Below are 121,551 nucleotides of genomic sequence, written 5' to 3'. Positions count from 1 at the left end.
TATTTCCAGAGATGTGCTTCAAATCGTCTGCCTCCTTGGTTCTGTTGGTGTGTATGAGTTCTGTTCTCTCATTCATACCCATCCAATCAAATCAAACACAAAATAACTTGAGACACATTGTTCAATGTTTGCCTATAAATACCAGCCGCTGTCTAGGCATGTAAATTAGCTGTTTGCGACTTTTTAAGACTTCAACTCACCTCATTTCTTGCCAATATACAATGAGGGGTATTAACTGTACATCATGTGGAGAGTACTATGCGGAATACTGCCTCATATTTTCAAGGAATAAAAATGCTGTGAAATAATGCGTGAAAGGGGAACGCCACTCAATAATTCCTTTGTTCTGTGTGAGATCAATATTTGTGAGCATGAAGTCTCCCAAAGCTGGATGTTGGAGTAATCACAACAAACACAAAAAGTACTTTGACTACACAACAGGGGGTAATGAAAATATCTCAGCCTAGTGAGTAAGAATATCTGATTCATCCGTATGTTTGATATAAATAAACCCCACACATTTTGAATCATCTGCCCTTAAGCAAGTGTGGAATCTTTTCCAAGAGACATCGAGAGTACAATTCCCTTAACCGCTGACTTATTTTCACTCGATTAATATTTTGCCATGAAAGTGCAATCATCCGTTTAGCCTCTGACGAGCACTGCTCTGAGAAAACAGAACTTGAGCACTTGAATTAATTGTATTTATAAAATCCTTTTCATCTCGAGTCTCACCTCTTCCTAAAACTCATTGCTCTGCAGATTGAACACAATGTTCACTTTACAAATTTGAGTCCTTTTTCCTTGGCTTTTTCCTAGACGTGTCAACCAATGAGTGTTCTAGAGTCTTTTTTGGTCCATAGTTTCCCATCGTCTCCTCAAATGAGTTGAAATACAATGAGCATGTTCCAAACATGTTCTTATGAATGGATTATAAACTGGATGCTGTTGGACACGATACAAGTGTGTATTGTTATATTTGTTCATGCAATTGTTTGCCAATGTTTACAGTTAATTCTTTACGTTCAGCTAACTATTTCATCTATTTATCGTTTACTTAGTTAACTACTTCAGCTATTTACCCATTATTTTAAGTTAACTATTGAAACTACTTATCCATTACTTTTGGTTCATTATTTCAACTATCAATCCTTTACTTTTAGTTGATTATGTTAACCGAAAAAGTCAAAGTATAGTATGTCGTAAAAAGTTATAGTATAGTATGTCGAAAAAAGTCATAGTATAGTATGTCGAAAAAAGTCATAGTATAGTATGTCGGAAAAAGTTATAGTATAGTATGTCGAAAAAATACAAAAGTCATAGTATAGTATGTCGGAAAAAGTTATAGTATAGTATGTCGAAAAAATACAAAAGTCATAGTATAGCATGTTGAAAAAAGTCATAGTATAGTATGTCGGAAAAAGTTATAGTATAGTATGTTGAAAAAAGTCATAGTATAGCATGTCGATAAAAAGTTATAGTATAGTATGTTGAAAAAAGTCATAGTATAGTATGTCGATAAAAAGTCATAGTATAGTATGTCGAAAAAAGTCATAGTATAGCATGTTGAAAAAAGTCATAGTATAGTATGTCGGAAAAAGTTATAGTATAGCATGTTGAAAAAAGTCAAAGTATAGTATGTCGGAAAAAGTTATAGTATAGTATGTTGAAAAAAGTCATAGTATAGCATGTCGATAAAAAGTTATAGTATAGTATGTTGAAAAAAGTCATAGTATAGTATGTCGATAAAAAGTCATAGTATAGTATGTCGAAAAAAGTCATAGTATAGCATGTTGAAAAAAGTCATAGTATAGTATGTCGAAAAAAGTTATAGTATAGTATGTTGAAAAAAGTCATAGTATAGTATGTCGAAAAAAGTTATAGTATAGTATGTTGAAAAAAGTCATAGTATAGTATGTCGATAAAAAGTTATAGTATAGTATGTTGAAAAAAGTCATAGTATAGTATGTCGATAAAAAGTCATAGTATAGTATGTCGAAAAAAGTCATAGTATAGCATGTTGAAAAAAGTCATAGTATAGTATGTCGATAAAAAGTCATAGTATAGCATGTTGAAAAAAGTCAAAGTATAGTATGTCGAAAAAATACAAAAGTCATAGTATAGCATGTTGAAAAAAGTCATAGTATAGTATGTCGATAAAAAGTCATAGTATAGCATGTTGAAAAAAGTCATAGTATAGTATGTCGAAAAAATACAAAAGTCATAGTATAGCATGTTGAAAAAAGTCATAGTATAGCATGTTGAAAAAAGTCAAAGTATAGTATGTCGGAAAAAGTTATAGTATAGTATGTTGAAAAAAGTCATAGTATAGTATGTCGAAAAAAGTCATAGTATAGTATGTTGAAAAAATACAAAATTCATAGAATAGCATGTTGAAAAAAGTCATAGTATAGTATGTCGAAAAAATACAAAAGTCAAAGTATAGCATGTTGAAAAAAGTCATAGTATAGCATGTTGAAAAAAGACACAGTATAGTATGTCGAAAAAATACAAAAGTCAAAGTATAGCATGTTGAAAAAAGTCATAGTATAGCATGTTGAAAAAAGTTATAGTATAGTATGTCGGAAAAAGTTATAGTATAGTATGTTGAAAAAAGTCATAGTATAGTATGTCGAAAAAAGTCATAGTATAGTATGTTGAAAAAATACAAAATTCATAGAATAGCATGTTGAAAAAAGTCATAGTATAGTATGTCGAAAAAATACAAAATTCATAGAATAGCATGTTGAAAAAAGTCATAGTATAGCATGTTGAAAAAAGACACAGTATAGTATGTCGAAAAAATACAAAAGTCAAAGTATAGCATGTTGAAAAAAGTCATAGTATAGCATGTTGAAAAAAGTTATAGTATAGTATGTCGAAAAAAGTCATAGTATAGTATGTCGAAAAAATACAAAATTCATAGTATAGCATGTTGAAAAAATTCGTAGTATAGCGTGTCGAAAACAATCACAGTATAGTACGTCGAAAATAATTAAAAAAGTCATAGTATAGTATGTCGAAAAAATTCATAGTATAGCGTGTCGAAAAAAGTGATAATATAGTATGTCGGAAAAATACAAAAGTCATAGTATAGTATGTCGAAAAAGTGATAGTATAGTATGTCGAAAAAAGTACAAAAGTCATAGTATAGTATGTCTTAGTCGAAAAAAGTCATAGTAGTATGTCGAAAAAATACAAAAGTAATACTATAGTATGTTAAAAAAAGTACAAAAATCATAGTATAATATGTTGAAAAGAATTAAAAAAGTCATAGTATAGTATGTCTTCGTCGAAAAAAGGTCATAGCTTAGTATGTCGAAAAAATTCATAGTATAGCATGTTGAAAAAAGTGAAAACAGTCCTTTTGGAAAACCTCATATTATACTGCAGCAGACTCCGGCAGTCTGCCCGTGCAGTCATGATTCCAGTATGTCTCCTGTGTCCACCTACTAAATTATGCTGTTATTGCCAGTATCCCAAGTAGGGAATCTCTGTTACAGACCATTCGGAATATCATTACCTATTTAAGCAAAAGTCCAAACTATAGATTATGTGCTACTACCAGGCAGTGAGGGCATGTGTGGTACATCATGTGTCTTATTTGACAGCACTGTGGAAACATACAGTACATTATGGATTAAACTATCGTTTTAAAGTGAACACACCCTGATTCAGATCAGGACAAATCTCTCCCAGATCTTTGAAAGAGGAGCAAACTGTCTGCTGAGTGCTGTGCATCTGCATATTATTACAACAACTCCAGATTCTTAGACATTTTCATTCCCATTGCAATTTAAAATCGCACCCACAGCTGTCTCTGTCTCTCTCGCTCTCTCTCTCTCATTTCCATAGCAGCTACAGTGTCTCAGCCTGCTAAGGTTACGGCTGTCACTTTTTGCAAACATTTGCAGAACACAGCTGTGTGACATTGTGGATCTGGCAGATGACACATTCAGTAGAAGGTTGGCTCTTCGAGAGTACACATAATTACATGGGTGAATCGTGGAGTTTCATAAGCCCTTTCGAGCCCTGCTGCAGTAACATGGCAGATTTACTCTGATAGTGTTTGTGGAAGATCATTAGTCACTCAGTTATTACTGAACCATTACTGACAGCCAATCTGTTTTAAGAGGATCATGAATTAGCTCACTGGTCTGATGATGAGATTCTTGGAAACCACTCAATCATCTGATGTAACCTGATGCAACACCATAGATGGGAGAAGTGTCATAACGTCAGCAAAGTAATCCATTTGCTCCCAGTTCAGCATTTGACTTCAGCCATTTGGCATTGCACTTGCACAAGGTTGGGAGAGCGATTTTTAAAAAGAATGGTAACAATTGATGCATCAGAGGCAGAGATGTCCTGACTTTCATTCCCTAGTATGGGTCAAGTTAGAAAAACGTGTCTCGTAATGCAACTCAAAAGCATCTTTTGTTAGATTCTGGTAAAAGTCTGCATCTTTTAAACTAAATGTCCCAGTTTGTGTTACAGGATTTCTGTTATTCATTTGGAATCACTAAATCTAAGCCGAGATAACCCTGCTGACATCATCCCGGTTTCTCAGGCTTTAGAAAGCTCCTTCAGCGGGATGACGTCTAGAGGTCGAGCTCCTCTATGTAGACTGGGTCCTGGCGGCGGCTCTGGTTCGATTCCGAAACTCTGCTCTTTGCTGCATGATATCCCCCCTCAAAACCTCCTTCTTCATGTCATCCTCCAGCTGGACTAATAAAGGCCTAAATAGAAGCCCTAACAATATCATACAACTGTAGTCACTGGCTTAGTACTCCGGATAAAGCCTAAACTGAACTTAATGGGTAAATGACCTGGTGTTCCCCTTTCATCAGGGTTTTAAACTCAAAGAACACAGTTTCATGCAGCCAACAGTGATTGCAGGTGGAAACAAGTGCGTATACTTTGTTGTTCCTCTTTATCCCCAATGGAACATGAGGGTGCACTGAGGTTTATACAAACAAGTGAGTGCTGGCAGAATTATGCATGAGAACATGTGTTATTCTGGGAAAAGTTACATGAATATGATAACCCACACTGGCATGAATATTGTACACTGAAGGAAGCTTTTTATTAAGCCAGTGGGATCAAGTGATATTAAAGGACAAGTGTGTCGATATTCTATATTTTTCTTTTTGTCAACAAATGAAGACCAAACCAACAATGAATTGAAGCTGATTTAGCTTATTTTTCCGGACTATAGAGCTATAGCGACTATAGAGGTATTTATTAAACATTTCTGTGCCACACTGTTGCAATGGGTGACATTTTGCTTCATTACCAAGAGCATTGTGTTTTGTTTCATATTAATTACTTGCACATCATCCTCACTACTCACTAGCATGAATCCACAGGTGAAGATAGTCCCCAACAAGTATCCAGCAGTTTTCTCAGCCTTGTTAAACATGAAAGTGTATATTTATGAGTTGCAATAGTGGGTTTTGGTCTTTTCATGAGAAAAATATAAAAAAAAAATCTTAAATGTAGCTGGGAGCAAATGATTGTCCTCTAAAACATCTGGTACCATCACGGAGCATCATCGGTTCAATGTGTAGACCAGTTAAGGTGCTCTGTAAGCAGCAGTCCTCTTCATGGTTTTCTTCAGAGGTTGTTGTAGGATGAAATGTACTCGTTGGGGGTATTTCCAATATGTGTGACTGACAAGCAAGGTGCAGTAATCTAAGACAACTCTACCCAAAGAAACATTCAAAACTAAATAAAATAGAATAAACTCAAATAAGTAATATTTAAATTCAGCAGAATGCCCCCCCCCCCCCCCCCCCCCCCACAAAAAGCCGCATCTATGTCCATTCTCAGCAATGAGGATTTCAAAATGTTGTTGCCACAAAGAACATTTATGAAATATCTATACGAACGCTCCCAAACAAAACAAATGTGTAAAGCGCATCCCCGTGAGACAGCGAGTGAGCTCTTCACACAAAAGCGATTCTGTTGAACTCTCAAGCAGAACTCAGACACTGTGGGCGGAACAAATCAATCGAGTGGACCGAGAGATGGAAGCAATGAGAACCGCGAGAGCCTTTGATTATTGTAAGACTTAAGTCAGCTCTGCGAAAGCCGCTTCATACGTCTCCGCTGTTTACCAAATCCAAAATGCATTTGCATCACATTCTCCTGCACTTGTAGCTGACAATTTAGTAGAGGCACCGGTTCCACAGATTTTTCAAGAAATTTGACATTTTGATAAATGGATGCATTTTCAGAAAGCCACAATGCAATCTGAGCAACACATCATTCATTGAATTGCAGATGTCAAGAGCTTCAGTGAGTCAACAAAGCTGTCTGGGACCGATAAGCCTTCGTCCACTTCTTTTTCCGCAGCTGAGGAACAACTCATCAGCAGCAGCGGCTGATAATACAGGCTTTAGACAGCGCCCTGTGTTTCCGCCCAAACACCAGCCACCGTCCACAGCAACCTGCCTGTGTGAGCGCAGTAGCTTGCACCAGCCTGTACTATTCAGCGTGGAGTTGCAAAAGTATCAGTTGTGTTGAAAAATAAACACATGCGTCTGCTGCAACAGGGGAAAGGCTTACGATTACACACACTGCAGATGATGATGGCTCATGTTTTGCAACGGTGGAGCCATGTGTGTCAGGTGTGTGTGTGTGTACATAGAGTCAATGTTTGGGAGCCTGACCAGAAATAAAGACATCAGGTCCAGTGGGGGAAGAAGCCTAGAACTACCGTAACATGATTTACAAGTACACCCATGAGCTCAGTAGATGGTGCTGCTCATCTCTGGAGAAGCCCCCCCCCCCCCTCAAATATAAAATGTCCAGTTCATCCATCATCTTTAACTGATTTTTGCCTAGAAGTGAGACAAGTCCACAGGTTGTCTTTTGAAGAGTCTTTTATTCAATAGATGGAATCTTTACAGCATCCTACTCACACACATAACTAAGTCACCCTGATGATATGCACGTGAAAAGCTGTGTTGGATCTGAAGCAGACAGAAACGCAGTCGGCAATGAACCAGTATTCATATAAAGCAGAGCATCAACAGCGTTAGCACTGCTTTGCACATAATGCCGCCACGTTACATAACAAGCAGGCAATCGAGTTGCAGAGGTCTCTTCTACGGGATTGGCACTCTGGAGGCTTAATGACTGAGGGTCTCCAAATCACTCATCATACACTGGAGACATCTTATGTTAAACAGGGACTTCAGATAAAAAATAAAATAAAACACCCAGCATTCACTCGGCTCTAGATAAACAGTTTTCATTTGGTGGTAAAACATAAAGAATACAATTATATTCATTGCAGTGAACATCAAAAGGAAGGCTTTTAAGCTTTGTTGCCATCTTGTTAATCTTTTTCAGAATAGCAGACATAAAACCAACGTGGGAAGTGAGATTCTTTTATTATTATTATTTATTTTACAGACTGAACAGCTACAATTCAGATACAAAAATGTGGAGATGTGTACTTTGTTAAGCAACACTTGAAGGATGTCATCGAGCACAAAAGAGAGAGAAAGGCAACATTTGTGACTCATTTAGTAGTTTGTGAATGCAACATATATGTATGCGTGTTGAGCTTTTTGGGGAATGTGTATATCTGCATCTGTGTCTCAGCAAAGCTTCTGTGATGGTAGAGTGTGCAGGGCTGGCATGTGACTCGTATCGCAGTGAAAGGTGGAGGAGGTCAGTGGATTTGGCCGGACTGTGGCTCAACACTGGACTCTGCAGTGGCTTCAGCCTCACGGTACATTTTGCTGAGCTGCTTGACGAGGCTCTCCAGTTGAGGGTTTCCCCCAAACTCCCGGATGAGGCGGTAGACCTCTGCCTCCAGGTGCCGCAGAGTCTGACGGGTGTAGGCAAACGAGCCCACCTTCTCCAGGTAGTCCACGCAGTATCGCTTGATGTCCATGTTCTCCGTGCGCTGCCTCAGGATGTTCTGGACCTGGGTGCTCTCCGGATGCGACGTTATGGCATGAATGGTGGGGAAAGAGAACTTGCCCTCGGTCAGGTCCTCACAGAAGCTCTTGTTCTCGCTGTATTCGAGGGAGCTCAGGTTGGCGTAGTCGTCGCGGATCTGGAAGAACAGGCCTAGTGCATCCAGGAGCGGTTTAAGTTCCTGTTTCCAATCCGAGAAGAGCTGCATCAAGCCCACGGCCAGGCCAAACAGCCCGCCGGTTTTCTGCAGCACCATGTTGCGGTACTCCTGCTCGGTGGGACAGGTGTAGGTGTCCCTCCAGTGGATGTCCAGGCCCTGACCACGGTGCAGCTCCAGCAGCTGCCGGGTAAACATTCCGACGGCCTCGGGGTGCTCCAGGGTCAGCACCTTCTCCAACCCCAAGAAGTAGACGTAGTTGGCGGAGTTGATGACGGTGGGGATGCCGTAGATGCTGTGGGCCACGGGGAAGCCCCGCCGCAGCTTGGAGCTGTCCTCGATGTCGTCTATGAGCAAGCTGGCGTTGTGCAGCATTTCAGTCACCTGGATGATCACCTGAAAAACAAATGTGATCGTTACACGAGAAATTAACAATGTGTATTTTGAGAATTATTGTGCAGTCGCGTCCGCTTTTCCATTTCACAGTAAGTCATGCCTTCACGTTGTGCTGTGCAAACTTCTAGGAACTGTAACAACGATGCTTATGCTGATAAAAACTTCCTTCTCCTACTCCCGACTCGTAAGACAGACAGTAACAGGTTCTCTGGGAGCTCTGAGTAAATTATGCATTACAACTGGTATACAGCAGAGGGTGCCATGTGAACACTCCTGTCAGCAGAAAAAGAAATTGTTGTCGCTGAAACAAAGCAGGCAGTCAATCGGAGAGAATGAAGAGTTCAGCAAAGACAAACTCTGGACTGGAGCCCTTTCACATTCACAGATAGACAGGACCGCCGATTCTATCTGGTTTGCTCTGAGAACTCGGATGTCGTGCCCAAGACAGAGCAACACTTTTCACTATTCACATAGAAATTACAGGTGACAATACAGTGACAATACTAAGCTTAGCGCTTGTTCACCTCCTCCAAAGAGAGACTGATGTGGCCTGTGTACTTTTCCGTAGCCATATATGACGGGTGTATTGACAAGCTCCAAAAGCTTTACTACAGTATGACCATCAAAGACAATGAACAGATTGGTGAACAGCCATGGTTAGTGTCCTCCGTCCACCAGCAGGAAGCCATTTTCAACATCCAAAAATGGCTTCGCTTCAGGCCTACGTCTGACACTAAACAGCCAGGGTCTGCTGTCTTGAGCTGGCCGTGCAGCCTGCTGTAGTGCTCTGCTGATTTAAAAGACAAGTGGTGTGGCCTGGTAATGAAAGCTGTTTGTATGGGGCCGGGGAGCACAAAGAGAGACTCAGTGGGTCCGGCAGATGGCCAAGGCCGGGCCAGTTGAGCAGTTTATCCGCCAAACGCAACCTTTTCTTCGGCAGGGTCCCGACACTTGCTCACCCTGCAACCTCAGTGAGCCACTTACAAGAGGGGGGGTTGCGGGTAAAGCTACAATGAATGCACACATGAAGGGGAAAATGGAATATTGCCAAAAACTTACTCAAGGATTCACCGGCTCATTGCAAAAAGTGGTCTCTATGAATTAAAACTCCCTGCCAGGAAAAAAAGGATGAAGGGCACAATCATCAGATAAATACAGCAGTTATCAAACCTAAAGACAAGCAGCAGCATTTCTTTAAGTTCTGCACTTTGAGTGTCTCCAAGTAAAGAAATTAGTCAGACTGTCGCTGTATAATGCCGCCATTTAAGTGCAGAGTGCCTTCACAGCTCCGCAAGACCTCATTGATTATCACCAGCGGTAACTGATGCAGAAACTCACTTTGTTTGCTGAAGCTACAATCAGTGATCCATTAGGAAAGCTTCACAACAAACAAGTGCACCGAGTCCAATATATTGAGGGGGAACAACTCTGAAACAGACAAGTCAGTAATGAGCATGAACCTGTCTCTCACACATACACTGACAGTGGTTAGCGCCGACAGCCGTCCCTCTTAGTCAGGCTGCGGGGCTGTTGATGATGTCTGGCCAAGGTTTTGACATGGCCATCCCACACGATACACCACGTCTACTGGGTTGTCTCTTTCTAAAAACTGCAGGAGGACGAGGACTCCCCTGATTCTGAGATATTACTAAAGGCCAGCGCAGAGTAGACACAAGCTCTGACAGCACGGATCTGTGAACCGACAGATACACGATGGCTTAACGTTGACATAAAGCCAATGACAGCAACCTCTAGCTTCCCGCTCAAGACGGTCCTCTTGACAATACAGGACGGCATTTGCTCAAAAACAGAAATGTACCGGTTATCCTAGTATTGACACATTTAACTCCAGGTTTATTCCTCAGTCTTTAAAATGATGCAGGGTTCATGATGAAGTATCTCAGCTCCATTACAGGTGGAGTCTACACCTATCACTGCTGACGGTACAATAACGTCACCTGGTCTCTTCTTGTTGGACATCATTAGCACTGCTATGTTTCTTTAACTCACAGACCCTCTACAAACAAACTCCTTGCTCGTTACAATGCTCACTAAAAACACTGGCTTTACGCCAGGTCTCTTATATGAATATGCTCTACCTCTGGAACAATTTCAAAATAATAAACTAAACTAAACCAGAAAAAAGTTTCCTCCGACAATCAAAGGTTCAACTGGAAACTTCACATCCTCCCAACCAGAGACGCCATAAGATTAAAGAGATGGTCCGAATATGAACTCAATTATCTTCACCTATTGTGCGATTGGAATAATTGAAAGCCATTTGAAATCTAAAATAATTTACCAAAAACTAAAAGTATTTACAATTGAGATATTTTTAACAAAACACAAAAGACATATTCACTGCAGATCTTAATAACTACAGCAATGACTGTGAGCAACTATTCTGTCGATTGGTGAAATCGTGTGAGCCACGCGCACACAATGTGTGGACCCCAAAATGGAGATAACTTACTCTCTAAGGCAGGGGTGCCCACACTTTTTCGGCTTGCGAGCTACTTTTAAAATGTCAAAATGATCTACCTACATTAAAATGCTGAATATATATTTATATATATATATATATATATATATATATATATATATATATATATATATATATACTGAGTATACTTTATATTTACAATATATGTTGCCGTACCTTGCATAACTACATGAACCCTTATGGCACAATACAATTCTGTACATTTTTGGTCATTACCTTACTCTGATGACTTGCACTGAATGGGATTGGCCAGAGTTGCACAGTCCGGACAGTAGTTGCTGGTGTCCGCCTCAAGCAGACTTCAAATGATCATCAGTCATGGCGGAACGGTGTATGGACTTAATGTTCTTCATGTGGGAAAAGGCTGACTCACATAAATGAGTAGAGCCGAATAATGCAGTCAAAAAGGTATCACATGTCCTCATGTTTGGGTACTTTTCCTCTGTGAGGAAACTGTCCATGAGCCCTGGACTTCAGCTGAATGTCAGCTTGCAGTGTCAGAATCTCATCCTCCACTCCAGACGAGTTCAGGTGAAACAGCGTTGCAATTTTTGATGCGAGTGAATCAACCTCAATATATTCCCGAAATGTGCAGGACATAAGTGTAGCAACTGGCTCGAGTAAAGCAAAGTCTGGAAAGCGTTTGTCAAACTCTGACAGACACTTGTCAATCTGCTCTGTCACGTTACGCACGCGCCTTCCGCTGAGTCTCCAGTTCTGACGCGAGGTTTTGGAAGTTTCCCAAATCATGGCGCTGCAGCTTCAGCTTCTTTAGTAGAAATAAATTGGAAGGCTAACTAATTATCTCTCTGGAGTTTTGCAGTAGCTCGCGTGGTTGACCGTGCATACGTGGTGACCCGTGTGTTAGAAAATCAAGTGGCAAATGCCATGCGGACATCTAATTTATTTTGAATGGCATGCGATCTACCCGCACTACCTCCACGATCGACGTATTGGGCACCCCTGGTCTAAGGTAACAAAAGAATAAATGTGTTAAGAGATGGAGTCCTCGTATGAGCCTACCTCATGGCCTGACCGAAGCATTTATAACTACTATACTCTACTATCCAGACGGGCTCGTTCATGTAGTGATAACACCAACTTACCCATCCCATCTATTGTTATTTGGTATGAATCCAATTGGTAAGTATTTCTGTTTCTTTTAGGTCACTTTTATTGTCATTTATTAGAAATGTTCTAACACCTTATTTTTCTATTTCATTGACTGTCTATTTATGTTTCACTTATTCGTATGTTATGCATTCATGCAAACTGTAATGAAAAATGTGATTTATGTGAGAATAAAAACAAACTGAGGCAGCAGATGCTGTTACGAGTGACTCGTGTTTTCACGGTAAAAGACAGAGGACATAATATAAACTATATCAAAGCTAAGCTTTCCACATCGTCACAGAGAACAGAAGGACGCCAGTCCGCTGAAGGTCGCAACGCCGCTGAATTCCCCAAACCTCCACCAACAGTTCTGTAATGAAGCACGTATGTGGGGTTTGATTTAAAAGAATAATAATAATTCTCAACTGAATGAGACAGCGTGGCACTGCTACTGCCTCCATCTATCTGAAGGCACGGTTGTTTCCATGGCGGAGACTTCTTGGCAGCAGTGCGCTAATGATGACGACAAGAAGAGTGCTCTGAGTCTGAGAGGGGTTCAGTGGGAGTTTACAGAGCTGCTACATGGAGGGAGACAGAGGGGGAGACAGAGGGGGAGAAAACTCTTTGATATGCCAAACAAGGACATTCTGTCTGAAGATGTAATTTGTTTTTTGGGGGATTTGGTTACAATCTGCATATTAATGTCGGCCATACGAACTGCCAACTTAGCAGAAACTGATCAGTCAAACCCAAAACTCTCAGGAGTCTTCCCTAGCCCCGAGGAGCACATGTACTCCTGAAACGATAATGTCAGCACTTCACAGGCAAGAAACATAGCAAAAATAATCAAAAATGAATGCCGAGTCGCTCCTTTTATTCCTTTCGCAAATTGAATGAATTAATTTGAAGACGCGCAGCTCACTGTATTGGTAGCAGAGTGAAGGCTGTGATTAAATATGTGACATGACAGAATCGATTATTAATATTAAATCATTCGTCAGACGAGACTATAGTCTGTTTTTTTACTGAGGACTGACACCAGTCATCTCAGAGGGGGGGGAGCTGTTATTGTGCACTGGGAGGTGAATCGACCACAGGAGACCGAGTATGACCTCTGAGCTCTGCTGCAGGACTATGAATCCTCTGCTCGGGGAGGGTTTATAAAACATTCAGGACAAAGGGAAACCTGTTGAACAGCAAACCTAATGAGACCTGACAGGCTCAGCACTTAGCATTCTGCACTGCGAAAGGCATGTAGATTCAGAAAATACAGTCTCCATCCTATCATTACTGGACAAGTATTCAGCCACTGCAACTGTAATGCTATCAGTATAATAAGGGCAATGGCCTGATCGCCCTCGGGTGACAGTGGCAAGGGTCCTGCTCAATAAAACCAAAAAATCCTAAATGGCTCATTTGAAATGAATCTGACTGAGGAAACGCAGTAATGCCAATCAGTCCGCTATCTGTACATGCACGTCACTGTGTCTGTTGGAATCTGATCAGGCAGCATCCAAGAATGTGTAACAACAACAACCCTGTAATGGATGGATGAGAGGAGGCGTACGTCTGTTAATCCTTTGCTCACAGAGGTGATCAGGAACACATAAAGTCTCCGTGGCTACGGTGGATTATGTTTTAACATACACAAACAAACAATCCCTAAATGCTGCTGAATATTCCCCTCTCACTACCATTCAGCCCACCATCTGGAATACACTGTACAGTAAAAGATGTGCTACCATGACCGACACGTTCTCATTCAACAAGCTAAAACCGAATACTGATTTTAAGGCTTTCTTCAAAGCTACACCGGTCATCATACTCACTGTAGCAGCAGCATCACACTTCCCAAACAGTGTTGAATGCATTTTATATCGTGTAATAATATAAGAACACAATGAACAAAATCTCCTGGTAACTAGCCCCATTATACTCACTGGATTAGAAACAACAGCGAATGCAAACGATGTCATTTTGTATGCAGTGATTAGCATCATGTTGGTGTTTTCCTTTTTCGATCAAACTTAAAAGTGCAAACCTAATGGGATTCTGGGACACTGAACGTGAGCACTCAGTCAGCAAAACAAGTCATTATTTTAGTTATGGACACTATAATCTGTCAAAACATATCAATATTATAAACACTAAACAAAACAAACCACAGTTGAGGCATAATCCATCATGACTAGAAGCAATCTGCAACTCTTTAAAAGCAGAAGTGGGAGAGGATGGAAAACCTATAATCTGGCAAATATTCTGTCTCCCATCTTCTTGGGTTCATGAAAACTTATTTTGAAAACCGTGATACATGTATTATGTTTCCCTTAAAGCACTTAATTGTGTTTGTATCGTAACAATGACATTGTTGGCTAGCATTATTTTACTTTCCTTTTGTTTTTTATTTATTTTAAACAGTTTTGTAGAGATGCACCGATATCCCGCCGTTACAGACTCAAAGGTATTTGTGACAACAAGGACAATATAGTCACTTCAATTCTGTTTATATACAAATATACTGATTTGGGCAAACTACAAGGTGTAACTTTTTTAGATTTGAGCAAAAAAGACCAAAAAACAAAAGTCGATCGATCTCGTCTATGAGCTGAAGAAACAACGTTGGTCGAAAAAAACAACGTCAGAAAAACGTCCCTCAACTAAATGTCTTAACAACCTCCTAAACAAACGTCTGATAGACGTCAAACGGTTTGATGCGTATAAGCGGCTATATCCCCCCTAAAGTTTGGACCAATTAAAAAGGTTTACACTGTCTGCACCATTATATTTTTAAGATTTACCAAGTTTGCTGGTGTACGATTTATTACTTTGATAATAAAGATCCATACAGCAGCTGTGTACCCATGTATACAGTATATTTGTAGAATTTTGAGTTACACAGTTAGGAAAGCGATGTCTAAGTCAAGCCTGATGTTGCCTTACACATAAAAGAATGAACAGTGACTTGCATAAAGTGAGGTATACAGCTGATTAATTAAACACTGGTATGAGATCGGTACTCGGTATCGGCCAATACCCAAACCACGTATCGCTATGAGGACTGAAATGCTGAAGAAGGCAACATCAGATGCCCTGATCTCACACAGCTTAGTATTGTTACTCGCATCAACTTTAGTCCAAACATGCAAAGCCTGTGAAGGACTTGGTTGTTCCTCCAGATGGCTAAAAAGCCAGAGCAACACCAGACCTTTCTGATTGCTACGCTTTACAAAATAAGTGATGTGGGCCGCTATTCAGAGGTCTGGAACGAGCCAATGGGCCGTGCCTTTAAGCAGTCAAACCTCAGATTCATCTTTTAAAAACAGTTAATCGATTGACTACATGTAATGATAATGGGGTCACTAGTGCTGTAGTAACCTCCTGGAATAAATCATGGATGCTCTAAGCTCTACATCCAGGCTTTACATTCACATTCAGTTAGAAACAACTCATCTGACACAAACTCTGGTTGCATGACAAAATAAATTGCCTGTGCAGAATGAGCACAGCATGGTTTCACGTTTCTGGACCCGTCCACAACAACAAACATCAGACAACGCTGAATGTTAAGAGGCTTGAAGTGACCGATTCCTCACCTGCAGTTTGTCGTCTGGAACATTCAACCAGTGGTTAAATGCTTGCGATAGTTTCGTCCTCACCTGCTTTCCTGAGAAGAGCGCGGAAAAACAAAAGTGTACGTTTTAACAGTCAAAGACATGTGCATGAGTATGCAAAGGAAAAAGTAAGTGCATCCTTCACAATGATTATTGTTGCTTTTGTCACTGATATGTTAAAATGCACACTTTGGTGAAGTCTATATTAACACAGCTGGTGGGTGGTACCTAATTCCAAGAGAAGCCGAACAAAATTAACCAAAAAGAAAACTACGTTGTTTTAGAACCGGTGTTTTATTGTCATAATTTCTGCCGCTATAACTACAGATAATGATCTGACTATAAGTACAGGTGTGTATTCCGTTAAGTGAGCGTTGCTTGGATGTATTCTTATGGCGTGGATGACAATATTTTAGCTTTATTCTTTTGGTTGTAACCCCGTCGGTGTGAAACGGACTAAAAAAGAAATATAAAAACATAATTTTTAATCAAAGCGGTAAGAAGGTATCTTCCTCTAAGCAACACTTTCATTTAATAGATTACACACATGTAATTAAATCCAATTTATCATTCTCTAGATGGGCAGTGATAGTTTAAATCTTCTGATTTACACAATCATAGTCTGCCATTTATAAACATGCGTTAGTTGAAACTGTGTCTTTTAGTCTAAATAATACCATAAACTTCTTTGTCCTATAGATACGTTTGCCAAAACTGTAACAAAAACACAAAAGGTTTAAAACACTGGAATTTCCTTAAATAATCTTATGAGCCTGAATGGCACAGTGACACTGAAAAAGAGGAAACATCCCAACTTACAGAGACCCTAAGGACTCTCATGTTAGGTCAGTCACTTCTCCAATGACAAAAAGTGACCAATCAAAGCTGAAGAACCAAATAAAGAAGTCTCCTAAACAGCAGCGAGTGTGCACTCGGGAGACATTACACACAAAAAGGGATTTTAAACAATGATTCACAGCATGCGGATTTCTGGGTGTTAAAATTCTATACCGCCTCATATATAGGAACACTAGATTACCAATATGACAAATCGATTACTAATATGCCGAATCTTTAAAAACATTGCCTACCAAATCTGCAATAAAATGGAAACCATATTATTTAGGCATGAACCACGTAGCCTAACATCTTTTAAAATTCTGTAGCTGCAAACAACTAGTTTCTATGTAAAGATATAGTGGAGTAATGTCTACCTGAGCAGAGAATAAAGTTGCTCTTCCTCTTTGTGTGTTATAGTTCGAGCTTCTCTGTGCTTTGTTTACATAGAAGGACCGGCCGCGCATGCCTTTTAGTGCATGTTAGTGCATGCGAGCGTGCCCCACTAGCTGCAGCTTTGCACTGAGCTCAAACAGTGGTTGCAGCCGATAACGTCGTCCCGACCGACACACTCGGTTCCCCCTCAGGTGAACACCGTTAGGTCCGTCAGCACTGTTAGCTCAGAGCTGCCGGCTCAGCCATCGCCATGTTGAAGCCGTGGGAGGCAATCCATCAGCTCTGAATATCAAATTTTGCACCTTTAACAGTGAGAACATATGTTGCTCCCAAATTAGAAATTTGTAATATAAGTATTACATTGCTCAGTTGTCGTGATCGTGTTCAAAATGCACCATGTAAAACATAAAGTAGTTTGGTTAAAAACTGAACTGAATACATCAAAATGGATGAATTTAATACCACAGAAGTAAATAACACCAGGTCTTAGACTGGATCAACACAATGAAAAACTTTCATCTTGCATGCACTGCATGTCTGCTGTGTGTACACTGAAGCCTTTCACCATACTCATCATTTTAGGCATGTTGCTGATGCTATGTGACTAACTGTAATTGAGCAGGTCAGGGCTCAGTGTAGCTCTAGGACTCATCACCAGTATATTGCTTTCAATGACCTTTTAGCTGCATGTCTGCATGCCTCCACACACGTCTTGTCCACCTCTCTGCAGTCACTGACATGGAGGAAGACTCACCTGGTAGTTGCAACAAGTACTTGTATGGTTCCAGCAGAATTCGCTCAGAAGCAGCTTCCGAGTTGCAATCCATTTCCTCTGGTTTACACAAATCTGTATTGGAGGAAAAACAACATTAAAAAGTTGACATCGCCTCAACTGACAATATTGCAGAAAGGGGAGTGTTGACATGATGGGAACAATGACAGACTTGAAGGGTATCTTAGTGTAAATGACATCAGAGCCATAACTGCAAAATGCTGCTACACACTTAGCAGCTTAATACACATGAACTGTTTGGGTATTCATTCGTGCATTCGTAGTTTTACCCCTTTGTTAGACTTTTCCTTTAAATAAGCACGTAATTGAGACACAGGAAATGCAAAGAAAAATGCAAAAGGAATGCTAACTCATAAACAAAACCAGGAAATAAAAGGTTTTGACAAATCTAAAATAAATTGATTCATGATGTAATGCAATGTGTCAGATGCATGTGCTGAGCCACAAAATCCCCTTATGCATCGTGACACGCTGATCACATGATTGGATAAGTTAAAACAATCACATTCCTGGTGAATCAGAAACTTGTGATGTAGCAATAAAAATAGAAAGGTTGGGTTGTCTGTGACAGCTAGTGATCATCATAAGAAATATCCCTCACAATCACTCAAATAAAAATCACTTATTCATTGCATAAGACAGCAGTTGAGGTTTCATTTCATAAAAAGGCCCAGAGTAGATCATTTAGATTTTGTCACATCAGAGACATCTATCAAAAAAAGTGTAAAACCTCTACTGTGAGAAAATTATATGCATAAAAAATTACCATTCACTGTAGCTCTGCTTGTGAACAAATGCTGATGTGAAGCCTCACATTATAATCAAATTATCAGACTGTAAAGATAGCTTCCATCATATAACAGAATGCTGCAATCTATTTCAACCAAGAGACGGTACAATGGTATATGAGGAAGACCGTCACATATTATGAACTGAGTCATCATGGCTTATAAACAGCTAACACCATAGTATGTGGATAGTTACGAGTTTAATGGCACTGTACCATCTGACACAGCCCTGCAACTGGTAATTGTGTGCAGTATAATTACACCTTTTACATTATTTAATATAACAGATATATCAGATAAACACTTATTGTCATATTGTCTGCAACAAGTGCCGAACTAGAATTATCACAACCTAAGTTCTTTCCAATTTTAAATGTCAATTTCACTTTTAAATAGAACCATTACTACGTTTAATTATATGTATATTTCATACTTGCAATTCGAAATGTTGTAATATTGAAATTCAGCCAAAAAGGTAATGTAGAGTTAAAAGCTACATTTAAAGGAGGGACAAGTTCTCCCATCATGTTAACAATGTACATACTTTTAATTCTGAATTTGAACGGCAAAATTAAATAATTTAGATTTACAGTGACCCAGATTACACATACACAGCGGAGTTTGAAAACTAAAATGCTGCTGTAACATTTAACACAACAAACCCTCCAGAGCTCTTAACTCCACCCACCTGGCCGCTGTCAGTCTGCTGATGCCGGTCCTGTTTTCCCGTTAGCCAGGCTGCTAGTTAGCTAGCATTAGCAGGCTAACATAAAGGCGACAATAAACCACAGTTGAGCATTTCTTTCTTTCTTTTTCAAAATAAAAAACTTCCACTTCAACGTTGGACGTCTAAGGCACACGATATGACTGTCAAATCCACACTTTTACATTATTGTTAGGTCCGCGTGTTACTGACCAATTCACCGGATGCTATGCTAAGCTAACGCCGCTATTATTACGCACTATACAGACACTTTTCAACACGAGCTAGTTGTAATGAGCTACCTATATATGCTTCGGTGTCGGAACAGAGCACGCGCAGAGTAGGTGGGGTGCCTCGCGCATTGTGTGTTGCAGCTGCATTTTTACATTGCCCGGTAAAAGCTTCCGGCCTGTGATGAAATTGGAGAAACACACATACGTCCTACCGGGACGGCCTGTAATACATATCGAACACAGACGTGTTATAAAGCTGGGGGTTGTAGTTTTTATCTCTGTATTGTGAGACCAAACTAGTAGGACGAATTCGTACATCTTACCGTGGATAGTTTCTCCTCGATCAGCCAATCATAAACTTCTAAGGTAATTCCCCCTCGCTGAGCAATCCAATGGGCGAGTGTAGTTTGAGGAGAGGCGGGATTATACGACTGTCAATCATTCTCAGGAGGCGGGGCATCACAGAAAGAGCTCGAGGAGCTACTCAACAACAGCAGCGCTCTGCGAAACCACTTTTACCATCAACATCCACCTACAGACGACGTTAAAACCTGTCAGATGTCTCTCATAAATGTTCATATGGATTACTAATACACCTTCGTCGAAAAACAGAGGTGCTTCTCAATTTGACAGCATAGGTAAGCCTGCTTTTGTTCGGCAAAGCCATCGCTATTTTGAACATTTTCTTTACTAGCTTGCGTCTCTGCTGCCATCGAGCCAACCTTGACGTTAGCTAACTTGTTAACTAATGCTGTGATGTGTTTAGGGTTTTTTATGAAATGAATGAATTAGGAGACTCGACAGCACAAAACTGACGGCCGAGATTACTAAATAAACTTAATCAGATGCATAATAAAGTTATCGTCAGCCACATTAATCCGATGCACACGATGAAAGGCTGTGCTGCTCCGGGGCTGAATAGTTTCTCCGGAGTGTTGTGTTGTTGAGCGGAGGAATCCTCGACGAGCCTGTCATGGTGTTTCTTTATAGCCGTATGAAGTGAGATTACACGAAACCATCAGAGACCTGTATATACGATCGACATCGCTGCAGGATGTGATGAGTCGATCAGCGACCATACGGCGTAGTTTAACAGGTAAATTGCATCGTCAGGCTTTTCTTTTGTGCCACCAGTACCATTAGCGCCTCACTAAATACTCGTCCAGTGTAGGTTGGACCAGACGGGCTATATTGTATCTTGTACGGAGGAATTCACGCGTTTATCTGACTAGATGCGATGTGGACAAGTTCCCCCCTGCTGGATAGGACGTTATTCTCAGTGTGTGTGTGTGTGTGCGTGACCAGTATTTTGCACGTTTCCGTAACTGGCAACCCCATCGCTGACAAACTGTCTGGGCAGGACTCCGTACTGAAGAGGGTTGAAATGGACTCGATGCTGTAGTTAACTACGGTACCAGGGTTGAAGAACAGCGGGGAAAGACGACCGAGGCTCAGGCGGTGTATGTGCATTTTTATTTATTTTGTGGTGGTTAGTCATTCAGTTGCAGCGGCTGGTCTAGCAGCTCGTCTGGGCGGATGCCATTATATCCTCCGCGATCATTCAGCCACAAACGAGGGCTTGCGACCTTCTGTTTTAACGATGAAACCTACTCGGCGTTAACGCGATGTCGCTGCGTTACGAGTCCTCCTCGAGCCTTGACCTTGTTGCGAACCGTTTTTCATCGACTTGTTTCTTTGTCAGAAGCGACCTCACTCCTCGTCACTCAGTGAGCAGTCAGCGAAACGAGACCAGCGGATGAGGAGAACATTGTGTGAGGATAGAAAGTGAGTTTTAGCCGCACGGCCCGATACTCACTTTGTTCAACTTGACGCTGTTATTAGCACCGTATGACATGTCTATAACGGTGTGGTTTAGCGGCTAAAAGCGTAATGTTATTATCGCCCTCTCCTCGCTGTCGAGTGCGTGCTGCTCTCCGCAGAGAGAGCGAGACAAGGGGAGAGAAGCGAAAACGAAAATGAACGGTCTCGAGGGGCATTTTTTCTGTAAAAACAAGAGACTCGTCTCCGAAAGAGAGACGAGTCTCTCACGGGTTGCAGGTGAATGGCGACCACCGTTCTCGCAATTTCCACTGTTTGTTCGCTGAAGTGCTCTCTTGGTTTCTTTTTTTTTGCCGACTTGTCCGCTACAGAAATGGCGTCATCCTCTGCTGTGGTGTTGGGTTAGTCAGTGCAGCGCAGACAGACAGCGAGCACCACGCTGCCGTGCTCCAAAGAACCGAGGACATCGCTGTATATCTATCACTTTATCCTAAACCACTCGGTCATCCGTGCATTGGAGGGACTGGTAACTAGTTACTTCAGCGTTTGCTCGCCCTGCGATGCCACAAGCAAACTGTGGCTGCTGACTACAGAGGCGTTACATAAACGGCTCTGCGAATGAGAGTGATCAGCAGCCTGCCACGGTTTACTTTGCAACACAGATATCTTTTTTTTGGGGTCTGAAAGCTCGAGCACATACACCATCAACACAATGCATTAGCCAGGATTATTTAAGGAAATTATCTTTCAACTTTTCTTGAATCTATTTTACAACCTAAATGAAGCCCATGCTCCCTAAAAGGAGATCTAATGTGTGGAGACGATGTTAAAGTGTGAGGGTCTGCCGCCCAGATTATTATTTTATTTTCATGCCATCCAGCAGTGAAGCAGAAGAAGTGATGTCATCATAACATAACCGTGCCTTGTTGTGGCAGACTGAAGTTAGCACCCTCTGTAATGTCTCAACAGCTTCTTCCACCTCTTGTTTCAGCCTCCGCTTCGTTCCACGGGTCATCTAGAGGACTCATCGAGAGATGAAGGTATGTTCTTTACCTTTTCTTGCATGTGTTTAACGCCACTGGAGCAATACCCCTTCTGCATTCTTAGCCCAATTACATTTAACTCCTGCATAAGCACGCTTTAACCAGGCACATCAAACATAAAATGACAAATGTATTATCGTTATTCATCCTTTTGTTGTCACGAATACGGCTGGTGTGAACTTCTACTAAATGTCAATGTTGGTCTTGTTCAAACACAGCGAGGCAAGTGTTTTGGACACCGGCCAAAGTAAAACGTTTATTTCATAAGCATGACATTGAGGGTCTCTAGCTGTATTTGCAAACGCATATTTGGATATTTAATGTTGATGTTGTGCTTTGTTATGCAATGTTATTGAATTACATGCTGAGATAGGGACTGGGCATGTAGTGGCATATGTGATATTTATAAACTACGTTCATAGAGAGCTATATGTGTGGTGCAATGATATACGAATGACTGATGATATATGAAAAGCTGTGAAATTTACAAATCATCAAAAGCTCTGGTAGTGTTTTCTTCGGCCCTACTCAATTTAAAGAAGTCCCGGCTCTGTTTGTTTGGTAAATGTTCTACGGTGCAAACGTAGAGTCATAACACGCATGTGTGTGTCACTTTTTGATTCAATTTATGACCTACAAAAAGTTTGACAAGAGTCTGTATGCAGTGTAACCGGATGATGGGGAAAGAATATATCAAATACAAGATGAGAGACACTTTGTGATGGGAGAGTTGGTGGTGGACGAATTAAAAGCTGGTCTAGTAATGGTTTGTAGTCACTTTGGCCCTAATGATGCTGTGCTTATTGTGGTTAATCACTGTACTAGCAGTCGAACAAATCAGCCAATTAAAATGCAACCAAGAGCATCATTGGATGTAAATAAAATAGTTGCATGCTCTTTTTTTTTTCATTATTCCTTCAATTTATTAAAAAAAAGAGAGGGGAGGAAATCATTTTCGATGTGGTGCGAGGCTTTGTCTTTGCTTCTGAATCATCTCTGCTGCCTGCATTCCTGCTTGTCCGACAAGGACCGCTGACTTGAACTGCATGATGATTCGTGGTTATGTAATAAATAGTTTGTGCCACAGGAAGACAATGGAGTTCTGATTGTCATGCCGAGAAATGCATTCCAGTGCACAGAGAGCATCCAGTCACTGATTAAATAGAAACCAATTCACACTGTAGGCTAGCTTTGCTGCTTAATTTGATACTGTCTACTTTAAATAAGCGAAATATGTGAAAGTTCATTAAACTGTTGCCGTTAGGGCCCGTGACCATTCTGCAGTTATTATTCTCACCAGCTGGATAGCAGTAGCCTGTTATTAGATGATGCTTGTGTTTACACTTGCTTATTTTCATCATTCTGGTTTACTGTTGTAGCGTTTGTTGTTTTCACAGTGCTCAGATTCATTGTGATCTATCGGTGCTTGAGGACTGCATATTTGTTTTACTGCTCTGTATATCAGGAGCATCTGCTCACACACACACACACACACACTGCTTTAACACTGTGTGCTGGATAAGACACTTCGATAAACATCCTAAGAGTCGACTAATGTGTTGGACAATTGTTTGAAATCATAATTATCATCTCGTTATTACCTTAAGATAATTGTTTGAATTCTTGATAAACTTAATATTTAAATATTTGAATACCTTTGCTTGAAAGTGAACGAAGAAAGTCCTCGCTCGAGCAAAACAATCTGTTAGATGCACCCAGCTAATGCACGTTGTCCATGACCTCGGTAACCTGGACACGATTTAATAAATAAACTAAATATTTTACATCGTCAGATTTAAGCATAACAGTGTAGTCGACGTGCCTTTGACTTCTAAAACTTAACCGTGATAATAAAAGCGGTGACCTAACGTATGTATTAGGGCTAGGCGGTATACCGGTTTCAATTTCCCGTACGACATGAATTTTTCATATACCGGTAATAAATGTAGGATTCAGCCTTTCTAGGATTACATGTCATGATTTATCTGCGCATGCTGCTTCAGTTTTGACCATTTTGTTTGAAATTTTATGGAAGTCGGTGACTAAATTGCTGTGGTGCTCTTTTAACTGTAATTGTCAGTCCAAAGTTGCTCTAATGTGTCAAACTGTTCAGACAGTTTTTCCTGAAAATTGCTGCGCTGCGGGAGTGAAATGTGTTTAGTTAAGTTAATCCTGCATTTAGATGAGTTGACAGCATGTGGTGATACGGTACTGTGTGCACTTAAGCATTTGGGAAGAGACCCGTTGCAGGTCCGGTGCAGTCAGCTGCTGTAGATGGAGACCCAGTACTTTGTTAAGGGAGCTGTATTTAACATTATAAACATTAACATAGCAGCAAACAACTATCTGCTATGTGAAGATATAGTGCAGTGATGTCTACCTGAGTGGAGGATGACGTTGCTCTTCTTCTGTGTGTGTTGTCAGAGCTTCTCCTTGTTGTGTTGACATAGCGCTTGCTTTTAGTGCACGTGAGCGTGTCCCACTGATTAGCTCACGGCTGCTCTGCACTGCTCTCGTACGGAGTCCTGACTGATGAGCATGAGATGGGTAACGCGTAGTGTGTAAGCGTGACCATTTGTAGAGCCGTAAACATCTTTGTTGGGGAAGGAGGGCTTTGAATTGAATGTATGTGTCTCACATCAGCGTTATATTCTACTAAAACCCCCACAGAGGCCATATTGAAAAGCTTAAGAGACGGCTACAAATCATTCAGCAGGCATATGCAAACATTGGGAATTTGCACTTTGTAGCTGTCCGTGCTTTGAAGTCCTGGTGTTTGGTAAGTGGTCAGGGCATTCGCTTCTGTGAAAATGTAAAATCTGAAGAGTGGTGTACTTGGTTTGAATTGTTTGTGATACTCGGGGAGTGAATTTGCTGGACAGGCCTGCGTTTTGGGGAACAAGTGGGTAAACAAAAAGTATAAAGATCTTTTTTTTTAGCTTAGTTTAGACACAGAGGGTCTCCGAAATAGGGGCCCCTAGACACTATTTAAAGCTGCCATGGCATTGCCAAGGCAACTCGTGCCGAAGCACCAGTCACTGGTACTGTGGTGACTTTGGTTTGGACAAAGAGGTGATTCACAGCAGGATTATTGTACGTGTGAGCTCGGCCGGGAGGGAGCTTAATTATTTCCTGCGTGCCTCTTGCATGTTCCTTTGTTCGGCCTACAGGCCTGTTCATTATAGCACAATAAAATGGGTCAGAAACTATCGTCATGATATTACAGTCATGCGGATTAGTGCCTGAATTGTATTTTCTTAAAGGTGCGGTTTTGTATCTCTTGCATTGTAATTCCTAGACTGAAGATCATTGATTTGGTACACTTGATTTCATTCAGACATTTAACTGTTACGTCACCCTGTGTTTACACCACCCTCACCTGGTACAGCTGAATATTAAACCAGTTTATGTTCACAGCATCATTTTTCACTGTTGTGCAACTTGAAACATACAACAGTGACACGTCCATTCTAACAACAGCACGTGTCATTGTAGCACAACATCAGAGGGCACAACATCTGGATGAAATCCTGGACAATGGCAACAGTGGTGACCTCAGATTTCCTTTGAAAATTGTTAATACAGCGAGAGTGAGATAAATCATTGGTGTGAAAATACGACGCAAAGTGAAACTCTGCTCTGAAGTGGAAGTCACACATGGTAATGTAGGTGGATCTCTGGTGCCAGAACAGGAAATTCCCAAGAAACAATAAGACGATGCACACATACACACACGATGGGAAATAGTCAGAAAATGTCCACAGTAAGTTGTTGATCGTAGGTTGGCCTTTTATTTAAACAGTAAGTAAGTAAACACTGAGTAAAAAGCTGAATAACATGGAAACACTTCAGTAAATTGAACTGAAGTGTGGCGCTTGAGTAAATGTAGTTTGTTACATCGCTACCGACAAATAACTCGCTGGTGGAATGTGAGTGGAGTAGTTGGCATCACTTCAACATTTCCAAAATGCTTGTATCACAAAGATGGGTGGGCCAGACTTGGATTGGGTCCAGTATAAAGTCCTGCACTTCACACCAGAATGGGATGATTTAACAGGTCGGATGGAGATTTTCTGGAAGTAATGATCATCTGAGCAATCATTGGTTGTCTACCGCAGTCTATTACGGTGGACTACGCGGAGCTAGAATAGATGACTGCTCCACTAATACACTCTCCGAGCCATAAGACTCATTACAACACATTGGCTGACTGTGCAGATTCTGTAGGTAACAGTTCAGCAAACGTGACGCTTTGACTGATGAATGTGCAGCATATCTGAATCTGAAACACATATACGTAGACGTGACCATCACTTTGGCTTTAGTTGTAGCTAATCAGGGAAAGGGGGGGGGGGGCTATTTGCAAAGACTGGTGCAAGTGTGTCTCAATAGATTACCGGTAGTAATGGGTTTCTTCATGCTCCCAAGGGACCGTGGTCTGTTGAGAGAATGACCAGGATCCCTTGAGCCCCTCCCTGATGACTGATACGAACACCATAGCAAATTATCTATCACCCCACAAATGTGCTGTCGGTATTCTTCTTCTTTTTTTTTTCCTACTGAGAGTGTCTTTTTTACTAAGTTGTAGAATACAATTGCTATAGTCCCTCAAGCTGTCCAAGAAATGCACTATAAGCAGCAGCAGCAGCTTATTTTCAGCTGGCGCTCGGCGGAGCTGGCTGTTAAATTTTTCATGACCTGAGAGTCTTTTATTGAGCCGAAACTGATCTCATTGTGCTGTTGACAGTGTCACCGCGGTATATGTAGTTTTGAATGATTTCAGAGCTGTGGCTTGATGGAGCAGCGTTATATGTTGCATTCCCCGACTAGAAAGATGTAAATACGGAGCAGGCGTCTCTAGTGATCAGTGAGCGTTCAACAGCCAGGACGGACAACAGCACCGGTTAACCGTCACTCCTGGGATTTACTTTAGGTCGTTCCTTTGTGGATGGGGGCGGGGCTTTTAAAGCATGAACACATGAAAGTTGTTCTCTAATGTGGTATCTGTACGCGTCTGACTGATATCCAAGTCGATAATCCTTCAGTGGAGCTGCACTTCTGTGAACACTTTAGGTTTGTGTCTTTCCGTGCCAGCCGCAGTTGCGTTTTGTCGCCTCGTGCCAACTCCCATTTGTGTGTGTTTAATGAAGTACATGTGCCGGGAGAGAGCTTTCCGTATCAGTGGCACGAGGTGAATGGCCAGAGGGCTGGTGTTGATCGTACCCCTGTTATTACCATTATGGTGACTTTTGCATGCAGCAGCTGAAGCAGCGCTTGTGATGAATTCTGCTCTGCTCTTCATGTGACAGCATCTTGGATGAGAGCCGCTCCTGTGAGGTGTGTGTGTGTGGCGTTTTTTTTTTTAGCTTATTTTTAGTCGGTGAAAGGATGTTACACCTCACAAAGGCACAGGAATTCCGCCTCCCTGAGCTTAGTCATCTTGATTGGTTGTTCTTCTGAGCGTGTCTGTCGATCAGTGCCTGCAGGAGTGATGGGGAGTGATGTGTTTTTCTCCAGATAGTTGTAGTGTGATCTAATCCATGGCTAGATTTAGGAGGCGGGGCATTATCAGTGGACACGACAAACTGCTCTCTGTTTGTGTAGGCATGTGAGCATGACGAATGTAGATCTGGCCTCAGCAGTGTGTTATCACCCCTGTCGTGTTAAACTGGGGTGGTTTGGCAGCCGCAGCTGTCAAGATAACCCAAGCTGCCCCTCCATGAGTCGGTAGCATGACTCTTCCTCCAAGAAGAGGAGAAAGGAACAGGCTTAGAGCAGGGAGAAGCTAGAAGGAGACGTACTAGATGTATAGGAGAAGTATCGGTGTGAAGGAGGAGAGAAAGAAGTGGTGTACAGAGTAGCAGTTCAGCTTCGATGAGAGAGTTGGTTCGCTGGTGGGAATGTAAACCTGGCGTTGGCTGGGGCAGCTGGTGCTGAGGCCAGACCGCACTAGAGACTAATGAGGTGTTTATCTGAGAGTTGGGGAGGCTGAGATGCTCTGGACTCTGCCCCTGAATCCCATCCGTCACAATCCATGAGAGAGAAGAGGCGCCGTGTCCTGGTTTAGCCGAGCCACGGCCTCCCTAACACGGAAGACGCAATTTGTCCATCCGTTAAAAAGCTTGTTTCTTGTGTCATTATGTATTTGCAGTCAGTTTGAGTTGAGTTTTCAAAAAAAAAAAATTCTGGGTGTTTGATTTGTTAAACATTTTACATCTCAAAATCATCTGTTTTTTTATTGTACTTTTATATCATAGATAATAAACACATTCACTATTTTGAAACACTACTTTTAAGTCAACAGAGGATCCTTACCAGTTCCTCACAAAGCTGGACCGGGTTGTTCCACTTGTTAAACCACCGTGCCTATCTGTAGTAACAGTACACTGCACTTCTTCTTTCATATCAAGCATCCTATTTGCACAACAGCCAAACTCTGGTTATTCTGCATGAATACTTGTCTTGGGTTTCATTTAAATCCGGTTGGATTTCATTTATTTAAAGTGGGTCACGCTGAGGCGAGTCCCATAGTGACGAACCTCACTCTGTTATCAAAGAACCAGGGATTCAGAACCCAAAGTTTTCTAGTTTGCCGATCCAGATAATCTTTCCTTTAATGTCTCCTAAATACGATTATTGTTTTGGTCTTGTGGTTTGTGGCCCAAAATCATTACACGTTTCCGGTGTCTGTCGGATAAGATAATGTAGGATTTAGCCTCCGGTAACAAATAAATTGAAGAGGGACATGGAACCCTTTTTGTTCTTTGGATAATTGGACAGTGGGTATTTTTAATCTTATTTCTGTTTCACCTGTTACTCTTCTATCAGCGGGTCAACATGATGCTCATGCATATGCAGTGAATTTCACCGAGCATCATTAGCAGTTGAGGGACGACACAGATTCCAGATCATGTTTATGTGACCCTGATACTGATCTGAGACATTCAACATTGAATACCTGCCAGGTTCAAAATCCTAATTTAATATTGATATTGTTCTACATAAAACAGCTGTACGGCTACTTCTAATGTAGACGTACATCAATACATCCAATACACTTGTGTCCTTAATGTTACAGTATGTATAGTATTGTCCCTGCAGAGGGGAGTGTAGGTGTGAGATGGTTGTAGGACTGAGGTATGAGCAGTGTTTAGAGTACACAAATACACAAGTTCAAACGCAGTATTCAATCAGTTCTAGCATTTAGGAGTCAAATCAGCTGTTTTTCTCTGTTAACCGGAACTCCCCTTTTGAAACTGTTGGCTACTGTGTTGGCTACCGTGCCATTCAAGGGTTCGTTCACATGCCACACGTTAGGAACATGCTTCAGCGTTCACACAAAGGCAGCACTGTAAGTCATCTCTGTGTACACAGAGTCTAACCGGTTACAATAGACAAAGGAGCAGGATTGATGAAGATGATAAAACCAAAATCAGCGTTAACTTTACATCGCTGGTGTAGTTTGTAGTTGGAATGGCAACAATGAACAGCTGTTGTGTGCTTAGAAATAAAGTCTTACAAGTAATTAACTTGTAGTATGAATTTGAATATGCATGAAGTGTTTGGAGAAATTTGTGCTCAATGAACAGAGGGATTTTTGTAGCTAGTTTAATGTTAAGTTGTTGGGGAGCTTGTTCAATCCACTGGGCATTAGTACATTTTATTTATCCATTCAGAAAATAAGATGTGTTTTCCTATTTAGTGCTGCTAAAAGAAGTCAGGGATGCACCGTAACCGCTATTAGGCCGACAATGACTCAATAGCTGGATGGGATATCTGTGACAATAGGGCCGATCTATTCAGTACAGTTCGATGTGTATATGCCATATACATGAAAAAGGTTTACACTTTAATTGCAATTTGTGTAATTCCTTTGTTGCTGGTGTACATTTATATCCATGGATTGATGTTTCAATTTGTTTTACAAAGTTGGTAAAGCAATTTAAGTCAAATCTGATGTCGCTCACTTCTACACAGTGAGGCAGACCGCTTATTAATCAAACCCCGGTATCACACCGGTACTCGGTATCAGCTCACACCCAAAGCCCAGGTGTCCGGACTGAAAAAGTCGGCTCGTTGCATCCTCCCAATTAAAAGGTACATTTGCAGTTTTGCTTATAGAAGAGGAGCTGATGTTTTCCTCAAGTCACACACAAAAGTATCGGCCAAGTGAAGTGCAATGTTGCATTTGGTCTTGATGTGTCCTGTCAACAGGAAGCGTGCCCACACATTGGGTCTTGTTTGAGAAAGATGTCTAAATATACCTCCGCTAGATTAGTGGAGCCTTAGAGAAACACCCTCAGTAAATCCATCTCCACACGACATGAACTACAAACATCTTCTGAAAGTCTGTCTTTCTCTGTGTACACAACCCTCTGAAAATCTGTTCTTGAGGGGGGTGGGAAAAAAAGAAAAAGGTTTGATAAACATCCAATGATGACACAGGATGGTGCTATTTGTTTCGAATAGCTTCTTCTCTGTAGTCATCAAAGCAGTAGTGACGTGGCCTTTTTGTCTGCTCCCTTAGAGGCTTGTTTTCCAATACCCAGAGCAGATGGTGTGTGTTTTCCGTGGATGAATCACTGAGGCGGGTGGGTTTTTGCATAGCTGGCCTACACTATGTGAAGCTTTAATGTGTGTCCTCCCGCCTTAGCTGTGAGAATACACCTGTGTCGGTAAAAAAAAAAAAAAGGCTTTGAACTCACTGGTTTTTTATTTATTTTTTTCTCAGACTCTGGAGGAGCCCCCCTACTTGACAGTAGGGACGGATGTTAGTGCCAAGTACCGAGGGGCTTTCTGTGAGGCCAAGATCAAGATGGCCAAGAGGCTAGTCAAGGCCAAGGTAAGTCACATTTCAAAGTGCTTATGATCCACAATTAAAAATGCATAATGTGACTGTGTTGTGTGAAGTGGATCGCAGCAGGGCGACAGGGCTCTTGTCTTTGTGCGAAAGGTGCAACGATGAAGATCACGCAGCTCAGCTTTAATGTACAATCAGAGTGGATTGGAGATGGTCACATTTAAAAGATGTTCTTGTCTGTGATGTTGCACAAAATCCAGCTGTGTTGCTTACATGCTCGAGCTCTACCACCTGCTTTAGGTTGTTAGTACTACTCAAGTAGCAGAAACACTGTGATCGGGGGCCCCAGATGTGACAGATGCAGAGTCTGGCCTGGCTCACCAGGTACCAGTCACATCCTCAGGCCCCCCGCCCACTGCTTTCTCGTTTTGTCGCGGGGACGGCGTGATTGCCGTTTCCCCGATGGTTTGATGCCTTGCCGATGAAGGCATTGCGTGATGCACGTAGTACAGTGTCTCGTTTCCCAGTGGGGCTGAAGCATCTGGATGATACAATAGAGACGGATCGCTCGTCGCTCGTTCTGCTGGAGTGTGTGGGAGGAGCAAAGATTAGATACTGGTTGTTTCTCACTGTGTCAATGCACCGTAGTTCCCCCTGTAGAGACAAAAGAGCAGCGATGTGCTGCCATCCTGGCGCTCCAGCTGAAACCATCAGAGGACTTTTTGTCTAACGGACGGAGACAAAACAACATGCCATGTTAGACCATGTGATTTTCTTCGTTTAGATATTGTGGACTAAAATGAAGCTAATAGGGTCGTCTCATCTCATCTCATAAATTATTTACCATGCTAATTGGCCCGAGTGTGGGTTTGATTTGGGTGGCTGTAATATGAATGTGAGGCTCTGTTACACAAACGGAGAACATGGCAATTATTCAGCGGTTGTTGTGAATCTGAATATCCCCCTGTAATGGATTCCTCTTTAGCTCTTTGGTTCATTAATCCCGGTCTGCTTGTTTAACAGAGTCGACAGTGGCAGCATATGGCGCTGGTGTGTTTTCAGTGATTTTTAAAGCCCAGTAAAAGATCCGTATGGCATTCTTATTTATGACGACAATCCGTACTAGCATTAGCACTATGTCGGGGTCACTCAGTGGGACATGTTTAATCAGTCATGACTGTGGTACAGTAACAAGTACTGTGTCGGAAACAGTGCGATGCATGATATATTCAATGTTCACAGTACATGTTTAGCAGTTTTTATTCTAGATTACACTGCAGAATGTAAATAAAGGAATCGCTTGAATGAAAACATCGCATCCATTTCAATCAAGTTTCAGAGTACTGTTTGTTGTTCACCACCCGACCACTTAAAAAAAAAAAGAAGTGATATCCACACTCTGTTTTCTTGAAAGTAAATGAGGGGATTAATTCCCTTCAGTTGCATTGTACATTGTGGCACAACACCCTAACTGGAGGCAGTATTAATGCAAACAAAGTCAGAGGAAATACATGTGCAGAGGTGAGGGGATGCACAAAGTGAAGGCAAATACACTAAAGTTAGAAATGTTTTCAACTGGTGTCCCTCGGCCAAATGATTATTGAGGTGTGTTGTTAGCTGGAGATCATGTCCTTTCAGCGTTCATTTTCAAATTTTGGAGAATTTTCGCTTCCCCCTTTTGAATTCAGTGCTTACAAACTGCCTGCAGCCCAGTAACATTTTACTGGAAGAAAGGCTCTTTTAACGTTATGGACTGTGAGCTCCTGACAAACCTTTTCACATCACATCATACATTTGCTCGAGGCTCTATTTTACCCGAAATATGGCTTCATATCTTATTCCAATATTTGATGTTGAGGCTAAGTGGCTGCACACTTTGTGTGTGCGGTTCCAGACTTTCTGTTGAACCGTGCAGCAACCAGGCTCACAGTTAGGAGGTTGTCAGGGCGGCTCGTCTCGGGGAAGAAAAGGGAGTCCTTTATTCACATGGGCGGGATTGTTATCATCTCCAGAACTGGTGAAATTCAGCCTCAGGAAGCGTTTTATTCCGTTCTCTGCCATCTAATTTTATGAGATGACAATTTAACAGCATCTTACCATGTAGTTCTTTCATTCATTGTCTTGATGCCGCCTTCATAGCGAGACTTTGATTGCTCGTCTCTGCTGTTGTTCTGTTTGAAAACCGACTGAATTTGTCACCGGCAGGCTTGTTTTTTCTGAGATGGGGTGCTTAACATCTCTCTCTGCCCTCCATATGGCGGCTGATTCTAAACTAAATCAGACGATAAAAGCGAAGCCAGTTTTCCATTAAAATGATGTCACTATTTTACTCGCACATGCTCTCGAAAATGACTGAAATTTCCCTCAGGAAACCGAGAAGGAAGCACACGAGCCTGTTGATATATCAAGCGCACACGCTCACCGGAAAATATGTGATGATTAAAAAGTGTGCGTGCGTCTGCCTGCCTCGTGCTCTTTTCTGTCACTCAGCGTTGCCAGGTAGCCATGCAGATGCAAGATTACCACAGCATCATCAGATTATGATCTACTGTGGCTCACTTAGGGGAGGCTGCAGAGGGGGAGGGGGGGGTAGTGTCGGTTAGTGTTGCCCTAACTATCGCAACAGGAATCCACTGCAGTTGGCTCCAACAGATGCGGCGCAGCTGCCAGTTTGAGGGGAGGGGAGGGGAGGGGGTCAGTCACTCACTCAGCGATGCCAGAAATGAGCCCTTGCATTAAATATTCACACACTGCTGCTTGCCTAATGACACCAGGACGTCTTTACTAGCATGTTATCTGAAATCACACCGATGTAAAGCAGCACACCTGCGTGAAAGAGTCCATCATTGTAATCAGTGCTGCCTCTGTGCACCGGAGGATGGTGGTGGGGGCCCGGTCAGGCCCTTGAGGAATTGTTTGTTTATCCTCGTTACTGATCTCCCCCCCCCCCCCCTCTCCTCTGCAGGTGACCTTTAAACCAGATCTGACCACAGCTGAGGTTCATGATGAAAACATCAAAGGACCTCTAAAGGTAAGGCAGGAGAGATGGAGGAGCTGGAGCGTTGTCATCACACACATGTCCTTAATTACCATTGATTCCTGTAGTTTAGCTCAGACTATGAGACCATAATGAGTGTAGAAAGGCATTGCTTTGCACATTCATTTCAGTCAATCGTGATTCTCGTGTCAGCGATGTTCTTGTCTCATTACTTAAAAAGCCATTCCGTTCATCATTAGCAGCACATTAGGATGCCACATAACAGCGGTGTGTCCGTCCCACAGGTGGGTGCTGTTGTAGAGGTGAAGAATCAGGATGGAGTTTACCAGGAGGCCACGATCAATAAGCTGACCGATGCTAGTATATATACTGTTGGTAAGTCAGGAGCAAACGGCGTCGCTCCCCCTTTGTACTCTCCCTGCAGCTATCTTACAAAACATGCTTGTGTAAGAGGAACTCCAAAAGGTTTTCAGGTTTTCTTATTATACTGAACTCAGTAGAAAGAACCATCTTCAATCAATTCCTAACAAATTAGTGTCTCACAGTACAGCAGAGATACTGGAAAGTTGTGTGTGTGTGTGTATGTGTATATATATATATATACATATACATACACATATATATATATATATATATATATATAACAAGTAAGCAGGGCTGGTAAATGCTGCATGTAGGAATGTAACACAAGATAACTGTTATGATTGATAAATTTTTCTTTCAAATAATTGATTGAGTGTTGACTCCATAATGTGTGAAAAATAAAAAGGTAATTGCTATCTTCCAAAGTCCAAGTTGACTTCCTTAAATTGCTTGTTTTGTCCAACCAACAGTCCAAACGTAATGTATTTACAAATACATAAAACATGTGAAAGCAGCATATTTGTCATATTTTAGAAGCTGGACTTTTTTAAAATTATTCTTCCAAATCATCCACAGTACACAGAGGCACAGACTCAGTTTTCCCCGTCTCCAAACACTCAGCGTGCCACATTTTCATTCATCAACAAAAACATGAGTCACTGTCGAAGTTACCTCAAGTGTTCTTCTTTCATTGTTATATTTGAGTATATTTGAGCGAGCAGTGCCTGATGGGATTTCCTGATTTAAACATGTGGGTGCTCTTTGGGAGCATTGTGACTTCTGCTTGATTGAGTTCTTTAATATGATATGCATTATGTCTCGGGGGATTTGATATCAGTTAAGATATAAATAAATGAAATCCGTAACTGCTCAGACACTTCCCTTACGTCTCTTTTATTCTACCATGTGTACGCTGTGTGTGTGACAGAGAGTCCTTGAAGCTGTAATAAAGCAGTGAGCTGCCTGCTGGAGGATCTATCTAAGCCTTAAAAAACACAAGCATAATTTCACACATATCATAAATCGAGCAGACATTTTGTAAACGAGTTTATTTGTGCGTGTTTTTTGTGGACTTCCGTCCCACCTACAGCAGCCTAACAGTCTCTCATCTCTGCAGTGTTTGACGACGGCGACGAGAAGACCCTGAGGCGTTCCTCTCTCTGCCTGAAAGGAGCGCGTCACTTTGCAGAGAGCGAGGCGAGTATTGTGCAGTTTCATACCGCCCTCAGTCTCTCAGCTTTCTCGAGAAGCAACACTTATTTTACCTTTCATTTCATTTTGTCACCAAACATCTCACATCTTTACTCATGGTGCTCAAATTAAAACGCCGCTTACAAACGGTCCCACGTCGGCATTCAGAGTTTTAGTTGTGATACATTTCCAGGCACATCAAAAATATAAAGCGCTGGGTAAATCCCTTCGTTTGGACAATACATATTTTTGTCTTACAATTTAGTGTCTGACAAAGCAGCGCTGAGACTCTCTGCTGTTGTCTGTCTCCCCTGCAGACACTCGACAGACTCCCTCTCACCAACCCTGAGCACTTCGGCACGCCTGTCATCGGCAAGAAGGGCAACCGCGGCAGACGATCGAACCCAATGTGAGTATCGCCCTCCGTCTCTGCACATCCCGCAGGGCTCACATCAAACTTAATATATTAATATATATATGGTGCTGGAGGCGAGGGATTTCCTGTACCGATCCACAGTCGTCTGTAACGGGCTCCCCCATTCTAAGTATGCTGACAGCAGTTGAAATGAATCTCCATCCCTTCATAGACGGAGCCCCCAGCCTCCAGCTCCTTTATCACACCGGGATGCAGAGGCAGCGTTAGCGCGCGACGGTCCTGCTGAATATTATCTTCTTTTTCTTTGACTCAAATGTTCCAGTGGATGTTTTGTGCTCTGATGTTTCTGCTCCTGGGAGAGCGCAGGGTTCTCATCAGGAAATAGGAACTGCTGAGGGCTTTTTTTTTTTGGGCGCTGGATATAATTGTGGCTCCTCTCTGTTATAAAGCGGACACTCTGCTACGCAATCTCATTCTCTGACACCCCTTTGCTCATGGCACTCGGGGAAAAGTCTATATTTCTCTAAACATTGATGTAATATTGTCCCAGCTGCACTTTGACGCCATGGACCTGTTATCTTCCTGCGCGCTAACATTTCTTGTTGTACGAGATCATTTCTTCTTCTGTAAATGAGATGGTTCAACATTTTTGGAACATAGCGGCTATTTGCGTTCTTGCTCGGGGTTAGATGAGATGATTGAAACCTCTCTCTTCCCCGTATGCTAAATATGAAGCTACAGCCAGCAGCTGATCAGCTTAGTTTAGCTTAAAAACTGGAAACAGGAAAAGAAAAGCTAGCCTGGCTTTGTTCAGAGGTAGAATAATCAACGTACCTCTAAATCTCACAATTAAGTTTGTTTCCAGGGAAGCAGCGAGAAGTTACTGCTGTCAGAACCACAAAGCACTGTTTTTACACTTTATGCTCTTTGTGGCATTAAGCACATGCCTTTTAACGTGTATATATTGAGCTTTAGAGGTGCCGGAAGGAAGTTACCATTTGACGTAGCTTGGCTAGCTGTCTCTGTGCTGTGCTGTGCTAAGCTGTTGGCCCTATCTCCATATTCAGCGTACAGACGTGAGAGGGGTGTCGATCTTCTCGTCGAACATCCAGAAAGAAAAGTAATTTTAAAGGAATAGTTTTGACATTTTGGGAAATGCGCTTATTCACCGTCTTAAAAGTAAGGTTAACTGTCAAACAACCCCGCCTACAATATATGTGAGGCAAACTTTATCCTACATGATTGAGTGGCGAAAGTGCTTTGTTTGTGACTTAGATTCACAGCTTAGTTGTTGTTGTAGTAGTAGTAGCAGTAGTAACAGACCGGCTGATTTACTGCTCTTGAATGGTGCCAAACTCTGTGCGTGCACAGAGGATCCGTTCGCCTGCTGCTGCTTTGCACGTTCACTCGGAGGCACGGCCGTCTGTCTGCTGTCCGCGGTCAGAATGAGCCGCCTCGTCAATACACTGATCCTAATGAGGGAGCTCGTCAGTAAAGCTGGCTTTATGTTTTTGCTCCGCTGCATAACGGCACGACTAGAAAGGCTTTGTTGTGCTGCGGATTGTTAGTTGGAGGCTTTTTGATGTTAAATGGAAAGATGATTGGTCAGCAGGAATCCTCTGCCTGTATCGAGAGAGACCAGCGCGCACAATGTTGTTTTCCAAACCTCATTAAATATGAAATGCCAGCATCTTTCTGGCTCTATCAGCAACCAGAACCTGTTGCTATTTTTTTAAACAGCAGTGCGACAACTTGAGAGCACAACATGTTCTCAATCAAATGTCAACCAGACGCGATGAATGTTTTTAAATGAACAGCCACGTGCTCACCGTGCCTTCCTTAAATTGCCTTGTCTGTTGTGTAAACTGCCCTTATTGTCTCCCACAGCCAAGAAGAAGAATTGTCTTCATCCTCCAGCGAGGAAGAGGAGAGCAACCAGCGGCAGAATGAGGATCTGTTCGGCAAAGTGGTCTGTGTGGAGGGGGTCGCCACCGGGGACAAAAAGAAGACCACGTGGTATCCTGCTTTGGTGAGCTCATAGTCTGCCTTCATTCACTGCTCTCTGCTCCATCGCAGGAACCACTGCTGCTGGTCTCCCAGTACACTCGCAGCATTGTGCCATTTCATCTGAACACCTGCTTATGTAACCTCAACGGGATTATGTTATTGCGGAACACCAATCGTCAAATATTGGAAATATGCACGATGCTGTGGTTAAAGAGCTGATTCCTTTAAATGAGATGTTTTGTAGTAGCTGCCCGCCTTCTGTAGTTTAAAGGATTTCAGAAAAGAAAACAGTGCAGCTCCTATTTCGGAGGAAAGAATGTTATGGCTGATGTGTGCAACAATGCAGCACAAAACACTCGTTTGATGTTTTTCAGTCCTTTCCGATCCATTTGTTTCCGCCCACCCTTAGCTCTCAGGCAGCGTTAGCGCACAGTGAAATGGTGACAGGCCTTGTTTGTTTTTGTAAGTGTTGCAAGTGGAACTAGGAGAATGGGAGAGGGTGGGGAAATCTGTCCCTTTAACTGTGTAGTCAGCGGGGCCCCGCCTCCAGGGTTTGTTGTTCTTGGCTTGCCGTCGACTGAGCTCAATGCTGCCTCCCTGTGACGGCCAGGAGAAGTGCATGACACGGTCGCATATCACTGTTTACACCGGCAGCGTATGGCAGAGGGGGGTGGAGCAGTACGCTGCTGGATGTTTCATGCAACAGATGACGCACAGCTGTAACAACCGACGTGAGAGGCACGGTAAAATGAAAGTCAAAAGAATCACGCGTTTTCATTTGCACGTCTGCAGTGCAGCACATGTGTCGCAGAGAGAAATGACACAGCAAACGGCACAGTGTTGAAGTAAAAAGCCTCCACCCTGCAGGCCTGTCTGTGTGTGCTGTACATGCAGAGAGAGCAGGAGCGAGCAGGCAGAGTCCTGATGGAAATCAAATCTCCATATCGGCAGTGCTGCCTCCTGTGGGTTAGACCCCGGCACTGGAACAACTCCCACTATTGTGCTCCTCCACTCCAGTAAACAAGCAGCAGCGCAACGCGTACACATCGCTGCTCATCCCACGCGCTTGTTTGTCTTCGTTTCGTAGACAGCATTTTCTGTCATCCATCAGCGTGGCCTTTTCCTGAAATCATTAACTCAAACTCTGACACCCCCCCTCCCCCCTCCCTTCCTCCGCTTTACTGTCTCACACACACACACACACACATAATACCACCTCCTCTGACCTCTTGACCGTCTCTTGTTTCTGTGCAACAAGGTCATCTCCCCGGACTGCCACGATGACGTGACTGTGAAGAAGGACAACATCTTCGTCCGCTCTTTCAAGGATGGGAAATTGTGAGTCACACCTCGTGTTAATGAGACCTGCAGCAATGATTATCAGTCTTCAGACATTCTCACTGTCATTTCATACATCAATTATGTTGAGAAGTAATTATTATGTCATTGGCATTGCACGGCGTTTCTTAAGGGCCTTAGCATTGCTTACTGATTAAGGACGTTAAACCAAGTATTCATTGGGGAAGTAAACAAGTAAGTGATTGGCATTTTCACTTGATAAATGATCTAAGTCGCTCTTGATTTATCAGTTAATCAACTAATGATCTAGTACCACTGTAAGACATCCTCATCAGGAGAAGAAAGTGTTTTAATTGGATATATGTGCAGTGAACCTTTGAAAAAAAACGAGCACTATATTGCAAGATGTGGCTGCACAATATAATCATAATATTTGCAAATATTTCCGTTACTTTTGTCACTGCTTTTTTTTCTTTTTCATGCCTGGTTGTTTATTTATTGCAATGTCCCTATCACATTATTTGAGGGAGCTGTGCCAGATGCCATTTCTTCCTCTCGACCAGTTAATTGTGCACGTTTTTAAATGACCCATTTATTGTGTGGCCCAACAAGAGTTGAGATGCCGTGGGCCTTCCCTGGCTTTGTTATTTCATTTGTCCTACGGCTGTAAGTTACCGGTCAGCTGAGGTAGAGTAGCTTCCCTGCAGCCTTCCCCTCGGCGCGGAACCTCACAGCACAGATTGTTTTGTCTGCGGCAATGAGAGGAAGAAGTCCTGTCAGGAGTTGGCACTCTGCTGGTGGTTTGAAAACGGCAGCTTCTCTGTGTGTGTGTGTGTGGGTAGAAACACAGCCCACACTCGACATGAATTAATCCGGTCTTTGCTCGCCGTTCCAAAGTCTGTCTGAGTTCCATTGATGAAGGAGCAGCCTTGAGTCTGCGTTCCTTAATGGATTCCCTGCGTAACTCAACAGCACAAACCTTAATCTGCAGCTGAAGACACATTTGCAGCAGACGCGGTGTGAAGAGTCCCTCTTATGGTTTATATTTTTGGCTAATAGTCAGGTGGTGCTGATGAGAGCGATAAGATAAGAGACGATAAATCAGAGGAGACCTGGAAGTCATATACTCGTGAAGTATTTCCTCCCTGAACGCGGCTCCCTGTGATGGCTTTTTGTTGCAAATTACATCGAATACTGAATCGGCACAGTGCGTCCACGGGTACTCGCAACAAATAGTAATGTAAGAAGTCGGAAAATCGATATCATCCGTAATGAGTTTTTCAGGTTTGTTTCCCTCCAATCCTTTCTGCTTTTTCAGTAACGCTGCGGCTGTTTCACTGCTGCACCGTTTCCTTTTCCACTGCTGCACCGTTTCCTTTTCCACTCGTCGTTGTTTGTCTTTGTACATTTCATCATTCATGGCAGCCTCTTTTCATCTGTTATTATAGCGAGTTTATTCTAACTTGCTGCTCCCTGTGTGATGTGTGAGTTGTGTTTTGTGAGGAGGGGTCACATCCATAAGCCATGTGACCTTTTGCCGGCGTGTTCACACCCATCACAGGCGTGGGTGTTGTTGGTTGTGATGACCATTCAACATGCCTTTCTAAAACAATGGCTCTCCAAAACATTTTTTGTGAAAGCAAGGTCACTTCCAAAAGGGGGGGGTTTGCCAAAACTAGTGTGTATACTTTAAAATAAGCTATATTCTAAAGTATATAACTCTTCTTTGATATGGCGTAGTATTTTTTTAAATGATCTGAATGGCTGATTTGACAAATGTCCTACAAATATTTTAAGAAGAAACTGAGCTCTAGGTGTAAATTGTAAATATTGTATTCTGTAACACGTGTGGAACCTAAAATTCATTCAGTCATTTGCTTGCTTCACATCAGCCAGTAAGCAGTGATGTGGAGCAGTTTCAGATTGTATATATCAATATATCTTCATTTATAATTACGTCATCTAAATTTATAATAACACGCATGCACACAAATGCTATACTAAGGTGGCGAACGTGGTAAACCTGCTAAACATCAGCGTGTTAGTGTTGCCGTAGTGTGCTGATGTTAGCATTTAGCTTAAAGCACCGCTGTGTTTAAGTACAGCCTCACAGAGCTGCTAGAATGGCCGCAGACGTACGTGGGTGAACTAATGCTAGTGACATACCCAATACATTTTTTTTAAACAAAAGATAAAGGAAATATCATTAAACCAATGTGTCTGTTTCTTATGAGCTCTTTTAGCTGCAGTATACTTGCTTTTTTCTTCTTCTTTTTTTATTCCCTCCATGACAAATCTAGTCATTGGATCAGCTGCCTACAGATACCACAGCAAAGCGTCTCTCTGGCACACTCGCCAAGCCGCTGACTGCTTTCAGCTTACAAGCTCCACTGAGCCATACATCTGCCAAATCACCAGCACTTTGCCCAGCTGCTGCAGGGACGTTGTAAGGAAGTAGGCTGTGAATGCAGTCACGTCTGCTCAGATCCCCAGACATTTGTTGTTGCTGTGAGATGAAATTCTCCCCCTGCCAGTGGTTTAGTTAACAAGACCTTAGGGTTGTGTTTTTTTTTTTTTTATCGTCCTAAATTGGTCTCGGCGGAAAACAAACATTTGCTTCGATTTTATTTGGCTTACAACTTACTTGATTGGCTTAACTTAGAGTCACACCGTGCAGCTGAACCTTGATGTTGTCACACACATTAATCCGATTTTTCCGTGTTTTGCAGTAACACGGTGCTGCGGAAGGACGTCCGCGAGATGAACGGTGACTGTCCTCCGAAGGCCGACGCAGGGCTCAAACCAGGTGAGTTGAAAGTAAAGCTTTTGAGAGGTGACTCTCAAGGAACTGGTGCACAGCACGTAACCAGACCTCGACATCTGTGGGCTGGCCTGGATGTCGACACATTTGGCAGAAAGCGCTCGTAGAGTGAGTTGCAGCGAGACACACTGAGGCGAGAGAGGTTTTGTTTTTTTGTTCTGGGGAATGCGGCGGCTGAGAGCTCCTGTCACTGTCGAGTGTATTTTCATTTGAAGTCCTCACCAGGCTTTTTATAAAGTGCCCCCGATTTTCTGCTGCAGAGCTCTCACTCTTTCATAATTACAGTTAGGAAACAGCTTCGTATGATACCAGTCTTAGTATTCACAGGTGGTTGACTCACAACTATCTTTTCTGCATTACAAACGCGTGAAACAAGCATCTGCCGAGGTGGTTAGATGCTACTTATAGCCACCTGTGACATTGTGGCTGGATGCCTCTGCTGCTCTGCGTCGCTGTCAATGCGCCTGACAGATCCTCATTCTGCTTTTTTTCCATGGCTGCTTTTCGTCATGTTGATGTCAAATTCTATTTTTATTCTGTCCTGTTTTTGTATTCGGGTCTATTGTTTTAAGGTGGTAAAAACATTTTTTTTAGCAAAGTAGTTTTTGAAAACCAAAACTCTATTGTCAGTTAGTGTTTTGTCTGAAGATGCTCTGGTTTCATGCTGTATAACACTGTTTGATTGGCTCAGTACCAGGGCTGAACCCAATATTAGCTTCATTCATAGCGTTGACATTCAGATTCAAAATCAACATTTGAATGCTGTGCAGCTTCTTTTTGCACGTCTATTCATTCTGTTCAAATGCGGTGTTTCTGCACAGTTGCAGATAAAGATCAGGCTGACCCTAACCCGAACATTTCCAATAACCCCAAAAAGTTAGATGTAATCATATCGAAAATTCACGACATATTTGTATCTATATCTGCATTTGTAAAAAATCTCACCATTTGCCGTTCACTAAGGGAGTCACGCACCGAGAAGTTATATTCATTAAAGAAAGGTGATTTAATAAAGAGCAACTCATTTAGTCCGATGAATCACTTTATTCAAACGCAGGATGCATGTATGTATGCAGACACACGCACACATGCACACCAGCATCCTCAAACACCAAGTGACAGATGTTATGAGGTTAAAGAAGGATACGTTTGAATTTTGATTATTTACCTTGTTTCTATTGACTCCTGATATTCTTAACAGTTTAAGAATCACGTTTTTATTCAATCTACAAGATTTAAAGAGCAATCTGATTGAAACATTTGTTCATTTAGCAGGACCTGATACAACACGAGGCAGCGCTCGTTGGATGTGGTTATAATTGTGTAAATCGTGTTAATGTGATGTCACTTTGTGTGTTTGACAGCACTGGATGCAGCCTTGGAGTTCCTGCAGCAGTTTGTCGTGCCGAGCACCTGGAAGACGGAGGTGAAAGAAGAAAGTTCAAGCAGCGAGGAGGAGGAAGAGGAAGGGCAGGAAGAAGGTGCCAGTGGCGGAGACGAGGAGGTAAAGGGGGAACCCTGCACATTCTCTTATCCTCACAACCTCCCAAGTAAAAGAAAACAACAACCCTCAAACTGTCTCGTTTCCTGTCTGCAGGAGGAAGTGGAGCCGTTCCCAGAGGAGCGGGAGAACTTTCTGCAGCAGCTCTACAAGTTCATGGAAGACAGAGGTGAAGATACAATCAATGTTTTCAGGGTTTCCTCAAAACAAACATTTGTTTTTAAGGTTCAAGGTGCAGCTTTAGACTCAAGTACCGGTTGTGACAAAGTCTCCCCACTTTAAGGTCGAGGGAGAACTCAAATTTAGCTGGACAAAATAATAAGAAACACAATTTCAGTCATTTATACTTTTTATTTGATCTCCCTCTTACAATCCCAAACCTAGATTCATCTCTCTCTCTCTCTCTCTCTCTCTCTCTCTCTCTCTCTCTCTCTCTCTCTCTCTCTGCCCCCGTACCTTTATCATATTAGCTCTACAGCCTTTAAGGCTGCCCCCCCCCCCCCCTGAACATTTCATTTTCTAGTTTCCAGTATAATATTGCTCATGTGTAGTTTCTTAACTTTAATTATCTTTTTACAACAACAGATATCTCTTTCAAGATTCAAGTCCTTTGTTATCATATCTCTGTAGGCGCCCTTCAACAATGCTCATTAAATATGTACATAGAAAAAGAAAATCATGCAAATGAGAATCTAAGAGGAGCTCGAGACACGGCAGCCGTCATCAGCGCCACCTTGAGTCAAGATCTCTACATGTGTGGCTGCTTTTTAACCTACTTTGATCCTTGAAATGTTCTGAAAACCAGTGAGGGGATGTTTCTAAGTACAAGTACTGTACTTGGGTACAAATGTACTTGGTACTACTTTTCGTTTTCAGTAAAGGATCTAAACACTGCTGAAAACCAATTACAGGTAGCTTTATAAATGTATTGTGATGCAGACTGAGGTTAACCAGCCGTTTTCAGGAGATCTTTTACTTAAACTGTATCTTCCCGTCTACCATCTCAACCGTGACGTGTTCCTCCTCCTCAGGAACTCCCATCAACAAACGGCCTGTTTTGGGCTACAGGAACCTGAACCTGTTCAAGCTCTACAGGCTGGTGCACAAGCTGGGAGGCTTTGAGAAGGTGAGCGCCACCGCCACAGCCCGCAATGTAGCGTGACTTCGGTCACGCTTGCATTGACATTGACTGACTCTGGAATCTGTCTTCCCTTGTTGTCCGTGTTTGAGCAGATTGAGAGCGGCTCCGTTTGGAAGCAAGTCTATCAGAACCTGGGAATCCCTGTGCTCAACTCAGCCGCTGGCTACAATGTCAAGTGTGCTTACCGCAAGTACGTACAGCCACTGCCTCCTCAGCTGCTCGGAGCTTTTACTGCTGTTGGGCAGATGCAGCTTTTGTTTCTTTAGTCGTTGTTTTTTCACAAGACTGACAACAGTTTGTAGTCTGTTCTACTCTTTTAATGTTCATCTGGATCTCTTTTGTCCTACTTTCACAGCCTGCATTTTATTTTCCCCCAAGAGTAATACAAATCTCTGAGAGGAGCAGAGAAATAAGACTTTTCAGGATGTGTTGACGAGTAATGTTTTATCACCCAGGTACCTCAATGGATTTGAGGAATACTGCACCTCCACCGCCATCACCTTCAGGATGGACCTCCCTTTGAAGCAGGCTCCCAAGGGGGAGGTGAAGTCTGAGGAGGAGGCAGGAGGAGCACCTGTCGCCTCCTCCAGCTCGGAGGAGCAGAAAGCCCATGTGGATGGAGACCCTTGTGGCACACAGTCTATAGTCTGCAAGGTGCATTCTCCTAAATATCTCTTTGTCCGCTGTTTGATATTTATCCAAACTGCACGTTCGATGAATTACCTCCAGGCCTCCCTTGTTGATTATAATAATTATAATGAACTTGTCCCTCTCTCGAAGGACGAGAAGCCTGACTTGGCAAGAAGCAAAACGGAGCCTGAACCATCACAGACGGAGGGAAATGACAGCGGGAAGGACAACGATGAGGAGGACGGCCCCCTCAATGGGGACGCAGACGAGGGCTCGTCGACGTCTCGCCTCGGAGCCGAGAGCATGAAGGAGGAGCGCGACGAGGAGCAGGAGAGCAAAGACAACTCTGGGTAGGTGGTCTGAAAGGATGGTCCCTCCACCAGGGTGGTAAAAATATCCTCATGGCACCAAACACAAGCTCCGTGCAGGGCCCCTGCATGGTGGAACTGTGTTAATATTCAATCGGACCTTAAACACCTAAAAGTTTCACCAGACTAAAGGACCTGAGGCATTCACTTTCCTTGGTGGCAGTAGAAATCTAAAAGACCATTAGCAGATGAGGAGCAGCGACCTTTCTGACCTTAACGACACTAATACCCAGTATACCCACAATCCACCTCTACCTGCTAACCAGAGAGAGGAAATCTCTCTCTCTCTCTCCTCTCTCTCCTCTCTTTTCTCTCCTCCCTCTCTCTCTCTCTCTCTCTCTCTCTCTCTCTCTCTCCTCTCTTTTCTCTCTCCTCTCTCTCTCTCGCCTCTCTCTCCTCTCTCTCTCTCTCTCTCTCTCTCTCTCTCTCTCTCTCTCTCTCTTTTCTCTCCTCTCTCTCTCTCTCTCTCAGAGCCCTTACCCACTGCCCTCTGTGCTATTATTATTTCTCGTGGCTTAGTCGGCATCAGCTGGCAGAGACATCTTAGAGCACCAAAGCCGGACTGCTACGTTTCACCTGGCATGTCATGCTGTGCTCTCTCTCTCTCTCTCTCTCTCTCTCTCTCTCTCACTTTCTCTATCTCTCACTCTCTCTCTCTCTGGGATTGTTTGACAGCAGCCAGCCTCTCAGTGCACACAACATGGCTGCGCTCTTCTCGATTTCTACCCTTTCCTGATCTCTTTCTCTCTCTCTGTCTTTTCTCTCATACTTTTTTGGCTTTTCGATGTTCAGCTTTATTAAATGTTCCATGTGTGTGAGTGTTGTCACTGATGCATTAGCACACTTGACGCAATAGAGTGCTTTCAGAGGCAGTAACCTTTTGAGGGGAAAACGTGACTTCAGCGTTGAAAAATGACAAATAGTTCTGGGAAGTTGTACGGTTTGGTCTCAGTTGGCTATTGTTTGCTGTCCAGAGCATTCGAGATCACACTCTCCTGTTTTGGTCACCTTCCACCACCCACCCTTGACTCGTGTGTTCGGGTTGTTTGAGCTACAGGCTTTTTGTGTGTCTGGTTCGAAGGGATTGCACAACTTCTTATCCCCCTCTCTGTAGTTCTAATCAGCCGTGGGCTCGCGACAGTGCGATCGTGCTGATTGCCATCACATGTGGATTTTCTGACGATTGGAGATGTTCCCCGATCCTTTAGCTCTGTCCGGATCAGTGGTCCTTGCAGATTACGTGGCAGCGTGAGGGTTTACAGATTCACACAGCAGACAACCTGCAGGCTGATCTCATCTTTCCTGATGATATCAGACCTGTTCACTGTTTACAGCCTGTAATCTGGACCTGCTGTGTGCGTGCGTGCGTGCGAGCGAGTGTGAGTGAGTGAGTGTGTGGGGGGGAACACATTTTCATTCCAGCAGCACCGACCATGTGTAGTAGTAGTGTGGCTGGTTTACAATGAGCCTAAATGGGACATTTTGGGGGGATAAAAGCAAGTGATTAAACAGAAGGAAACCCAACAGTGATTGTTAAGTAACTGCCTAAGTGCTATTTACCTTTTCTTCCCCTTGATGAAGCCTAATCAACTGCTCTATTGAAACGTGTGCTCCAGGCTTTCTTTGCTGATGTTAGAGTGCATCATATCTACCGGTAATATCATTGACTGAAGTTGAACTCTGCAGGTTTGAGGAACTTGCAAGTCCTGAAGCAAAGGGATGCTTTTGGATAATATAATTTGTTTCGGGCTGCAACTAATGATTATTTTGATTTATTATTTTGCTGGCAGTTTTTTGATTCATCGTTTGGTCTATAAAATATCATAAACAGTGACAAATGCCCAGCACAAGCTCCTGGAGTCCTATGTGACGTCACAACATTTTTTTCAACCAAAGGTTTTGTTCAACCAACAGCGCAAACCCCCAAAATATTCAATTAACTATCATTTAAGACCAAGAAAAAAACATCAAATTTTCACATTTGAGGACCTGGAACCAACAAATGTTTGGCATTTTTCTTAAAAAATCACATGAACGATAAATCAATTTTCAAAATACTTGCTAATTATTTTTCTTTGGCTCGACTAACTGACTATTTGACCAATTGTTGCAGCTCTTAATGTGATGTATCTCAGTGTTTGACACCGTACCTGTGCTTGTTTTATTTTTTCCGTGACCATATTTATCACTGAGGAGGTGGAAAGGGTCTGTGGAATTGATTAATGTGCGGCGTGGGTTTTTTTTCAAATCATTTGGCATTTTGAAGTCTAAGCGTGTCCCCCAGTCGGCGGCGGCGTCGTCTTCGGCTGTCACACTTGGACTGCTGCACAAAGAAGTGCATCTCTCTTCATTGTGGTGTGTTTGTGTAAATTAGCTGCCAGCAGAAGGCACATTGCTCCGAGCTGTTCGGTATGAGAGGGATTGTGTGGAGTACTGTGTCGTCGCCGTTGTTTTGTGGCGGCAGACCAAATTGGATCTGGTAGCCGTGCTTCCTCTCAGGGCTGTGGTCTTGCTTTAAGTTGCTGCGCTGCCTGCCAAGTTGTGCTTTGCTGTGCTAACCTGCCCCCTGTGGCCCCTGCGCCCTAAACCACTTACTGGCATTCCTGCACCACCTGTATACCCTCCAGCTTCGACATCTCCTGACTGTCTCCCACTAGCTCCTCCTTGTGGCTGCTTTGTTTCTTACTTTGTGTGAGTGTGAGTGAGAATCCCAAGTATGTTGCTGTGTGTGGACATAGGGTTAGATAGCCTTACAGTCGTGTTATTTCCCATGCAAGATGATTTGATTTTAGCCATGAAAGAATGATGTTTTATTCACTGTACACTCCCATGTACTGTTCTTTGACTGGCATACTGTAAATGAACAGTTGTTTATACTGCAGTTTGCTGTAGGTTACACTGGACTAGAGTTAAGGAAGGACAGAAATGGGAAGTTTATGTTTCTGTATAGGAGAGTTCCTAGTGTTGTAACGGGACAGGGAAGGCGAGGGTGGAGCAAATAGATTAGAACACAGGCTTCCTAGCAGCAGGTAGCAGAGTTTGGGCGGGCGGCTGTGGGCGGGGTTCTGTGGTGCTCATTGGGGCAGCCTAGGGCCAGGAAGTGCTGAACTGTTTTTCTTGCAGGGATGACAGCAGTCAGGAGGGGGAGGAAGGGGAGGAGTTTGAGTGTTACCCCCCGGGGATGAAGGTGCAGGTGAGGTATGGGCGAGCCCGCAATCTGAAGACGTACGAGGCCACTGTGAAAGAGGCAGACGTGGAGGGGGGAGAGGTGCTCTACCTGGTGCACTACTGTGGCTGGAACGTCAGGTAAGACAGGACCTGGGGAGAAATCACCTAACGTCTATATTCACCCTAAAAAAAAGAAAAGCAAAAAAAAAAAAATACATCTTTTAACTTTCAATTCAGCGCAAAGGGATCACCGCTACATGGGTATCCCCTCAGTAATAACAGATACATCCCTTCCGCACAATTCTGCTTCACTTGATCCAGTCCCATGGTCAGTACTCTGATCATGGAGAACACTGGGCCCTCTAGTGGCAGAAACAGAATTGCGTGTCGGGTCGATGTGGATCACTCCTCAGCTTCCCTCACTCAGTTTAGACTGAATCCCCTGTCTGTCTGTCCCCCGGCTGTCTGTCTCTCCACTAAATCCACAGACAGGCTGAATTTGAACCAATTGGACTCTGGGCATAGCCAACACTTATTATTTTTTTTAGATCCTACAAGATGATATGATTTTTAATGTGAGCTCCCCTTTGGATCTCTGAAAGGCCAACCAAAGTGCTGCTACACTCACCTCTACCTCTCAACCCTCTCCCCCCCCTCCCCAGCGGGTCAGGGTTAATGCAGTGTTAAGTAGAGTGTTAGGGTACCATGACACAGAGGTTAACTAGTGCAACTAGCATTTCATTGTCTCAATGTTGTTGTGTGGTCCTCTAGCACTCTATAAAAGACAGTGGGATGTTCTCTGCATTGTGTCTGTTGTGTGCGATGTCGTGAAACTTTTCATTTTCCTCATACAACCCAAGTAGCAACCTTGGTACTGTTGGAACTTTGTTGAATATGATTTGTGTGGTGGTCGGTGTTAATATTGTTTCTTTCTTCATCGTAAAGGTTTCGAGGCTTATTGTGTCACAGCAACATGTTTGGGGTCAGACAGTAGAGGCGTCTGTGTGGTGGGTGGTGTGAGAGGAGGATTCTTTCGGCTCCTCTCAAAGATCTGAATGATGAAATTGTCCCTTTTGTCTTTGCACTCGATTTTAGATATGATGAATGGATCAAAGCAGACAAGATTGTGCGCCCGGCCAATAAGAATGTACCAAAAATAAAGCACCGCAAAAAGATAAAGGTACGAGACTGGAGAGCGATCACTTTTCAACCTGAGGCCCGGTTTGATGTCATGAGCAGAATCACTGACTGTGTTAAATCCTGACAGAACAAAGCCGAGAGGGAGCGGGACCGGTTGGAGAGGCTCAATGAGAGAGACGTCCTCGGCCCTTCGCCCCACGCTCACCGCCTCCCGCGCTCCAAATGTGGCCTGAGTCAGGATGTCTTTTCCAAGATGGACGAGGGTGAGGACAAAGGGACTCAGCAGTCTCCAGTCAAGTCTATAGAAATTACTTCTATCCTCAATGGCCTGCAAGGTAGCAACACTCATTAGCCTGTAGTCCTCATGCACACTTACAGCAGCTTAGGACTGTGTTACTCTGAAGTGGTTTTAATTATGCTGTTGATATCCTGCTGAAACTAACGGAAGTTCTTTCTCGTTTATCGTCAGCCTCGGAGATGTCCACGGACGAGAGCGAGCACGACGATGAGGAGGGAGAGCGTAACGAGGAGGATCGTCCCGGTTGCAGAGGCAGCCCCAGAAAGGCCCCACCGGAGACCCCGCAAACATCAGAGTGTTTGGAGAGCGGGACCCCTCCTGAAGCATCCAAACCTCCTCCGGTCTCGGGAAAGAACCAGGAAGCGGTCGGTTCAGAGAGCGCAGATGTCGGGAAGCGCCGAAGCCAGCCGGAGTTGGAGGGAGAGCAGAGCAACAGGAAGAGAAAATCTGAAGGTGCAGCAGAGAGGACCCCGAAGGGCCAATCTAAAGCTAAGACCCGGAGCACCAGGAGTGCTGACTGGTTGCCTGGAGCCTCTCCCAGGAAACTGGAGGAGAGAGCTGCTGGTCCCGGGGAGGAGAGGGGGGCCTCGTCCAGCAGCAGCTCAGACGATGAGGGCGCAGCGCTGGCCGACTCCCAAGCTGAGGAAAGTGAGCGAAGCCGGCCAAAACCCAAATGTTCGCCTTCCAAGAAGTACAACGGGATGAAGGAGAAGACCAAAGGTGGCAGACAAGCTGGGTTCTGGGAGATCCCTGAAAAGAGGGCCAAAATGTCCGGGAGCGCAGAGGAAAGGCCAGCTGTCCGCTCTAAAGGCCAAAAGGATGTGTGGTCCAGCATCCAGGCCCAGTGGCCGAAGCAGACTCTCAAAGAACTGTTCTCCGACTCGGACACAGAGGCCGCCAATTCTCCCCCTCCACCTGTGCCCCCGTGTCCGGAGGAGCCGAGCGGCGAACAGGATGCTGGACCCGAGGACGAAGCCTCGGAGGAGCAGATGGAGAACGACAAGCTGCAGGAGTTTCCGAGCAGCGGCAGTAACTCTGTACTCAACACGCCGCCGACAACGCCCGAGTCGCCCTCAGGGGGGGGCAGTGTCACGGAGGACTCCGGCCCGGCGCGGCCTTCCTCCCCGCCACCGTCCGTAGCGCCCGCCTTGCCTTCAGAGCCGGTTCCTGACGCTCTTCTCCCGGGACCCACGCAGGAGGAAGTGGCAGGTGGGCGCAGTGAGACGGACAGCAGCACAGTGGAGGTGGAGAGTCTGGGCGGGGAGCTGCAGGACCTCCCTCAGGATGAGGGGGCGGGTTCCCCCTCGAAGGTGTTTGACGTCAGCCTCTCCTGCAGCAGCAGCTGCAGTCTAGAGCTGAGCAGCAGCAGCCAACAGGAGAGCGAGCTCAAGTCCAAAGGTACAAGTAATAGCCAATTTACTCCGCTCTTTATTTTTCTTTATGATTGAATACTAAATAAATGCACGCTGACAACTCATTTCACAGTCCGCCTGCATCCTCACCGTCTTCTTGCATTTTCCTTGTAGCCTCTGTGAGTCAGAAGCGGCAGAAGGAACCACAGCCAGCTGGACCCTCAAAGAAACACAAGCCAAACCGCAAGAGCCTAGGTGTGCCTCCCAAAAAGAATAGGAAAACAGGTAAGACATTGTTGTCGCCCTGCTAGCCTTCTTATTTCAAAAGCCAGCAGCACTTTTATCAGCCGTGGGATTTTCTCTTTCATATTTGCTCATTTCCTGACATTAAATGGTTTCAGGTGGGAAAGGGAGTGAGATTTTTGCCTGATCATTTTCCTTCTCTTCTTTCTTCACCTCAGCGGTCTTCTCTCCTCCAGCCAACAGCAGTGACAGCGAGGACCAGTCTGTTGTTGAGGGCACTGCCAAATCAACCGCCTCGAAGAACAACGCACCAGACGTGAAGGCCGCCACTTCGCCCAAGTGTCACGTACGATCTCCCCCTTCGAGCCACAAGTACCACAAGCAGAGTGACGCCGACCACACCCAGCACCGAGACCACCATGGAAGATCGTCACGCGTGTACAAGTGGAGCTTCCAGATGTGTAAGTGTCGCACAATTGAGCTTGTTTTTGTATGGTAATTTGTTATGTCTGAGGCTATTTAGTTGTTAACATCAACCTGTTTAAAAAGTATATTTTTGGGGGGATTTGGATGAACTTATTCTTCAATTTAGCAACTATTTTTCATCCTATTCATTAAAGCTGAGATTTGTAAGCGTTTATGTCTCTGCTATATTAATCCTGTAATCCTAAAATGCATTGTTTTCACTCCACTTAGCCGACCTGGAAAAGATGAGCAGTCTGGAGAGAATTTCGTTTCTTCAGGAGAAGCTGCAGGACATCAGGAACCACTACCTCTCCCTCAAGTCTGAGGTGGCCTCCATCGACAGGCGGCGAAAACGCATGAAGAAGAAGGAACGGGAAAGTGAGTCAACTCTTTGTGACCTCAACATCGCTGATTACCAGGCTTGTGTTGCCCCCAGCTGTTTTTAAATTCTTAAGTCTGTATGTAAAGATGTGGTTACACCATTAAAACCATACGTGTCTCTAAGCTGACGATGACCACGTCCTCTTTCCGTTTGTTCTGAAGGCACGGTGGCTGCTTCCTCTTCATCCTCCTCGTCCTCGTCCCCGTCCTCCAGCTCACTGACTGCGGCAGTCATGCTGACCCTGGCTGACCCGCCGGTGTCATCTTCATCCTCCTCTTCTCAGAACTCTGGGGTATCCGTGGAGTGCAGGTGACAGGACGAGCCAGCGAAAAGCCACCGCACTAAGCACTTAACCAGCACCCCGGGGTCACTGCCCCCATTCCCATCCACCAGGACGGACAAGTCAACCTACATACTGTAACTACTGGGGCCCAAGAACCAGACCAGAGACAAACAAACAAACAAAAACAAGAAACAAGCACTATTTTCTATTGACAATTGTTTCCTTGGCAAGCTAATGGCACTGAAGTGCACTTTTATGAAGATTGTGTAGGGGGGAAACATTTGTCCAAACAAAAAATACTAAATTGTCTTTTACGGTCTGCTTAATTGAACATTTATAAGAATAGTTTTTTTGCAAGCAATAATTGTTTCCATTTGATAAAGTTGTTATTGGTAAGGGACGATTTCCAGTGAAGACCCCTGTGTGCTCGTAGCTCATCGAGGTACAGCCTGTGCTTGCCATGTCGAATCCAGAGGAGCACTGCCACATTGGCATTAAGAGCGTACGAAATGTAACTTTGCCGCGTTTTCTCTGTCCACCCTCGTTAAAAAAAAGGCCTTCGTGTGGTTAAACCTCAAGTGGTTGACGATGCTCTTCTCGCGTACAGGCATGTGGTGCTGCACGTGTTTGCATTGAGTCATGTAGGTGTTGGCGGATTGGGTTTCAGACCATCATAGGTCCACTGACGGCCTCAGTGGATGAATATGGAATGATACTGTAGTGCCTTTTTGTTCCTTCTCCATGGGGCACTTTGAGAAAGGGACGCACTTTCTTTTCCCCCTGATCCTCTTCTCAAATCAGGAGGGTCAGCCCGGAATATCGTGTCCCTTTACAAAAGACTGAAGAATGCCCTGTGAGTGAGCGGGCAGTTAAGGGCTGCGTCTGACGGATGGTTTTAATCAGCGTACGGTGATATTTAAAAAGTATAACTATGAAAGCAGAACTCGTATACTGGATCACCTGTAATCTACTACTGAATTCTCATCCAGGTTGGGTGCAACTGTTAAAGTTTGGCAGTGTGAAATGTGCAATGATGGAGGTGGTGAATCCAATGGTCATATTACTCCAGTTCTTCAGCCTTTTTAGAAACCCATCTGCTTTATTTGATAATGTTTCCATCAGCCATTTAATCCCCTCTGTCCCGCTGTCTTCACTCTCTGGATCAAGTTAACGTGAAGGCTGCGCAACACACGAATGACGCTGAAACCCACATTTTGCAGTGTTTTAAAGAAACATGAAGGTGTTGAATCAAGTGTATTTTTGCTTCGTTAAATAAAGCAACGCATTCTCTTTTGGCATCTTTCTAGTGATCAAAAAACATTTCTCTCTCACTCATCCCTACCAAAAAGGTTTGGTTCTGTTTCCTGTACTATGACAAGATTAAAGTTAAAGATATTGTAAATGTACATTTATATCATAAAGTGACGTATGTGTATACATTTCTGAAGACATCTCCAGTGTTTCCTTTGTATAGACCCCCCTACTGTACGATAACCTGAAGTTACATTTTGTTTGGCACCTGTATGTAATTGTATGCTTTTCTTATACATTTGTATATTGAGAAGTGTTTTGAGTCAAGCTATTTAATATCTTGCACTGTTAATAACATGTACCTTTCTGTACAGACAGTTTTACGGTTTTAACTGCAGCTTAAGTGTAAATACTGAGGGTTACAGCATGTTTCTTCTTCCCTTTGTCCTCATTGTTCTCTTCTAGGACAGATTTATTTGAGTTCATTTATGTCGTTTTGTTCTGCCTCTTTTCATAAGTTTGAATACTTTTTTTTTTTTTCTTCCCTTTTTTTTAACGTCATGTTTTGCTTTAGTTTGTATTGTTTTATTTTTCTATAGCTTGTGCTTGTAAGAGAAGAATGGTGGTTTTGGACGCGCCTGAACTATTTTCCGACCTGTACATGGCCTGTATGAACCTGTATATGGAAAATAGTCTGGATCATAGATTAAGAGAAAGTAATGGAGCTTGTTGAAAAATGCGCAATAGTATTTATCAGGCTCATCTGAAGATGATCATTGTGTAATTTATTGTAAAAATGTAAGCTAAGCAGAAGCCTCAGTTTGAAATAAATGCCATAGTTTGTGAAGTATTCAGTGTGTCTCTGGGCTTCAGTGGTGGAAAGTACCTTATTTGTGGAGTACAACTTTGAGGTAGTGCTACTTTACTTGATAATTTCTAGTTTATTTTACTTTTACTCAATTTCTGAGGGACAATTGTAATTTTAGCCCCATTTAATCCAGGTTGCTTTAAACCTTTTACCTGACTACATGCATTTAACTAATATACTGTAAGTAGTTATTTTGCTATTGTTACTACATTTAAAACACATGACAAGCTTACAAAATATGATGCATCGAAGATTACCTACCCAACAGCATACAAAGTGAACTTTATATTAAAAAGTGGTGAAAATGAACATTAAAATGCTGCTTGCACATGAAAGCTTTCTGCATTGTGACACATTTTGCTTGTGCTACTTAAAGTGCATTACGGTAGTTATGTTTTACTTGTAACACAGCATTTTACACTTTGGTATTTACATCATGTTTTTCTGAAAGAATAAGTTATTTATGGGCCTTATAGCTAAAACTGAACTGCGAAACGTCATTTATGCGTCACGATCTACGTACTTCCGGTCCGCACTTCCTTAGCATCGTGCTAGCTGCTAACCAGTTAGTCTGCCGCGTGCCTCGCTCATGAGTAGCTTCAGATATGATGAGCGGACAGACGAGTGCGGTAGTTATCGGGGCATGTGGGGCCCTTTTCCTCGCATACTGTATTTATTTTGACAGAAAGCGACGGAGCGACCCTCGCTTCAAGGAAAAGCTACGTGAACGTAAGTATTTGAGCTGGAGGGAGCAGACGAAGTTAGCGTTAGCTTAATGGGCTACTTAGCACTTTGGCTCCCATGCGGCAAAAAAACCACATAAGTATTGATAGAGATAGCGTTGTTGTTTTTTCGGAATCACTTGCAGTGTAGAAAGAGTTAACACGTGCTGTGATTTAATTGTACTCTGCTGCGTCGCAGGATAGATAACTGATGCAAGAAACACGCGGTGGCTAACAGTGTAACTTGAGACCACGTGCTTCTCGACTTGTAACGTTACCGCAGCAAACCAAACGTACCAGCACAGTCTAAAGCCGCTTTTGTTTCGCAGGTAGAAGAAAGCAAAACGTTTCTAGTGAAAGTTCTGGAGTGGCAAGGGTAGGACAAAATCTATTTCAGATGTTTGCGGCTCACTGGGGCCTAAATGTGCATTTCTGACACTTTTTGTTTGTTTGACTTTGAAGCTACCTGACATGAAGGACGCGGAAGCTGTTCAGAAATTCTTTTTGGAGGAAATCCAGCTGGGAGAGGAGCTCCTGGCAACAGGTTAGTCACGTGTCTGCTCACAGGTCACTCGTGCATAAAATATGTTCGCTTATGCACTCTTGATCTTTCACTCAAATACATACTCATACAAAGTTTTAAACACTATCTATAACTAACCCGCACCTCCTTTTTTATAGTTTCATGACCCACTTCTCATTCCTTGATTGTTTTCTAAATTCCAGGTGACTTTGAGAAAGGTGTGGACCACCTGACCAACGCCATTGCGGTCTGCGGTCAACCTCAGCAGCTGCTTCAGGTGCTCCAGCAGACGCTGCCACCTCCAGTCTTCCAAATGCTGCTCACCAAACTGCCCACCATCAGCCATGTGAGTTTTTCATACATCCCCCATTCAAATCTAAGTGCATGTCTGTTGTTTTTTTATTTTGCACAGCATCCTTAATAAACCCCCCGGTTGCATTTTGTGGCCTCTGGGACAAGAAAGGGTGCAAGATCAACCTTAGAATTATCCAAAGCTGAGAGCCATGTGTCAGTAGCTCTTGGCTATTTCACCTCTAAGACAGAAATACTATTGTTAAAAACAGCTGGTTGTTAATTTCCTGTGTTTTAAGAAAGATCAAGTTTAACTGCTCTATAATGTGCCTCCGTGCACTTTTTAACGCATAATGGTTTCTCTTTTTCAGCGAATTGTCGGCTCTCAGCCATTAACAGAAGATGACGTTGAATGAGTGTGTGTGAGGTGGAACTCTGAACGGTGAGGATTTCCTGCATCCCCCATTTAAATTTCTGTGTGAGCATCCTTAATAAACCCCCCGGTTGCATTTTGTGGCCTCTGGGACAAGAAAGGGTGCAAGATCAACCTTAGAATTATCCAAAGCTGAGAGCCATGTGTCAGTAGCTCTTGGCTATTTCACCTCTAAGACAGAAATACTAACGTTCTCCTCAAGTTAAGCTGTTCTATAATTTGTGCTTCAATACACATTTGGCATAACCTCTGAAATATATTGTTTTCTGTATTTCAGAGAATCGTCAGCTGTCTTTAACAGAAGATGACGTGGAATGAATTTGTGCAATCGCGAGTAAGATGGAAAACTGCTACTCAGATCGTCTTGATTATTTCGGACACTGATATTTTTTGCACTGTCTGGTTGTGACTGCAGTCGCTGTCTGCATGAGGACATGACAGAGCTCAACCTTTTGGACATTAGGGGACTGATTCCCTCTATCATCGCATTCCACGGTTAAATAAACGTTTGTGGGAGATGTTAAACATTCCATCTTTCTGATCATATTCCCATCTGTTTATTCTATTGTTCTCAAATGGAATTGTGTGCTTTATTTGTGGGGGTTGTTGCTGATATGTATTTAATTTTAAATAAACGGTATGTAATTGATTTGTTACATATTGCTGCACAGTTTAAACATGAAGTGTCTAAGAGTGCCTACACTAAGCAACACATTTGTTTGTGGACTATTGTCACGTTTTCAAAATTGTTTCTCCAATGTGAGTAAAATATTATTTTTATATTCGTCTATCATATCTGGAAATATTTGTATGTGTAAAATCCTTCAATAAAACATGAACACGCTTTTAGTGTCTGGGTTTTCACTCACCGGTAGATGGCAGTAGCAATGCACAGGAACATGTAAAGCATTTACCGTTTGGAAGTGTGGTGTAGGGGCAGTCATTATGTGTCCGGAAAGCTGGAGATTAATTTTGATGAATAGAAATTATGTGCAGAAGCGGAGGACACATATTCCTCAATATTCAATAAAAATAACAATAATAAATAAGGAAGGTAATGCAATGCATTCTCATGGGACTAGGTACGTTAAATATAAGTATTCATGAACCCTTGACCGTAAATAATCAGACGCTGCAGGAACACTTGCCTTGCCATTTTGGGAGTACAGTATTTGTGTTCAACACATGAGCCGCAGTGTCTTTATTGTGAATGTCTTCATTGTGCGTGCAGGGGAGCGGAAGTGGAGCAGGTCGTTGGGGAAGGGAGTGGGTCTGGTTTGAAGTGTCTCCTGGAAGACTAATAGAGCCGTAATTATTTCTATCCCTGTCTGCTGCTGTTTTTCTAAAGGCTCTGGCCTGAGAGCAGTGCGGGCCTGGAGGTTGCCAGGAAACAAGAGCAGGGTGAAAATGGTTTCTCCACATCAGAAATGAAAATTGAACGGCGGCCCAGAAATGTCGAGTTAAGACTAAATAGACTGTGTTCCATTTTCCATGAACTCATGCGCTCACTCTGCAGCCTTTCCTTCAGCACTCGTGCTTATTTTTTTGCCACTTTGGTGGAAAAGGAGAAGCCTGTCGAGAGGCCTGTAGAGTCGTCTGGCACCGAGTGCGTGTGCAGAAGAAGTGACTCGTTGTTCATCTGTCCTTTGGGGAGGCGGAGGAGAAAAATAACAGACTGTGTTGGAGGTCAAGCCGGAGCTGTGGTCTGCTGCTGGGGGGGTAGGAACAGCTTCGGACCACCCCCCTTATGCACCACTGGCCTGCTTCTACTGCACACAAACACTCTGTTCCCTGCAGACTGAACCCAGCTGAGGGGTCGATGAAGGATACCAGACCAGTATACTGTCTGCCGTGGAAGCATGCCATCATAAAATAAACCAAACGAAACCGGTCTCGACATGAAGCCATGACGTGTTTTCAGTTCAGGATGACACAGCAAATCTTTAGTTGTTGTTTTTTTCAATATAAAACAAAGTCTGCCTTAATCCTGAGTAGACCTGTTATGTAATCAACGAGGTGTTCTCTAAATTTGACGTCATTATTTTATTACACCCGTGCTCTTATTTGAGTCTGCATGAATGGAGTATGAGTCAGCTCTTCATATCTGATGAAGCCGACAGGGGAATAAAAAATAGTTTTTTAAATAAATAAAGTCCCTCTTGTTGTGCAGTAGGGGGAACTGTTGCTCCAGGCTGTGTGTGTGTGTGTGTGTGTGTGTGTGTGTGCAGACGGCCGTGCTTTTCCACTGAAGGACAACTGAGTGGAGAGAGCTGAGAGCAAAACTGTTCCAGTTGACAGCAATAACAATGGCGGTGCCTGCAGCACAGAGACCATGTGCTCGGGAGGGGTGATTCTTCCTCTCTTTTTTTTAACAGTTTGTAATCCTTTTTCCGAATGTGCTCACGATGACAGATGCGGCCTGTTCCTTCATTACAGGCGCAGGAAATAACCTGTTATTGACGGCAACATTCAAATCCCAGGACATGGCGTAGGGGAGCAAACCAAAGAGGCCCGACTGCCATTGTAATCTGTTTGCACCGATTCCGATCGTATGTCAAACGTTGTATTGGGAATTTTATTGTCGCTTGAGCTCCACAACTCATTACTGGAAATCCTGTCAACAAAAGTGATCCACAGCAGTAATTACCCTTTTGCTGTGTTATTCCAGTTTGCAAAGCTTGAATGTCAAAAGCTCGATTACTTCGCTCTGAATACCGCGAGCCACACCGTACACAGATCTGGTATCTGGGCCGTGTGGAGATGTCTGGTTATGTAGGAGCAGCTGTGTTTGGGAGTTTTAAAGGCGGACAGAAATAACTCCGTTGTATGCGGTTGCTATGGCATCTTCACGTAGCTCTGCGAACCGGCACGCTGTGCTGCACCAGCTCCGAGCTGTATCACCTCCCGGGGAGGTGTTTGCCATCCGTAGCCTGCTGATCAGTGGCTGCTAAGGTGGAGGCGTCCACAGAGGCCTGCATGTGTTTTGGAACATGTTCTCCAGCCCACACGATGCTCATGAGTCTGGGCCTGATGTCATGGCTGCGGTGTGAGAGTCTGCAGCCTACTACTTACTGTACGTTGTCGTGGAAGGAGAGGGCAGACTGGTGAGCAATATGAGACGCGTCTATAATAAAGACTGCTGCTCTCTTCCGCACTGCCACTTGTGTGCACGGCAGCAACACGGCGTATTAATTACCCAGCACCTTCTCTGTCATTCACCAGCGGAGGGGAGGGGGGAGGTGATGGGGGGAAGAAACATTTCCAAGGCACGTCCTTAAAATAAAGCAGCACTGTACGTGCTCAGTGTATTAACTTCCACACAAATGACCCATTTTTCCATCTCAAAGGACCGGTGGAAAAAAAAGGGAAGGGGTGGGATGGGGGATGGGGGGGGGGGGGCAACAGTGGAGCCAATCACGTGAATCTAAAGCAGGCTACAAATCCTGGCGGATTTCTCTCCCTCTGTGGGGCAATGTCTTACTGTCAACTGTTTTTTTAGTTTTCCATTTCTCAGCTGCTTTCCCCGCAATAACTCTGCTGCCCTTCCTCCATGCAGGTTTCTTCCCTCCTCCGTGTGTAAAAGCCAGCCTGTCTATTCAGCTCTGTTGTTTACATTCCCAGTGAGTGTGAGCTGCAGGGTGTGGACAGACGACACCCCCCCAACCACCACCACCACCAACACCCTCTAATGTCAACCCCACCCAGCCTCCACCTATCTCCTCATCACGAGATTCCCGATAAGGCGGAAATTCAATAGCACTACTCTGCCCGAGAACAGTGAGTGTGTCACGTGACCTGTGTGGATTCCTGTTTACGTTGTGTGCTTTTCATATTTTTTTTCTCCCCCCGTCTGGTAACAAGCCTCTCTCTTGGAGCTGGATTTGTCATGAAGGGAAACAAAGAGGATAAGCGGGAGAAGAAGGAGAAGAAGAAGAAGAAGAAGAAGGAGAAGAAGAAGAAGAAGAAGAAAAACAACGTATCTCGCTCAGCTTCGGTTCTCATCCTGTCATCTCTCATCAGCGTTATCGCTGCAATCTAGGCTAGAAGTGAAACTAGAAGAGGGAAGTGACACGTACACTGAGCAGGAGGGTGAAGAAAGGGTTAACGAAGCAGACTGTGTGCACAGTTATTTCTCCCCCCACCCTTCTCTGTCTGATCTGCCTTCCTGTCTCACAGCCAGTGCAGAGGCTTTGAAAATCATGAGAGAGTCAGACAGGCTTGTTTTGCATACTGTAGGTCTCCTGCATTGACTTGTAGCAAATCCCTGCCCTCGGGAGGCATGTCAGAGGGGACTAAAGGGGGGGCTGGGGCCCTCACACAGTTTCCCATTGTCGCAGCCCAGTCCTGCACTGTATTCTCATCCCGCAGAGTGAGAAAAGAGCGAGCAGGTGGGGTGGTGGAGGGGAGGGAGGGGAGGGTTGAGCAGCAGTGTTATTTCCCTCTGCCCTGATTCCTTTGAGCTGAGCTGAAGGGAGGGGAGTGTAAATAATGTGTTTGGAGCTGCGGGGTACAGGGAGCTGGAGCTAGACCGAGCTCGGCGCAGGGAAAGGGAACGGTTGAGCGGCCATGCTGCTGCACAGGAAGCTGGATGCTGGGGGAGGTGGGGGAGGGGAGCAGAGGAAGAACTGTACGAGCTACAACAACCCTGTGGTGCTCTGGGGAATGTGGGGGCCCTCCGCAAGAATGTAGCAATCCTCTACTTCCGCTTAGTGCGCTCAGTGTTACCAAGACAAGTAGTTTGCTGCAGCAGACTTCCATTAAGAAGGCAACGTTAGTAAATGTGGGTAATGTGAAATGTGATTTCACAACAGGCCCGGGGGCTGGGTGGGAGTCAAATGGAGCAAAGCGTGCGTCCTCCAGTTTGCAGGACAAGACAATAGTCAGATTCATCTCGGAGTTAGTTTCCACATAGTGATCTAGACTGAAATGGTCTTCCTCAGTCAGTTAGCTTAGCTTAGCATAAAGATTGGAAACAGGAAAAAAGAAAACGCTGGCCCGGCTCTGTTTTGAAGGTAGCAAAATCCACCATCATACAGAAAGCGAAGCGAGTTTTCCCCTTGCATCCTTTTGTGCAGATTTTACTGCATTTGTGTCTGTTCGGCCCAAAAAGCAAATCTACAACTGAAAAGACGCTCGATCGCAACCTCCGACTGCACCGACACTGCATTGGTGTCTCTGTTTATTACGCAGATTCCTGAACATGCCCATTTTTTCACTCAAGTTAAAACATTTGCATCTTGACTGTATGCATTCATATCCGCCTCTAGAATTTGCTTTGTGTTCCGTATGAACACACACTTAAGCTCACAAATTAACAAGGTAAACAAAGTGTTAAAATGCCAATTCTTTTATGGGAGTTGTGTGCGTGTGTGTTTGCTGTTCCCAAATCTTGAGCGCCTGGTGCTGGTAGGCCAACTTTACTATACCTTTGGGAAGAGCCTGGCTAGCTGTTTCTAGTCTTTATGCTAAGCTATGCTAACCGCGGCGGGCCGTAGCTTCATATTTGGCGTACAGACATATCGTCTGGTAATAGCTCTTCTCATCTAACTCTCATTAAGAATGCGATAATTGTATTTTCCAAAAAGTCGTTCATTTCCTTTATGGCTCCGCTGCCTCAGCGTGCCTCGATTTTGAGTGTGATGAAACCGTTCACTTGCACTATTATACCATCAGCCCTTGATTTCCCTCCTTATCTCCCCGTGTCGTTCTCTTCTCTCTCTCTCTCTCTCTCTCTCTCTCTCTCTCTCTCTCTCTCTCTCTCTCTCTCTCTCTCGCTCTCTCTCCCCTTGCGCTCCTTTGCCTTTTTTCTTTCTCCCACACCTGCTGGGTTTTATGGCAACGATAAAGGGGAGCTTAACCTTCAAGCATGATAGAGCAACCCCAACTCCCACAACTGCAATCTACTAAAAGAAAAACAAGAAAAACAAAAGGTGGCTTCTGCTCTCCTTTTCACGCGATGTAACCTTGCTGTAACTTTTGCATTTTATCATCTTTTCTTGGGCTCGCAGAACTCTGTTGCCTATCACCCAGCGCGGCTCGGCAGCTACAACCCACTCGTTCACCCGAGAACTACAAAGTGTGCGCTTGACGCCTTGCATCTTGTGTAACCACGGCCTTTGAAGACTTTGGCTTTGAGCTCTGTGTCTCATCAATTCCCTACGCAAAGCTAAATTTGAATCTGAGGCGAGCACATAAGGAGGTAGCTTATCTGCCCCACTCGTTTAATGTTATTCATTCATGCACACTATTTTTATGACAGCCTATGCATGCAGAACAATTTTGCATTTGCCGTTGTTTATGTAACCACTTTCAGTTTGCATACGGATGTGTGTACGTGCACGCTTAACTTCTGAACTTGAGGGACAGCAAGCACTGGTTGCTTTTGTAGGATGTGTGTAAAGTGACGGGGCCTCTGCCTACGTTAAAGGCATAGTTTGGAATGTTCTGCGATCGGTCTGATGAGTCGGGCCAGTCGTTGGTCTTTCTGGGTCATGCTTTGATGTGAATTCACGTCTCAACACGAGAAGAGAGCAGAATGCAGAAAATAGGGCGAAGCCGATATCCCCACATTTCCCGTCTATAAGCGAGGCGCACCAAGAAGTGAGTGGTACTTATCACAGCAAAGTCCTGACTTATTTGTCATCTGGGGCTCTGGATTTGTCACATCAAATCTGCTTTTCTCAATGAACTGGGGAGGGAGATTACAGGCTCACAGTCAGCGAGATAATAACGACGAGTCTGGCTTTTGACTCTCAAACCAAAGTCCTCAAGAGGGTGACGCGGAGAATTGAGCCACGCCGTAGTAGCCTGCGCCACATCTGATTCTCACGCCAGCTTTTTTTTGTGTCCTTCTGGAAATATGATTCCCCTCTGCCCCCAATCCATTCGAAAAACCGGTCGGCCTTGCAATTGTTCGGTGATCCTAAGCTTCCCAGCCGCGGCGCTCTTTCCCATCCTTCAGCTTTTCACTCACCGCCAAATCCTCTTCAAGGCTGAGATGATCCGCCATGCAGCTGAACTCGCTATCAATATAAGACGAGTGCATGCAGCTGAAGAAAGCAGTCGTTATTCTATTCTCTCCGTCTGATCACCTCGCATGGCGTCCATTGGACTGATCTCACAATTTTCTCCTCCAACACTTCACCTCTTTTATGTCAGTCCTCTGCACACACTGTTGATTTATGTCAGCAGTGAGCTCACAGTAACGTATCCCCGGTTTGCTTTGAGATTCAGCCGAGCTACATCAACATCCCCCATCTGACCTACCGGTATTTTACACGAAAGCCTTGATCTCCCTCCATGTTTGTTTGGTTAGTCTATTTGCAGCTACTGTGATGATTTGATATTATTGCCTAAAACATGAGCGATTTACGTTTGTTTTCAAACCACGGTACTACTTTCAGTAGCATATAAAAGGCTTCTTTTTTCTTCTTTTTTAATGGGCTTGTAGATGATTAATGAATCAATTATTGGATACAGCATCTGATCTCTGGGCGGCTGCAGTGGCGACCACTGACAGCTTTTCAAATTAAAAGAAGCACAATCGTTGCGGAGACTCGCACGCTGCCAACTCAATGTGCTCCTGTAATTATACATGCATGAAATAATTAACAAATGGCTCCGCCGCGAGGTTCGCTACATGTCGGGTCATGCGGGGTCAGCGGCAAAGGGATGGCGGTGGGCGGAGCTCGCGGACCGTTTCGCTTAGTCTGATAAGGACACGGATTGAGTTAATCTTGTGGCGAGAAATGCACCGTTGGCTTTTAGCGCAGATGATGCTGAGTGTGAGGCTCCGCTCTCATGTAGCTCAGTGAAAGCGCCCCTCCCCACCACCACTACCGCCATCTGCACCCTATCCACCCCCCTTGCTCCATTCTTCCAGAGGGACAGCTTGTTGACATCCATTAGGAGGTTTCCCAGCATTGAGCCAGGCCAGGAAAGAGGGCTAATGATGTAATTCCCTCAGAGATGACATTAAAATGTCAAAGTGCCGCAGCTGACATCATCCATTTAGCACACATTTTCCAATAATGTACATTTGCCTTCCCTTCTGTTTTTTCTCCCCCCCCTTCCGTCAGCTTCCCTTCCTAGAAACTGGAGCTCCCAACCCATCCTAGTGCCTCCAGGCTGTACTTAGGTGTGCAGCCACACGACACGATGAAGGACAGACTGCAATGAGAGGGGGTATCATCAAAGCGTGCCTTCCCCCCACCGATATAAATGCCTCGCAAAGCGGTGTTTTGAACAGGCAATGTGTGTCGCGTTACATTTATCTCCCCCTACCTTTACGCTGCAGCTGATGCTAATTCATCTTGTCTGTACAACAAAGACCACTCACGCCCTCATTCCTCCACCTCCCTCACAATCCTTCCCTACCACATGTGGGAAATGGATGATTTTTACGTGAGCCATCTGCATTCGCCCCGTGATCCAATTAGATTTTGATCGAGAACATCTTGTACAAAGTGCATTTGCTACCCGCCTCACGCCGCGGCCCCGTGCCTTTCAACGCCGGTCAACAAGCACACTGTTTTTCAGATTCGTTGGAGATTCTGAATTATATTTCTACGAGGGAGACTTGACAGCCCTCTATTCCTCAGCCCAGAGAGTGGGCAATAACGGATGCTTGAAGGCAGAGAAAGGAGACGTGAACTGGAAGCAGAGAAGGAGGGCTGCGCCTCACTTAATAATGAATCAATTGACCCCCCCCCCCCCCACCCCCTGCAGATGATGGATCAGGTTGCCATGACGACAGATGCAGTGGTACCCGGAGCGTGGAGGGGAGGTTTGTTTCCCAGATCCATACGCTGAAGGCTGTGAGGGGATCTTGGCTGTAACTATGGTGACGCAAGACCAGACTAATAAAGGATATAAAGAAACATTAAGAGGGAGATCGATGCAGCCAGATGGCGGAACCACAGTGCAGAATCAGCAATCCACCACTTCATGTGATACCAACACCAAATCTATTTCTCTCCTTTTATTTTTTACCCTGAACGCAGGTGCAGAGATGCTGCAGCTGCATGAGATCATATTGGCAATCATTCCCACGTAGATTAATCAGGGCGTCGCTTCTTCGGTGGATGTTACAGCACAGAGTGAGAGCTGAATACACATGTGGCTTTTGTAGTGCGTGGAGCGCCGGCTCCCGAAAAACAATATGTTTACCGTGTCTGCGTGTGTGTGTGCCGTTCCGTTGCCGCGGCAACGCGGCTGATGCTGGGTCCAGCTGGGACCACGTTGCCAAGTAACAGCTGAGTTATGAGAGTGGAGGACAGGAGCGTGGGCGTGGGGAGGGGGAGTGGGCGGAGGGAGCGTCGAGGATACGAGGACTTCTACAAAGACAGAGAGTAAAAAAGACTGGAAGCATGAGGGGGAGAAAGAAAAGAGAAAAAACCTGTTTTATTTAGGTTAGGGTTCCGGATTGAAAATATGTTTTTCATCTCACTCTGCGCCTTCCTGCCAGATAATATTAATACTTGGGCGCATAACAAAGCAGCTCTACTCTCTGGAAAAGACACAAACAAAAATGAGCCATGCCAGCAACAGAAGTGATGTGCCCCACACTAAACAGCAGCAGCTCTGATGATCCCTGTTAAGAGCAGAAAAGTGGAGTCATGACTCAAGCATCATGTGCGTTTGTACAGAGGGCTGGCTGCACTGACCCTGCCTCTAACATGACTACAGCCTGCAGTGACTCACAAGCAGGCAGAAATATCAGAAGCCGTCCAGCTCCAAAGCCCTCAGCTGTAAGCGATGGCGTGTCCTTGTGGTTCAGCCAGGGGGCTCAGGCACGGAGCCGCAGCGAACGGCCCTTGTTGAGTCAGCAAAGGGACATGGGAGGTTACACCGAACTCTCTCCTGAGCTCAGGTTCATGGTTGCACTGTGGACATCCTGTAATTCATTAGGTTAGTCATAGCTGGCCATTTGGATCTACACTCACAGAACCCCACCTGTGTGAGAGATGATTATAAAACGAAGGAGGACGATATGTTCTTCGCTATCCGAACTCCTTCCTCTTACTCCCAACGTGATTATGCAGTTTTTACTGTCATATCAGCGTTGTCTCTTCTGGCTTGAATGCTTTTGTTCGCGCACATTAAGAACACATTTCTCTGTCTTCCCCCGACTGAGCAGTCTGATTTGTTGCCATGGAAACTGATGGTGAAGTGCCTCGGGACTAATTGTCATGCCCAAACAAACACGCATGCTCTTAGACTCGCACTCGCGGCTGAAATCACAGCATTTGTCGCCCTCTTTGTGATATTATTCTCATGCTCCAGTACTTCTCAACAATAAACCTCCAACACAAAGCCCCCCCCCCCCCTCGAAATCCTGCGCAGGAATGAGTGAAATAGCTGAAAAAAACAAACTCCACATAACAAAACAGCTATTGAAGTTCCTGGAGACGTTCCCAAGCCGCTCGATCCAAATATGCGTGATGAATTTCCAGCCTGGGAAATGTGAAATCGGACGCTCGGGCTGACACGTTCAGTCCTCGGCTACAGGTCGTGCTAACCGACATCAAAGATCAGAGGACTGCATGTCTTTACGGATTTGTGCGGTTCAGGAATTACAGGTGGAGACAGGGTGAGCCAGAAAAACAAAAACAATGGAGCCAACGTGGCCCCATCTTTATATAACAGAGCTTGCCTGTGGCGATTGTGCAATGCGGTGCAGTTGTCTGGGCTGATGTAAACAGAGCCTCAGTGCCTCTGGAGGCTCAGCCATGTGCCTTGATGCAGCAGTTATGGGCACATGCCCTACTTTCATAAATCAGAGCTGGGGGAAAAAAAAGGAAACGGCGTGAAGGGAGAAGAGGAGGAGGAGGGGAGAGGGGATGCCGAGTTAGGAGAGGGAGGGAGAAAGAGAGTTTTAGAGGGAAGGAGGGAGGGAGAGGGGTGAACAAGGCTCATATTGATGTTCCAAACACAGCTGCAGGCGTCAGCTGACTAGCTGGCCTGGAAGAAGCCCCAAGCTCTGCCTCCTGCCTTTATCAGCTTACACTGTGACCTTTCTCTCTCTACTGGAATAGATCCCCCCCCCCCCCCCCCCCCCCCCCCGGCCTCCATATCTGGCCCTTCACCACTGCCACCATGAGTCCGGATCCCGTCTGTCCTCCGTGACATCTGACTTCTGCCGGGCTTTTTTTGTATCTGCATGCCTCCAAAAACACTGGCTCTCTTTTTGGCATATCAGCACTTTCATTTGTCTCACATGGCTCGATTTTCAAGCCGCTCCCCACGCTCTTACACAACTCACCATGAGGTCACTGTTACTCCTCACGTCCGCGCCCTGGGGATAAAGACAGAGGGATGATGAAGGGCTCGGTTACTTTGCAAATACATGTCAGCTCAGCTGATTGTTGGGCGATGTGCGGTCCCCTCGTGTCCGATTTCTGCAAAGTGTTGCTCGAAACAAAGACAGGGAGCGAGCAGGATTTGGACACTATATGCTTAAGCTGTCAACTTAGTTTGGGACATATTTAGTCAACCTGAAGTTAGGAACAGTTCAGGGTGAGTTTGAAGCAGCAGCTGTCGCCGGGAGTCGGTCCCTGAGAGGCAGTAATCAGCAGAGGTAACTGTCAATCACAAGTCTGCAGGCCTCATGGGCTTTTTCTCAGAAAGACGCCCCCTCCATACACACACACACACACACACACACACACACACACACACACACACACACACACACACACACCTCCCCTTGATGACGCTATTCAAGTGTTACTGGATAGTGTTTCTATGGGAGCTGTCCACCCCCACACACACAGCAGCGCCTCCTTCCCCTCCCAACTGTTTGCAGGAAACACTCATCCTTCTCTGGAGATGTCGCTCGCGGCGGCTCATGCACTCATAAATCCCGGGCTCCTTTCTGGGAAATGGAGGGCTTGAAAGATACATACATACATACACTCACTGGGAGTGAGGAGGGGGGGCTCAAAACACAGCTTGCCAAGTGTATCTCCAACTCCTTTTTGACAGTGAAGAGGTTGGATTGAGTGTCCGCCCCCTGTGGGAGGCAAATAAGAAGCATATTCTGCGCTTCCCCGGTTACTGTGTGAGAATCCGAAACACCGCGGTGTGTCTAGGCAGAGCTCAGCGACTCCAAAAACATCACAGGAATGAGCAGTGTTTCGGCGGTTGAAGGACAAAGACGGGCGGATGGAGCAAATAAGAGGGAAGGCGAGAGAAAGAATAGACGCGCTTAAAGGCGGCCATCGCCAGGCTTTAAATGTCAGTCAGCTCCCGGTTAGACAATGGAACACAGCTGCTGCTGAACTTTGAACTGCAGCTGTCCGTCTCTTGCTGGCAGTATTCGCGTGTACATGTGGTCACGGGTTGTGTTTGAACATGGGGCTATAAAGTATTACAGGAAGATTAGTGTGTACAATATTCCACCGTGAGAGGGTGGATCGAGGTCACGGGGAGTTGCAGAGAGACACACGAGTAAGTGGCGAGCATGTCAGATGCTCCTGATTTAGAAACCCTCGAGCAAGAGGAAGAGATGAGGAGGGGTGGCAAAGAGCAGCGCTCAGTCTGGAGGGGCTGTAATGGTTTGGGCGCTGAGGTTCAAAGAGGGGGAGGGAGATGAAGGACATAGCTGCGAAGGACGTTTCCCTCAAAGAAGGCATTCTCATCCAATTGCAGGGGAAAGGGACGAAAGCCGGAGATGAAATTCGCCTGCTTTCCTGCTTTGGGTTCATGACTGAACCGGCCGCGGTGTCCGTCACGCCTGAAAAGCCATTCAAGTGCCTCATTATCGGCCTCATCTGTGGATCACCGGAGAACATCTCGTCCTCGTCTCGGCCGCTTTTTGATCATCATCCAGACAATGCGCCATTAGGGCCTGGGCTGATTCTCTAAAGCACAGCTCAATTACTCGAAGGGAGACTCATTAGCATATCAGAAAGCACAGGCGTGACTCTGCAAATAAAAGAACACATTAGATCACCCCCACAATATGTTTCAATTATTCATATAATGTACAAGCGAGCAGATAGAAGCGAGTCACACCTTGATTTGCATTCAGCTGAGGAAATTAACATTTCTTGAGCTCTCACTTGAACACACCAGCTTGCATTGTGGGAGCTTTACTCGAGCTGGCGGTGTGTGTGTGTGTGTCCACCGGCTTTATTGCACACAGGCAACTAAGTAGCCTGACAATACGCCTTAGCGTCAATATGCCTTAAATGTCACTTTTACACCATTTTGTCACAGTAGTTAAGAGTGCCACCCTGAGTGCCTAGTCAGCGCCTGCTCAACTACACAATGCAGGGCTCCTCAATTATTCATAAGAGGGAAAACACACACACACACACACACACACACACATGTAGTCTCACTTTGCGTGTGTGTGTGTGTGTGTGTGTGTGTGTGACAGATGATAGCATTCCCCCACAACTGATGCTTCTTGTTCTGGCATTTTAGCTCAAGGGGAGGGGGGGAGGGGTGATGAAATAGCACACAGCTCAACAATGAAAATGTCAGTCAGCGCCATTCATCCTGAAAACGCCATCAACGGCCATCACCATCCGCCACGATGATAAATGAAGGCACCTCGCCCTCCCGTGCGGATTAGATGAGTCAGCAGCATGTTACAGGAACTTGGATGGAGGAGAGGCGCCAGAATATCGACTCTCCTGGTTTTTCAGCTTTGCGTGCAGCGAGGTTAAAAACACCGTATACGCTTCAGCTGCAGCAGAGAGGGAGTTCCCTGAATAATATATCGGCCCTTTGATTCAACCTCCGCCTCACTATTTTATTGTTTTTTTATGCACGCATGAGTAAATTCCTATGCGTGCTTGTCTGCACGGCTGCCTACTGCAGTGCAGGGCTCTGCGTCTGCTGAGCTGTTGCATCGCACATAAAGAATGTGCGGATATGTGTGTGTGTGTGTGTCAGACGCTGACTTTGTGTTCATTCCACAGTAAATTGATCTGGCTGCTCACTAGACTGGATGGAAAAGGGCCCGGGGGCGAGAAGTGCACACTGCATCAGCAGATGGGAGAGCCCTACTGTGTTGCCATCACATGGCATTCCTCACTCACTGGGCATGCTCAGTGGGCCACGCCCCCCCCCACCCCCCCTCCCTCCCTTCCTCCCAGGGCCTGTTTGAACCAGTCAGTCGGAGGTGGCGGCGTGCTCTCTTGTTTCTCATCTGACCTTCAAAAAAAGCCAGGCGTGGGGACAGGATAGGTTGACAAAGGAGGGAGGGAGGGAGGGGTGTTTTTCTAAAAGCTCTTTGGGTAGCAGGGCTGATATGTCACTCATTATTTCCACTCTTTGCCTTTTGCCCCCGTCACAGCCCTCTGAGGAGCATGCAGCAACCCAGTGCTGTGCACGCAGAGCTGGCAGAAGCTTCACAATAGTTAACCATCAACACGAGACAACAGAATTCAACACATCATAATCAGCTGATACTGTTAACTCCGGTCAGCCACGGCTCTCAAGTGTTATTGTCTGAAAATACACTATTTCATGAGCAGACGTAAAAAAAGGGAACTTGTGTGGTGTTTACCCAAAAGGGTGAATTACAGGGAAGTGACTTTAGTCACTGTACGCTTCGCTTGCGTCATACGAAAGTTGTGCAACTCGATAAAAAAATATAAATGGGAATTAATTGAAACTAATTCTCCTGAAGTCTCTTGCGATTGAAATAGAAGTGAACAGTAAGATGTGCAATCCTTTTTTTTCTGAAAAGGTGCAAATGAATACAGGAGCTTGGTCTCTAAATTCACAGCAGCAGTCTGACATTTAAAAAATCATTCACACCACTACAGTTTGACAAACTGCTTGCAAAGATGAATGTAGTTTATGTGTCACCGAATGACATGCAAACATAGGAAACCACAGAATGAATAGGATATTGCAGCTTATGAGCGGCATCATTTTGTGGCCTCCTGCCCTATTGTTACGAATACACCTCCTCGCCGTTATCGCTGCTGCCTGCTGACGATGCAGAGCGCTGAATCACAATATAATTCCTCCATGAGTCACGCGGCACAAACAGAAAGACCTTTTATTTTCTTCGTCTAAATCCGTCAGCCTTTTCTACACATGCTCTCTTTGTCTTGCCACCACATTCTGCTCGTCTCTGGTCCTTCAGTCTTTGTCTGACTCGCACGGCCGGCTTCCTGTTTATGTCAGGCGAGCATCAAGCCAATCAGCTGTGAAGGCTGTGATCCTCCTAGTAGCTATTTACTACCCTGTGGTCTGTTTAAAAAAAGACTGAAAGCGAGCTAAGCTTGGTGCAGGCTGCTGAGTAAGCAGACACGCAAAGCTCCAATCAGAGTCCACAACTGACCTGACATACGTCTTTGCACTCCTGCTTGTGAAAGTGTGTGCATATGCATGTGTGTTGTTGTTTGTTTTTACTTTCTGAAGTATTCATTTATTTGCCTATCTTGTTTCTCAAAGGCAGGATCTGCACGCTGTCATTTTGTTCGTTGCCGCTGAGGACTGGAATGTGCTGCTTTGCAAGTTTTGAAGATAACGCAGCAGCATGAGGCGGCTACGTGTACACTTTGGATGAGGTCACGGTCCGCCGACACAGCACGCCGTGACATGAGAGGGGATTTATGTTCTGGATTCTCCCCCGGTGGTGTCATACCTTCGCTCTGTTTTTTCTCTCTTGCCTTATTTGCTCCGTGCGCATTTCAGATCACAATTGCAGGTTATGAAGACGGCAAGCCATAGCTATAACGGCTGTTATTATACGGTTGGAGGAAAATGCAGACTGCATTCGAGAACAACAAGAATAGACCATGTAGAGTGTGCAGGGGCCTGTACACGAGTCCCGCCGGTTCACGGTGTACTATAAAAGGACAGGGAGAAAATATAATCAGGGCTTTGCCGGGGCATTTGAGTTCACTGCAGGCATTCCACTAATGCCTGATTCAACGCTGGCTCTGGCGAACATGCCTGACAGTCAACGTTTACACCCCTCAGTGAAAGCTGCCTGATAGCTCGGCCTGGAATTAGATCCAGGAAGTCATGAGATTTCCAGGTGGCTTGGCTTTCCTAGAATTGTTAAGCAGGGTTTTTATTTTTCAAAGCAGTGGCAACACACATTAAACTGAACACACCATTCTGTAAAGAACTCCACCCATACGTTTCCTGTGCTTACGTGTCATGGCTACGTTTAAATCGCTAATCACTGAATCGCAAACCCTGACCACTTTTTTAAAATCCAGGCCCACCGAGTGCATAAATGCATAAACCTTCTCTCATGTTCTGTTACTCCACATCTACAACAAAAAAAAAGAAAAACTAAAACTAGTGGAAGAACATTCAAGCACTTTAACCTTTTCAGAGCGAGGAGGCCATCACATGGTGTACAGAAGAAACGCATGAATAATGAATCTGTGCTGAACTCCCGCTGAACCCTCTGCACCGGCACCGAGCCGGAGATCAGCACATGACGTTCAACAGTGCACCCGGCGACCTCTGCAGAGCTCCGAACATACGAGGCAATGTGCCGCGTGGAGTATTGCATCTGTGTGAATCATTACACTGCGGTGCACCTGGCAGCAAAAGTGGAAAGACAAATACACAACTGCCGACCAACCGGTGCTGCAGCCGTTACAGCTCCCGCCCTTTTGGCGGCTCAAGTGTGTGTGCGTGTGTGTGTGTGTGTGTGTGTGTAAGCGGTTCAATGTTTAACCCTTATGTCAACGGAGTGCATGTGTCACAACAGCATTCCTGTGAGTCGCTTGTCTTGTGACAGAGCGGTTTCATAATGGGAGCGCTGCTCCGACCGCCCCGCTTGCATTGTTTTGTCGCCTTTTGTCTCAGGCCGACTTGCAGGCCGACGGGTTTCATGCTGCTGCATGTTGTGTGTTAATGAGCAGAGGGGCGAGGTATAGCGGGTGGCCGGGTTAACTCGTTCAAACAGCACACACACCGCACCCTGTTTGCCCAGAATGAGCCTCTCCTCTTCCTCCTCGCCGTAAATGGTTAACTTGGCAAGGATCATGCGAGTGCGCTGCGGTTACTTGGGAGGTGAACTTTGCTCGTCTTAATATTAGGCAACAGCATTTTTTTCCGATGAGATCGTTTTCTGTTTGTTTTCATATCAAGAGAGGAGAAAGAATGAGGTCTCCGCAAAAGTTGTTTGTTGATGAGCAAAGTAGATTATGTCCATGTGAAAATAAAAGTGTTGAAGGAGTGTGGGTGTTTTGTCCTTCATGGCAACCCTGGGTGTAGCCAGACGTGTCACTCAGTGGGAAACCATTTCCGCATCAAGGCCGTCTGGCTCCTCCCTGCCATTGTGTGGCAACGCGCTGTAGGTGAACTTTATCCCTCTTTGTTAAGAGAGAGAGAGAGAGAGAGCATTCAAGGGATTTGCATAGAGCAAGGTCAAGTTACACATCTGTGAGCGCTGCTGAACAATGTGGATCCCATCACTCACCATAAGGAGGGAGAGAAGTAATTACAATCTCATATGTTTAAACCGTTTGAAAAACAGCCTCCGTCCAAACCTGTATGTCAACTGTGTAAAACACTCATTACATTACCATCACAGGCTGAGATCACGCAGATAGCGTTCACCACACCCAGCTGCATGTGACCTTTAGACAGGCAGGTTTTCTTGCGAACACATGGCGTAAGACGGCTCTCGATCAGCTCGTAGTCGTTACAAATTTGCACGATGCAAACACGTGGGTTCATATCACCTCCGGCTTATCGGGCTCCTTCAAGGGCACTGAACTTTCCCACAGTGCTGCCTTTTGTATTGGGACTTCACTGTTGCGTCAAGGCTCTGCTATTCATCCCATGTGCTTCTCACAGTATTACTGTAGCTGAGCTTGTTGTGGGAGACTATGACTGGATGAGCCACTATGTGCCTGTTAATGAAATGCATGCATGACAACATCTTTCCTACTTGCTGCAAAACCGGTTTGTCACAGATAAAGTTTACCGCATGCGGTCATGTGATTCACAAAATAAAGGCTGTCATCACTTTCAGTTCCATAAAAAACACATGGGATGGAAATAATTGAATGTGTCTTAAAGGATACTTCCAGGTTTATATCAACTAGGGATGTATTTCTGTAGATTTGGCCAACATTACCATCAGTAATAACACTTTACTCACAAGGGCTCTCAATAAAAAAATGTCTAAACCAAGTTAAACACATAATTAAAATGCAACAACCTACTCATGAACCGTGTTGTAAATGTAATGCTGTTCTCTTTATTAATGGTGTCTCGCCTCACTTGAGTGACAAGCTAACGTCACTGTGAGGTAGTTTACAAAGTCAGCAAAACAGCCTTACCTCTATCGGCACTTTATCCATCCATGGTGTTCAATCAATTTGCTGAATGGGAATATTATTACCCCAACTGTCGCTTGTGAACATCCGTCACAGTCTACAGACCGGGTTGTTAATCGATCTATCAGACCCATGCTGCGTCAACAACATCACCCGTTTACGCTCACGTTTGATTTCACCTGCACATAAAGTCGTACAGATAGAAACAGCCTATCTGACTGTTCTTTTCTTGCCTTCGCAGACATTGTTGTTGCTACGTCGCCATGTTCCAGATTCAAGCAATTCATTTTGTGAGCAAAATATTATCGCAACAGATAGAAGCCAAGGACAAGTGCCCTATCTCGCAATGTAAACAAAAGTGAGGAATCATTCATGTATCCACCCTGTGAGTTCGGATTCGCGCCAACACGTCAACATGTGAAGGGTTCGTCCTTGGCCGAATGCTACACCCTTCCACCGAGGGCCAAATCTTTTTTCTGTAATCCTGCCAACAAACAGACAAACGAGCAAACCGAACTGAAAACATAAGCTACGGTTACCGATGGTAATTATTGGTCAAAGCTACAAAAATAAGACCCAAGTTGTAAGACACTGCGATTACCCTCGGTGAATTCACACACGCGCGGTTGTACTCGTCATTCCAGCTTCTTTCTATTCCAGCTCCTCACAGGGAGCTGTTTTCTGAGACAGGGCTTTGATGTGGACGAGGGAGGTGAGGCGTCGTGTGCCCAGATGCCCAGACGCTGTGGTTAAGGGGGCTTTATCACACAGACAGGAGGACAGCACTCATCTCCTGCCCTCCCATCTTTCAGCGCGGCGGGAGGCTGAATGTGACAACCGATGCTCCCCAGCTGCTCAGGAGCCAGGCCCCCAAAACCACAGGCGGATAATGAATGCCACACCATCGTGACAACTTGCACTTCTATGGATACGGGAGGAAGGACATCTCTGGCACGGACGCTCGCAGCACATGATGAAACATCCTCCATAAACCACCAGACAATCAAAGGGAGGGCAGGGAGGCATCTGTGGAATCTGTAACGGGAACCGCGGCTGAGTTATGACCACGACCAAAATAGGGCTGTTTCCAAGTAAATGTGTTTAGAATGTGACTGCGGGAAAAATTAAGAGCGATCACTTTCCAAATGCAACCACAACAGATGTAAACGATGCATTACACAGGCGCATTCCCCCATAATCCTTCCTACTTTCCTGATCTGAATAAGCTACATGCTATAAATGAAGAATTTTCCTCAAAATAAAGAGACTATTCTTGGTTTCCCTTGCTCTCGCAGTCGTGTTATTTTGTTTTCTATACATCACAGAAATTACTCCGCATATCCCTTCTGCTTTCAAGGCAAATGCTACTGGAACAGGAGCAGCTTTGATCTCCTTCCAATCCCAACCCTGAAATATCTGCTAAATAAAAGGAGTTATAAATATGCATGTTCACACATATTTTTAGGTTTTATTCACCAGGGTTTTATCCAACTCTTCGGCTGAATTAATACATGCAAAGGGGTAAATACAAATCACATGGGTGTTCAAACTATTGACAGAAAAGGTAGCAACGTGAAAATGATGCCAGCACTGCTGAGTTATGAGACACCCGAGTGCTCTGATGGTAACTGCTGTGCCGGGGACGTCAGAGTCCATTTTCTAGCATGGCTGCTCAAAAACAGACAGGAGCTCCGGTAATAAATAAGCCTACTTTGGGAAAGTTTTTTATTTGGCTCAGAGGAAGAGGTTACATAACACACCTCTTTAGTTTTCTTGGCTCAAAAAGAACAAAAAAATGAGGAAAGAAATGTAACCTTTGTCAAGAAACGAGGCTGGAGGAAAAAATGCCATGTGTCCAAATATAAACGTTCCTGTAACACATATACACACATTCAGGCTCCGACGGTACACACATATTCATGCTGCGTATGCACCATGAAGGTCCTTATAATGAAGTTGGATGTGTCTCTTGGGGGTTCGCATGAGGATCTATCAAGGTGTAAGAACAAACCAGCCGTACATAAACCAGCGCAGTGCTACTGTACAGTCCTTATGTGTGTGTTTATGTGTGTTTACTTGTACATCTATCTTTGTGAGGACCATTTCGAGTTGTAGACCTTCAGAGTGAGGACATTTAAGAAAAGTGAGGACATTTGTGTAGGGTTGTTGTCAGGCATTTAGTTGTGATGGTTACACTTATGTTAAGGGCGAGGGAATGCATTATGTCAATGACTGCATGGATGTGTGCGTGCGTGTACAGCAGAATGACATTTTGAACATTTTTTCTGAGTCGGTCACAAAGCTGGAATGATTGCACAGCTCAGCTCACTAAGCTAAACATAACAACCATGAGTCAGGGGTGAAACAGCCTTCTAAGGGCAATAAGTGAGAAGCCATTTAGATATGCAGGTGTTACTTATTCTAACAGTAGCTTATGAATTGAGGCCTGTCCTCAGATTCTGGTTCTAACTATGTGCTGATTTTGCAACAAGAGGCCAGGGAAACCAGACATTTGTTTACATCAATGTCTGGTTGTGTCTGAAGATATTCGGGGGTTTCCACTCGACGGGAAACTATGTCGTCAGCTCACACTGCATGCAAGCTTACCAAAGCATTACAGAAGCAAAGTTCAGGTCTCTCTGTTCCTGGTTGCCAAAGCAGACTCTGAAACTACCTTCTGTTTAAAAATGGATGTGAAAACAATGTTCATTTACATTTTTCTGTGGGGATTATTTCCTCCGCTCTACCCTCTGCTATTTACTGAGTTGTCTGTCCCCCGACGAGCTCGGCAGATTAAGGGGATATGTTACCATCTTGGTTTTTTTTTCTAAATGGATACACATGTGGCACATCTGGGTCCAAGCCTGACTCATTACTCACTTTTTTTATGTTCCATTCTCTGCAGCCATGGCAACTGCTGCATGTTTGGCAGAACGCTTTTGAAGGCAGTGGAAAAAGAGAGAGAGAGATAGATAGAGAGAGAGCCTAGGGAGGGAGCATAAAGGAAGAGTGAGAAAGGGAGGGAGGGAGAGCGAGCAAGCTCTCAGTAGTTGGCCTACATCCAGTGTAATCATGCCATGGAGCCGAAATGAGGCCTTTGGCAGCACACCAGGTTTCTGAGAACAAAGATGTGAGCTTCTAATGTTGGCGGTGGGGCCTGCTTGGCATCCTTTGCCATTTCCCAGCAGCCCTTGCCTTGGCCAGCTGCCAGGCCCCCACCCCCACCGGGACTGCAAAGAGGATCAGAATAAAGAGAGAGACTTGTTTTTCACTCGCCTCTTGCTCTGGCCCAATGACATCACCTCTGCAGCCTCCAGCCCCCAGATTCCAGCCGCCCAGCACATTTTTTCCCTTTCGCCGTCGACCCTCCATTTTATTTGAATTCCACCATTTTATACCTAAATCAAAGCAGACTCCTTAAAAAATGTCCCAATTCGTGTTTCTGTGCACACGCTGCACATCGCCTCTCTGCATCATGCATCCAGGATCCGGTGTCAATCCATTCAGACAAATCAATACAACGTCTTCCAACTAACATTGAAATACAGGAAGCAGCTAATTTGACAGACGGATGTTGTGGCGTTATCTTTCAGAGCTCCCCAAATTTGTATCTGCGCTCTAATCCTCGCTGAGCAAATCCGTGGCTAAAAATAGCACTGTGAACAGGATATATATGGTAGTCGGGGTACTGTGATAATCTTCATGGTTACTGCTCGCTGTTACACATATAGGGGCTGTTTAATTCATTCATTAGTCCTTACATTCACCCTCCTGACATGTTCCACCGTCTGCCACTCTGTGCAGCTATTAATCTGCAAGGCGGGTCACTACGACGACTGCTCGACTGCAGTGAAATGTCCTCACACGTCCTGCATTCACCTCCCTTTGTTATGCCTGTGCAACATGTTATAGTGGAGGTTGCTGCTCACTTCAGCAGTTGTGCTAAAAAAGGGTTATATAACATGAATGTTGTTCTCGTGGAGGAGAAGCACAGAAAGAAAAAAAGGACGAAGAAAACATCCAGCGCCGTGTTTGTATTTGGCAGAAAACTTCAGAGAGACTTTGTAATGATTCGCTCCCATGAATAAAAGATGGGCAATATAAAATGTAACAGGCTCAGAAAGCGATAGAAGCAAAATAACGTCATCTCATCAGGCCTGCAATGCTGTCACATGCCGGGTATTTCCCTAGCCGTCACCTACCTTTCACTCTTTATTCAGCTATTTAGCATGTCTCAATTGACATACCGCTCGGCAAAAGAAAATAGTTAAAAACAGCATTACAGAACTACTCTACCTGGCTTAGTGGCTCAAATGCTATGGCCGCCAGCCGGGGTCTCACTGTGCTGGTTTTACTGTGCACATGCTCCATATTGCCAGTCGCAGCCATCTGTGCAAGTCTGGCTTCCTCTCAGTTCTCTGTCGCCTCTGCTCATTACAACTGTGCTTTGCAGCCGCTGCAGCTTTTACTTTAAATCAGTGGATCTTCCCATTATAGAAGCAGGTCATTTAGGATTTAATTGAATCCCAGCATGCCTCCGTGTTGCATAATAGTGTGTAGCTATTTGCTTGCACAACAATCGGCTGAGTGGAAACCGAAGGATCAAAGCATTAGGCAACCGTTTCCCACCAATCTCAAGGAAAGAATGTGTTTATTTTTGCCCCTCACAGCAGTCATTTTCTAACTGTGTCATAAAGCGTTACAACACTTCCTAGTGTTGTTCACCCAACACGGATTGAGGTTTGAGATGGGAAACAATGTGTTTATACAGTAGTTTACAGTCTGACGGCACTAAAACCATGTGATCTCCTCAAGGGAATATCGTTGCGTTGCATTGTTAGGCGTGCTTTACAGAAACAATCAAGTTAAATCATATGGCAACTGCACTGCCATTATATCTGCTTGGCGGCAACTTTGTTATTTTGTTCGCCAACGGCTCGACATCCCGTCGATGGGTGAGGCGGATGAGGGTACGTGACTAAACATCTTGCTTCCTCTTTCCAAGGTCACATGGACTTGCACAAACACATCCTGCTTTGTGTCTGCAGGTTACAGACGCATTGCCTCACCCAAAGCCCGAGGCTAAGCTGCAATGAGTTGGAATGAGCCCAGATGAGAGGCAGGAAACTGAACTACTGGGACACTCCTCCAGTTCAAACATACACTTTTACTTCACGGGGGTTTTTGGCTGGGGATTTTTTTTTTTGGCATATGACCTGTTTCTAGAAACATTTTCCATCATGTAAAACATAATAGTCGAATCATTAAACTTGCTACACCTCGATACTAACACTTCTGATTTTGTGTTTAATTATGCGCTTACTAAAAAAAAAGAATAATAATAAAAAAAGGAGTCTGACTGGCTGATTCATTCCTGTGTCATTTCATTTGGTGGTGGCAGATTTGGATGACTGACTGCTCAGTTCATGTGGGCAGAGCTATATTCATGCTGTAAGCCCGATCCATTCAAGCTTACAACACACTGGCTGGAAATCCCCACCTCATGACAGAGCTTCCTGGTTACTGGCTAACGGAGGCGCTTTTCTCTCTCATTTTATATATTAACAGGGCAGGAAATTATTGTCCAACCAGTGCTAAAAAAAAAAAAATCCAGTCTGTCCGTGTTGAACTCATGTTGGTAAGCTGACACGAAAACGTGGGCAGTAACACCCCTCCAATCATTATCAAATATGGCCAATATATTGCATTTGCTGCTTAAACAAAAACACTGTTATGTTTTCTGCACAACATGTTCTAGCTTCATTGTATACGTCTATAAAACTGCCACTGTATTACAGTTGTTTTCGACCCACCTCATCCATTGCACAGCAGCAGTAGTAGTAGCAGCTCATGGCGTCGAGGCGCTGTGCATTGAGAAAAACAAGCTGCAGCGTGCGTTTTTCAGCCTGAACCGGATAATGCTCTGAATTTAGGACAAAGCAGCCGTCAACTGGAGGAGCTGGCGACTCTCTCTCTCTCTTTCTATCCCCTGGCGGTCTACTGCTAACCTACAGCCACGTTTGTTCACAGAGAAAAATAAAAAATATTCTCGCTGCATGCTCGCTGGTGTCGACGGTGCCATATTTCTTTTTTTGCAGGTTTGATAATAATAACAGGAGGTTATTCCTTTTACTCGGAGGCGGCGGTGAGGCTGAACTGGGTGCAGTTCTGGCCGAGGTTCAAGTGATTACATTAAAATTAAATAAATAAAAAGAAGTGAGTGACAGAGGCTGCAGTAAACTGTGTGGGGGGGGGGGAGGATGAGGGGGTGGAGGTGGGGGGGGGGTCTGTCGAAGAAATCAAGTCAATAGAAACTGAAGTGGAAGCAGGCGTTTAGAGCTCCGTGGTGACGTCACTGCTCCACATTGAGCCAGTAGTAGAGAGTCAGTGGAGATAGATAGAGGAGCGCCGTAGTAAAGTACACACCGACATGAACGGCTCCCTCTAAAACTTCAACGTTGTCGCTCTAAAAGTCGGGAGAAGACGCCGTTTGTGTATTTTTTTTCTTCCTCTCGACAACCGGAACTTGATCTTTGTTGGCTTTTTTTAAAGGGAGCTCGGAGGAAAGCAGGGAAAAGGGAAAACAACATTTTGGGTTTCTTTTCGGGGGGTCGACGACGAGCGCTATGTCGTCCGCGGCGGTCGCTGCTTCTTCCAGGAGGCAGTCGTGTTATTTATGCGACTTGCCCCGCATGCCGTGGGCCATGATCTGGGATTTTACCGAGCCCGTCTGCAGGGGATGTGTCAACTACGAAGGAGCGGACCGCATTGAGTTTGTCATCGATACGGCGCGGCAGCTCAAGCGGGCTCACGGGTTTCAGGAGGGCAGGTCTCCCGGGCCGGGGAAGTCGCAGAAAGAGATCCAGGCGATCAACCACGCTGCGGCGGGAGACCAAGGCTCCCGGCCGCCGCAGCCTCTGGACCGCTACCCGCTCTCCTCCGACCGCCCACCGAGGCTGGGTCCAGAGTACCAGTCTGGCAGGCAGGCGAACGGCATTCCCGTCCCCAATGGATTTCCTAAGCCCGACGAGCCGCCAGAGCTAAACCGCCAGAGTCCCAACCCGCGCAGGAATAGCGCGGTCCCCCCAAATCTAGTGCCTTTGGTTAACGGGAACATGCCCCCGGTGCACGCAGTCAACGGAAGACCGGGCCAGATGGGACTTCCCTCCGCACTGGCGGGCGGTAGTCCCGCCGACATGGGCAAGAGACCCGCCTCGGTCTCCAGCACCGAGCACGACAGAGACGGGAAGGAGAAGCACAGACCGGACAGTCTCACGCCGGAGCTCTCCGAGAGCCACAAAAACAGGGCAGACCCGGACTGGATGGGCAAGGGCAAAACGGTGAGGGACCTGATGGCTCTGCACACGTTCGACAACAGGTTCAAGAAGGACCATGCGGCCATGCAACAAAGGGCTATGGTCTATGAGACCAGCGCCACGGCTTCCAAGCCAGGTAAGCACCCAGCAGTGTTGAAATTCAAGAATCTTTTTTTGTAATTTCTGTGCAATATTCAATTTTATGTGATCTTAATTTACTCATTCGTGCACATGAATAGGTTAATAACGTGCAAAATGATAAATCTAGTAGTAGGTCTGCAAAATTCACGGTGCATACATTGTATTTTTTTAACGATTTTGTCGTGTTTGTTATTATTGTTTTGTACTCTGTGGTGCAGCAGGGAACGGCAAAAGTGCACGTCTCTCCACCAGTGTAATTGTTGAGCCATGTCTGAGCTGTGCGACTCAACTATTTCTGTTTAACCCTTTCCCACCTCCAGACAGAGGAAAACACCCCCGGAGCATGAAGAGAAAAGCCTCTCCAGAACCAGACGGAGAGGGGACCGCTGCCAAGCTCAATGGAGAAGGACAGCAGTGGTTACCACCACCTACTGACGGACTGAAAATGCCTCCAGTTCCCCAGCCAAGCTTCAGCTCTCCCCCTTCCACAATATCCCCCCACTCCCGCACCACCCCGCCTGAGGCGGCCCAGAACGGCCAGTCCCCCATGGCGGCTCTCATCATGGCGGCAGACAACGCGGGTGGGAACAGCTCTCCCAAGGACGGCAACCAGGTCCACTCCACCACTCGGAGGAACAGCAACAGTCCCCTGTCGCCGTCCTCCATGAATCAGAGGAGGCTGGCGCAGAGAGATGCGTCTGGCGCGGGCACGCCCCACGTGCCAAGCATGGACCAAGTGCACCCCCAAAGCATTCCGGACTCCTCGGTACCCGGCAGCATACCCCTGTGCTGCACGCTGTGCCACGAGCGTTTGGAGGACACACACTTTGTTCAGTGCCCGTCTGTGCCCTCGCACAAGTTCTGCTTCCCGTGCTCGAGGGAAAGCATAAAGCAGCAAGGTGCCACGGGTGAAGTGTACTGTCCAAGTGGAGAGAAATGTCCCCTGGTTGGCTCGAACGTACCGTGGGCTTTCATGCAAGGAGAAATCGCCACCATCCTTGCAGGAGACGTCAAAGTAAAAAAGGAGAGGGACCCTTGATTTTGTTTGAACACTTCTTTGGGGAGGGGAAGCAAAAATATGAGTATAAATATATAAATATCACATACATACCATTCAAACAAACTAACGGACTTGTACATATTGGACCCAAGGGAAGAGTATACTTCGTAAACATGGTTGTATAATTTTTGATTTTTGAATACATTGTGTTTCTATATTTTTGAAGATAAAGGTATGTACTCATTATAATGGACTACGTTCCTCTTTGTTGATGTTTAACACAATTCTTGATGTACTTCTAGGTCTGGTGGCAGTTCCTGTTTAACGTAGAATGTGACTAATGCTACTCTACGAGCACTTGGCAAAACTGAAATGCTTTTAGCTGTACTTGTATGCACTTGTTTAAAAATTGCCAAATACAATTTCTGATCTTGTATGAACTTATTGTCTGGGCTTGCTTCATTTGAGTGAATACGTTACACAGGAACCTGTGGACAGATGGTGAGATAGGAGCTCTGTGCTCTGCTACGCAGGCTTGTTGTGACGGCTCAGGAGACTTGATTTACGCTGCACAACATAAAGCAGGCTGCTGTTTCGAGCTGCAGGACTTGTTTTATCTGCACACATGCCTTTTTATGATTCATGGAAAAGCATGGGTGGAAAAAAAAAAACACCCCCCCCCCCCCCCCCCCCCTCCAAAAACAAGACACATTCTGTCCCAAATTTGGTCCAGCATGTGCATCGCTGTAATTGATGGCAGCGTACAGAAATAGGAGCCAAGTCATGTTCAGTCAGCTGGAATCTGTTGAGTCAGTAACGTGAGACAGTGCATGATTTTCAACATGATACCATCGTGTAACCGCGTTGTGTAACCGCACAGCCCAAACGTTCCGCCCTGGACGACATTCTTAGCCTGGTGCGCTGGTGCCACACATTTTCAAGCTTGTATGCACAATTGTGTTTGACATAATGGTGTTCAGGTTTTTAATTCCAGACAAACTGGTTATTCGTGACACAATCCAGCTTTTTCATTCACTGAGCAGTTCGCAAACCCACAACGTATGAATAAAACTCAGCATTTCAAACTACCCTCCAAGCGTGAATTCGACACATTAGCACTGCAGCAACACCCCCTTTCAACGTCACGGACGCTGCAACATGCCTCCGCGATGCCTCGGTATGCAATGTGTGCTCTTTCAGAGTAAACAATAACGCTGCTGCTGCCCTACATACCAACCACGGTCTGTATCTCTTCAGATGCAAATTTAATTGTTGCAGATTCATGGCGGCGAGGCCGTAAAAACAGCAATTCTGTCTTCGTAATGGCAAGTAGGCAGCCAGACTCCTCTCTACGAGCAGTGGGCGCCTCACGGGGTCGTTATGTGCCAAGCTGCAGTTACTGTGTCTGCAAAAGAGAAGCAATCTGGAGGCTGTTTTTCGCTCCCTCAGACAAAGAAATCTCACTCCCTCGCTGCTGACACTGCAGCAAGCGGACACTGCCATGGAGATTCATATCTAGGAGGGGGAGGGGGGGACTTGGTGTAGTAGGCAGGTGCGTAAGTATTTGAGACATCCTGCTCGCGTTTTACTCGAGCCGTCAGTGCAGCTCCCAAATATCAGCCATGGCCCGCAGATAGTTTTTTCTTTGGGGGGGGGGGGGGGGGTTATCAAGTGCCCATAGGAGGCTCTTGCGTTGACGCTTTTTTTGTGCTTTAGTTCCATTGGTGCCCATGAAGCTGTTCCTCAATTCAGCATTCATTGACCTCGCTGTGTTGAAAATGTATTTTGGTAGGCACCTCAGAGTCTTAACAGGGATTACCCGCTCTGTAATAAGCTGCATGGTGTTCTTCTTACCTGATTGATTCATAATGTTGAATGAAAACATAGCCTTTGCACCCAACTGTTTAGTCAACGAAGAGGGGCACGGATCTTTCTAGTCCCCTGATTGACTGAACGAACTCCCCGGCCAAAAGAAAAACCAGCTTTCACAATGTCATTTGAGGCCGAGAAGCTTTTCACCGACAGAAACCTGTTTTTCCAGAGTATGCTTTTTTCTTTTGAAGGCAGCTGTTTGTTTATGGTCCTTTTCCGTTCTTTGGAGACTAATCTTATCAGTTGGACTTTAAACGCAGCCCAGTTTGATAAAGGTTAACACTTCAATGTGCTCACCAACAACACGCCCACTGCATATTCCATCGCACATTCTGTTCTCAGAGATTTCTTTTGTTAATAGTTGGCACTTTGACCTACTTGTTCCTTATGACAGTGTGCTTGAAATTGCCACATCCAAGGAAGGCAGGTTTTAATAGCCGGCCATGAAGTATGATGCAACGACGCACAAGAGAACATCTCTCTCTCTCTCTCTCTCTCTCTCTCTCTCTCTCTCTCTCTCTCACGAATTCTTTCTTCTCTCTCTCTCTCTCTCTCTCTCTCTCTCTCTCTCTCGCTCTCTCTCTCTCTCTCTCTCTCTCTCACGAATTCTTTCTTCTCTCTCTCTCTCTCTCTCTCGCTCTCTCTCTCTCTCTCTCTCTCTCTCTTCCCGTAAAGATTTATCGCAGCAGATCCAATACCTGTTTGTTCAGTGCTGACTAAAATAGCCGGCCGCCGTATCTAATGCGGTGATAATGTGTCCCTGGAAGTGGCTCTGTCATAACACAGTGCTCTGGAGTTGCATAGTTACCATTGAAACCGGTGCACAGCAGATGCTGTGGAACATGATGGAGTGATTTCAGTAAACAACCGCCATGTGAAGACAAGGTCACGCAGAGTTGATGGCATGGAGTTCAGCTTGAATATTTATGATCATATATATATTTGATTTGTTTGTGCGACCGCTCTCCTCTGTTTTCAGTATGATCACGCAGGTGCCTTGTGTGTGTTTAATGACTCACATGCTTTCCGTTGTGTGTACTATAGGATCCTTCAGGTTTTTTTTAATGTTTAAGCTCCTGCTTATGAGACAAACATTGTTTGACTTTGATGTGCTCTTACCCTGGAACCATTTCACGGCACACCGAGTAAGACATAGCGTCTGAGACAGAGCCAGGTGAAGTCCAGGTGAAACTGATATCACCTGAGGCAAAGATTCATTTAGATTCCTCCTCCTTCCGCTGCGTTATCGGAGTAGCTTTTGACTGAAGCTGCGCGGCGGTTTAGCTTACAGGCATGTAGCAGTTTGCATAGATCCAAGCAAGAAAAATGGCCCCGACCCAGACATTCTTTATCAAGCTGCTGCAACACATCAATGGTCATAAAATTCCACATTGACCGTTTGATTTATGCAAGAGTCTAGTTAATCAAGCTGAGTGAAAGGCAATAACAGATAGGTGACGCAGAGAGTCGGCTGCCTTCCCGCCTCTCCTTTCAATGGTTAACTAAAGTGCAGGTCGGTATGCAGTGTTACACAAAAGATGCTGCTGTGATAGTAAAGCCATAACTGGGTTGGTCAGGGTTCACATTCGTTGTCTTCGGAGCGTTTTCTCTAGCCCGCTCAGATAAGCATGTGTTTGATGTTTCTGGTTCACTTCCGCTGGCTTAACTATTGGTGTGGTGGAGAAATACTTACAGAATCATTATAAGCCTACGAATCACATTTATAGACAGTCATTTCCTTCGAAAGAGTATGGCACTCATGCTGACGACATCTACATTGGAGTGCATTATAAATTCAAATCCTTTGGCATTTATTTTACATTAAAACGTTGAATATGGCCCAGTGGGTGAGCGGAGGGAGGGGATGTGCGGGAGACAGTGAAGCACTCGGTGTAGCCAGCTGTTTCACAAATGAATCTATGTTTAGCACAATAAATCAAGAGGCATGCTCGTGCTGCTGTAATCCCCTGAAAGCGAGCGGAGACTGGGACGCGCCAAAAGCAGAATCTGGTCCACATTTCTCCCCTCCCAGTATAACTGATCCGCATGGTTAATTTTAGACCTGTCAGGGAAAACAAGGTCACAGCAAATGTTGTATCGAGGGCACGCTCGTAACTGCCTCTTTTTTCTTCTTCTGTTCATCAATCAAAGTTTCCCTTTGGAGTTGGGCTCAGGCTCCTGCGAGACTAGTAATGACGGTTTCTGCTCTCAGCACCGGGGGAGAAGCCGGAGCTCCAACCAGCAATTAGGAGGAGCACGGCTGAATCCGCAAGACGTGTACAATTTCCCTTCTGATTATTGGCTTGCTCCACAGAGGTTTTTTTTTTTTTCTTTTACATCTGCCTGGCCCGGCCTGGTTACCATGAAGGCCTGATTACAGTGCTGAGTGCCACATTTGTTTGCTCTCAGACTGGTATGAGGCCCAATTACTGCGAACGGCCTTTACGAATCGTTCTGTGCTGGAGTTCAATGAGTTTTAATCTTTTTGTTGTTGTTGCATGAAGGCTATATTCTATGAATAGTATCAGCAAGAAACATAAAACAGTGTCTTTTAGAGGTCACACAAACAAAATGTATGTTTTCATTATACTTTTAAGATATTTTAGTGTCGTCCCCTCCCCCTCCCCGACACACACACTTGTTTGCCTCTACACTTCTTTATACACACCGTCGTCATACTTTGTGAACCTAATTCTCTCTATTTTTCTTGCATATCTACATCTGTCTGCCTTTTTCCCCCGCTGTCCTTCCTTTTCTCTCTGACTGGCGGTTACGCTCACACTCTCGATATAACTATATTCCTCCTCTCTGCTGTGGTTGTTGTCGTGAATCAAGTCTGTGAAATGGAAATGAGGACTCTCTCGCTCTCTCCCTCCCTCTCTTTTCCAGACATCAAAACGAGGCTATGCCTCCAATGTTTTTCTCAGATATTGGAGTGCTGCCAAATCGTATAAGTGGAGCAGAGAGAGAGAGAGAGGAGGAGGAGAGTGAGCAGAATGCAGAGGAAGGAGCACAAAAAGATGAAAGGAGAGAGGATGAAAAATTAACAAGGGAAAGAGGCAACGTGGAGATGAGGACAAAGCATGGGACTGATCCAAGAGCATTTGGGCTTTTTCTCATATTATAGCCGAGCCCAGCACAATCCCTCCTTTTTTTCTGCTGAGCAACTACTCCTAAGCTTCTGGCTCAGGATCAGCTGATAAGATGGCGTGATGCTACTATGCCAAATGAAAAATGGGAGGCGAGAGAGGGGAGTGTGATCTCCTGCAATCGAGAATGTCTGGTACACAACAGTATGGCTGTAGAGTAAAGCCCAGGAGAGGCTCTCCATTTATGAAATTTGGAATGTAAAAAAATACCCCTGCACATTTGAACATCTATAGAGATCCAGTTGTGTAAAACAAAAGTCACGACTTCTCTTTTTCTCTGACTGAACTCTACCTTCCAGACAGAGGGGAGGGGGCATGCCAGTCACAGTAGTAAGATGCTTGTTGCCACCTCTGACACGAGCCGAGCTAAAGTTAGATTCAGCCGTCAATCTAAAGCCGCACTAAAAGTAAACAGCAGCTAAAGCACAGCTTTGCTCTGGAAGGATCCGCCGCCAGCCGCTCTGCACTTTGCAAATCGCAAATGAAACCACGGTTCCTCAACACGCCGCGTGTGTTGAAAGAAAGACAGTGAGCCAGACCCTTTCAAAAACACGATGCAACCATAGTGATTGACTGTCTACGAGCGTGTCTGTCAGCTTTGTGGCGGTTAGCCGTGTGTGTGTGTGTGTGTGTGTATCTGTGGTAAAGGCATAGGGGGGTAGCAGGTGACTGTCTGTCCCTCTGCACTCCCGAGGTGCTTTAGTCAGCTAAGAGCCTGGACTCAAATGGATGGGATGGCACGTTAGGGCCATTATGTGCAAAGCCTCGTATGCTGTAGTACCATGTAGGGTAAGGCAGAATGTGCCTGAAGTCACCGCACGAAGAATAAGCAGATCATTTCAAACAATGTGCTGGTGCAGACATCCATGTTGAGATAACAGCTCCAGTGACGCAGTGAAATGTTTGATCTGAATGCAAGCTGCCTTTGCTCTGCTGGTCTGTGAAGAGCCTGACGGGGGGACGGGCTGGTGGGGTGATGAATGCCTCGGCCTCCGGGGCGTGTCAGCAGATCCGTGGTGATGCATTATGGGACGCTCATTTCCTCGAGTCCCTGTCTGTTTACCAAACCGCTCCCCCGCAGGGCCTCGGCCGCACACAATCATCGGCAGGTCAAGCTGGGACACGGCGCTCAGTGTGTGCATGCAGCGAGATCAGCTGCCTCCACCGCAACCGCACAATTAAGCTTTCACCGTTGCGTTGCCAAACAACAAAGTGCCACAAAAACTGTCTGGGACAACTTTTATGTGCTGCATAAAACCAGGATTCCTGACAGATCCTCAGTGTGTTGTACATCGCCTTTCATCTCCTTCAAGGCATACAGTTGTCAGAAGATAAGAACAACACTCAGATATTCTGTCTTTATCTGCGAATGTGACGTGTGTACGTGCCCACACACACACACACACACACACGCACACGCACACACATATATAAGCACATGCATAATAATACCCATCCACGAGCTCGCTGTAGTTTCTTTGTTTGTTACATAACTGTGAGTGGGAGCAATTTCTCCTCTGAGTGCTAATGTTGTTGTCAATCAGGGCTTTATAGTGGCAGCCAGTGCACAATCTCTGCAGAGGCAGTATAATGCTTGTATTGCCTTTGTTCACCCTCCCTTGCCTGTCAAAATGCGCTATTCTCTTGCTTCTACCTGCGCCTCGCGTTCCTCCCTCTCTTTGTGTCTGCGTGTGTTGGAAATCATTTCTCTCGAGAAGTGTTTATGCTGTCTCACAGCCGTGGAAACATTTGAGTTGGAGTTAAGGAGCGAGAGGAGGTCAGGTCAACGTAGAGAACAAGTGGGGCCTGTGTTTGACAGGTGTGTGCTATTATTGGAGCCGGTGACTTCGAGTGTATTACACAACTGTGTCGCTCGGACTGGTTTATTTAGACCGCCAGCAGAGCCTTCGGAGTATCTGATAACTCGGGCAGAGCATGTCACAACAGGTGTTGGGGGGGGGGGGGGGGGATAATGGTACAGTAAATACGAGACGGGTTTTTATAGCTCAAGGTTGGTCTCAAATTTGGAGCGCTTGGAGAAAGCATTCCCGAGTGTAATTCTGCGGCACTGGCACAAAGGCCATCCAGTTTGCTGGATCCAACAAAAGCACACTTGGATCCAACAAAAGCACACTTGTATTTAGCCATCATCAAATAGAGTATGCTAATGACAGGTTGTGCTCAATATACTGTATACATGGCTGCTGCTCTGTAATGATATAATCACAGAGCAGAAACCGCACCCCTCCCTTGTCTTCCTCTTTGGCTGGAATGTTCAGGGGGAGAAAAATGATCCAATGTCATCCGGAGTGATGGAAGCTTCTCTGTTGAGCCAGAGGGATATGTTCAGGGGCTAGGAGGAGGGCGGGGGGGGGGGCCGGGGGCGGATATTTCTGGTTGAGTGTGAGTTTGAGTAAGTCCGGGCAACAAGCCAAGCATGCCGATGGAGGGGAAGGGAGGGGTGGGAGGGTTTTGGAGCGAGAAAGGAGGGAGATAGAAACCCTTTTGGGCTGGTGCACTGTCAGCTTCACAACCACACAGCTGCTTCTGGAAAATTCTGCTCCCTGCCCCACTAAACCACCAGGCATGACATGAATAACAAGAATGGCCGAGCCGTCAACAGCGGATACTTTTCTTTTGACGTGGGCCTAACAGACTGGTACAAATGCCCTGGCCTTGCACATAGTGGAAAAATCAACAATGAGGGGGACACCGGGGCACAATGTGGAAACGAAATCCCGGGTTTAGAAGGCTTTGTCTGGACAAGGACGCAGTTGACACAGACCCAGAGGGCTTTGGAAAAGGCTGTGCAACAAAATGCCAACTGATGTGTTTTGATGGGGTTACTTGTTCACCAGCCAGTCACTAATTATAGAGTCAGAAGAAGCCCCGAAATTGCTCCCAGCCAATGTGGAGCTTTTGCAAAATTTCCCTTCCAAGCGACATGTGTCATTTATGTGAAGCCGGCGGCGTAAAAACGAGGGCACACACAGCACGTGTCGCTTTGTTTCCAGCATGACCAGTCAACACTCCTGGGTCTAAGTACAGCCTTTTCCAGCCGTGTGAGAGTGTTGCTCTGCAGATGAGATAATGCTAGCCCTCATGCGTCAATGAGGTTGTTAGCCACGATCAAGCCTCCCCGGTGTTGACATTTCCCTTCCCAACCTGTCTGAACACATAACGCCACGGAGGCTCCTCTCAGGCTGACTGTATCCATAGCTGATAAAGAGGTGAGTCACCCGCTTATCCATCCTGCTCTCCCTGGCAGCACTCTTACCCATAACCCCCGTCATCCTCATTCACAAGGCCTTATGTGTACACCCAGCACATGGTGGATTGTATGAATAGCAGCGACCGCGTGGCTCGCCGCTGACACCTGACATTTTCATGCCCGAGCAAGCCGCTGATACATTTGGCGCTTGGCACGCATTCCTCTCCCGGGTTTATCCATCTGTTGATGTAGAGCCCAACCCCCCCTCCAGCCACTACTATGTTCTCGTAACATAACACGAGGCTCACCTTCCCCTCTATTCATCTTAACATGCGAGCACTTCATGGCACAGCCGTCGCCCCTCCCTCCTCCATGTTTTTCTCTGGCTCTGCCTCTCCCTTCCCGTGGTGCTGCCTTTCTTTCCCTTCACACGCAAACAACACAGTCCACCCGAGTCATTAGCCTTCAGGTTGGCGTTCAGCTGGTCTCAGAAACCCACAAAGATGGAGAAACCAAAAAAGTGAGATGGGAACTGCGTGAAGCTGGAGTGATAGTGCTGGCAACAGACAGAATGTACGATTGTGCGGAGGCAGGGTGCTTCCTGGCTGCCTGCCAACTTCCAGCAGTAGCACTGCAGCATGGCAATGTGTCCGTTGCCAGGGAAACAAGGAGAGCACACACAGCAACACAGCCCATAGAACGCCATGTCGTTACATTTGTCCCTTCTTCCTTTAAATTGCTCAATGAAATCATACTGCTCTCTTGTCCAGCGGGGAGCATCGGGCAGAGTTCACCTTCAACCCCCCCCCCCCAGGCCCCCTCTGCTCAGGGGCCTCATTCAACCAGAAGGAGTCGCAACAACATGGACACAATCCCTCACTGGCTTCCCAACCAACGACATGGCCCATTGTGCTCACATGTGATCAAGACCAGTGACGCTACTAATTCAACACTCACAGTAATTGTAGCACACAGGAGCGAGTTTACTAGCAGAGAAGAAGACTTGGCTCAATGTTACTTTTGGTGGTCATGGAGACCTACTGTATGTACCTTTCTTTGAAAATAAAATCCAATAAGGTCTTTGAGAGAATAAATGAATGTAAAATACGTCCTTCGTGGGCTCTGCAGGGTGTGAATTGCGTCGTCCTCACTGCACATGTTATCAGGCCGGTGATTGTAGCCTGCAGCAAGCAGCTTGGCTGTGACTGAGTTATTACTGGCAGGGGTATACTCCTCCATCAGGCATTGTGAAAGAATGACCTCAGATACATCAAGCAGAGCGGTGGCTCTGTTGCAAAGTCACAACTTGCACCATAAGTCATTAGTCTGTTGAGCCACAAAGTGCCACAGCAACCTAATCGCTCTGTCTCAAGCTGTGACCTTGATCAGTGTACCGTCTCCATCTCTTTGCGGCCACTATACTGCCCCCCCACATTTAATAGTGAAAGTAGTATATAGTATATAAAATAGTGAATTGTGCTGTGATACAATCTGCCTCTCTGGAACAGCCTGTATTGTGCTCAGTTTAAGGCATACACTTTGTAACACAAGCTGTTTGCAGTGAGCTCAGAAGGAAACTGCTACCCCTTTATCGCTCTACTTGTCCCCAGCTCCGTCTATAGTCAGGCTTTTTAAGTATCCGCCATGATTTAAATGAATGGCATGTCTTGTGGCTATATGTAAAACGTTAATATGTTTGAACATAAGCCCTTAAACGCCAGTGATTAGCTTTCAATCTAATAACCACATGATGGTCTGATTACAACACAATGAAGGCAAATTGTTTACGTTTTCATTTGGGTGAATATTTCTGCGCAGCTGAAGGACAGCTAAAGGACAACTCAGTCAGCCCCACCTAACCTGGCACTCTTATCCAAGTCTGGCTCCATCTGTGCTCGTATCACTGGAGGGGGAAGGGGGTGTGCCAACTATAGCGCCTTAGTACTTTCCAGAACTCTATCTGTGCCTGAGAGTGGCCTAACAGCTGCTGCAGTGTCTGAGCTTGCTCGGGGACGCAGATGAAAGTGCTGATGTGACCTGTTATTTTGGGTTGTGTGGTGCCCTGCAGGCCAAGGCATTTTTGGAAGAGTCCGGGTAAGATTGTTGAGGGTGGTGTCGGGGGCGGGGCCGTGCCCAGAGGGGACCATAGCTGAGAGTTTCTCCCAGAATGCAACGTGACCCTCATTGCCACATGGCGCTGTGGGAATCCTGAGGGGGGTGTGGAATTGCTGACAGTACCGGGCTGAGCGATGGGCACAGACACGAGCGCAGAGATTGATGTCTCTGTTGATTGGCGGTATTTCTGGCTGTCTTTTGTTCTTGAAGGGAGGGGCTGCTGAAGGCCTGTCATGCGCTGAGTTTTACACATTGTTTGATCTACATTACACTTTGTGTTGAGTTTCAAAGCCATTCTTGACATTGAAAACACAACTAACTCACCTCAAAGTCCATTTAGTAGTCAAGTCGATATAGCCCGACGTCACAAATCATGAATTTGCCTCAAGGTCGTACATTTAACACATCAGAGCATCTTCATCAACAGATATTTTACTTTTAAGCCAACATGGAGGAAAGGCCCTTGAAGTGCTCTGAATAAATGGCATGTTTGAAGATCTATGATTCTATGACAATCATGATGTCTGATGAAAAGATCCAGACAGCTACTAAACAGCTAGTGGATAGACTTTGATGTGATTGTTTCTCCAGCTCCTGTCTTTTAATCTTTTATGATGATATTAACTGTTGTATGCTCGTATTATTAAGGTATATTATATGTATATTATGTCATAGTAGTCCAAGGAGCTGTAGTGCTCATGTCTGTATTGACATGCCTGGCATAATAAACGACATCACAAACATAACATGTGTCAAAGATATACAAATAGCAAGTATGAAAATATACAGTAAAAAATGACAACATTACAGTATAAAATTCCCAACTGTACTTCGGTGGTTGTACTGGCATTATTAATAGAGAAGGCGAAACTTCATTCGGGAAGTTAAATACCTTTTCCATTGTCGACCGTACCCTGGGTATTGCCCTGTGGGTTCTGTGGTAAACAAACAAAAGTTATGTTTACATTCAGTGTTACTCACCAAAATGCATTGCAAACACCCCAGGGATCCTTGAACAATAGTTATGTTAGGAGTATCAGCATTCCTGGTGATATATATTTCTCGCTCAGCAGTTTTCATTTTTAAACCGTGTGCTGTTACCCGACCTGTTCCTTGCCTCAAGCGAGCACTACCTCTGCCCTTCGTCTGCTGGCTCCACAACTTGTTTCTGTCAATACATATCATTTTTAAGAGATGTCGTAGTGTTCTTTTTCCCTCCTTTCATTTCTTGACCAACACGGTGATGTTTTAAAAATCTATTCCTGCAATGTTGTTCTTACAGCCTGTATTATTGACTTGTTATTCCGGTGATACATGTATTTGAACTCCCTCTAATTAATCTAACTTACTCGGCATATGCTAGGAGTCCCGTTCCATAACAGCAGCTGCTACATGCCTGAAATGTTAATGTCAGACATCATACGAGCATTAACTCTCTCCGCTGGCTGTAAATGTTATCATAGATCTTTGCGCAGACATAATGCTCCCATTTCCATTCAACTCACACATGGTAGTAATATAACAGCCCGTTTGGCTCGGCGCGTGAGAGAAAGATGCCATGTCATTTACTTAATTACACGTCGCCCATGGCTCACACCTTGAAAACCGCTTGATTTATTTGGTTGCCACTTGCAGAAAATCATCCAGGATTCCCAGTGTCTTTCTGTTCTGTACTTCATCAGAGAAGCCTCGTCTGTGTACAATATGACACGATATTAATTGAGAGGGATACTCTCAGATTGCTCCATAAATCATTTTCATCACATTTTCATGCTTGGTCTAACATCGCAATTTGCATCTTGTTCCCCATCATAACAAGAGTACACCTCTGTGTAGAAGCAGGAGGCAGAAAGCTTGTGCAGGAAGCAGCTTCATTGTCGTGTTATCCTCAGAGAAGGATGGATAACTGTGCTGACTCACTGATGTTATTATACTCAACGTCTGGGACATTAAAGAGGCAGCGGGTTGAAAATGAATGTCATGATGCAAAATCCCAAAGTCACTTGACATTATTTCCACAGCAGGCCTGCAAACAATGATTTTTTAAACAGTTTGTGCACCAATACGATGCATTAATGGGTGATATTCTGTTTGAGTAGAATAGGACCTATTTCTGTGTGTGTGTGTGTGTGTGTGTGTGTGTGTGTGTGTGTGTGTGTGTGTGTGTGTGTGTGTGTGTGTGTGTGTGTGTGCATTAAGCGCATTACGCACTGTGATTTCAGCAGACCTCACTGGGAGAAAGAGCCAAATTTTATCCTTCAATCAAATGACGAAGCTTTCAATGCCAGTTCTCTGGTTACAATATCGCTTATTATGTTGTAATGTCAACATTGGTTCAGTTCTGTGGAGATCTGAATCACGTGATTGTATGCAGACAAAGGCCCGAGTCAGACTGCTTTGTTACTTTAGCCGCTCATGTGATCGGCACTCAACACCAAAGGGCCACTCTCAACGCCCTGACCGACACAGAGAGAGTCTGTTACCGGAGAAACAAAGGTCAGTGTACTGTGTCGTCACATTTTCAACTCACAGGACGCATCTTGAAAGAGACAAAAGGGCCGCAAACAAACACACTTTGTTTTCACTAAAACAACACAGCTTTTGTTGTTGCGCTATGGGCTGTGATGTCATCGCCGGGGTTCATCCTCTCTGTGACCTCTGGGACGATGAGCCTCAAATAGCATCATCAGGAGGTGAGCGTCAATTACAGTGTTGATTTTGTTTCACTGTCGCGCCCACGCATCCTCCCCCTCGCACAAACGCAAACATGCATGTATTCATCTCACGTCACAAATATAGATAAGTGAGTTTTCTAAAATCCCAGCGGGGAAGCTGTGCTACATGGACTCTCTGCTTCCTGGAGCTGCACAAAGTGCTATGATCTGTGCTGTACTGTCTGAGTACCATCATTATCTGAGGCAGAAGAGAGGCTGAGAGACATGAATCTGATTATATTGCAAGAAAGCTCTTTGACATTTTACAGTTGACGCCTAAAAAGAAAAGTGCAACAACTCTTTCACACGGGAAGCTGTGAACTACTAATGCAGCCGACCTTTTGATGATGTAAGTGATGTAATCCTCGTGATAGATGCGTCAGGCTTTGGCCTTGGGCTGCTCTGAATGTTCCACTCCCTGAAGGCCCAGCAGGCTAAACGGCCCAAAGCAGCCCCCATCAATACACCACCAAGCACCGCTCTGGATCACCTCAACTTGTGCAATTAATCGTGGCCTTGTAACAAGTTGACAGGCTTTTATCCAAACAACAAACAAAACAGGCCCTTTACGGCGTGATGACGGTGGCGGGGCCCAGATGCTAATTTGGAAGCGGCTCTGCAGTTATCATCCCAATAAGCGAGGTTGCACACCGCTTTTACCTGAGATTAAAAATTCAAGCGCAGTGTGATCAAAGTGGAATTACTCGGCTAAGCTTGTTGCAACAAAAGAAGAAGAGGTGGAACGTCAACGTTGGAAAAATCATGTATTTTGTCACTCTTCTGTAATGCTTGTTAATGTGATTTATACTGGAAAATAAGTTGCTTTTTAGTTGACCTTATTACCATGCTGTTCAGTTTTAGTTTACATCAAACTCGAGGTTAAAACGCCCTGAAAGATGCATGTAACATTCGCAGAATAAAACTGACATCTGTATTCTTAAAGGATTCGTTAAACATTTTGGGAAATGTGCTTATTTTCACATGTGCTTCTCTCTGAGAGTTAGATGAGAACATTGATACTCTCTCCTCAATGTGAAGCTACAGTCAGGAGACGGTTAGCTTAGCTTAGCATGAACACTAAAATCAGGGGTTAACAGCTAGCCTTGCTCTTTCCTAAGGTAAAAAGAAAATCGGCCCACCAGTAACCCCTCTAAAGTTCAATAATTAACATGTTGTGTTGTGTAAAAATGACACGTTGCAGTTTTAAAGGGGGTTACGAGTATTTCTCGGCCGGGAGCAGGGAGTCTCGAGTTTTTTTAAACTTCTAGGCATAGCTAGCTTTTCCCCACTGCTTTCAGTCTTTATGCTGAGCTAAGCTAACCTTCTACTGGCATCATATTGAGTGTACAGATATGAAAGTAATATTAACCTCCTCATCTGTCTCTTGGCAAAAAAAAGCAAAGAAGTTTGTAAAAGAATTCTCGAACACAACACCATTAGCTAGCAAGCTTAGCTCGCCAGCCGCTAAAGATGGATGACAGTGGCAGCTGTTATCTGACACGTCTTAAAATACATCTTTATTTCAGCAGGTGTCGGGCAAAGCGAGCCACGTCAGCCAAAGGTTTGCCTGGCTTTGAAAAGTCACATCTATTAGTAGTAGGCTAATGAGGCTTGAATGAATGAAATACACAATGCAATGCAAGGAGGTTTAGAATTACATCATTATTGCATTGTTTCCTAGATTAAGACTATGTTTTGATCTCATTAAAATATGATTTGCAGTAATGGGTGCCACGGCTAGTGCATAATCAGCTGAGTACACCATTAGTCGAGAGATTGCATAACCTCTATATTTCATGAGACATCTTTGGCGTTGCCTCATTCTCGCGTGTGTTTACGGAAGGAGCGTATGAGGAATGCAGCTGCAAGTCAGCAGGGAGCAACAGAAGTACAGTCAGTGTGATTGTACAAGGTGATGTTTGAAAGAAAGAGTCAACGTCATCAGTTCAGTATGTTCTGGTAAATTCCTAAAGGGTTACTCAAGTCAGTTGGTGTGTTGGCTCCAATTATGTAGCTTTGTTTTCATGTCATGAAGGTAGATTTGTGTACTTTTACTAAACTGTGTATAACCTCCACGCAAAAAGAGCCTTAATATGCCCAAAAGTTGGCGAATCAAAAACAAAAACAAACTTAAAATAATCAAATCAAAACCAGCGAACATAAAGGAGCAGCAGTGATCATCAGGTGGTTTTGGAGGATAAAACACAGTTATTTTAATGAGCGGTTGATACCAAGAGCTGACTTGGTCACCTGCTTTCCTGCGTCACTATTTCTTTCAAACACAAAAGACTGTTCTCTCCATTTGGGAAATATGTCATTATATCATATTTGCCCATTTGATATCTTTTTGCCGGGCTTTCGCCCATACTGCAGGGTCTTTGCATCAGTCTGCTCAGTTGCCGTGGAGTTGTATCTGTTGATCTGTTATCTACATAACATCAGAACACAATTAAAAATGCTTCTACAGATTTATCCCCATATGAACTGAGCAAACATATGCAGATGAAGACCATATCATATGGTTGAAAGTGCTGGGAAGAGCTTGTAGCTTGACGTTCAGTTGGGATTGTTTGTCAAATTTTCTTCTTGTGATTTATTTTGACCTCAATCCTTGAAACCATTGCAGTGCGCTGTACTGCACAAACTACCACACCTATCTATTGTGATATAAAGGGCCTATTGCAACATAAGGGGCTTGTTCTGTCATTAAAATCTGCTGACAGGCTTTATGTTATGACTTTACTCTCAACATTAGGAGCATGCGGTTGTGTATCTAAAAAATATGTTTGTCTTTTCTTGTTAATACTGTTTTGGTTTAAATTAGATGAACGAATAAATAAAAGCATTGGGGATAGATCACATGGTAGTCTGTGTCGACTGGTACTTCAATCTGAACCCTATTGCATCTTTCACAGGCGTTACCATGGCACCTGGGCAGCAGAGTGTTGAAAGGTTTAAACCTAAGTGAAACTGATTTGTGTTCATACACAAATGAAAATAGCTCGTCCTTTGAGGCAGCCGGCTAGTGGAGCACAAACAGAGAGAGCACACCATCAGCTTGCTGCCCTGAACACAAGAAAATAGTGTTATGTCAGCGTGCAGAGAAACAGCAGTAAAGCGGGAAGCAGAGAGGTACAAAGAGGTGTGGAGGGAGGGTTGGATGGAGGTGAGGAGGAGGAGGAGGAGGAGGAGGAGGGTGGGGGCTCTGAGATTCAGGCTGTACCTGAGGCGTGGAGGGCTACATCATTATTCAGAGCGGCGCTTTGATGTTGAGGCTGGGTGGATCTCACGGAGCAGGCGAGAAGCAGTTCTAATTAAAACAGTAACAATGCAGCCCGACTTGCCCCGAAGAAATGGGGGCTTTGAAGAGTCACTGAATGCCCCATTTAGAGCTGGCTGCCCATAGATAACAGCAGATATTACACTGGCGGACTCGAAGGCCTCTGTCGCAAAATGTGTATTTTTTACTACATTTCACAAAGCACGTCCCTCAATGTGTATGTGTGTGTGACGAGCTCTCGGCGTCCTACTTTCCGGGTTCTTTGGTGGCGCTGTTGGCCTGACAGGAGTGACAGATTGAGACGGGCTGCTGGTACTCAGAGGCCAGGCGAAGACAGGAAAGCCTGTGGGATCTTGGAATGACAGGTAGACAGATGGGAGACAGAACTTCATTACAACTGCCACAGAGAGGAGCTTTGAATATCAAATTAGTGTCCCCGGTCAACACAAGAAAAATGTTTTGTGCTTTCATATTTTTTTTATTCGGATACACTTTAACGAAAAATAAATTCCGAAACAAAAACGCCCGGTATAATCCAAAATTTCCCTCATCACGTCAGTGGTAAAGTGCTGTTCCCTGGCTTGTATAACGCAGATTTTCCCCTTGTCCGCCAAGCATGTTTATGTCTCCTCATATCTACTGAGGCATATTGCTCTGAAAGGCCCAAGTGGGCTGTGGAGAGATCTGAGTGATGCTCTGAGACAGAGACTGTCTGCATGCGAGAAGGGTCTAATTTTAACTTGGAGACAGAGGGGCTCATGAAACAGCTCGCCGCCTGACTACAGCTCAATTATTCATTAACACAAGAAGTCTCTCAACTAAAAAGACTGACACGTTATTCATTCCCCCCTTCTTCTCCCATGCTGTTTCATTCACACACAAAAACAGAAACACACACACACACACACACACACACACCAAAGCTACCCACCCTACCCTCGTCTTGAACCATAGTGCCCTCCAGAAACGCAGGCAGGCTTTGGTGGAGATGAGTCAAAAGCACACATGAGGTGTGTACTGTGCAGGGGAATTTCACAAAATCACGTTTTTTTAAAACGCAAACGCAGTCGTTCAGAAAACTTTTATTTTGAAAATCACAATCAAAGGCAACCACATTTATTCTGATCTATTATAACATATTGTTTTTTCTGTTTTGAACAAAGCAGCAGGCGTCTTCTCTGCCGGATGACCAGTCATGTGACACTAAGCTGACTCCACCATAGCTGGTAGTGTAATAGGAGAAATTACAGAATAAAGCACAGTTGGTGTAGTTTCCAATCACTCAGTTGTCCTCAGTACGCTTGGACTTCCATACATGTTCTACTGCCAGTGGAGGAAACATCTGGGTGGTATTTACTTATCTCTGTGACAGCAAATCAAACGAGAGACAATAAAACATTTAACTGTTTAACCTTTGTTCACTTGGCTTCGCACCAGCTTCCATCCAGTTTGTTTGACTTCTCTCACGGAAAACGCTGCGGGTCTCATTCAGATTATTCAATATGTAGGTTAAAAGCACCACGTAGTCCAGATCATATGACTGTGCATAAACTCTGTGTGTCTGGGCTGCGACCGATTGTGAAGCAAGTCAGACAAACAGCCACGGATTCCAGGTCAGCGCGAGCCTCCGACTGGATGTGCGGATGCAGCAGTCTGAACCTGTTGAATGTCTGGAAGTTGCAGGGAGGCCTAAAAAGCAGTGCAACCTCAAGCAATCTGCAAGGGGATTTGCGCCCGCTGTGTTAATGACACCATTTTAAGACCCATCCAGACAAGCTGACAAATTGATACTGAGGCAGTGTTTTCATACCTGCAACTGTAAGGCAAAGACAGTTAAATACACGGATATCTCTCTCTCTCTCTGATGGACAGTGACAGTATGATGATGTGAATGAATTGGTGTTTCATTTTAAGAGCTAATATGAAGCGAGGAGCTAAAGAGGCTTTGTGTAAATATCTCACTCTGATTTTATTTGTTTTCAGCAACAGACAACAAATCCAAGTGTGGCTGCATAAATCTGCAGGATCAATAGAGAAAATACAATAATGCATCCTCAGTATTATTGCTCTGCAGTAAGCACTTCCCTTGAACATTTTTCATTACCAAAACTGAGATTTATGATCGATTTGCCTGCCACAGCATATAATGCTGCTGAACTTTGTGGTGTGTTTGCGTTAATGTGGATTTAGTCCCGGCTAAGTCTATCTGTGACAGGCAGCAGGTGCTGTGGATCGTGCAGAGAGGGAGATAGGGCCGGCTAAAGACAGTCAGGTGCGGTGCTGCTTGTAGATAAGGCTACCGAGGCTAACTTCAACATCAGACGGGAGAAAGAAAAAAAGATGTTATTGCTGTTGCTCTGGAACATTGGCTGCAGAGATGGAGGTGATTTACGAAACATATCCTGTCTGGGTATATGTCAGCTTTAGACAAGAGGCCAAAAAGAGCGCATTTGACTATTTGCTAAAGTCCATCCCCACAAACAGTGATTGTCAAATTATAGCTTAGCAACCAGTCGCAGCAGGTCCATCAAGCTTTGGATTTCACTACATGTTGAAGCAGTGTGAATGGTGCCGTTTTTCCTGGAGTGTAGATGCTGGAGTCTTTCCAAAACAAAAGTCAGAAGACCAAAAGTGTAAAAAACTGTTTAGGCATCACACAGGCATCACAGGCATCCTTTGCATGTCTCGAGAACCGTTCGTCAAATATACTTAACACTTTGCGGGTGTATTGCTGGGGACCCAATGACATGAATTATAGAATTTGGTGCAATTTGGACACGTGACAATAAGAATTAAAACACTTTGAATAAACAAGCGAACGGCACTTTCGTTTAGCAGTGTGGGCGGGGCCTCAGGGCTCTGCAGACAGTCGAGCGTGTCGCTTTTGGTGCTGGATAAAGCGTGCTACAGCTCGGTTTGTACTCGACGTAGTGAAGTCAGCGCAAGGTGTGCGTGCAGGCGTCCTGCGCAAAGTTGGTCGCAGTGCTATGTCGTGCACCTCTGTGCTAGCTGGTTGCGCTCGGAGCATTTCAAACATGAAAGTCACAAATAGTTAACTGATAAAAGTACTATTAACATTTCTGAGGATTTTCTAAAAGTGGCCAATTCGTTTTTTAAATGCGTTTGAAACAGGTATTAAAAAGAATTATTGACAATATATTTTGTCAAATTGTTGACAGGATATTCAACTTTTGTTTCATTATAGTGCATTTCATACTTTACTTCTTGTTTACAGAGCTTGTATGAAGGAAATAATGTTGTCCATTAATATGAGATATGAGTTTGCATTGTTCATGCTGTTAGCAACGTTAGCCGCTACCCGCAGATCAGCCGTCGCCATGTTGAGAGCCGTGTGTAAAGGCAAAGCCCGACAGGTGTTGCGTGGAACTCTGTACGTCCTTCGAGAAAGTGTTGTCCTCCTTTTAAAATGATGTTCAGGTTTAAGAAGCGGGAAACACAATTCGACAGGAAGCAGTGTTTCAAGCTGCAGCTTTCAATTCTAATATAAAGCTGGATAGTTTAATAAATGATAATTCATCATATTTTCTCAACGTCACCACTAGCATCTGTCTGTTGGGTAAATGTATTGGTACTATGTTATCCTCTGAAGTAGAAGTACACAGTAAGTAGTATACAGCTGAGTTGCATATTTCTTTACAAGCGCTTTCATATCTAAACATCATAATAAATCTGTAGCTGTTTGGGGCCCTTAGGGGCCACAGGCAGCTGCCTACATTGATGAACGGTGAAGTCTTCCCCTGGTGAGCTGCAGGTCTGCTGAGACCCTCAGCTCATTTAAATCAAGATTGAAGACCTTTCTGTTTGCTGCTGCCTTTAATTGAACCACGTTCAATTAATATATTGATCAATTTCCTGCATTTCTGCATTTTACTACTGAATTTTATTTCTTACACTGTTTTTTAATTGTTTTTGAAATCTCCTTTCCTTTTGCCTTATGTTTTGATGCTTTTAATGGTTTTATGTGAAGCACTTTGAATTACCTTGTTGTTGAAATGTGCTGTACAAATAAACTTGCCTTGCCTTGCCTTGGTGTTTCTTCTCGTGAACAAGAGTGTATGGCTCTGTGTATGTCATGGCAGGTGTATTGCTGAGGACCCAAGGAAGGAAGGAAGGAAGGAAGGAAGGAAGTGGCGTGTTGAGTGGGAAGTTGTTTGTATAAAACCTGCTTTTGTCTACCTCTGTCTGACATCAAAGACCCATTAAATTGCTTAGAATTTCGTTTGTCACGTTGCCAATGTAAAGTGCATTTGTGCCGTGTGCAAACGGAAAGCTTGACATAGCAACAGTAACTAACGGCAACAGGGCTTAGCGAACAGTAAATTGGTACATTTCCATCATTGTGTTATCTTGCCACTCTGAGATTGGTGTGTGTGTGTGAATAGTGTTTTTTTTCCAAAGTGGAAGCAGATAGACCGCAGGACACCGTGACAGGGACGGACCACAGGACACTCCAGAGTTTCCTGGCAGCATGGAAACAACAGGGCACCCCCGCTCTTCTCAGCTCTGAGCCGGTATCTGCTGTCTGGTGGTCCGGATAAACGTGTCACGGCACGGAAGACTCTGCCAACAACACCCTTCAGCCCCCCAGCCACCTCTACCTACTAAACTGTGTGTTTTCCCCGACAACAAAATGCCAGCTCTCATGCTAATGACATGATTTAGCCTCACAGTTATTAGCGCTTTCCGCTCGTCGGGAAAATTGCTTTGATGTCTCTCTCTCGTTCGCAGCCAATAGGAGTTCATCCGGAGTTTTATTTCTGCACAAGTTTGTTTTTCCCGTGTCGAATCTTATGATATGGTTTGGCAACACAAAAAAAGAAGCTCTGAGCAAGGCATCATCCTTTTAGAAGCCGAACACAGTGCCAGGCAAGTATTCTGCCGCAGGCGCTGAGGGCAAGAAACTTCTTAGTGAAATAAGCAAACCCCAAAAAAACACAGCATTAATTATTCACCCTCCCTGCACCAGTCTGACATTCTGATTATGACTGGAGGTGGTTACAGGGTATCAGTAAGGGTGCAGAGTAGGCATGACAGAGGTTCAGATGTTTGCTGCCAAGAAATATGGGCCTCTGTGATGTGAAAGCTGCCTGCAGGGCGTCAGAATGAATGATAATAATTCATCAGGAGAGAACACAGCCTGTATTATGAGCCACTCCCCGAGAAGGAAAGACAAGGAAATGACTAGCTTCATTATTTTGTCAATGGCACTGATGATCCCTTTGTTTCCCCACTTAAAAAAATGACTGATGATTGGCTCAAGCTGGAAATTGTTTGTGCCAATAGTGCACTTATGTAACAGACAGAGAGACAGAGAGATAGAGACATGAAAGAAGGGTGTGGGCCCGTCTGGTTTGATGACAGGTGAGCAGGTTTGTCAGCGTCTGCCAAAATACTGTCTCTCTGCCAAAACAAGCAGTCTTGAACTCCAGAGGGCCGGTCTTGGAAAGCTACCAGTGACTGAGCACACTTCGTGGGACTGGTCTAGGCGGGTGGTTTTTGGGCCAACCCATCACAGTCATCTTTGTTTTGTTGGTGCACAACATAAAAATGCCATGGTGTGCTAGTCACATTATCGCTGCGGTCGTTGCGTAACATCGGGAATATGATCTGGTGCAACAGCTGCTCTGACACAGTTCGTGGAGGGCAGAGTGTTGACTCACTGTGCAGCCAAGGTGGAGTTGATTCAATTATAAAAGCCATTTACAGTCCTCAGTGACAACAACAACCTCGGGCAACTTAATGAGCTTTTCTGCCGTCCCGCTGCTCACAGAAGCATATTCTGTGAGCAAAAGACGAGGCGAAAAAAACCGAATCCTCATCCACGATGGTGAAACGTTGCAGCGACACTTCCAGTGGCATCAGTGCAAGTTTCTCCCGTGGTGTGGAAGTTGAACTGAACTGTGTCGTTAGTCTTGGCAGGCCCGCGCGGAGAGGGCTGCACTGTGAAAACTGGCATGTTGAGGCTTTCATGCCACTGTCACGCTGTTCACAAGGTGCCCTGGAGGAGTGTCACAACGCATTCTTCTCACCTAGTAGAGCATGTCGCCATCACACTCCGGGTTGCCGTAGTCAAGACGGCATTCCCCGCCTGCCATCTGTCCCCGCTGTTACAGTGGCATGCGATAGTTATTCAAGTCGCCTAGGTTCAAGCTTTTCTCTGAGCTGGCTACGCATTTTACTGTGTTATGCTGATGCCACAAAAACAACAGCCTTCTCTTGTTAATATTGAATGAGTACAACCACATTATTAGTTAGGGCGGTTCCACTGAACATCCTGAATATGGTTTTGATGAAAAATGACAGCTGGAAGTTACAATAAGACACACAAACAACCTTCAGCACTTGATAGTCTTCAACCATCAACCTCATTATAATCTGCATGAGAACAGTCACAGTCAAAAGGTTGGTATGTCTTATTATTTACATTGAGCTAACAGAAACACCGGCTAGTTTTCACAGTGTTTCCCACAGAATTTGATTATATTAGTGGTGGTAGATGTGCTGTGGCCATCCATTTAGTAGTAGATACCGATACATGGGGAATTCCACAATTGTCGAATTCAATACCATTGGTGAAAACGGCAAAAGTGAAACAATAAATACTATGTACTTCAACATGAACGCCTTTATTTCCGTTTGCAAACTAGATTTTGTTAGGAAGTTAAATAGGCTATACTTCCCTCTCTTATATCTATTTTATATTGGTGTTAAACGTCTTTGAACATTTGAACACATCATGATAACGTTAGAATTTCCCTTTGCCAAATACTCATTTTGACTGAATAGAGCCTGAACGCACCTCCTGTTGAAGTTAGCTATTAGCTCCATGCGGGACTGCTAACAGCTATTAATTAGCTCTCATCCGTCCGATTTCAACACGATTTGTTGTTCCCAATGTAGCAAAAAATGGGCTTCATGCATTAGACACATCTGCAGTGAGTTTACTGCGTCCCAAACACATTTTCTGTCTTCCCTGTGACGACCGGACGCCGTTAGTCTCAGGCCCTGATGGTATCTATGTAGTACTGAAGTATCTGTTCTTGTGACTCCCTGACTGCCGTTCACTTCTGCTCAACAAGCAAAGAGTAAAAGGCACTGCAGTAGTCGTAAAAAAAATAAAAATCAATATGTGGCAGTCAATGTTGATACTGTGGCAGGCCGCCACAAATACATAAATATATGAATGTAGTCTCGAGTTAAAGCACAAAAAGGAAGTCTGTACAATGTGTCAACTACCCCACATTAACCGAGTCTTCCCCGCCTGGCACTGGCTGGTGTGACGGTGTTAGTAATACAACATTTGTCATGTCGCGGTTTCCTAACTCCCCCCCCGACTTTCCAACAGCCTCAGAAGCAGTCGAGAAGGCACCACATGGTAGGCTATGCTGCATACAGCACATGGTTTCGGTTACAGCCAGGATGTAAATGTTTAACAGGCTGTAAACGCAGCTTCTTTAGGGCCAAATCATGAGCATAAGCAGGGTGCAAGGTATTATTTTACACCAGTCTTGCATGTATAGTCACATTGATGCTGCCTCCGTGTATTTGCAAATGCTCGGCTGTGTTCGGTGACGTGTCTGCACATGTGACCACGGTTATGTGAGTCAGAGGAAGTGGGTAAAAGGTGAGATGTAGTGCTAAGAGCTTTAATTACTGTTAATTATCTTTCCGAGTACGGTATGTCACCATGGTAACAGCTATATGAAAGCGAAACTATTCTAAATATGTGCTCTTTAATTCCACGTGACCCTAGTTACAAAAGAAACCTTCATCATTACATTTCAAATCATAAATATTCATTTGAGACCAATTAAGGCTTAATTTCAGTCGTAAAAAACAAGCCAAGGAGCCATCTTTATTCATGCTGTGATCCCTTACCACTCAAATACGGCTCCTGTTTGGTTGGTCTGTCACGACAGCTGCAGCAGAACACTGGTTAGCTGTGCACAAGAGAGATGAAAGTGAAGCATGCATACAGAACCTAATTGCAATCAGGACCTAAAAAGGCTGCAGCTCAGTGGAGCCGGTGGAATATACAGTACGATGTGATGAGAGCATAACTCTGAGATCGAGAAAATGCATCATGCCCAGTTCAGATTCAGAGACGGACATCATTTGTCTGCCTCCATTTGGAGTCCAGGCACTCAAGGCAATTTGCCTGCAGTGTTTGTCTTCAGAGAGGATCCATTAGTTATTGGCGGAATAGCTCGGGGCCAATAAAACACATTGACTTCAACCTTAACTTCCTATTTCCCTTCCTGTCCGAGAGCCCTTTTCATGGCTCATGCTCTCACATTACATTTCAGGGAACACATCTTATTTCCGTACGCATGAACACACGAGGGTGGAGAGTGGAGAGTGTGTTCAGTTTTTGGTAGTCTTTTAAAGCTAACATGAAACACATCTGGGACTGTGGGTAAAGTCTTTGTGAGTGGCTTTTGGTTTGTAAAAAAACAGTGATTTGATGTGTCACCTTGGGAGATGGCAGTTGACAGCTGTTCCGTGCACAAGCGGAGCTTAATTGGCGGGGAAATTAGCCTGACCTTGAATGCGGCGGCGCGGCCCGACGAGCGCCGCCGCCGCCTGCCACTTGAAATGACATTGTTGTAATTTTCGACAGCAGCGAGCAAACACTCCGAGCATTAATTATACGGTGGAATGTGCCTTGGTGCAACCGACGCACACGGTGAATACTTATGTAAGCCGGCGCTCCAGTCTCCATGGCAACCCGCAGCATCCTAACACACGCCCCCTCCGATCCACATCCCCCGCGACCCTGAAGTGGGGCTGTTTCCATGGAAACCAGGCAGCAGCAGCCTTTTGATGATGGCTCTCATGAAATGACACCCGCTGATAGCTCTGGCTCCTCCGAGTCTGCGAGAGGGAGGATGGGTGGATGAGCGGGTGGGTGGCTGTATAGTGGGTTTTGCAGCGAGAAATTATGGAGAAAAACAAAAGCGGAAGACAATTATTTCTCCCAGAAACTGAGTCACGTAACCACAGCTCACCTCCACTCCTTTTTTTTCCCCAGCTGAAGTGGTTTACCTGGCGCCAAAGCAGGCCGTGAACCAGGTGAGGTGTGGCAGAGACGGCTGTCAGCCACATCAGGGCCGGTGTGATTCACATGCCTCGTGTTGCCTCATGAAAACAATTTAGGGTAAGAAGAGACCTGTTACCACCATCTTTTATTTACTTCTTCAAATGGATCAATGTCAAAGTGTCAGAATACTTTCCATCCCCTCCTTTGCATTCATGCCACTTGCTCTACAATCATTGGGCAGTGGCATTACGACCCATATTTTTCCCCTGCAACTCTCCGTGTGTCAGCTTTTTGACCTTTTTCATATTGGAGTCCTTAACATGTGTGGGAGATCCTGTTGCATCAGGAGCAAACTGTTTGTGGTTAGAAGTGACTGTTATTCATCACCGTTGTGCAACATCCTCCAATAACCAGATACCGTTTTTTTGGCCATCCTGTAACTGAAACTGGCTCTGACTCGACTCCGCCTCCTCTTAGCTGTAGGCTGCGTAGCACGGGTTTAGGAGGTGCACTCTGGGTGTCGGTGGGCAGATGAAACTCTAACCTGAATGTATGTCTTCTGCTTGTGGGCTAAAGCCGCCTGCACACTGCTCGCTGGGCGGAGAAAATAGCTTTGGCACCGGCGAGCAGATCAAAGTGATCAGACAAGTAATCCCCCGTGAGTCAGAAGGGAACCAGCTGGGGGGGGGAGGCATGTTTGTGTGCGTCTGCGGGGAAGGCCAGAGCAGCTTCATGCGTCTTATTTCATCACTCTCCCTTATTCACACCGACATGTTAGATTGAAGTGTGTGTGTGTGTGTATTTTGGTTTGTAAGTGTTCAGACACAGTCCTCCTCCACTGTTTCAATTTGATCTTCCTGTAAGGTAACTTTGAAGTCAAAGGGCATTTTCGCTTTGACTGGATCTGAAAAATCACCGTACTTTCCCCTTTTGCGAGGGAGCGCCAGCTGTGTTGCTACACGTCTCGCGCTGATTCGGTGCATAGTTAGCAGCTGCTCAGACACAACTCGATGATCTTATGTTTGGCTTGTGAGAGTGATGAGTGTCAGTTTCACAAAGATCTCACCGCAGTGACAGAGACGCTACCAGTTTTGTGGTAACGCGTCATGATGGAGATCGAATGTACAGCCCCGGGAAAGAACGAAAGGAAAAAGAGAGAGCGAGAGATAGAGCATGAAAACAAAAGCATGTAAGAGTATTAATCACAGCGAGTCCTGACCACACGCTCCATGTTCAGTCCGACTTTGATTAACGCTGTCTAGTGGAAGGCCGGACTCGGCTGATATCACTGATATTTAAGATGTCTGGTTTCTCAGCGGTCTGAGATGATTGTAAACTTGTGAAGTTTTAATTGTGAGGCCGAGACACTTTCTAATAATAAAAAATAAAAATAAAAGGTTCACGAGAGCCCTCTGTCGTGCCTTTGTGTCTGGATTAGCTGGTAACGGAGAAATGTCATTAGCCAGTCGACTCATTGGGAATTCTGCCGAATGTGTGTGTGTGTGAGAATGTGTGACTTCAGGTCTCGGCATTCCGATGGAAGTGTTTTGATGTTCGTTATGACTCACATTTCCCTCAATAGATAGCACTCATGTGGGCGTACTTGTCTTCCCTCAGCAGCAACTAGACGTTTTCAAGCACAGGTGCAAGTGAAAGTATTATCCGGGCAGAGCCGGTCGGGGTTAGGCTGATGTTCGTTTGGGGCTTTGTGCCAAAGAGGAAGTCGTTCTTCTCTCGAAGGCTTGCTTGTGAAAATACAGTAGACTCGCACAGATGGTCGCGGTGAGTCACATCACGAGGCTTCCTTCTTTTTTCTGCTGGATAAGCCTCATCAATTAGCTCTATTGTCAGATAGCTTTTCACACTGGTGAGATTGGAGACAGCAGAGAATCTGGGCCTCTTTTTTCCCTCTTTGAATGGTGACTCACCCGTCAGGGGGGAGAAAAATCTTTCATTGTTGGAGCTTTTCTCTTCAGTGGGTTGAGATGATTTATTTACGAAGCTGCAGGCATTCGCAGCTGAACCTTCCCACTGTGTACTGTCGTGAATTAAGACGCAGTGGCATCACAGCGGGTTTTCATCAGTTTTACACCAAGACCTGTCCTTGTCCTGCTTATAGTGTTTGAATGAGGTTTTGTTATCTCCACGGTTGCTTTCATGGTATCAGTGACGGGAACTGGATACGACCACGAGAGCTCTTCTGAGGCAGATTATGCTACTGGAAACGTTATCCCGGCCTCCGACGCACACAAAGACACAAACACACACACACACACACACACACACCCGTCACAAAAAGTAATTTAAAGAGCTGAATGAAAAGAGACCCAGCAGCGGGGACAGTGTATCACTTCCTGTGCTAAACTTGACCTTTGAACCTAATGTGTACTGATACTTCTGACCGGTGTGGTCGGAAAAGGGCAGAACAAAGAAGCAATTAGTCACGGTGTCAGGACCGAGTGACAAATCCGTTTTCACAAACGCATGTGTTGTGGTGGTGTGAACAACACTTACATCACGGTGTAGGTGTGTGACAGAGAAGGGCTCTGCTGTACAAGAAACGAGGACACTGCATCCATTCACAGCTGAAAGTGGGGCAGCTTCAATAACGTACCGCACACATGATATCACTCCGCTTCTTTTCCTCAGACGACGCACACATTCGCTACTCTCCGCAACAGAAGCCTTGGAAATAATTTGCAGGGCAGGGGCATGATGGCTGTTTCATGGGGCTGTTTCTTTTGATTATGGGGGGGGGGGGAATCCATTTTACAGCATGTGCAGCCAGCCAAGTGTCCAATTAGTCCTGCTAAAAAAGAAAAAAAGATTTCCTCATTGAGGCAGAATTGGAATTACATTCTATGAATTCTGGAGCCGTCCTTGCCAAGGTCTGACACGAAGGAATCAATGACTTCACTGAAACATCAAACTGTGTCATAAATTACAGTGTTTCATTGCCTCCAACCTTGATCCACTGGAGTGAGGCAATTTCGCCGTCTTTGCTGTTGAAGATGAGCCGCGGCACTCTAGCTGCACTCCTGCGGATATTCAAATAATTGCCTTCCGCTCTGTGTGTGAGAGAGCGAGAGAGAGAATGAATTTGAATAATGTATTGCAATGGGAGTGAGGCCCACGAGGCCTCTGAGGTCGTAAATTCTTCTGCTGCTACATCAGCTCAGCCCACGGGAACCGGGAGGCACACGGGGTTGTTTATAAAATGCCCTTGGAAAAATTTGTCAAATCCCCAGCCAAACCCTAAGCCACGGGGAGAGCATTAGGTAACCCACAAGCTGCAGAGTAATGAGAGTAATGAGGGAGATGGAGAATCGGAGCCAGGGCAGAGAGAATGCATCCATTTATTGGCTGCATGCTCTGATTGCCCAGACCATTTGAGACAAACTGGAGCCTGACACAGTGCTGGAGTCCATTTCGTCTGATCAGCAGCAATAAGTGCCTTCCACAGCCAGCGAGTGCTCCGGGCTGTGCACGCAGCCATATATCACGCACGTTGTATAACCACTTATATTGTGTCTTGTTTATCTAATGTCAACATCGGTGATCCAGTGCGACTGCAAGCGTGCACACGTGGTCTAGACGCGACAATCTCGATCCAGGAATATCACATTCTAACAGGAAATCTAACACTTAAGACACTGAAGTTTTCACCGGCGTTGAAAGAAAACATGCCCGCCTTCTAAAAATGTGTTTTGTGTCACCATCCCACCTCTGTTTTCACACCACTAACAACTCTGCCACCTCGCTCGGTGTGCGCTCGGTGTGCGCTAGCTGCGATGCAAATGATGCTGCCGTGATGGCGTACACATCTGTCAGACGGGACGCTGACGCACACAAGTTCAGCTGCAGCCGACTCCTTTTATTCAAACACAACATTTGTTTCTACATGTACAAGATGAATGCACTTTTGGCATGTTATTTGTTACATTGCTTGTGGTGTAAACTACAGTAATACTCCATCACAAGGAAGTAGAGAAAAGCCAACGAATGCTCTTTACACACACACACACACACACACACACACACACACACACACACACACACACACACACACAGCGTGACGGACCGGCCTATACGACCGGCTTGTACAAAGCCAGCCCAGATTTCCCAGCTCCCCTTGATGTCTCATTAGCAGCAAAAGCAGGCTTCCTCCTGTTTAGCTAAAAACGAGAGTGGTGGGGGGGGGGGGGTTTGTCCTGAAGAGTACTTTTTGTAGAGCCTTGGGGCTGCCTGGCTGACTGCAGTGTTATTGCGTCCAAAAGGGTTCCTGTAAATGAGAGCTGCCTTCCTCTGGCAGCCCTCCCCATAAAGCCTGGGTGACGGAGCAGGTAATAAAGGGCCTGAACGCCATGAGTCAGCACTTTAGCCTTCATTTAATTTCATCTGAATGTAGCGCAGACCCGCCCCCCCCCGACCACCACTACCACACACACACACACACACACACACACACACACACACACACACACACACACACACACACACACACACACACTCTTTTCCCACCGCTACCCCCCCCCCCTCTGTCTCCCCGTACCACTCCTCTCCCTTTTCTCTCTCTGCAGTAGACTTAACCCTTTCCTGCCTCCTGTGTCAGACTTAAATGACTGCATAGCAGTGCTTTCAATCCTGCAGAGCAAACACTGTCTCATGGCTGTATGTTTTTTTTTATATATATACTGCCTCCCTGTCGAACCCAGCCCCCCCCCCCCCTCGGAAGATGCCTTTTTAAATCCGGACCATGTGCTTCGAATGTTTCCATCCTTTGTTGTTTTTGGTATGCAGCCTCTTTAACTTTGCCGTGTTGACAGTGAGTGTTGGAGAAGCGGAGGCGGGGGGCCTTCGGGAGGGAATGTAGGCCACACATTCCTTTTTTCCTAGGAGCTGTGAACACAAGCAAAAAGCTGCCGCACAATCAGACCAGGATTTCCGCCATTCCACAGCGTGGGCCAGACTCAATGAGTTTTCCTCTCACTTTCCACGAAACCCGAGGCCCAGAGCCCCGCTGTTGCTCACGGCTCACCGCTCTTCCATGACGTGCGACTTTCCATCACTAAACGGATCCTTCTCCTCCAATTAAAAATGATTGCCTAGCTGTTGCTCTTTGTTCTGCATCTCAATGATGAATCTTTCCAAAGCGGATGCTATTCGAAATGTGTGTCACACCTAAATATGCATGCTCTGTCAACCCTGCAAGTGTCTGTTTTTACCTCCAACATTCTGCACTTACACTTCACAGATACTTTCACAATGTGGGTTTGTTCTAGTTCCAGTTTTAAACTCCAACATGAGATCGTTTGTCATCCAGTGCCTAATTATGGCTTGTCCCTGTGCTGTGCCCTCTTCTGCTCCACTGGGCTCTTTCATTTATTGTTTGTGCCGTTTCCTGGGAAGGAGGGATGACATTGTCCAGACCTCCTCTCTCCATTCTCTCTTTCCGCTTCGCCCCCTCCAATGATAACTCTCTCTTTCCCATTTCGGACTCCCTCTCTCCGCCCTCCTCCCGATTTCCAACTCTCTGCCTTTTTATGTCTTATGCAGCTGCAGCACAATAACAGTGTTTGAGAGCAATAGTCCAGACAAGACTATGGTTTAAATAAGCACCCCCGGGGCCACGTAATAACCCAGCAATAACCCTCTGTCCCAGTCTCCTAGCCAGCCTCGGTGCTGGGGCCTGCTCCACAACACATTCCTCCTCGTGCGCCCTGCCAGCCGCTCAGCCAGCCAGCCAGCCGGGCAGCCAAACCACCATAGGAAAAACACAGAGCATGGAACTGTGATTCACAGCCCTGATATAGAATATCACCTCCTCCCTTCTCCCCAGTCCAACAGCTGGTTTCCTGGAAGCAGACTAGTGCGGTGGGAGTTCGGGCCAGGGAAGGAAAAGTGGTGGACTCGAAGGAGGCCAGGACTTTGCTCCTTTTTAAAGGGCTTGCTGTTTTCACATCTGCTGCTCCATGCTGCAATGGAGTCTTCATGAGCTGCCTGTGTTTTACGTGAAGAGGAAAACATGCATCGTAAAAGAAACAGGGTTTGACATAATGCAGGTTATCTCATCATGACATCAGCTGAGGTCTTGGTTTAACATGCTGAAGGTCTCTGTGTGTTCGGAGGTGAAAAGGTGAAGTGGAGATGGGAGGGTTTCTTTCTCCAGCTGTCAGAGACAGATGACTACGCACACTTAAGCTTGCCGGCATTGTTGGTGATCCGGGAATTATTAGCTTATCATTGAATAGAACCATCAACTAAATGTCTCAACCTGTCAAGTGTAATTGTAAGCGTCTGACTGTGACAATATATCCCTCTGTAACAAAGAACCCCGATGTATCCAAACCCCTCAGGGATCCACAATAAAAGGAATCATTTAGCTTAAACATGCCACAGAGTCATTGATGCACAATCCTTTGCGTATTTTCTACATTCGCAAGTAGAGCGCCCTTAACCTACTTTAGTGAGCTTGTCAAGTCATATGTCTGCGTAGCCTTTCCTGTCTACACAATGACCTTCGAGCAGAGGAGAAGAATAGGAGCAGGGCTCACTTCCCTCCTGTGCATGAACAGTCTAATTAAGGAAAGCGTGTCAGCGTGAACCCTTTGTCACATTGCCGGGCTCAGAATACCCATTGTTCCCTTGATAGAGTCCTCGCACTTAGAAAAGGCGTTTTTAAGAGAACGGAGAATATCCCGCATCCTGCGGCAGCACACATCGGCATTTGTATGTATGCAGCCTGGCGAGACCACTGGCTTACACCCGCACACACGTGCATGATATAGGGAGATTAAGAATGGAAGTAGGCTAGCATGAGATCATGCATGCTCTGGCTCATTAGGTACATTTCATGGAGTCTGCCTGGTAAGCCATCTGTTCCAGACGGATGGTGCCAGATATGATATGATATGATATGATATGAAGCTGGTACCCGTGGTTGTTCCTGTTTACCATTTTGAAAGACTGTTGTTATGTGGTGAGTTCAGAGTATGCTCTTAAAAATCCTCTCATTAAACGGTTAAATGAGGAACCCAAAGGTTCGATCCACCAGAACAAGGATCTTTCTTTGCACTTAATCCACCTGTTTCTTTAGCATGAGCACTACAAACCAAATGTTGTATTTCAAGAGAGTAGGTTGATGTAACATTGATGCTAGCTAACATGAGCCATCCAGAACAACTTCAGCCCAGGCTCACTTAAGGTGGGCTGACCTTTTAAGGTGGAATAGCTATTTTCATTTCAGTGAAATCCTCAGAGTTTTGCTCAGCTTTTTAAAAATTGCGTCTAAATTCTTATTGTCGGTTGACGATTAAACGTCCGATCATGAACATCTCTAGTTATTGTAACGTTATTGTCTAAAGACTATAAATGTTATGTAAACAAAGACCTAGCTGTGCCGGCTACAGTTGGTTTCATCATCTGTGTGTGGCTTCTGAGATATATTCTACATTTTCTCCAAAATACTAAATGAGATTTAAATGTCAAATGAAGTTTGGTTGACGTATCAGGAGGTGTTTCGTAAGTCTGTGTGTCATCTTTACGGCTGTCTGTATTTCCGTGGCTGTATGTGTGTATGTGTCACTGCAGCAGGATGTAAGTGCCTGCATGAGAATCCGCAGAGACACAAAGCCCCCCATGCCTCTTCGTATTTTCCAGCAGCCCCCCCCCCCCCTCTCTCTTCTCGCTTCTGGCTGGGAAGGTCTTGGGGATTAACTTTCCACTTCTCTGATCCACTTTTCCACAGAGCCAATTGCTATGCAGGTCTGGAAATGTGTAATGTGACTGGGTGAGACAAAAAATCAAGGCCAATTCCAAAATAATTTACGACCGCCGTCTCAAGGTTATTTCTCTTCTTTACCGTTGCTGCCTATTCGATGACCTCATCTCCACTTTGAATCCTGTCATAAAGAAGGACGTCATTCACATTCAGAGGACATTTGTTGTTCAGAAAACGTGACTTTACCTCACAAAACACAGCTGTCCGATGTATTTCTCACTGTTGCTGGCATTCAAATGCATCTCCTGTTTATTACATAAGCTTGTTATGCATATTTCCATTAGGGTTCTGTCTTTGCGCTCCATTCCAAATCACAGTAATTGCTTCCTCCCGTTGCCTCTTTGAGTCTGAAGCGATTATGCTCTGCAGCTGCAAATGATTGTTTTACAATTGGACGGGGGATCCAAAATTAGGATGTGTGAATACATAGTGACAATATTATTTCATAGTTTCATATGATGATTTTTACCTCCAGCTACCACAGCTCCTGAAGCACTGCGGTTTATTGGCGCAGTACATCGCTGATTTCAGGGAGCACTGTAAGATTTCGGCAGAGCGTCATTCAAACCGCAGGGTAGAGATATAAAATGGGTGAGTCCTTTCAGAGACGGAAATGAAAGCCTCCCATCAAGGCAGCCAGGGAGGAGGGAGCCGAGGTATTCCTTTGAAGTGGGTGGCTCAGATATTAAATAATTGAGTTGTAGGAGATTAAAGTTTCAGAAGCTAATTTGGCCCCTCCACGGCCTGTCACTCTGGGGCTGGAAGAGTCTGCCGTGTGCAGACGATTGGTGAATAAGTGTGACTAACTTCCTGTGTGTGGCCTGGCTGGAGAAACCCTATATCTGTGGCAGGCTGAAACAGGAAGTTCATCCAGGGCACATTCTGCGTCTCTGACTCAGAGCGAGGATGACGCCATTTTTTTGCTCTCCCGAGTTTTCAGGAATCCAAATCCTCCATGTGCTCGACCAACAAAGAGGCACAGAGCGGTTTCACTTCCCCTCCTTTATTTCCTCATAAACACTCGACATAGTTGCTGACAGCTGAACTGTTATGTGGAAAGAAGTTCGTTTGCTGATGCAAGAGGAATACGCTGCTTGTGTAAGCCTGGATTTCAGTGTTATTGAGATGGGGAGCGTTTCGGTTTCAGTCGCTGCCTGCTGACGGGGCGGCTGAGCAGCCTGAAGGGGAAAGCTCTCTCATTTTTTTTGTCTCTCAGCTGACATTGAAACCTAATTTCCAAGCACCTTGAGCAGACGACACTGGCCAAGTCGTAAAGTAATTGATATGTATGAGGGCATATAAACACAAGCACATCGTCTTTGAGGACGAGGCAACGGACTTTGTCGAAGGAGATGTAAGGACATGGCGGTGAATTACCCATCCTGCCTCCCTTTCTGTCTCTGTGTGACTTATGCTGGTGTGCAGCGGCGCCACAGTGGGTGGACCAGAAGACTTCCACCATGACTCAAAACCCCTGCGCCGATAATGAAACAAGAACAACTCCATCTTCCTGCGGCTATGGATCGGCTGGATAATGCTCCGGTGTAAGGGGCTGTAGATTTGTTTTCCTGAGTCTTTAACCTTGCAAAGATGTCGAGATGAATCAGACTTACAGTAGATGTGGCACAGCTGAGGCCTGAACTGTCTCCGTGGCTTTGAAATATGAGATTCCAACGTCTGGCTGTGCTACTCTCCCTCACGGCCCTGAGCTCACACTCTGAGCTCTTTTGTTTACAATTCCTCTTTGGAAAACTATTATTGAACCAAGCAAATATGTGCCATCTACTCGGCTTGTATATTTAAATCCTCCCCCTATGACGTTGGCCCCTGGAGTATTTGCATGGCTTAGTGTAAAGCTTCTGTCACCTGGGCCCATAATATGTTTTGACTGTCAAGGGTCAGCGTTAGCTCAGGGCGGTGTTGCTATGTTGCAGGCAAAAACAGACCTCCCGTTGTCATGTGGGCCAGAGGGCTGCTGGGATGGAAAGCCAAAGCCCTGCGGTGAGATCAGTGTATGGAGGAGGACTATGTTTAAGAATGAGCCCCTGTGGGCTGTTTATGCCGTGCTGAACCAGCAGTACTCTCATCGAGCTGCAGGAAAAACAAATAAAGCTTAAAAACTGAAACTAAAGACACATCATTATGCATACTGCTGTATTATTACTAGTTGCCGTCAGTTGCATCATACACTAAACAAACGGTGTCGTTTTGTATTAAGCTGTGTTTGCGATCTGACAGAATGAAATATGCTGCCAAAATGGAGGCATTTTATTAAATGTGCACATTTATTTCCTTTAGCCTTTATTGGATTTATTTAGTATATTATCTTTTGGCTTCTATGTGAAGAGCTGTTCGTAGTATATTTGTGTTTAGTGCAATATTCTGTCACAGTTTTATCACAATCCATTGAAAAAATCGAATAAATCTAATTTTCAGCTTTAAAGACTTTATTTTTCAGCTGATCTAATTTTGCTTGTTCGCTTCAGTCATTTTCTAGATATTAGTTATTCCATTTCTACTTCATGAGTTCACTGAGACATTTTCTGACAGAAATATTATTGGACTAAATACAGTTTTTTTTGGGTGCACTGTTAGCTTCTATCCGGCTCAGCCGTAGTAATGTTGAGAGCCATTGAGAGACAAAGGAGATGCTCCCAATCTCTTATAAAGCTCCTTCACCAGTTTCTACTATTATATATGAGAAATGTGTATGCATGAGTAAAGATGGTTTCCCTTTTTAAATGCATTCAGGATGAAAGAATACACACAGAAGAAATTGTCCCAAACATTTATTCCTTTTCTGCCCAACACGTTACAACAGTTGCTGATGAAACAGCAGAGCTGTCCAATATCAGTCACCATGGCAACATCAGCATCATCTCCAGATAAACACACAGTAGTATGACTAAAACAACAACCCCGACAACAAACACAGGGGTAGCCTTCAGCGGAAAGCCACGGCCCCTCTGCACCTGCATCCCCCTTCTGCTCTTCATTGCACCCCTGAAAACTTTACTGTGCCTCACAAAGACACAGCCAAAGGGCTTCGGTGGTGTTTTCAGCCGGGCACTTGCAACCACCTCTGTCCCTTTACCTCTCGCTTCTACACCACTAAGATAAAGTCTTCCCTGCCTCGAGGGATGATCTCCAGGATGAACCCTACAGATGAAAGAGCAATGTGACGACAGGTGGAAAAAAAAGGAGAGCAAACACGACCTGGTGCGGAGTTTTATTTCGTGGTGGCAGCTAAACAAAGGGCCCAGAGCAATGTAAATCCCTCCCTCCTCTGGTGTGGTGGCCAGGCATGCTGGAGCGCTGTCTGCGTCTGTGCTCCTGTGCAGACTAGCTCCACTTTAGCTACAGGCTATAGGAGGGAGGAACGGTGGGCAGGGTGTGTCTGCTTGCCATGGAAGCAGGTGGGCAGATTGCACTCAGAGGTGGAGGCAGGTGGTGCGGTGCTCCTGGCTCGCCCCCCAGCAGCCACCGAGCGGCAGGTTGATATGACAACGCAGCTGATGAAATCACGCAGACATCGAGTTTAGCCTGTAACCTTTTCAACTGGAGAGACAAAGGCATGCCACATAAATGTAGAGGGTTGACATCGTCCAAACACGTCCTTTCAGAGCTTTTCTGAAGACAACCATCTGCCCTTCTGTGCTACAGGCCAGTGCCTTTTCCTTGTGGGTCTTTCTCTGAAACATATAATGTAATATTTTGTGTTGCTGTGTGCTCTTAGTAGCTGTATACGTCAGTGCCGGAAGACATATTCAGATCCTTTCAAGAATCAAAAGTGAAAGAAGATATTATGCAGAAAATCAGCCCCAGTGATTGATATTATTGGGTCATGTTTTAAATGTGGTTCCCAAATAAATTAACCGGAGGGGTTGTGACGTCACAAAGTTCTACTATACATATCTGAATTCATTGTTTTCAACTTTTGAATGAATTTAAATTGTGGGGGGAAATATTGGATCATTTTAACGGGACCCCAACAATTATTTGAATTGTTGAATTAGAGAAATGTCTCAATAGTGGAACTACGAAAACTGATAAATAAAACATAATACATGTGTTGGCGATCACTGGTTTAGTCCTTGACAATGTCTTGTATTTCATAAACACATCCGATGTTTTATATGTAATATTTTGAAGTTAAAGTAATCGTAGCTAAAGTGTTTAATAAGTGTAGAGGAGTTAAAAGTAAACATATTTCCCTCTGACATGTTACAGATTTAAGAACATATACTGCGGGGTTTTCTGAGGCAATGCTTCCCTCTTCGTCACTTTACGGGACATTCTTCTTTTTTTTTGTGAACGTTGTCCCAGATATCTGGCAATGTTTGATCTAGGCCAGCTCCACAGCAGGGTAGCCAAGGGGAAACTAAAGAGCCGAGTTAACTGGTTCATGTCATCATCAGCTTATTATAAGAGAT

At 44.9% G+C, this 121,551-nt stretch overlaps 4 protein-coding genes across 11 annotated transcripts; 3 read left to right on the top strand and 1 right to left on the bottom strand.

Moving 5' to 3' along the window:
- Window positions 1-6,887: 6,887 nt before the first annotated feature.
- Window positions 6,888-19,671, bottom strand: ggps1 (geranylgeranyl diphosphate synthase 1). 3 transcript variants are annotated; one of them, XM_079279580.1, is made up of 5 exons: window positions 19,535-19,662; window positions 19,218-19,292; window positions 17,703-17,795; window positions 15,698-15,768; window positions 6,888-8,488 (listed from the first exon to the last, which is right to left on the bottom strand). In XM_079279580.1, the coding sequence occupies exons 3-5, from the start codon at window positions 17,773-17,775 to the stop codon at window positions 7,685-7,687; spliced, it is 948 nt and encodes a 315-aa protein (XP_079135706.1). In that variant the 5' UTR covers window positions 17,776-17,795; window positions 19,218-19,292; window positions 19,535-19,662; the 3' UTR covers window positions 6,888-7,684. The 3 variants fall into 3 exon arrangements, with proteins under 3 accessions (XP_079135706.1, XP_079135705.1, XP_079135707.1); XM_079279579.1 differs by having other exon boundaries at window positions 19,218-19,671; XM_079279581.1 differs by lacking the exon at window positions 19,218-19,292.
- Window positions 19,672-19,968: 297 nt separating this feature from the next.
- On the top strand, window positions 19,969-55,214 carry arid4b (AT-rich interaction domain 4B). Of its 6 annotated transcripts, none has more exons than XM_079280765.1 (24): window positions 19,969-20,103; window positions 22,236-22,284; window positions 31,019-31,129; window positions 34,053-34,118; window positions 34,370-34,460; window positions 35,566-35,645; window positions 35,957-36,048; window positions 37,903-38,044; window positions 39,281-39,360; window positions 42,051-42,127; window positions 43,507-43,646; window positions 43,740-43,812; window positions 44,675-44,769; window positions 44,877-44,974; window positions 45,240-45,438; window positions 45,565-45,764; window positions 48,906-49,088; window positions 50,046-50,130; window positions 50,218-50,353; window positions 50,560-51,786; window positions 51,915-52,025; window positions 52,202-52,444; window positions 52,680-52,826; window positions 52,992-55,214. In XM_079280765.1, exons 2-24 carry the CDS (start codon window positions 22,279-22,281, stop codon window positions 53,141-53,143), a joined length of 3,834 nt encoding a protein of 1,277 aa, XP_079136891.1. In that variant the 5' UTR covers window positions 19,969-20,103; window positions 22,236-22,278; the 3' UTR covers window positions 53,144-55,214. The 6 variants fall into 6 exon arrangements, with proteins under 6 accessions (XP_079136891.1, XP_079136889.1, XP_079136888.1 ...); XM_079280763.1 differs by having other exon boundaries at window positions 50,218-50,425; XM_079280762.1 differs by having other exon boundaries at window positions 43,507-43,812.
- Window positions 55,215-55,783: 569 nt separating this feature from the next.
- On the top strand, window positions 55,784-58,043 carry tomm20a (translocase of outer mitochondrial membrane 20). The gene is made up of 6 exons (XM_079280974.1): window positions 55,784-55,961; window positions 56,284-56,330; window positions 56,417-56,498; window positions 56,681-56,823; window positions 57,140-57,210; window positions 57,479-58,043. Exons 1-5 carry the CDS (start codon window positions 55,838-55,840, stop codon window positions 57,182-57,184), a joined length of 441 nt encoding a protein of 146 aa, XP_079137100.1. The 5' UTR covers window positions 55,784-55,837; the 3' UTR covers window positions 57,185-57,210; window positions 57,479-58,043.
- Window positions 58,044-81,840: 23,797 nt separating this feature from the next.
- On the top strand, window positions 81,841-84,376 carry irf2bp2a (interferon regulatory factor 2 binding protein 2a). Its single transcript, XM_079280013.1, has 2 exons — window positions 81,841-82,931; window positions 83,257-84,376. The coding sequence occupies exons 1-2, from the start codon at window positions 82,106-82,108 to the stop codon at window positions 83,973-83,975; spliced, it is 1,545 nt and encodes a 514-aa protein (XP_079136139.1). The 5' UTR covers window positions 81,841-82,105; the 3' UTR covers window positions 83,976-84,376.
- Window positions 84,377-121,551: the final 37,175 nt, after the last annotated feature.

This window comes from Melanostigma gelatinosum (genome assembly GCF_949748355.1).
Source record: "Melanostigma gelatinosum genome assembly, chromosome: 12".
NCBI lineage: Eukaryota > Metazoa > Chordata > Actinopteri > Perciformes > Zoarcidae > Melanostigma > Melanostigma gelatinosum.
Note: the sequence above shows the minus strand (reverse complement) of the source record. Positions and strands in the feature narration are given on the sequence as shown.

Excerpts from the sequence above, each read along its gene's own strand:
- ggps1 (XM_079279579.1), bottom strand. The coding sequence starts at position 17,775 with ATGGATTGCAACTCGGAAGCTGCTTCTGAGCGAATTCTGCTGGAACCA. Across the intron at positions 15,769-17,702 it reads GTACTTGTTGCAACTACCAG|GAAAGCAGGTGAGGACGAAA; the intron begins GTGAGTCTTCCT and ends CGCTCTTCTCAG. Across the intron at positions 8,489-15,697 it reads TTCCAGACGACAAACTGCAG|GTGATCATCCAGGTGACTGA; the intron begins GTGAGGAATCGG and ends TTTGTTTTTCAG.
- arid4b (XM_079280760.1), top strand. Across the intron at positions 38,045-39,280 it reads CCACGTGGTATCCTGCTTTG|GTCATCTCCCCGGACTGCCA; the intron begins GTGAGCTCATAG and ends CTGTGCAACAAG. Across the intron at positions 43,813-44,674 it reads CAAGTTCATGGAAGACAGAG|GAACTCCCATCAACAAACGG; the intron begins GTGAAGATACAA and ends CCTCCTCCTCAG.
- tomm20a (XM_079280974.1), top strand. The coding sequence starts at position 55,838 with ATGATGAGCGGACAGACGAGTGCGGTAGTTATCGGGGCATGTGGGGCC. Across the intron at positions 55,962-56,283 it reads CAAGGAAAAGCTACGTGAAC|GTAGAAGAAAGCAAAACGTT; the intron begins GTAAGTATTTGA and ends TTTGTTTCGCAG. Across the intron at positions 56,331-56,416 it reads AAAGTTCTGGAGTGGCAAGG|CTACCTGACATGAAGGACGC; the intron begins GTAGGACAAAAT and ends TTGACTTTGAAG.
- irf2bp2a (XM_079280013.1), top strand. The coding sequence starts at position 82,106 with ATGTCGTCCGCGGCGGTCGCTGCTTCTTCCAGGAGGCAGTCGTGTTAT. Across the intron at positions 82,932-83,256 it reads CGCCACGGCTTCCAAGCCAG|ACAGAGGAAAACACCCCCGG; the intron begins GTAAGCACCCAG and ends TCCCACCTCCAG.